The sequence below is a fragment of the Durio zibethinus genome, chromosome 1 (assembly GCF_047325235.1).
Source record: "Durio zibethinus cultivar Kanyao isolate XHJ-2024 chromosome 1, ASM4732523v1, whole genome shotgun sequence".
NCBI lineage: Eukaryota > Viridiplantae > Streptophyta > Magnoliopsida > Malvales > Malvaceae > Durio > Durio zibethinus.
Genome location: NC_143162.1, coordinates 30,327,785 through 30,452,917, shown reverse-complemented (window position 1 = coordinate 30,452,917; position 125,133 = coordinate 30,327,785). Strand labels below are relative to the sequence as shown.

Sequence of the window (125,133 nt, the reverse complement as noted above, 5' to 3'; positions counted from 1 at the left end):
TATATCTATTAAATATCTACGAGAATGTGAATGAAAATAAATTTAAAATATCATCGTGTATGGATATACGAATGAATATAATATAAAAATTTTAGAAAGTTGATATTATACCACACTTATCCAATGACATCCTACTTGAGAATTAAAAATTAAGATTATGAAAATTAAAATTTTATAAAAAAATCTAAAATATATATTTTCTATCATAAATTAAAGATTATACCACACAAATAACTAATAATTTTTAGAAGTAGTAATAGTATATTGCTCTTAAATATTATACTTATTTATTATATAAGTGCAAAAAAAATGTGTATTAGATGAATACGTAAGTATAGCATTTTTTAAAATTTTAATTACCTTATAATATGTTAGATTATTTAACTCGATATAAAGCTGGTCGCATGTTTGGTATAAGACCTGCAGCCTTTTCTTTTAACAAAAAGAAAGCAGCTACAAGCCAGAAATAATTGAGCTTTTAATTATTTACATGATTCTGCAAAATCTGTAGTTGAGACCGGTTTTTGGATAAGTAGGCTTGAAAGTTGGAATATGAGGCTGGTTTAGTGGTTTTTTTTTTTTTTGTTTTTTGGTTACGGGGAATGGTTTAATTCAAGTCTTATTCACCAAGAATTATAAAACCTATATATTTGTTTTCAAGGTAAATTATATAAATATACCACTAGGTTTAACGTAATTTAACATTGTTTCCTGAGATTTAAAAAATGATATTTAATTACTTTGAATTGTGTATTCATGACATTCTGTTAGTTTTTATTAATACTGTTAACGCTTAATCAATAAACTCTAACTCTTTTTCAATTTTTTTTGTTTACTATTTTTCATATTCAAACTTTTCAAAGAAAAATTGAGCTAGAAGCATGAATTCTTCACAATCTTCAACAAGTAAGGGATCAAATGTTGGAAAAGTATGCTATTATGGTGTGTGCTGCCAGTTGATCTTCTCCTTCTTCCTCTATCTTCTTTGTTTTAAAAACTTAAAAATTCTCAAAAAATTCAAATTGAAACTCACAGTAAAAAAAACCCTTTGTTGATGAGTTATTATGGCTATTATGTGGATTTGTGATTACTTTGTAGGTTTACTAGGTATGAGTAATTTAGAGTGGATTCAGGTTTTGTGAGTTTTTCTGGTGGTTATTAGGTTTGTTTATGCACTTCTTCTAGGCTATTTGCTTTGTTGATGGTTGTCTTTAGAAATTGGTGTGACCGTTGAATGGAAATTGGTGTTTGTTTGATGCTTGATACAATTTTTAATAGTAAAAATTTCATTCCTAAAAAGACATAAAACTTAGAATTTGCATACAAATAGATAAGCAAAAAAATTGAAAATCTCAACTAAGAACAATCAACACAGCCAAAGAACATAGTAAAATCTAATAGCAAAATCAAAATTTTGGGTTTTGGTTTGAGATTGCTTTTCTTGGTTTGTGAAGAAGAGTTTTTCGATGGTTTTGAATTTGGTTGTTTTTAAGGGTTTCTTTTCAAATAAGGAGAAAGAGATGTTACTGGTAGAAGAAAGTATGGCAGTATAGTGGGTTCTCGGGCTTTAGTATTGGGTTTCTTTTTTTGGTTTACAGTGGTGATCATTGGTAATGAAAAATGATAACAGCAACCAATAGTGAAAGCATAGTGGATGGTGATGGTGAGTTTCGACAAAATATGAGATCGTGTTTTCTTCAATTCTAAAAAAAAAGCAAAGAACTTAACTTAAGAAGAAAGAGCTGTTGCAAAAAAAATTGAAGCATTAGAAAGAAGAGAACTAGAGGAAATAAGTTTTATTAAAGATTACTTTTATAAAGAGAGAATTCATCTTATTTTAGAGAGAGAAAATGAATTGAAGATGAAAAAATTAAAAAAAAAGTGACGTTTTTGGATAAAAATATAATAAAAGAAATCATAGGATAGTTAAGTGTCATATTTTAAACCTCAAGGGAAAAACTCAAATCGTTTTTAACCATAGAGTATATTTATGTAATTTACCATTGTTTTTATGTATTGACAATATAATTTTATTTATTTCATAAATAAAATTAAGAGATTGTTATATATTTTATTTTTTAATTATTTTAAAATATATTTAAAAATATGTCTAATAATTCTATTTGTGAAATTTAAAAACCATCTTATATATATAATTTTTTATATATAAAATTACAAAACCTTATAAAACCAAGAATTGAAGTAATATTTTGTTTTCACTATAACAGAGCAAGACAAGAACAATAAAGAAGGCAAAAGGTTTCAAAATTATAAATCATATCCTTTTAATGATGAAAAAGTTAATTGATTATATATATTAATCATTGATAGGGAAATGATAATAGGTAATTGACAATTTTAATGGAAAATTTTAAAAGTATTATTTTATATATGATCAAAGAATTTTTTTCCAAGATCAGTGAGAAAGCATGTTCTCCTTGTAATTTATGAAGGTGTTAATGTGGCTACATTGGTCACAGAATGGATGAATGTCCATTAAAGATTTTTAAGTATGCTACAATGGTGAGTGAAAATAGTAACCCGAATAGAAAGTGGTCGAAAACATTAGCTACAATTGCCATGGATGTTGGTGTCAAGAAGTAACATGACAAATCGAAAACCCATTCCCACAATGCTCAGCTGTTAACCCAAAACCAAAATCCCTATCCAAACTAGCCTAAGGGATAATAGTAGATACCTCGTCTAAGTCTTAGTGGAAGAGTTGACATGAAAAAGTGTTGAGAAGAAATTAGTAAGATAGATCAAGGAAAAAAAAACTTGGACGACCCCAATCAAGACATACTTAACTATGAGAGAGCTAACTATGGATAGGGTCTAAGCTAAAGCCCTAATGAGAAAGGCTCTTCGGTACATAATGATCAATAAAAAATTATATAGAAGTTCTTTTAACTTACCAAAGATGTGTGGATGATGAAAAGGTAAACTATATGCTTAAAGAAATTCATGAAGGGATATGTGAAAATCACATGGGACCTTGATTGCTTATTTATAAAGTACTCAGGTAGGGTTATTATTGGTCCACTATCAGAAAAGATACGATTGACTTAATGAAAAGATATGAAAAATGTTAGAGGTTCACCTATGTATAGCACTTTTTGTCAATTGAGCTCATATCTATCATTAGTCATTGGTTTTTCATGTAGTGGGGGATAGACACTCTCAAACCATTCACCTTGGCCATAAGCTAAAAGAGATTTATCTTAGTAGCGATAGACTACTTCATGAAGTGGCTTAAAGTCAAAGCCCCGGCTACTACAACAGAGTTTCAAGTCAAGAAATTTGTTTGGAAGAATATAGTCTACAGGTTTGGCCTACGTCGACCATAATCATAGATAATGACAAATAATTTAAAAATCTGAGGTTTAGAGAATGGTGTTCCAACCTTTGTATTGATTTAAGGTTCACGTTAGTTGGCCACCTTTAATTTAATGGCCAAGCTGAGACGACTAATAAGATAATATTTGAAGCCTTAAAAAAGAGAATGGATAAGGCTAAGGGCAAATAGGCTGGCAAGCTCCTTGGAGCACTATAAGTCTTGAGGAGAACCATAAAAGTCCCTATAAAAGAAACCTTCGTCCACTTAGCATTTGGAATAGATGTCGTGGTATTCGTAGAGATCAATTTTTCAAGCTTAAGAGTTAAACTAGAGTCAAAAGAAAGAAACAATAAGGCCTTAAGGGCCAACTTACATTTAGTTAAAGAGCAAATAGACATGGCCTTAACTAGAATAGTGGCTTATTAATAGAGGATATCCAATTATTACAACATGAGGGTCTAACATAAAAAATTAAGAAGGGCAACCTAATGCTTAGAAAAATTGAAGTCTCTGGAGTTGATGACCGAGATGTAAAGCTAGTTTCAACCTAGAAAGGGCCTTATATGGTTAAAGAGGTTATCCATGATGTGACTTATAAATTACAGGACATGAATGACAATTCCTAACTGAGGATATGGAACATAGACAATTTAAAAGTGTATTATCAATAGCTAAAACTCGACTGAGCTCACTCTTATTATTCAAAATTTATTAAATAAAGTTATAATGATCATGTTCACTGTGAGTCCTCAAATGGTGTTTTGTTCAACCTAATATAACCTAGACTAAATCTTACTAGAAACTTGTGTCTTTTCCCTAAGTTTAGGATTCGACCAACCTAACATAGTCTGACCTAAGGCTTGTTTTAAAATGGATTCTCAAGTTAATTTGAGGCACTTTTGAACATTTAGGTGAATTTCAAGCTCATTTAAATGAGTTGATACTTTAAAATATTTTTGATCAAATTAACTATTGGCTGAGTTATTTTGAATCATTTGTGCTGAGTTTACTGAACTTAAGCTATGAAGTAATCTTGTAAATAATTATCCAAGCTTAACTTGAAAATTTAAATTAAATAAGTGAGGTAAAACCCAACTAAAACTTGAAGCAAAATGTTCTACTTTTCATTGATGATAACTAGGTCGGTATAAAAAATTGTTAAGTAACAAAAATTGTGTAGAATGATTCAATCTAAAGTCATAAAAAAAATCTAAACTTACACTTTGAATAAAAAATTTACAAAAATTAACAAAAACAAAAAAAAAGAAAAAAAGCCTTCTAAACATCATCAGCAGCAGCATCAGCACCAGCACCTCTAACAATAGTAATAGCAACATCAGTTAATCCTTCCTTAGCCTTGGGGCTTAAGGCAACCTTAAGCTTGATGTCTAGTGCTTCGTCCTTATCTTTTCCCTCTCTTTTTTTCTTCTTCTCCAACTTGGCCATCGGCTCGTCAATCTTTTTTTTTGCTTGACTTTTTTTTTATAGGAAGCACTGATACTGTGACTCATATTACCCAGGGCAGCCGAGCTCTTCTTATGCTCTTCGTTTAAGACAATCATGTTTTTCTCAACCTTAAGCAAGTGGACCATAGCTAGGTAGGCATGGTGGAGAGCTTGGCTAGTGTTGTCAACAAGCTTAGAAAGTAGTTTTTGGTAAACTGAATAGAGTAAACTTGACTTAGCAAAATAAAAAGCAAAGAGTAAGGAAACAGTTGAGTTGAAGTTAAATAACACTTACTGTCGGAACGGATAGTGGCTTTATAAAACTTTTTGGCTACATCGGGTTTTTTAATGGTTGTCACCTGGAGTGTACTCCAAGCTAGTACAAACCTTATCCAAATTGAGCTTTAGAATCCGAGATTTAAGATTTTCTAAGGTAAAAGAGAAGGCTTCAGTCCTCAATCTCTTTACGAGAGAGAAAGCTATTAAAGAGAGCTCCTAATGTGCAGTTATTTTATGTTTTTTAGTGGTAGGAGAATGTTGAGCTGAGGAGCTTGGTTGCTTATTTACTATGGGATTGATGACCTTATTCCCCATCAAGAGGGGGCACCAAGCTAAATCTTTTTGCTTTGGGCCTTTTTAGGTTTGAACTCATATTGAAAAAGAGAAAAGTTGAAGTTCTTGTTGGTAGACATATCTGTAAAACTAAGTTGAAAGTTAAATAAAAAAAAATCAGGCAAAATAAAGATCCTATGAGGTTATCTCATAACTACCTCAGTACTTCATCTTATTTATTACTTTGAGAGAGGTTAACTCATAGGCATCTATAACAAGCTCTCCCCTATGAGTATACTACATTATTTTATTTCGATATGAGAATTTTAGGATAAAGAGAGTAACATGCACATCTGCAAAATTACTGGGCTCATTTATTACCTCTTTAGCCTCAACCTCAACCTCAACCTCAACCTCAACCTCAGCCTCATTATCTTTATTTTTCTTTTATTTTTGGAGGCAAAGGAAGAGCAATTTTTAGTTCTTGATAAAGCTCGAGCAATAAGCAAATAGCTCTTTAGTAGGTTGAGCTGCGACGTAAAACCACTTCATATTACTGGGGTACCTTTTAATAGAAAAGAATTCTCTGAATAAAGGGAGTTTGAAAAGAATATCTAGATTTTGACAAATGACAATAAAACCTACTATATACCATATAAAGTTATCGGTAAGCTGAGTGATTGTTAAATTATAAAAATTAAAAATTAAAAGAAATAAAAAATTAAATGAGAACCTTAGACTGACCATAAATGAATACCAATGTAACCAGAGCTAATGTCATTCTAGTTTATTTATGACCTAATATAAGAAGTTCGACATTAGTATACTATACCCCTCTGCGAGAAAGCAAAAGTTCATTCCCATAGCATGGATGTGATGAGTTGAACACATTTAAAGATAGTCATCGGGATTACTCTTACCTTTTGGTTTTTTTTATCACATCCTTAAAGATCATCCCTAAGTCACAAAGGGTATTGGCCTATTCATCTTACTTCGAGAAACTCTTTTTTTTGTCATTACCTTCTCCAATGAGGTTATCCCCCTATTTTTATTCCTTATTGGAACCCTTTTCATCGTCAGAGCTTTCACCATTAGAAAACTTAAACTCTTGAGCAGGAGTAGAATTTTAAGTTTAAATAGTGGTAGAGAGCATCATAACCTTGGAAGAAGAAGAAGAAAGAAGATATTATTCGAGAGAAGAGATAATGTTAACAAGAGTTGATCGAAAAGAAATGAAAAAAAATAACGAGAGCATTTATGGGTGGGGAAGTAGAAGAAAAAGAAAGTTAACAAGATTGGACCCCAAAATGGGGAACAATGAAATATAAGAAAAGGTTGGCCATAAAAGATGGACCAACGCCAACCTGAAAGATAGAAAAAAGACATGAATTTTTCAAATCAAAATCTATTTGAGCACACAATTCTTTCTTGCTCAGAATCTATTCTCCTTTTGCCCGAGCATTCTTATCAACTTGTTACTACACTACTTTCGATATTAGGTTGAACCAATAGATTGTCTTATGATAGTCTTGACCTTCGATGATTGGTGGGACTAGATCATTTTTGTCTTGCCTGAGCTAACATCCCCTAGGCTATACCCTAAAACTCTCAGTTTCTCCAAAACTAAAACTAAAAGATATGATAAATAGAGCACGTACTCAGGAAAATGAAAAAAATAGATGAAAGAAAAAAAACTATAAGATCGAAAAAGACAAAAAGCTTTTGAAGTAGGAAAGTTTAGGTTAAATAGAGAACAAAAAAGTAGAAAAGAGAAAAATAAAGGCCCCAACAACCTTTTATATAACCGTATCTCAGATAAGATGAACAAGTCTGATTGTGCCATGTGTTAGAGCACCATTTGATAACGTCTTTTTACCTTCCTCGCTATGAATTTTATCGTTCAAACTAACTCTCTCCTCATTTAATATGACCTCAGCCATTTAACTTGGTCAGATCAGATAAGTCCTCAGGTTAAACCAGTATGATGAACTGGCAATCAATTCATCTCCAAAGTTTAAACAAGAATTCAAGTTCAAGCTTTTAAAAAAAATTAAAGTGTCACATCGACCAAATGAACTTTTTAACCCTTTGAAACCTCTCATCTTGACCTTTAATCATCCTAAATAAAAAACACATCAATAACTTTTAAACTAGCATACATTTAACCCAAAGCACACGCGCAAGATTAGACTCATATTAGGTCGACATACATCAGGGTACCTTAGGTTGAAGTAAACAAAAAATAATCCCTTAATGCTGGTTTTTGTGCAGACCTCAGCCATAAGAGATCGGATTTTTCATAGTTTTCTTTAAGTTGGCCAACCTGTGCGAAATGAATTAATCACACACCTAACAGTCTGATACTTAGACTGCTTAGTGGAAGGACAAAATGTTAGGGGCATTAAGTGGTCCAGAGGGCATGATGATCTTTTTCCTCATTAGAGGTTCCTAGTAGACAACCAGAGGCATTTCAGATATTTGAGCCCTGCCACATCAACTCGGCAATGTCATTATTATCCCTTATTGGTCCCCTACCTTTCATCTATAAATATAGACATTTGGGCATTATCATCTTAGGTTTCATCTTGTTTTCACCCTTTACTTTTCTTTCATTCCAACCTTTTTTATTTTGATCGCAGACTTATGTATCGGAGTGCAAACATAGGGAACACTCCTTGCCTTTACATCTAACCATTCTCTTTCCTTTCTTGTCCTTTTAGGAGTACTCTCACATCATAGGTCAACACCAACAAAATAGAACAATGGAAAGTTTTGTTTGCATGCAAAAATTTTTCTCTACGACTAATTTTTCGTTACACCTAACATTCAAAACTTAAAACCAAAACTTAAAAACCAATCTTAATACATCCATAATTTTTATTTATTATTTTCCCCAAACACCCTTTCACTTTTCACCTCTCAATTTCCTTTTCTAAACCGATTTAGCCTTAAACTCTCAAATCCAAAACATCAAACCTTAAATCATTAAATTTTGGAATTAATCAAGTCATCAAGTTTCAATTTAAAGGTTATATGTATTTGATTTTGTTTAATTACGGTTAAGTTTTTTTATTTTATTTTGTTCAGTTTGGGTTGAATTTTGTTTGTGAAATCGTTGCTTCGGGATTTGTATTTTCCAAAACTTTTAAGAACTTTTGGATTTACATTTTCAACAAATGAAAATGAAAGGAAATGAAAATTTTTTGGATAGAAAATAAAAGTTAAAAGTTTGGGCTACAGTTGCATGTAGTCTTCCAACAAATGACGTTTATCAAATTTCTAAACTGTTCAATTCTAGAAATGCATATATGAAAAGTTTAAATTTTTTCCGATAAATATTTTCAAAACTTTTCGGATGTACATTTTCGAATCCACTATAAGCTAAAAATTGTTGAGGGACAGAAAAATAATTTCAATAAAGATAATTAAGTGATTTATTATTGAATATTTTTATCTTAAAAAATTATCTTTTTTGAATTTAAAAAATAAATAATTGTGATGCATATAGAAACTCCCTAAAATAATTTATTAACTAGCTTTTTAACGTGTGTGATGCAAGATTTTTTATTATATTTTTTTATAACTTTAATTTTTTTATTCATTTTATTTTATATTATCTTAATAAAAGAATATATATTCTAATTTTTTATTTGTAAAAAAATAATTTATCACATTTTGATCTTAAAGTTTTCATTTTAAAAATGCATATATAATCTATTTGATTGATGATAAAAAATGAAAAAAAATCCAAAATATTTGATCTATAAATTATGAATTATCTAAAGTGGTTGAAGAGTATAAAAAAGTTTTTATATGATAAAAATGAAAAAAAAATCTAAAGTGATATAAAAAACCATTTGATTTTTAAATTATCTTACAATATTCTTTAAAATAGTGAACGTATATAACTATAAATTCTAAATCAATGATAATAATATATGATACAATCAAATTGAATATCTCTTGAGTCATTTATCTTAAAATAAAAGCAAAAAATATAATATTTATATCATTAATATCTCATCAATTAACCCAAAGCAATTATTCACATATCAAAACAAGCAATATGATGAACATTTTTCCTTTAGAAATGATAGTACTTATTTTATTGAAACCAAATTATATGAGGTCAAGAACTAAACCATAACAATGCAAATTGTTTCTGAAATATATGAAACATGTGAAAAGTAAAAAAAAATAATATTTCTTGATAAGAGGTTAAAAAAGTTAGTAAATAAGTATTAAAAAAATGAATCAAAATAAATATTAGTTTTTTATAATAAAATTATAAAGTAACAATATACTTTTTAAAAAAAGGTTGTAAATTGAAAAATAATAATAATAAAATTTTTGTAATGCCAGTTCAATTAGCTGTTATTGTTTAACATTCCAATGACATAAAAAAAACACGAATTTAAACATTAATGATCAAAACGAAAAATTAATATTTTATTGACCATTTTAAAAAAATCCAAATAATTAAGTAACTATTGAGGTATTTTGCCCTTAATTTCTTAATTTCAATTTCATTATAGTTGCTAATCATATATAATATTATATTAAAATATAAATAGATATTAGATAAGATTTATTGATGTGGACAGTTTTTCTTTTGAAAATATACCAAAATTTTTAAATTTTTTTATTATAATAACACAAAATAATTTTTAACTAGTTTATGATCCATACAATACATGAATTAATTTTATTTAAATTATAATTGAATAATGATATTAAATTTTAAACACACATAAATAAAATATTGAAAGACATTATTCAAAAGTATTAAACTACTTTTTTTTTTCTGAAATTTTTAATTGGAAATGGATCACACTTTTCATAAAATATCTATCGAATTTGTGTAATTGTTAATTTTGAATTTTAAAATAATGCATTTAATCCATGAAATAATGAAAAAGTCTAAAAAATCAGACACTTTCCTTGGCTTAATGGTAATATAGAATAAATAAATTAATTTTTCATGGAAATTTTTTTTCTTAATTAATGAATAGAAAGTGCTTTTGGAGTTGAGTTTAAAATCAAGTTCACAATTGCAAGCGAGCTTTGATTTGAGATCAGAATTCTTGGACAATCAGAATTCTTCCTTCACGTTTTTCGTTGTGCAATTGGCTTTCAACTTTAACCACGACAATCTCCCTTTAAAATCTCAATTGGATCCTGTAGCAGTGGCCTTTCTCTGCCATTTCCTGCTCAATTATTAATACTTGATTGCTACCCTGCTTCGCGTGGGGATTTTTTTAATATTTATAAAAAAAAAAATAATTTTAAATTTTTTAGATTAAAAAAAGTTTGAAAATATTATATCTAAAATTTTTATATAGTGATTTGTGTTGATTGATTGTTGTTAATTTTTTTGTAATTTATTTAAAAATCTCAAATCTAGTATTTTTAGTTTTTTAATTATAGACTTTTTGTTTTTGAAAGACATTTTTAAAAAAATATTTAAATTCTAGATTTGATAACTTTTAAAAATTTTTTATTATTTTATGTGAGATTTTTTAGTTGATTTTCATGTAGATTATTTTTTCAATTGATTAATTTTAGTTGTAATTTTTATGTCATAATATGTGATTAAGATTTAATATGTTAGTTAAGTTTAAGATTTTAAATTTTGATTTTTTCTTTCATAAGTTAAACATATTTTTTCGGATTTTTTTATTATCATATGCTTATTTTTTTTCATTACAAAAATATCGGATGGTATTATAATAGCTAACAATACATCATCTTTCCTATACTCCAATCTTATTATTTTTTATTATAATTATAATAAAGCAAATAATTTTTCTAAATTTTTTTTTAATTTTAAAAAATTTTACATAATAAATAAAGACTTCATCACATATTAACATATTAATTCTTAAAAAATATTTCAAAAAATTAAAAAAATTTTAAAAAAAGTACTAGGCAAATAATAAACTTGCCACATGTCACAATTCAATCCTTTAGGAATAGTTTTAATTTACTTATAGATTTAACCAATTTCGATGCTTCGTTTTCCTACGTAAATCCCAAGTCGACCAAATTGTACTAAACATTGTTGTAAATAAATGGTACATTGGTGCTAGAAGAAATAAGAAATCACAAACTTTCATTAAGTTTCTTTTGTCCTTTGCGTTCTGACATCATGCGGTGAAATTGATGGTTACTTGGCCGGCTTTTGCAGCAGTTATACGGCCCTCAGTAAATTGACAATATGGTTCATTTTAGCATACTTTGGGCTTGTAAGCCAGTCCTCATCCGTTTTTGCTTCCTATAATTTTTGCTTAACATCAAAGCCAACAAACCTTTATTTTTGCTTTCTGCAATATAGACAAAAAAAAAATGTTAGGTTAGTCCGGTTAAATAAAAGCATAGGATTTTGTATGCCATTGCAAGAATTCATATTGAAGCTTACAACTCAAGGAAATTACTCAACTTTGTCTATTCTAAAGAGATTTCTTTTTACCGGATAAAAGGCTGCCAAACACCACATATACTAAATTAGTCATAGTATATGTTTCGGATATTTCATTGAACAACAATTTAACACAAGTAGGCGAGAATCTAATGCGGCATAAATCTTTACACTAAAACTCTCTTTTGCAATATATCACATTTACCTATTAATCACTATCGACACACTTAAAATTGATTGATTTATAATAAATATTAAATCATAATTCATATGAATTTTTAAAAAATCCAATATAATTTGTAAATTTTTGCTTCTACTTATCAAAATAAATTAAATTTGAAATTTCAATTGAAGCATTTTGAGTGTAATATGCATAATGATGTAAAATGTTAAAATTTATCTTTTTTTATCATAATTGTGCCTTATTATGATAGAAATTGAAAAATTAAAAATATATTATCTCATTAATAGATTGATCAAATTTATTATTATTTTTTTTTGAAAAGGTGTATACAATAATTAGTGAGTTGAGTAAATATTTTCAGCTATGAAAATCATTAAAATAAGATTACGAAATAAGATGGAAGATGAGTTTTTAATAAAAAACTTGGTTGTCAACATAGAAAAAAATTTTTAATTGTTGAAGATTTTATTTTTTAAAAAAAGAACATTATTCACAATTTTTAATAAAATTATTTATTTGCTATATTTTATTTTCTTATACTTTTATTTTGAATTAATAAAATTTAAGATTTTATAAGTTTATTATTTTTTTAGTATATTATTACTATAGACATCAATTTTTATCTGGGCTTATATGTTCCAAACTAATTCAGTTTTAGGATTTATTTTCAATTTTTATCAAATTAATTTAATATTATCATAAAATATATTAATTAAAAAAATAAAAATAAAAATAGAAGATTGGGGTGACAGTGGTGCCTTGAAAAAACTACATAGGAAACCAAAACACACTAGAAAAAACTTGTACCCAAAATACAAACAAAACCAAAAAAGACAAACACAATCCTTCCTATAAGGAGGAACCTCAACGCCAAGCCCATGCAAACAAACAAAAAAAATCAACCATCAGTTTTCTTTTTAAAAAAAAGAAAAAAAAAGAAAAGATCGAAACTTTGAGCTTCGATCTACGTTGATCGGGGTTATTTTTGGTAAAAGAAAGATTAGATCCAAAAAGAGTACATCGAGGAAAGTCTTTTGGTGTGTTTTGGCATTATTTGACCATCGGTGACCACCAGCGACTAACGGCAACGACCTCAGTGGTGACCCAAGCTGTGATCAGTGCGACGATCCGGCACCAAATTCTGGCTAAGCCAGAGAGAGCTTTTTTTTGGAGCTGGAGGAATTTTTTTTTCTGGAAGGGTTTGGAATGAACTAAAAAAAAATTTAGTTTTATATGGGAAGCCATAGCCCAAAACAACGTCGTTTACGGACCCTAGGATCCTCACGTTGACCTGCGACCTGACCCGGGGTCCGCGGAAGCCGACCAGTTGACCTACTCCTTCAACAGCCTTTGACCGGTTCAGTTGAATCGAATTAAGCCGAACCGAATCGTTGACCGATCGTTAAAATCGTTGACCAAACCTTCAAACCGGTCTGAACCGCTAAACCAGTGTTAACCGGACTGTTGATCGATCCGATTCAGGTATTTTTTTCACTTATTTATTTATTTTTTTAAATTTTTAAAATTTTTTTATATATTATTATTTTTATTATTTTGAGTTTTATTATTAATATTTATACATGATAAAATTGTGAAATTTATTATAATAAATATTTTATTATTTTTAATTATAATAAGAATAAAAACAAAGTAGGATAATAACTATAAAATATATAGTAAAAATGTTTAAAAATAATAATAATAATCTAAAAAAATAATAATAAGATTAAAATAATAAATTTTTTATTTTTTCTGCCTAGATGTTGGAAAGAATAAAAAATATAATTTTACTTAGATGTTGGAAAATTATATAAATTTTTTTTGAAAGGTAATAATAATAATAATAATAATAATAATAATAATAAAAAATTGATATTTTAATAATAAATTTTCATTAAAAAAAGATATTTTTTTAAAATTAATTTTTGAAAAATGATAAAAAAAATTTGAACTTGCTCCGAAAGTTCGCTTAGATGTTGGAGATTTTTAGGGATGTTCGCATTTTAAAGTTTAAAAAAATTAAAAGCAAAACCTAAAATTTTAAAACCCTTAAATAAAAAACCATAAAATCCAAACCCCAAAACCTCCGAAACCTAAACCCAAAATTTTAAAAGTCTAAAATCAAAAACCTAAACCTATACTCAAAACCATTTCAAAACTTTAAGGATACATGTGAAAATCTCAAGTGGAGTAATTTATTTTCGAATGCTACCTAAATGATAGGGTATTTAAAGAAATCTTATTCCATTAAAATTTTCTCATGAACTCTTAATTCGCTTTAACAATGGGATCAATAATTAATAATAAAAGTATACTAATAAAATGAGATATTAAATATAAATAGTCGCACCTAAGCTCTGCTTAGATGTTAGAGAGTCAATGTGATTTTATTATATTTAAGAATCCATTTTTTAAATTCCATTTCACCATAATGCATAACATTTATTGGCATGCACATATCTATTTACTATTATTTGCACTTGCTTTGCATATTTATGCCTTTAATTTTATTCACTATTTGATAGTTCCATCATTTACTTTTTCACGTAAATTTTTTACTTTAAAAGCATTAATTTATACATAAAAAAAAAAAAACAAACAAAAATAACATTTCGAAGAAAATAATTCTTGATAATCTACCTATATGTTGGAGAGTCATCAATAATTATCTTTTACAAAGAATGTTATTTTCATTTTAAAGAGTGTTGTATTAAATCTAAAGCAAAAAGAGTTACTTTGAATTCTGCCTAGATGTTGAAGAATTTCAAGATAATTTTTTAACTTAGAGATTTCTTCGATACTCCTAAATAAGAAATTTTGATAAAATTAAATTTCTTCGATACTCCTAAATAAGAAATTTTGATAAAATTAATTTTTAAAAAAAATAAAAAAAAATTTATAGTATTAAATTTTAAATCGAAACCATTTCATCCAACACTAAAAATATCGCATAATTAAATGATACCAATTTATGGGCGTTGTGGGAGTGTTAATTATTCTCCAAGCGTAACTGACTCCCAAGCCAACTTAGTTTTCGTAGACTGAAATTTATCTTTTTAATAAACTTTAAATCCGCTTTTATAGTTTTATTAAAAAGATAAACTTTTGGGTGACCAATCACATCCTAAAAAAGATTGGTGGCGACTCGTTTTATTTTTCTCGATTTTAAAACACTTTACGTTTGGCAGTTTCAAAACTGTTACGACAGCTTGGCAACTCCGCTGGGGACTATTTGAGAGTCAGGCCAAAATTTTAATTATGTGCTATTGAAAATGGTTGGATTTAATTAGTTTTATTTGATATTTAATTTATTTTTTATTTTAATTTTTAAAAATATAGAAGTTAATAAATAAAATAAATTGTATGTTAGTTATTACTTTATTTTGATTCTGTGTTTATGTTATTTTAATTAATACATCTCTTTGCACACACTTTGCATATTCACTTGTAAGCATGAGTTTTAGACCCGAGCTTTATCCTTTATAGGAAGAAGTGAAGTAGCTACGCTCTCGTGAGGTGATAACCTCTGCATTTGCTAGCGAAATACTTTCACTCAAATTGAATCATTTTCGTTAGTAACTCGTAATGGGTGAGGATCGGGGAACCTTACTAGTTGTAATGGACGATGATGTGAGGAATAGTCTGGGAACCTTTAGACTTATAAATCCTAACCTGGCATATAGTGAGCCATAAAGCCTAGCCTTCAATAGAGCATTGTCATTTTTGTAGAAATAACATAAAAGCATTTTCTTGAAGATTTTTTTTTCTTTTGACATGTATTTCATTTCTTTGGTAGTTGTCCAAAATTTACATTTTCATAAAATATTTTAGAATAGAATGAATTATTTTTAGCATTATCCAACAAGCAAAAAAAAAAAAGGTAAAAAAAAAAATTTTCAAAGATTAAAGGTTTTTCTTAAATTCTTTGTTTATTGGCCAAATAAAGATTAATCTTTAAGTCCTAGTTACTCTGTGTGAAAAAAAATGTTTTTCCTTTTCAAAAAAATTTTTCTTTTTCTTTTTTTGAATATTGTTTCATCTTTTACACTTTCATTTAATTTTTGATGTACCCATATCCCATTCTCATGATAATAAGATAATACATGCATTACATCTTATCCACGTCAATGTATAGTACATGCATCCTGTGTTATGCACATGTTGATAAATGATACATGCCTTCCATACGTATCTTAATGGGTAGTGTGCGCATTCCATTTCATTACATATTTAAAGGTAGTATCAGTTTTACTATGTTAGCATAACACAAGTATTGCATTTCATGTAAAAATATAACGTGCACTTAATAGGTTTATGCATTTCATACAAGTATGTTGTATTAGTCACAGGTATACATCTCATCATTCTTATAAATATGTGATTGCATTTCATGCATATGATTCATGAATAGTAAGGTCATATGGAATATACATTGCATTTCATAGCTCACCATCCCTATAACATAACATTACATTTCGTGCATATACATTTATGGTTGACAAAAATTTTCATTTGAGTCTTTGTACATATAAAAATCCATTGTCATAGGCATATATGCATCTCATGACATTCTTTAGTCATCATATTCATGTATTCATAAATATACTTTGTGTCATGTAAGTTAAAAATTATTTTTGTCGCATTCATTCAATAAGGGTAGTAATATAGAATTTTTAGTCTAAGTTCTGAAATAAAATGTCTGTCTTGGTGAAAATTAGAGTGGCAAAAATGGGAGATCAATTGGAAGCAAAGATTAGTGCTTTGGAGTTAAATCAAGAGGAATTATAGTTCGAGCTTCAAAAAATGAAGTAATAGATGGCTCAATTGATAGCAATGGTTAAAAGTAATGGTATAGTTGAGTTTATTGCTCTTCAATGATCATTGCCACTTTCATCAAGTCAAGATCAATCAGCTCCTATTAATTTTAGTACTTTTTCAAGGCATACTAAGGCATTGGGTGATTTGAACAGTGATTAAGGTTTGGTTAAACTCAAGAGAGAAATAGATGAACTAGCCAAGCAAATGACTGAGCTTAAAAGTTTGATTTCCAATAAGGAGTCACATGGCTTCAAACAACCATCACCAACTATCTTGAGTCCAAACCTGCATTTAAGTCCTTCTCATGACCACTTTCAACCTCTTTTCCAAGCATCTAGGATTAGGCCCCTAAATTTCATGCAACCTCTGAGAATTTCACACTTGAATCCATTTTTATCACCTTATATTTCGTAATCGCTTGTTTGGCATGCTATCCCATCACCACTTTCGTAGCCTAATCTTCGACCCAGAGTTTTTTAATTCACTTCAAGACCAAATATACTACCATCTTTTCAGTAAAGCAAATCAACTATAGGATAAAAAAAACTCTGGCAACACCAAAGGAAAAACCCTTATTAATCTAATACCCATGTCCTATACAGAGTTATATCCATTGCTTCCAAAAAATTACTTCATTGCCCCTATCTCTGCTAAACCTCGTAAACCATTTTTTCTCAAATGGTACGATCCTAATGCCCGATGTGAATACCATTTTGGTATTGTGGGCCATTCTCTGGAAGATTGCACGACTTTAAAAAATAGGGTGTAATGACTGATGAAAGCTGAATATCTAAATTTTGATGCCAAAATGAAGCCAATTGTTCATAAAGACCCTTCATCAATCTATATCAAGATAGCAAGTAATGCTGTAGGCAATAGTAAGGTTGGCCAAGATGATAAATAAAAAAGTATAAGCTGTTAAAGCAAAGGGTTGTCCTCCTCAACAATCATAGTCAACTATTTTTAAATTTTTTAAGTGAGATAAGAGGGAGTGAAAGCAGATCTAGCACTTTTTTAGCCCCAACCCTAGAATGGTTCATGATATGTAAACTTGATACTTTTAAAAATGAATGAAAACTTCTGACCTAAATTTTCTATAAATTGATGCTTTTGTCCACTTTTAATAATTATTTATCTAAAAGAGCCTATGAAAAGTGATGGTTGTGAGTATATCTTCACCAAACTTTTGAGGTGGAAGAAATGTTTACAAGAGGGAATTTGAGCTTATCCTTAACAATAATAAAATTTGACTTGCACATCATGCATCATCTATTTGAATTCATTATTTTTCATGCTAACTAAGGATAAAAAATAATGATTGTGATTATGCTTTTGTTAAACCTTCAAAGCCAAAAGATTTTTGATAATAAAATTCATGTCATACATTTTTTACTTTTAATAATTAATAAAAGGTTCAAGGATAGCTATCCTAGGAAATGAGATCAGTTAAGTCTGCACACTTATAACACTTGAATTGGTACAGAATCATGGAAAATAAATATGTAAGTCAGATGAACAGAATAGAAAAAACCCAAGAAGAGATCAGAGAAACAGTTATGGGAATGCAATAGAACATGGATAAACAGTTGGCAGAATTAAAAAAAAATGCTAGCAAAGTTAACAAAAGGAAAATAAGTTGTTGAAACACATAGGGCAAGGGAGAAAACAAATACTGAGGCACCATTGTATCCACTTGAGTTCACATATGTTCAAAACCCTCATATACTACAAACACCTCTAATAACCCCTCAACCTTATATTGACACTTTTGTCAAGGTGTCCTAAATTCAGACAAATGTCAATCCTAGGCATACTCCTCATGACTTCACTATTGTGCCTAATGTAAATAATATTAAAAAATCAAAGAAACTGAAAAAAGTGCCAGATCCATTAAAAGATATAGTGATGAAAGATAAGTATGAGCTGTTAGAAGAGAGATTGAAAGCAATTGAAAGCCATGATGTGTATGAGAATCTTGACATCGATGAACTTAGTCTAGTGCTTGATCTTATTATTCTATCAAAATTCAAAGCCCTAGATTTCGAGTATAATGAAACGAAATGCCCTTTAACACACATCACCATGTACTATCGAAAGATGATAGATCACACTTATAATGATAAATTATTGATCAATTACTTTTAAGATAGTCTCACTAGGTTTGTAGCAAGATGGTATACTCAGTTAGACTGAAATAAGATTTACTTTTGAAATGACTTGGCTAGGGCTTTCTTAATGTAAGCATATTAAAGATATGGTGCCAGATAGGATGTCCCTGTAAAACGTAAAGAAAAAGTCAACTGAAACTTTTAAAGAATATGCACACAGATGAAGAGATATAGCAGCCCAAGTCCAATCACCCTTGTCAGAGAAAGAAATTGTTGTTCTATTTGTCAATTCCTTAAACACTCCTTATTATGAGAGAATGATCGAAAATGTCTTCAAAAACTTCTCTAATATGGTGATTTTTGATGAGATTATAGAGAATGCAATCAAAAATGGCATTATTAAGTTGAAAGATGTAACAGATGTTGAAAAGGGTAATACATCAAAAAATAATGAAAGAAAAGTCCAAGTAGGCACAATAGATGGGCACTTACCTAATAGCTTCATCATGTATAATCTATATCATTCTTACCAACCTCATGACCCTGTCATAGCTAATATCTCTCATAACCCATATATTTGCCAACCAAGCCAGCATTTGGGCTTTCTAGCAAATTTTCATCCTCAAATGACCATTCATGATCTTGTTCCTATATTTGAATCCACCACTTGACTAACAAAGAATTGAAAGAGACCATAGAATGATCAAGAGAAATTACCCATCCCTATTTTTTACCTTTTATCTTTACTAATAAAAGGTAGGTATCTCACTCTTATGCCTTTAAAAATAACACCAAATCTATCAACAATGAGTTATGATCCCAATAGCAAGTGTAATTATCATATGAGGGCAATCAGTCACTCAATTAAAAAATACAAACAATTAAAAGAAAATGTTAAAAATCTTATCTAGAGAGGTATTTTGACTCAAGAGGTGATAGAACAATGAAAATTAACTCTATCCAATTACAAATGTGAGGAGTTGAGATGAAGAAGGAGATTTTCTTTTGAATTTGTTCACTGTTTATGTGTGACATGTGCATGGTGTCTCTAAAAGTTATCTAACTTATTTTGAAAGAATTGAATGCTTTGGATTTTTTTTATGAAATTTTTTCTTTATGCATTTGTTTGAATAAAAAGTCCCACATAAGTAACTTTTAAGATAAAAAAATAAAACAAAAGAAGAAAAAAGAGGAAAAAAGTTTTCTTTTTATAATAAAGATGAAAGGATTCTTGAAAAAAATGGTGATTACTATTGGGAAAGATTTCATCGAATACCTCCACACCTTTTAAAAACTTTCATGTCCCTAATCATCAAATAATTTGACTCATCAACAATAACCCCTCAGGGAATGTGAGTTTGAATTTATACTTTAAAGGATCAATAATCTTTTTTGGGCAAAGAACAAAAGAGGTTAATTTTGAAAGTTCATTTTGAATTTCAAAAATCATATGCTCTTTCAAATTTTCAATTGGTAATTCAATATATGTCAAAATTTTGCTATGATCGTAGACACAAAAATGCCTAACTTTTATTCTTAAGTAACCTTGGTTTCACGTCTTAAGGCACATTAATTAAAAAAAAATAAAATCCCTTTTTGCCTAAGACAATTTGTTTCATACCTTTACACATTTTTTCTTTCTTTCACCAAGAAAATAGAAAAAAAATTAGAGCCCAAAGAGCCTTTTTGAACTATACGATCGATTCTATACGACTTGATTGTCATTAGAACCTTAAGTGAAAAACAAAATAGGGCATAAAAAAAGTAAAAAATAAAAAAACAAAAAGACATCTTCAATGATTTGTTCTTCTAACCAAGTAATCATGTTTGAAATGATGAATGACCATCTTTTTCTATCAGTCTCATATATAAAAATTATCCACTTATTACCCATTTGAGCCTATTAAATTTTTTGTTCTAAAATGAACTCTGACCAAGGATCATTTTCTATATTGAGGGGTAAAATAAGGATATCTTCAAGAGACCAACTTTAATGTAAGTGTCTATTATTGATAGCGTCTAACATGCCTTTCGAATAAGAGAGTCTAGTGCAAAAAGTGAATAAGGTTTCAATGAAAATTTTAAGGATTCAAGGGAATGAATAGCTAAAGATAAAATTAGGCATTTTCAAAGAAGAGCAAAGGAAACCTTGAAGATAAAAATATGAAGCTTCAAAAGAAAAAACAAAAAACAAAAAAAAAAAACCAAAAATTGTACCTTGAAAATGATAATTCATGGTAAAAAAATAATGAATAAAGTTGTTGAAATTAAAGTCAGATGTTTCATAACAAAAAATCTGAGAATGCTCATTGGGATCCTTAGCCTAATTACCTTGAATAATGTATTTTGAGCCTATTTATCCATTCTTTCAGAACCCTTAACCTTAGCCTACATTACACACCTTGAAAAGTCAATTTTGATCAAATGTGAACACTTGGATTGAATAACAATGTTCTTGAATTTGTATATACTTGTTGGTATTTGGTAAGATTTCACTAAGTTTTTCATTGATAGAAAAATATAGCTCTAAGGTGAAAATCCCAAAATGGTAGTTTAGAGCTAAAATCATTATTGAGGCCCCAAAAGAGTTTTAGAGTTTCAAGGTTCTATCTAAAATAAAAAATTTTCAATGCAAAACCTTTTGAAAAATCAATATTCATTAAAGATCTTACATTTCGAAAAAAAAAAAGAGAAGAAAACCAACTTTGTCCTCTTCTCATATCTTGTTTAAAAGGTAATGGCTAGTTTGATACATATTGAAGTATCATGTTTTCAATAAAAGAAAAGTGTTTTAGAAAATTACCTCTTTCGTGAGCCCAAGAGAAATCCTTGCAATCCTCGTCGAGCTTTCCATGAGATATACCACCAGTGAAAAGAATTAAATTGTCAATTACTCCACCCATAAGCTTTCCAAATAGTAGTAATCAATTTTTAAGAGATTCGAAAGTCTTGGGTTTTAAATTTTTCATTGATTGCAAGGATACTTTATGTAGGGTAATTTTTTGATCATTTTTGAAAATTTTAGAGATTATTTGAGCATTTTGTACATATTATCGAATCATTTTTTTTTCATGAAAATAAAACATTGAAAATTTAAACAGAGATTTAAAAAAAAAAGAGGGCAAAAAGAGTCTTCGTATTTGCATTGTTTGCATCGTGAGAAAGATATTTGATCTGCAAGCGAAAAAAAAAAAAAAGACATTTGTTGTTGCATTACTTGCTTGTGTATCATGAAAAAAACATTTACATTTTCATTGCTTGCATCTACATCACAACAAATATATTCGCATTTGCATCATTTGCATTTGCACTTGTATAAGATATTTACATTTACACCATGAAAAAAATTTACATGTGCATCAAGGCATTTGCATCCTAAGAAAAGGTATTTGTAGGGGCATTTACATGAAAAGAACATTATAATTGTCAAATGTATTTGTATCAAGCATTCGCATTCTTGTATTTGTATTGACATTTGCATTCACATCGACATTTCCATTAGCATTGTTTGATGAAAATAGACATTTGTATCATGATTGCATTTATCAACTTTGAATGGGGGAAAGTCATTTTCAATTTTAAATTTTTAAAGTTTCATTGGCTCTGATTGGGAGGAGCATTCAAAGATTTTAAGATTTGTAAGACCTCTGTGTATAATCTTTAAGACCTCCAGGCATAATTTTGATTCGCAGTGTTGTTCCAATCGATTTTTTATTTTTTAACTTACAATGTTATCCTGATCGATTCTGTAAGACCTTCGAGCATAATCTTTGAGACCTCTGAGCATAATTTTGATTCGCAGTATTGTTTCGATCGATTCTTTATTTTTTAACTTATGGTGTTATCCCGATCGATTCTGTAAGACCTTCGGGCATGATTTCTAAGATTTTTGGGCATAATCTGTAAGACCTCCAGGCATAATTTTGATTCATGGTGTTGTTTCAATTGATTTTTTATTTTTTGATTTACGGTGTTATCCCGATCAATTCTGTAAAACCTTCGAGCAAGATTTGTAAGACTTTCAGACATAATCTTTAGGATCTCTAGGTAAAATTTTGATTTGCGGTGTTGTCTCGATCAATTTTTTATTTTTCGAGTTATGGTGTTATTTTGGTCGATTCTGTAAGACCTTCGGACATGATTTCTAAGACCTCCAAGCATAATCTTTAAGACCTTCGAGTATAATTTTGATTCGCCATATTATCCGATCAATTCTTTATTTTTTAACTTGTGGTATTATTCCAGTCGATTCTATAAGACCTTCGGATATGATTTCTAAGATCTTCGGACATAATCTTTAAGACCTTTAAGCATAATTTTGATTCACGGTGTTGTCTCGATCAATTCTTTATTTTTTAACTTACAGTGTTATCCTGATCGACTTTGTAAGACCTCATGGCATAATTTCAATTCGTGATGTTGTCCTAATCGATTCTTTATTGTTTAACTTGTGATGTTATCCCAATCGATTTTATATGACCTCTGGGCATGATTTCTAATATCTTCAGGCATAATCTTTAAGACCTCCGAATATAATTTCCATTTATGGTGTTGTCTCGATCGATTTTTTATTTTTTGACTTATGATGTTATCTCGGTCAATTCTATAAGACCTTCAAGCATAATCTTTAAGACCTCCGAGCATAATTTTGATTTACGGTGTTGTCAAGATCGATTCTTTATTTTTTGACTTATGGTGTTATCCCGGTTGATTTTGTAAGACCTCTGGACATGATTTCTAAGATCTCTAGGAATAATCCTTAAGACCTCAGGACATAATTTCTATTCGCAGTGTTGTTTCGATCGATTCTTTATTTTTTTAACTTACGGTGTTATCCCCATCGATTTTGTAAGACCTCCGGGCATTATTTCTAAGACCTTCGGGCATAATCTTTAAGACTTCCATGCATAATTTTGATTCACGATGTTGTCCTGATCGATTCTTTATTTTTTGACTTGTGATGCTATCCTGATCGATTCTGTAAGACTTTTAAGCATGATTTCTAAAACCTCCGGGCATAATCTTTAAGACTTCTGGGCATAATTTCGATTCGTGATGTTGTTTCGATCGATTCTTTATTTTTTAACTTGTGATATTATCTCGGTCGAATCTGTAAGATCTCTGGGCATGATTTTTAAAACTTCTAGGCATAATCTTTAAGACCTTTGGGCATAATTTTGATTCACGATGTTATCCCGATCAATTTTTTTTTGACTTACGGTATTATCTCAGTCGATTATGTAAGTCATTCGGGCATGATTTCTAAGACCTCCAAGCATAATTTTTAAGACCTCCAAGCATAATTTTGATTCGTGATGTTATCCTGATCGATTTTTTTTATTTTAACTGACAGTGTTATCCCAGTCAATTCTGTAAGATCTCTAGACATGATTTTTAAGACCTCTAGATATTATTTTTAAGACTTACGAGTATAATTTTTAAGACCTCCAAGCATAATTTTGATTCGCGGTGTTGTCCCAATCGATTCTTTAATTTTGACTTGTGGTGTTATTCCAGTCAATTCTTTATTTATCGACTTGCAATGTTGTCTCAATCGATTCCATATTTCTCAACTTGTGGTGTTATCCAAGTTGATTCTTTATTTTTCAACTCGTGGTGTCATCCCAGTCATTTTCTTTATCACTTGACTTGTGGTCTAAAAAAAAATCCTCTAGTTGTTTATGGACAAAATTGTTGTTTTTGTCTTTGTCCTATTCTTGATTTTCAACAATGTGCAAAAAAGGGTAGCTATAGATATCAATTTTTGTCTGGGTTTATATGTTCTAAACTAATTTAGTTTTAGGATTTATTGTTAATTTTTATCAAATTAATTCAATATTATTATAAAATATATTAATTAAAAAACAAAAAATTAAAAAAGAAATAGAAAACTGGGGTTGTAATGGTGCCTTGCACAGCACCACTGGCCACCCACCCCACTACCAGCACCATACCTTTGTCCCAACCATACCCTGCACTGCCAAAACCCTCACTAACCACCACATACTCCACCCATCTCCTAGTCACCCAACCCCTTTAAACCTCAGCTCTCTCCCCAGCGTTAGATCTCTCTTACCAGTCAGCTTGCCTAAAGTTCTTTGCATACCTTCAACCCTCAAAGTCTCAACCTCTATACACCCCACTTACAACCCAGCCTTTTTCTAGCTCACACACCCAAAAGCACCTCAGCTCCCACACCCAAAAATTCTATCTCTCCCACATTCGAAACCCAAGTACCGCGCCTAGAAATCCCAGTCTTCATAAAAAAAAACCTAAATAGGAAACCAAAACACACAAAAAAAAACCCGTACCCAGAATACAAAAAAAACCAAAAAAGACAACCACAATCCTTTTCGTAGAGAGAAACTTCAGCGCCAAGTTCCTACAAACAAACAAACAAAAAAAATCAACCATCAATTTTTTTTTAAATAAAGAAAACAGAAAAGAAGACCTAAATTTTGAGCCCCGATCTATGTTGATTAGGGCTGTTTCTGGTAAAAAGAAGATCATATCCGGAAATAGTACATCAAGGAAAGTCTTTTGGTGCATTTTGGCCTTATCCGACCATCGACGACCACCGACAGTGACCACTGGCGATGACCCATGCGACGACCAACGTGGTGGTTTGGCATCGAATTCTGGCTAAGCTAGAGAGAGCTTTTTTTTGGAAATAAAAGGAATTTTTTTTCTTTGAAAAGGGTTTGGAATGAACTAAAAAAAATTTTGGTTTTATATAGGAAGCCAAAGCCCAAAACGACATTGTTTACGAACCCTAGGATCAATGCGTTGACCCACAACCTGACCTAGGGTCTGTGCAAATCGACCCGTTGACCCGCTCCTTCAATAGCTTCTGACCAGTTCAGTTGAACCGAATTAGATCGAACCAAACCGTTGATCAATTGCCAAAATCGTTGATTGAACCTTCGAATCGATCTGAACCGTCGAACTGATCAAACCAGCGTTGACCAGACCATTGACCGGTCCAGTTCAATTTTTTTTCACTTTATTTATTTTTTTTAACATTTTTTAATTTTTGTATATATTATTTTTTAATTTTTTTTAGCTTTATTATTAATATTTATACATGATAAAATTGTGAAATTTATTAGAATAAATATTTTATTATTTTTAATAATAATAAGAATAAAAACAAAGTAGGATAATAACTATAAAATATATAGTAAAAATGCTTAAATAATAATAATAATAATCTAAAAATAATAATAATAAGAATAGAATAATAAATTTTTTATTTTCCCTGCCTAAATGTTGAAGGGAATAAAAAAATATAATTTCGTTTAGATGTTGGAGAATTATGTAAATTTTTTTTTGAAAGGTAATAATAATAATAATAATAATAATAATAATAATAAATTGATATTTTAATAATAAATTTTCATTAAAAAAAGAGAGATTTTTTTAAAATTAATTTTTGAAAAATGATAAAAAAAAATCGAACTTACTCCGAAAGTCCGCCTAGATGTTGGAGATTTTTAGAGATGTTCGAGTTTTAAAATTCAAAAAAATTAAAACCAAAACCTAAAATTTTAAAACCCTTAAATCAAAATCCCTAAAATCCAAACTTCAAAACCTTCGAAATGTAAACCCAAATTTAAAACTCTAAGATAAAAAACCTAAACTTATACTCAAAACCATTTCAAAACTTTAAGGATCTAAAAATAATAATAATAAGAATAGAATAATAAATTTTTTATTTTTCCTGCCTAGATGTTGAAGGGAATAAAAAATATAATTCCGTTTAGATGTTGGAGAATTATATAAATTTTTTTTTTGAAAGGTAATAATAATAATAATAATAATAATAATAATAATAATAATATATTGATATTTTAATAATAAATTTTCATTAAAAAAAAGAGAGATTTTTTTAAAATTAATTTTAAAAAAATGATAAAAAAAATTAAACTTGCTCCGAAAGTCCACCTAGATATTTGAGATTTTTAGAGATGTTCTAATTTTAAAATTCAAAAAAAATTAAAACCAAAACCTAAAATTTTAAAACCCTTAAATCAAAATCCCTAAAATCCAAACCCAAAACCTTCGAAACCTAAACCCAAAATTTTAAAACTCTAAGATCAAAAACCTAAACCTATACTCAAAACATTTCAAAACTTTAAGGATATGTGTGAAAACCTCAAGTGGAGTAATTTATTTTCGAATGGTGCCTAGATGATGAGGTATTTAAAGAAATCTTATTCCATTAAGTTTTTCTCATGAGCTCTTAATTCGCTTTAACAATGAGATCAATAATTAATAATAAAAGTATACTAATAAAATAGGATCTTAAATACAAATAATCGCACCTAAGCTCTACTAGATGTTAGAGAGTCAAGGTGATCTCATTATATTTAAGAATCCATTTTTTAAATTATATTTCACCATCATGCATAACATTTGTTGGCATGCACATAGCTATTTACTATTGTTTGCACTTGCTTTGCGTATTTATGCCTTTAATTTTTATTCACTATCTGATAGTTCCATCATTTATTTTTCCACACAAATTTTCTACTTTAAAAACATTAATTTATAAAATAAAAAAAAAAACAAACAAAAAGAACATTTCGAAGAAAATAATTATTGGTACTCTGCTTAGATGTTGGAGAGTCATCAACAATCATCTTTTATAAAGAATGTTATTTTCATTTTAAGGAGTGTTATTTTAAATCTTAAGCAAAAAGAGTTACTTTAAATTCTGCTTAAATGTTGGAGAATTTTAAGATAATTATTTAACTTAGAGATTTCTTCGATACTCCTAAATAAAAATTTTTAATAAAATTAATTTTTTAAAAAAATAAAAAAATTATAGTATTAAATTTCAAATTGAAATCATTTCATTTAACATTGAAAATAATGTATAATTAAATGGTACCAATTTATAGGTATTGTGAGGGTGCTAATCATTCTTCAAATGTAACTGACTCTCGAGCTTAACCTAATTTTCGTATATCAAAATTTATTTTTTTGATAAACTTTAAATATATTTTTATAATTTTATTAAAAAATTAAACTTTTGTATGACCAATCATACTTTAAAAAAAGATTAATGACGATTTTTTTATTTTTTTATTTTAAAATATTTTACATCTGATAATTCTAAAATCATTATGATAATTACATATATATTTTATGGTAATAAAATATATAACAGAATGACTCAAATAAAAGAATATATAATTTTAAACTTTTAATTGACTCCTTCGAAATCAATCACCAAAATCAAACTTTGCACTTTGCAGCGTACGACGAACGCTGCATAAACAGGAGAAAAAGAGCAGAGAAAGAGAAAGAATGAGTTATTTATTTAATATATGTGATATTTGATTTTTTAAATTTATGAATAATCAAATAATAAAATATTGTTATAAAATTTTTAAAAATAAAAAAATGCATTATAGATTTTTAAATTTGAAAATATATATATCTAAATTATAAATAATTTAAATATATATATCACTGCATTTGATATATCTTTTTTTAAAATTAATCTTTTGATTACTAATAATGTACTCTGTTACAATCTTTGGCAATAATATTTGACAAGAAACTAGGACACTCTTCGATGCAGTTCACATCAGTTTCATTTTGCTCCCCTTGTTTTGCAAGTTTATGAGCTGTCATGTTACCCTCGTGCATAATATGAGAAACCGCACAGCTTTGCATACTTCTTATTATCGCCCGTGCTTTATCTAGGATTATTCCACAGGAAGAGAGGCCAATGTCAGTGTTCTTAAGGTTTTTGACCATTCCTAGAGCATTGTCTTTCAGTTGGATTTTTGTAAAACCTAGATCTTTCGCTAGTTGCAGAGCTCTAACTACTGCCTTACTTTCTGCCATCCATGCTGAGTTATTGTAAGTGGATACAGTTATTTTTTGTGTCACATTATTAAACTTTAAACTTTTGTAATATCAAGTAAAGCAATTATTATTGTTTAACGTTTCGATGACTAAAAAATTTTTAATTTAAATGTTAGTAATTGAAACAAAAATTAATATTTTAACGACCATTTTAGAAAACTCAAATAATTAAGTGACTATTAAAGTATTTTATCCAAAAATTAAAGATTAAAAGTGAAACATTTACTTAAAAAAATTGCCTTATTAGCAGTGATATTACTGACTAAAAAAAGGAAAGCGTCAACCATTTCACTCAAATTATTGGTTGCAATATTTTATTAATTGTATTAAAAAAAAATTCAAAGCCGACCACTAAGAAAGGAGAAAATTGGCCACAAAGAAAAGAACACTCCATAATTATGCTAGTCGGGCTAAGAATCTGAAAGCAAAAGCCCGAACCAGCCGACCATGGATCCTACCTCCTACGTCCACCACCACCAGCAACACCACAACAATCACCCCAGGTACGCCCCTTTCTCCCCTCCTCCTGCACTTCACCCTCCTCCGCCTACCTATCAACAAAGCCCTAACAATCTCTATCCTTCCCGCCACCACCTCCCTCCATCCCAGCCTCCGCCACAACTTCGGCCGTTGCATCCTCTACCACCGCCACCACAACAACAACAACAACAACAACACCAGCAACCTTACCACCCTCTCCCTGCCGCACTACCTCCTTTGCCCCGACAGCAGCATCCAGATCATCATCCTTACAACCCTCATCACCCTCAATACAATTTCAATCCTAAATTCAATTCTAACCCTAAACCTAGCCACGTTTCCCAGCAATCCCATGATTTACCTCATTGGTGCGTGCCCGAAGCCGATTCCCGCCCTGATTTCTGGCCTGATAATCGGGTATCCAGGCCTCATCCCGTTTCTAATTTGGATCGGGAGGCCTATTATCATCAGTTTGATCGGAGACCAGCCTCTCCGGGGATTGATAGGTTTAGGAATGATTTAGATGGAAGTTCTAGGCTTAGAGATCCGGAGCTGAATCTGAGAGAAAGAGAGGAACTTGGAAGTGTTCGCAGTGATCGATGGATTTCCGATAGATCTTCTAGGGATTTTGGGATTGTTTCAATGGGTTTTGGATCAAATTCGAATAATTCAAGTTTTGATCCTGAAGTTACTGAAAATGTGAGATGGGGCTTGCGTTTACGTAATAAGTTGATAGATAATGAAAATAATAAGATTAATGAAAGAGACGAGGTTAGGATTTTTTCCAGAAAAAATGATTATCATTATGATTCAGAAAAAGAGAGGTTTAGTGAAAGGGGAAGTAGTAGAGAGGATAGTCATGAATTTAACCGGACTCCGAGGAAGCAAATACAGAAGAAGAGTGCTTTTCTTAGGATTCAAAGGGCAAAGCCGAATCATAGGAGTAGGGAAGATGAGAGATCACATTATTTGGGTTATTATAAAGAGGGGAAAACAGGTACTTTTAGAGGAAAAGATTTGGTATTACATTCGGATCATGGGATGGAAGAAAAAGAGAGAGAAGGTAGCCCTGTTGAGCTTGATGTGTCTTTCAAATCAAATTCATTGGTGGCTAAGGCAATAGTGACTCCTCCTAGTTCTGCACAGATTTCTGATTCGAATTTGATGCCTAGAAATAGCAAAGTTAGGAAAGTTATGGTATTTGATAAGGATGGTTCAAGTTTGCAACCTAATAAGGCCAATGAGAGTAGTGCAAAATTAGATGGTTCCCATTCTGTTATAAATAGTGGTTCTGGTTCTGAAGACTCTAAGCAGTCTGAGGGAAAAGTTAAATCTTCTGGTACTTGTAATGTGCAGGATGGCCTTAGAAAGCCTTGTTCAAAAAAAACCGGTGTTTCCCATGGAAAGTATAAGTTCAAAAAATCTCCTAAGGTTACTGTAAAATTTGATGATTCCTCAGGTGCCGCAAAAGATGCCCCCATTTCTGACAAGAAACCAAAACCATTAGAGGGGAAAGGTACAATTCATTGTCTTGGTATTATGGGGGATGGTGGTGCTCAAACTTATTCTGAAAGGGCCAATGTTTCAGTTGGAGAGAATAAAGTGGAAGGGACTCTTAGGAGCACTGTTTCTGATAAAACTGGTGCTAGTGTTGGTAAATCATCCTCCCTCAAGGCTACCAAGAAGAAAATAATTGTGAGGAAAGTTGTGAAAAAAGTTACCAATTCTTCCTTGAATTTGGCAAATTCAGAATCTGCAAAGAAGGGTGAGCAGCCTGTTAAGTCTGATACCCGTACTTGTTGTCTATCTGCTACCTCTGTGGCTGACAAGAGTGTTACACCTCTTAAAATGAAAATTGCTTCTGCTGCTGTGGATTCAGTGCATGCTGTTGTTTCAGAGTGTTGTACAGAAGAATCAGTTCTGCCTCTTGAAAATGAGAAAGCGAATGGAGCTTCAAGAGACATAGCCTCAAAAAATGTTGGTGCTGATGTTGATCCTGGTATTTCAGTTGCACCAAAGACTAAGAGAAAGAGGAAAAGCTCAATTCTTCCTTTGAGTTCTCCAGGTCATGAAGAGACTAAAGTTGATCAGTGTTCTGTTAATGCTGATAATTCTGTCCTCAGCCTTCATATCACTTCAAATATCAAGGAGGATCAGACTGAAACTGAAAAACCAACAGAAACTATGACATCTGGTTCTCTTATTGTTGAAGATCTTAACAAGCAGTTTTACCATAATGAAAGTAACATTAATTATGGTTTGTCAAGATCAGAGGACGTCAAAGTCCATGGGGATTTTGTAGATATAGGTTCATCTATTCCAATGCATAACTCCTCTGGTGTTGACTGTGGTTCATCTAACACCCAGGAGACAAATATTGCTTGTGACACTGGCAATATGAATTCTGGTCGCAAGCAGGTTTTTATGACTCCTAGAAGTCCAGTAGTTGAGGATGGTACTACTGGGGAATTACCAGAAGCTAATTGTTCATTAGGAAGCAGCAAACTTCCCCATTTTCCGTGCTTGGAGGAAACTCACAATAATAGTGGTTCCATCCATGCAGACTGCTCCAACCAGAACAGAAGTACATTAGGCACTCCTGATATTGGTTATGTTAATTCAGAGGAGAACAACCGTGAGATAGGTGACGGTTTTGTTAAACATCTTTCCTCATCCAATGTATCACTTGGGAATTCTGGTGCAGAAGGAATTCCCGGTGCTGTGGAATCACCAGAATGCAGAGATGAATGTGCAGCTAATGTCCATAAGCGACAAATTGGCACTAGTGAGTTAGATTTGTCAAGCTCAGCATATACTAACATTTCTACAGGATCTGCAGATGTACTTACCTCTGCAAATTGTATGGACAGTACTATAAGTACATATAGCTTAGATTCCAATCCTGTTGAAGCTACGGTTAGTTGTATTGGGTGGCTTGATGTTGGCTTACAGCATGCTAGAGATAAAGTTAGTATTTTGCACAGGAGCAGTTCAAATGATACCTTTCCTGGGGTGAGTGCTAGTGCAGATGAAAAGTCTCCAGAGAAGATAAAGGGAAAAATCTCTACGTCCTTTCCTAGTGTGACAGCACCTGTAATCAGCCGGGGAGTAGAAGTTTCTGATATCTCTAAATCTTCTGCACAACTACCTTCCAATTTTACAAATGATCTATTGCAATTGGAACAGGAAGTTACAGATGGTCTCAATACACAAGAGATTGAGTTCTTGTGTGTAAATGGCTCAGTGGCTGGACCTTCGCAGGCTGTTGGCTCTTATAGTGATGCCGGCAGGGATGATCATCCAATCATTGATCCTTGTTCAGCTTTTGTTGAGTCAGTTGCTCCAAGTTCCACATGCCTTCATCTGGTAAAGTTGGGAGGTGATCAGTTATCAACGGCAACACCAGTTTTTGCTGTAAATAACCATCAAATTGATGCCATGGATATTGAAGGTGATCACAGGGGAAAAGTGCATGTGGATACTGCAGAAGAGCAAAAAATCATTTCTAGTGAGGTAACTCAATGCAGAGTTTTTCCAGAAGATAAGTCTTCCCGCTTTGATCAGAGGTTGCCTAGCACAGATGTGGAAGATGATAATCCTCTTCCCCTGAAGGTTGATTTACCTTCTGCATCGAAATCTTTGGTTTTTGGAATTGATGCCAATGAAGCTTCTGCTGCCTACTCTAATGATGCAGTGATGCCTGCACCTGATATATCATATGATTTGGTTTCTCCCTGTAACCGTGATAACCCAGTTATAAGCACATCAACTTACAAAGCACATCTAAACTCAGAAGAGAAGGCTTATGGTGATGAAAAACTTTCAGATGATAAGCCTATGATTGAAGGTGCTTGCAGTTCATCTGTCCTTGTGTCATATTCACAGCAGAGCAAAACTATTCTGAAGTCAAATGATGCAATTCAAACCAATCAATCAGTTGCTGGCAAGGCAGGATTGTTGCCATCACATGATTCCAGAAATACTAATTCCCCCAATTTCCTTAGTGGAGAAACACATGGGAGGAGAGACCAGCTTAGTCATGTTGTTCCCAAGAGTTATCCTACTCGCTCATCTATTGTTTTTTCTGCTTCCAAGAATTCAACATCTTCTACCAATATCACAAATCTCCAGACATGGCATCGAACCAATAATTCTTCTGCCTATCCTCTATCAGGAAACAAACATTCCTTAAGTGCCAATCCTTTGCAAAGGCATATTCCAAAAATGGCTGCACATTTTCGAAGCACTTCTTACATTCGTAAAGGTAACAGTCTTGTTAGAAAAGCTGTTTCAGTTCCTGCTCCTCCCCAGGGTTCTCATTCTTTGAGTTCATCTGTTTACCGGCTGAACTCTGGGGTTGTGGATGAAGTGAAGAAGGGGGCAGGACCCAAAAGTTCTGCTGATGCTGTTGATTTGAGAACAGGTCGTGCAAATAGCTCTCTTGAAAGGCCCTCAACACCCCCCTTATTCAGTGTCACGAAAGCACCGAAGCATACTTCAAACTCATCAGGAGAGTGTACATCTTCGCCACTGGCAGAGCCCTCTATTAGTGATTGCTGTGAAACGACAACATATCATCCAAGTTCTATGGAAATTAATGATGTGCTTAATTCACCAGAGGATGGACTGAATACTTCTGAAACTCTAAATCAAAATGGTTCAGTTAACAATTTGGAAGACTGGACTGAGCAAAATGAAAATGACTTGGTTCCTCCAAATGCAAAGATGGTAACATGTGTAAAGCCAAAATCAAATCAATTGGTTGCAACTTCAGATTGTTATCGTACCTCTATTCTCAATGCTGATAAGAACTCCTTTTCTGCTTCCTCTGATGGCTACTATAAGAAAAGAAAAAACCAGCTAATTAGGACTGCCCTTAAGAGTCATATCAAGCAGGCAGTTACCATGTCTGATGACGAATCCAACTCAGTGGTACGAATGACTGCTAAAGTTATTTCGAGTAGAACTTTTGGTATGAGGCGATCTAATAAAGGTATACATTCATGAATATTTGATTAGCAGAATCTTTTATTTTTCATATTCAGCAATTATGTTTTTTGTTTCATGTGCATTTTATCGAGCACTAAAATCACTACATTGAGTTTTGTGCTTTTAAACATTTCTTGGCTTTTTATGACTTATTTTGCTTAATTTTATCCATGAAGCATGAAAATGACTTGTCTTCTTTCATCTTTATTCTCCTCTACGTCTCTGTTAGCTGTAATGTTTTGGTTTATTTTCTACAGCACTTGCAATAGTGGGCTGTTTTCACTTTTCCAATGCTATGGGAGTTGTATAGAACTGGTGCTAACCATATCTTTAGACAAATGACTACTTGTGTGTTGTAATTTATGCACTGACAATCATGAGAGATGACCACCTCAAAAAACTATTTTTATAACCGGCTTTTTATGCTAATTTTTAATGTTATTTTTCTCTCACCAATTCTATGTTGCCAATATTTGTTTTTGTCAAATTTAATATTTTAGTTCCCCATTCCCTCCCCTACCAAGATTTTTCCTCAGTGACACAATGGTGTGAGCTAGCGTTAATAGTCAAGGACTTAGGCTACCTCTGCCAACATGTCAAGTCTCAAGTACACATTTCTATCAATTATGAGCTGTCTTTTTAAGCAATTTGTATTACATTATCATTATTAGTTGTAGCTAGTTATTTGTATTTTAGCGCCATCCCTAAATGTTTATATTGACAATCAACCTCAATGTATTAAAGTACTTAGTCCAATGGATGGTTGTGGAAATTGGTTGCAGCGAGTTTAATTGGTGTGATCATTAGTTAGGGGGTCACTTAAATGACTAGTCTTTTTGCAGTTGTAGCGAAGACCAATAAACCTTCCAAATTCTCTCTGGTCTGGGCTCTGCATAATGCACGGTTATCAAATAATGATGGCAATTCACAAAGTCATCCAAAAGTCCTTCCACAACTGTTTCCCTGGAAAAGAATGACATACAAGAGAAGCTTTAAGTTAAACTCAGTTTCTTCGTGCTGTAGTTCTTTATCTACAATTGGGTATAATTTTTGTTTAGTAGCTTCTTGTTTTAAATATGCACTTGTTGTCCAAAAAATAATAAAGTACTTTTCTTGTAGACGGAAAATGTTGCTATTGAGAAAGAGAAATACATTTTATACCAGGTCAACTAATGGATATTCAATTCGGAAATCAAAGGTATTAAGTGTTGGCAGTTCTAGTTTGAAATGGTCAAAATCTATTGAAAGGCATTTGAGGAAAGCTAATGAGGTAGGGTGTATCTTTTACTAGTGGACCAAATTTTTATCTTTCGTATTCGCTTCAAAACCGAAGTGATGCTAGAATTCTTGTTTAAAATGGCTTTTTTGTTCTTAAAAATTTATATTACTGTTTAATAGGAAGCTACACTAGCAATTGCTGAAGCAGAAAGAAAGAAAAGAGAACAAAATGGCACTCTTTCTGGGAAAGGCAAAAGAAGTCACTCTTGCCATAAAGTTGTTCATGGTACAGAAGTTCAGCCAGGTAGGCTAATTAACAAGCTTGGTCTGTTACTTGACTGAGTTTTCTTTGGACTTTGTGAAGGAATGGCATTCTATCTAATGTGTGTGATGTATGGTTTTGAAAAGAATCCTTCTGTGATGTGTTTCATGTAAATACTTGATACCATAGGAGAACGTATATTCCGCATTGGTTCAGTGCGCTACAAAATGGATTCTTCTAGGCGTTCCCTTCAGAGGATATCAGGTGACACTTGATTTATCTCATTGTGTTTTTTAGGTCCCTTGTTTAATGTTTTCTTTAACTCCAAAAGTGTACGTGGAAGTAAACCTAATAGAAACTGAACGCATATTGGCAGATGTTATTGGAATAGCTTTGCTTCCTATTTAATGCAACTTTCTGTTTCTTGTGGTGTGACTATATTTACGTTTATGATAGACTACATGGATGATTCATTTATTGTTTTGAGATTGCTGTAACTTTGTTGGTATCACAAATAATACTATTTTCTTTTTCTCTGAGTAAAACCATATGCTTTTCTGAATTCCATCATCTGGGTTCCAACAAGTTTAGGTAGTGTTTGGTTTCAGAAAATAGTCATTTTCTGTTTTCATTTTTCCAAGAAAATGAAAAATATAAGTGAAAACGTGTTTGATAATTAAAAATGAAGCAAGTTTTTAGAAAACAAAAATGAAAATGGTTTGAAATATGAAAATAAAATAAAAAAAAAGAGATGTTTTCAATTGTAAAAACAAGGGATGTACATTACTTTTTTCCTTACGTTTTGCAAGTTATCATATTTAAACACTTTTTAATATCATTAATTAATAAATATATGTTATATTTATAATTAAATGACATTAATAGTAATATTATTGAATATTTTATTTATTTCCTTATTTTTGCATTTTAGAAAATAATTTTTATTTTCATTTACCAAATACATTTTTTAGAAAAAAAAAAAAACTATTTTCTAGAAAATGAAAATAAAAAATAAAAACAAAAAACATTTTTTCAAACCAAACGGAGCCTTAATTTGGAAGTAAGATGAAAATGGAGAGATTGTAGGTAAAGCTTCTAAGGTGTGAGTTCTCATTTTTTAACTTTGGGAAGCATAGTTGCTTCTAATGCTTCAGAGACTATTTTTTATGCTTACTGTTCTCTGATTTCCAGCACTGCTTACTTAATCCAAAACTCTAGCTTGGTAAAAGATGAATTAAAGTGCCATGTTTTTCAAATGAAAGTTATATATGCTTATCTGATTGTGAAATGATGAGCAAGAGACTGTTTGTGTTGGGTTTGCTTGTACCATAAATGAAGAAGCATCAGATTTCTTGCTGACTAAGTTGATGGAATACAACCACATTCTTATGGAGCAAGGCTTGGCTATTACTGTATTAAAGAGCCTTGTTTGGTTGACTGGTTAACGCTTCACTTCATGGGACTCATCACAAAACTTTTAGATATTTTATTGCAGAAACAAGATTTTGGCGTAAATAACTTTCTTCTATTAGTTTCTGATCAGCACCTATTGTCTGAACTGATGCTGTTTCTCTTTTTTCCTTTTTTAAGTGTTTCTATTGTTCTCATAACTCTAGTTACTTTCTGTTTAGATGACGAGTCGTCATGCTCTGCTGGTCACCTATCAGAAAGGAGTACCAAAAAATCTTATATCCCAAGGAGATTAGTGATCGGGAATGATGAGTATGTTAATGTTACCATATCATAAAATGTGATTTCTATGGAATTATCTACAATGGGTAAAAGTAAAACAAACTCTGACATCTGCAGGTATGTTCGAATTGGCAATGGCAACAAGCTTGTTAGAGATCCCAAGAAGTGGACTCGTGTTTTGGCAAGTGAGAAAGTTCGGTGGAGTTTGCACACTGCCAGGTTGCGATTGGTTAAAAAGCGGAAGTACTGTCAGTTTTTCACAAGATTCGGGAAGTGCAACAAAGATGATGGAAAGTGTCCCTATATTCATGATCCCTCCAAAATTGCTGTATGCACGAAATTTCTCAAGGGTCTATGTTCTAATCCCAACTGCAAATTGACTCATAAGGTTCAGCAGTTATCTGGTTGATTTGACATTCTGCTGGAGATTGACTTCTATGGTTAACATATGACCTTTGATTGGATTTTTGTGCAGGTCATTCCGGAAAGAATGCCCGATTGTTCATATTTTTTGCGAGGTGTTCTTTTCTAGATTGTGTTTTTCATTTTTCTAATTGTATGACTGCAGAATTCTGACTAAATTACTGGCAGGTTTGTGCACAAATGAAAGTTGTCCTTATAGACATGTACATGTCAACCCAAATGCCTCTACTTGCGAAGGATTCCTTAGGGGTTATTGTGCTGATGGTAACGAGGTAGTGCCTTATCATTTTGAAAATACTATTTTAGCTCTTTGTTTTGCATTTTATGCTATCCCTGTTTAATATCATGTTATGGAGACATCTTTGTCTTGCATTCATTTGGTTGGTTCATACTGGTCTTAATAATTAATACTTTTGGAACATTGTGAAAATTAACTTTTAAGAAATAAGGTAACATTTTATTCCGAACTTTTGGAAAGAAAAGAAAATCTTTCACTTCTTATACCCTCTGACCTTAATTTCTGCAAACTTTCATAAGTAGATTTTGTTTACTGTTGCACTGATATCTACTCTATTTTGATTCACGTTTTTTTTTCTTGTGAGAAACGATGACATTACTTGAATAGTCTCATGGTATACTGTTTTCATTTCATTTTTTTTTTTTTTTTTTGTATGGATTTACTTGAATTCTCTTGGAAAGTACTTGAAGAGGCAGTTAGAAATTATGATTATAAATTCAACACTGTTGAACTTTTTTTTTTTTCCTAAACCTATGTATATTCCTTTGGCTAAAAAATATATATTTTTCCCCTGCCTGTTCCTGGGAGGAATTCCAATTCTGCAAGTAATACACACACAAACCGATGATCATCTATTGTTTTAGATTTTCTATTAGCTACTCTCTTCTCTGATGCACACACAAATCACACTAACATTGAATAAGTGAAAATAGAATGTATTTCTGCTCTCAGTGTCAGAAGAAGCACAGCTATGTCTGTCCCAATTTTGAAGCAACAGGTTCCTGCCCTCAAGGATCTAAATGCAAGCTTCACCACCCCAAAACCCGAAGCAAGGGAAAGAAAAGCAAAAGGTCAATGGAGCATAAGAATGCTCGTGGGCGTTACTTTCGTATTGACATTTCGGAACCAAAAAGAATTTCTGAAAGACACCAGCCACTAGATGATGACAACATTTTCTTTGATGGGAAATTCTCTGATTACATTAGCCTCGATGTTATTGATGATGATGACAATGATGATAAAGCTGGGGAACTTCATCGAGTGATTTCTGATCAAACAACCTTTGGTGATAGTGATTCCTCGGATTTACGATTAGATGATCTCGATGAATCAATCAAACCTATTCGTATAATGAATAAGATTACAGAATCATTGATGGTTAGCAAAGCTTCTAGTGTTAAGCATGTGGCCTTACAAAAGAGGAACTGAATATTCTGTACAGAAGGGGACGAATTTTTATATGTTTTGGCTTTCTGCTACTGCAGAATTATTTAGCATGCATAGGGTTTTTTTTTTTTTTTTTTTACATGTCCATTTTTCTTTTGGTTTAAAATTTCCTATTTTACAGCACACCTATGTGTCGTGTTCCTGGTAACAGAACATATATTTAAAAATAAAATGAGATATTACACAAGTTTTAAGATTATTCGAGTTGAGTACACATATTTTTCGTTATCATTTCCTCTTTCGTGCGAGTAGGGAACTTTTGTGTGAGGATAATTTTTACGTTGAGATGTATTTACGGTAAAGTGATTGCCCGAAGGCCAATTATCCAATTGATGGCCAGCAATTTTCCTTGTCTCTCCACCACATTCAAACGCACGCTCAACCCAACCCCCAATAAAAACCAAAAAAAAAAAAAAGCCTTATCCACAAAACCAATGGATCAAATTTACAAACGATGAATTTAAAAGAAACAGGGGTCCTTAAATGCAATTTTCTGAAAAAGAAAATACATAAAAAAGTATTGAGAAAGTTGAGAGTAAAATCCACTCATCCTTCAAGATTTCAAACATGGCTGCAACTTCCTCTTACATGGCTTGCACCAAATTCTCCATGTTGGGTTGGGGTGGAGGAAAGAGAGATTTGAGAAAGAGAAGGGTGTTTTCAGTTTCAGCTCAGCAGCAAGCTGAAGTAGGTGAAGCACAACAAACAAAAGAAGCAAAAGTGCAAGAAGAGCAAGAAAAGGTGAAGCCACAACCTACACAACCAAGGCCAGTGGAACCACAACTGAATGTAAAGAGCAAAAACATGAGCAGAGAATATGGAGGGCAGTGGCTCAGCAGCGTCACGCGGCATGTCAGAATCTATGCTGCCTACATTGATCCAGAGACCTCCGAGTTCGATCAAACACAGATGGATAAACTCACCCTTATACTTGACCCCACTGATGAGTTTGTCTGGACTCCTGAAACTTGCAACCAAGTTTATTCATACTTCCAAGAGCTTGTGGATCACTATGAGGTAACCCACTTTTCTTTTTAATGTTCTGGTTGAGATTTATTTGTAAATGCTAAATAGAAGCTATCTAAGTATTGGCATTGCATTCAAGTCAGTCCAGATCAGCCTATCCATTTCAAAAATGAAAATATAAGCTCAAGGTTTCAATCTGATTCTATAATTTAAGGTTAGATGGATCATAAATAACAGCCTTTCCCAAATTCTTTATTTTTTTTTTTCTAGTACTTAATGTTGAGGTTACCAAGATTTGAACCATGATCCTTGAAATCTGCCAACAGTTCATGGAACTGTTGGTAGCCATTCCATTTCATTAGCATATTGAAGTCCTGCTTTAAAGAGAAGTAACGTATGATATTCAAGCAGGGTGCACCATTGACAGAGTACACGCTTCGTTTGATTGGTTCAGACATAGAGCACTACATCAGGAAGCTACTATATGATGGAGAAATTAAATACAACATGCATGCCAAGGTACTGAACTTCAGTATGGGTAAGCCCCGCATTCTATACAATAACAACGATGGCCAGTTTCAAGATGTACAATGATATGATTCTCACAAAATGGCTAGCAAAAGAGCACAGACAGATGGCCACATATTTAGTATCAGTTTAAAAGGCATCACAATTCACAATGTAGCATCAAGCCCAAAATCTTTGGCCACCAAAACTTGTATCTTCAGCAGAGAAGCTTGATGCATACGTTCGTTACCTGTCAAAATCTTTGCAAGTGAGCTCTTATACATGTGTACCCAATGCTACAGCTGCATCTGTCAACATTTGCTTTAAAATACTTAGATATATTGATCTCAATTCAGATAAAATCTCTGGTCATCCCAAAGCATTCAGATACAACGTGTCCAACCAAGGCTGAAAAGCACCTTCATGAGCAGTATTCTGACAAAATATTCACAACTTTACATTTAGAAGATTTGCTCAAAAAGAGAAAATGCTCGTTTATTCCATTTGCACCAAGCAGCCATGTCAGACATAGCGGTCAAAATCTCTGCTAAGATGCACCAATGATATAAAACACTCACCTCCAACCAAAAGAAAAATCCACGTAAGAGATATAAAATTTTTTGCCGGTCATGCCTGAATTCATCAATTTTCATTCTCAGTTCTGCAAAAGTAACAAAATGAACATTAAAGCTAACATTGTTTGAGAATTTCATTTAAACTGTATGAAGGCTGAATAAAAACTGAAGCTACAGAAGGAAACACTTAACAAGCTCAATAAGTTATGCTCAACAAAAACCATGGAACCAAAGCAAAATAATCTTGCAAAATCTGAAGCGAAAAAGAAAAGGTAGGAAGAACCACTCAAATCACTTGCAAAAACAATCTCTTTGATGAGAGCTGCATTTTGAGGATTACAAGATAGCAATCTTATAAAAGTAAACATAATATTGTATTACAAGGCAGTGGAATAACAACAAAAAATAAAATAAAATAAAATAAAAATAAAAACAGAGGTTGAGGAGAATAGAGTTTATTGAACATAATTTGAGAGTCCAGGAATCATCTAGCACCCAGTAACATTAATAAACCAGGACACGACATACTCATTTTAGAAAAGTAATAGGATAAAAATTTGGGCATCAGTCTTTGTTTGCGAGATTTTGTTTCTTGTGTGGAAAAAAGCCATAGGGTCATTTTGATAGAACTGCACTACCTATAACGAATTCTTCTAGGCAGTGGCGATGGTCTCAGTTACTAACGTACATAATGAACATAATTTACATATTTATAATAAAAAGCACATCAACAAATTTGGAGAAAAAAAACTTACCTTCATACCAATCAAGGTATGATTTTCCATTAGTTTTGGTTGAATATGATTTCATTCGTCCATAACGCAATTCTTTAACACGCTGAACTGGTTTTCTGCAAGTTACTTCTCGCCAAAGATTTTCAAACTCCTGTCGATCATAAGGAATTTTAAGAAGATCCATAAGCTTCTCCCTGAACTGAGACTGGCTAGAAGTTCTGATGCCATCCCAACTCTCTTCACCATGCTTTTTTTTTTTTTGGCAACAAGCACATAGAACCAGAAAAGAACAGTAAGAGAATCAGCAACATACAAAATTGAAAAATATACTAGAAAACCCTTTCAAGAACCTCCAGGTGGGGTTAGAACCTATAAAACTAACTTGGCCTAGATGTATCTCCTGTTAAGTTTGTTTTAATTTTTCTGCTTCAGCAAAAAATAAAGGAAATAGAAAATCAGAACAGAAGCAATTTACAGAGTTGCAAAGGAAATATGAATACCAATGATTGATAGCATTTTGATGGAACAAATGGTGAAATATCTCCTTCATGAAAAGGCATATTATCCAATACAAATATCTCTAAATCAGAACAACTTCCATCATTTTTCAGATGTATACTTGTGTGATCACTTTCATAGCTCAGTTCCATATTCTTGCCAGGCTTTTCCAGAGAATCCATCATAACCCAATTCATCTTCTTAGAAGGTTCTCCACTTGATTTATAAGGAACAGAATCAACATCAGCTTCCTCTTTTACTTCCTTCTCATCAACTGGACTCTTTCTTTCCTCACCAGGAACATCTCTTAGTTTATTCTTACTTCCCTCATTTCCAATCTCTGAAGTCTTCTTCACAGTTTTCGGTGTCTCAGTGTCTGCCTTCCTCGAAAAACCACCTAAATTTTCTGGATCCTTAACCTTCACTCTTTTCGAATGACTCTTAAAATTTCTCTTTCTATCCACATTCCCGGAGGACCCTTCTTCCTTTTCCTCGTACTTAAGTATAAGCGAGATGCCAGAACTCATTGGAATTTCAACCAAGTATGATTCCCCATCCTCATCCTCTTTTATATTCTCATAAAAAATCTTATATTCAGGATCGTTCTTCATGTCTTCCTCATCATCATCATCATGGAGATAACCAAACTGCTCTGGATCGCTCAAAAACATTTCATACCTCGAATATTCTTCCATGTCAATTTCCTTACAATTTTCGATAATTTCCTTTTCACCTCCCTTACTATTACTGCCATAACTAGGCCTAAAACTTTCCAACATGCCACAATTTTTCAGACTATCAAGCCTTAAATCCTCCAACATCTCAGCAACTTCATCATAACATGTAACATTCTTAAGCTTCCCCATTATAACAAAACAAAATTAAAAAACTAAAAGAAAAAAAAAAAAAAAAAAAACCTTTCTTTTTTGCTCTCAGTTTTCTAACCATTAACCTTACAGTACCTGCATTATTAAAAAAAACAAAAAAAAAAAAAAAACAAAATTAGGCCATGAATTATGCTATAAGAACCAAATAAGTAAAATTTTTATTTCCAAACCAAAAAAAGAAACCCTGTTTTCGTTTTAAAAAAATGGTAAGAATTAATGGAGACAATTTTACGTTTAAGAAAAAAAAAAAGAAAACATGCAACAACAGACTTTGTAATGCGGCTTAATTTCCTGTCTTGTTTTGTTACGTTTTCACGGAAGCCAAAAAGAGTTCGCGAAACGGAAAAGCTTACCGGAAAATCTGAACTTATGCGAGAATCAGAGAGTGAGGGTTTCTTCTTTTATTTATTTTTGATTGATTTTCTTTTCTCGTTTTCCTTGAGCTGACAGCTGCGCTGAGTAGAGCAGAGAAAGGCAAACTGAGAATAAGTTGGGTTGTTTTGGGCAGGATTTTTTTCAAATGGGCTTAGCCCACTTTGTTTGGAGCATTAGAATAAATAATTGGGCTTTACTTTTGGCCCAAAATGTTGGGCCATGTCGTCCAGAAAAAGGCTATAAATGACGCGTAAAGATTCTCGAAGGAGAAATTCTTGCGATTGGGAAGCATATGCTTACTTTTTTTTTTTTTTTTTAATTCATTAAAAGTTTTGCTAACGATAATTTTTTAAAAAAAAATATCGGTACGTATAATGCAAATGATACACATAAATCATAGTATTGACATTTGTATAGTTACAAACTATAAAGTTGTTTTATCTCATATTTTTAGAATTTAAATCATTTAGCACATCTTTTACTTAAAATAATTATCATGTTAGTACCACGTAATAACATATGATTATCTGATGATGATGAACAAATAAAAATAAAAATAAAAAATCATTAAAAAAAGGGATAAATGGAAAATCATTAATTGCCAAAATCTTAGTGGGTGAGGTCCTATACATGTGTGCTGTCAATGCTACAGCTGCATCTGCTGTCCACTTTTGCTTCATAATATTGATCTCAATTCAGATAAAACCCTTAGTTATCCCAAGTTATCCCAAAGCATTCAAATACAACGAGTCCAACCATGGCTGAAATGCACCTTCATGAGCAGTATTCTGACAAAATATACACAACTTTAAATTTAGAAGCTTTGCTCAAAAAGAAATACTTAGAAAACACCAGTTTATGCCATTTGCAACAAGCAACCATGTGCGCATTGGCATGTGAAAGTTTCTGCTTCATGACAAAAAATTGTTTCAATTTCATAAATCTAGCTTCAAAAACAAAACAATACAAAAAAAAAAAAATGACGGTGCACTTAATAAAGCCAGTCCATGTTTAAGTAAATTGGTGTTTCATATACAACCTACTCCATTAAAGTGTTTTTTAAGTGATTCTAATTTATCTAAGAACATAAATTTTTAATCTTAATTCAAGACAACTTTAAAATGGGATGAAATTGCATTATGCCCTCCATTATTTCATCCTTATTAACCCTGAATAAAGAGGCAAATGGAGATTACCTCTCCGGTCTAGCTAACCTCCTTCAAGTTATTTATTAATCCAGTGTATCCTCTTCATTGAATGACAATTCCATTAAACTAGGTTGATCAAAAACACAAAGATGTGCATTTTTCCCTGTTTCACCAGCTCTGGCTTTGCTAGGAATATATATATATATATATATATATATATATATATATATATATATATCTCAGCATCTAAGAGGCCTTGGGCAACATGAAAATGAAGGAACATGAGAAGATACGGCAATAATATAAAATACTCACCTCCAACCAAAAGAAAAAACCACGTAAGAGATATAAAATTTTCCGTCGATCACGCCCGAATTCATCAACTTTCCCTCTTAGTTCTGCAAGAGTAACAAAATGAATATTAAACTGTATGAGTGCTGCATAAATTGAAACTACAGAAGGAAACGGTTAACAAGCTCAATAAGATCTGCTCAATCATTGAACATAATTTGAGATTACAGATCATCTAGCACTCAGTAATATTACCAAACCAGGAGATGACATATTCATTTTTGACAAGTAATAGGATACTGAAAGTAAAAATTTTAAGCATCAGTCTTGCTTGCAAGATTTTTTTTCCAGTGCAAAAGTATAATAAGATCATTTTGATGGAACTACAAGACTTATAACAAATACTTAAGACGAAACAATGGTCTCATTTACTAATGTATATTATTAGCATAGTTTACATATTTATGATAAAGAAAAACACATCAACAAATTTAGAGAAAACATACCCACCTTCATACCAATCAAGGTATGATTTTCCATTAGTTTTGGTTGAATATGCTTTCATTCGTCCATGACGTAACTCTTTAACACCCTGCACTGGTTTTTTGTAACTTACTGCTTGCCAAAGATTTTCAAACTCGTTTGGGTCATAAGGAATTTTAAGAAGATCCATAAGCTTCTTCCTAAATTGAGCCCGACTAGAAGTTCTGATGCCATCCCAACTCTCTTCACCATCCTTTTTTTTTTTTTGCAACAAGCACATAGAACCAGAAAAGAACAGTAAAAGAATCAGCAACATACAAAATTGAAGAAAAAAATTGTAATAGAAAATCCTTCAAAGAACCTCCACATGGTTTTAGAAACTAAAAAATTGTCTAGGCCTAGATGTACGTCCTGTTAAGTTTGTTTTAGTTTTTCCACCCGTTAGAAAATAAATAAAAGAAAAAAAAAAGAACGGATGCAATATAGAGAATAGCAAAGAAAATATGTATACCAATGATTGATAGCATTTTGATGGAACAAATGGTGTATTATCTCCTTCATGAAATGGAACGTTATCCAATGCAAGTATCTCCAAATCAGAACAACTTTCATCATCATTCCCATTTATATTTGTGTCATCACTTTCATTGAATCCAGAATCCAGAAGCACATGAAAGCTTTCATCTATCATATCACAATTCATCTTCTTAAAAGGTTCTCCACTTGATTTACAATAAAAAGAATAATCATCAGCTTCCCCATTTACTTTGATCTCATCGACTGGACTCTTTCTTTCCTCACTAGGAACATCTCTTACTTTATTCTTATTTCTCGCAGTTCCAATCTCCAAAGATTTCTTCAAAGTTCTAGGCGTCTTAGTCTTTTCTTTCCTCAAAAAACCACCCGAATTCTGAGGAACCGAAGCCTTAACTCTTCTGGAATCACTCTTCAAATTTCTCTTTCTTTCCCCATTCTGAAATGGCCCTTCTTCCTCTTCTTCGTTCCTGAATATTTCCAAGGCACCAGAACTAAATGGAAGTTCAACTGAGAATAATTGCTGTATCCCATCCTCTTCTAAATTCTCCACAAAGATATCATAGTCATGTTCTAAACTACTCAAAAACGTTTCATAATCCGAATCCCTCATATCTTCCTCCATGTCCGGTTCATTACAATGTTTATTAATATCCTTCTCATCTCCCTTACTATTACTACTACCATATCTAGGTCTAAAACTTTCCCACATGCTGCACTTTTTCTTCAAAGCCCTATCAAACCTTAAATCCTGCAACACACCAGCTACTTCCTCATGAAAATTAACCTTCTTTACTTTCCCTATTAAAACAAAACAAAATTAAAAAACTATAAAAAAAAAATAAAGAACCTATCTTTTTTTGCTCTCAGTATTCTACCAATCAATCATACAGTTCCTGCGTATAAAAAAAAAAAAAAACAGAAAAGAAAAACTGAAATTAGATCATGGTGCTATGAGAACCAAATAATGCAATATTTTATATCCAAACATAAAAGAAACCCTTTTTTCCGTTCAATAAAACTGCCACGAAGGAGTTAATTGAGAAAATTTTCTGTTTAAGAAAAAAAAAATACAAGAATGCGGCTTAAAAAAATTACAAGAACAGTCATTGTAATGCGGCTTACTTTTCTTTCTGTTTTTACTACGCCGTAAAATCCGAAATTAAACGAGAGTCGGACAGTTGGAGAGGGTTTTTTTTTTTTTCTCGATTTCCCTGAATGCCAGTGGCTGGGCTTTTATTTTTTCATAGACAGCTGAGTTGAGTAAGGAGTTGAGGCTGGGTTTTTATATTTCAAAAATAAAATAAAAAAACCATTGGAACAAAGAATTGGGTTTACCCCTTGATCGCAAATTTCGGCCCATCTATTTTTAAATATATATAATAAATTGAAATGAAAAGGTTCTTTAAGGACTGAGATTCCAAGAATGCGCTTTGAGGTTGGGAAGCATATGCTCACCTTTTCTAAAGTTTTCCCTTTTAAAGTTGACGAAAGTTTGGATTCTTGTTCTTTCGTTTATGTAACAAAAGCTTATGATTTTTATTGTCTGCCACGTGTTTTTGATTTATTACTAACTTTTTTATAGTAACAGGGAGTGTTGATTACACTACAATCTATCAATTTCAGTCACACGATATGGTGGTTACATTGATAGCCGTTTGATTTAAAATTAAGCTGAGGCAAGAAATATTACTTGCAACCGGGAACTGGATATGGATGGTTTCCAATAAATCCATAAATCCTAAATAAATTTATAAATTCTAATTTAAGAGTATATTTGGATGAAAAATTTTAAAATTTTAAAATAATTTTTTTTTAAAATGCATCATTTTAAAATATTAGTATTTATAATTATTTTGATTAGATAAATATTAAAAAATTTTAATCTATTGAAATTTGATTAGATAAAAATAATTATAAAAGAAAAAATTATGATATTAAAAACAAAAAATATATGTATAAATCAAATATGCAATATAAATATCATTATATTTGTAAAAATATATTGATATTATTAATAATATAAAAGTAAAAAATTTATATTAAAGTTAAATAAAATAATAGTTTATTTTTTGAGCTTTTATTTTATGATGAGCCATTTGCATTAAAAAGACAAAAGATTTGAAAAACTATCTTTTTAGGTGAAATTTTAAAAAGAAATTTGAGTATCTCAAATTTTCTCTTTAATTCTACTTAAATTTTAAATTTTTTATTTTTATCCAAACAAATAAATTTATTTTTAAAATTTAAAAACCTTAATTGAAATATTTTTTTTTCCAAATGTCCCATCTAAACACACCCTAAACATTAAACTTATTACATTATATAAATTGGTATGAATAACTTTCCTTTTAACATTGTTTTTCTTTTTTTTTTTTTTTACATTTTCTAATTATCTACTATTCAACGTTTCAAGTGAATATATTTAATCAAATTTAATTAAACAATTTAATATTATGTTAAGTCAATTTTTGTTGTGCAAATATCTAAATGTTATAAAATCCCTAATCAATTGTTATATATATATATATATATATATTCCGAAGATGAAATGCACATCACATAAAAATTAATTAAAATTTCATATATATATGACTAAGTATGATAAGATAATATAAAATTTACAATTTCACTATTAAATAAGGATCCAAAGAATTGATGAATTTAAAAATAATCATAAAAGTTTATATTGTCTTGTGTTTTGTCTACCATTTATATTAAATTTAAAATCTTTTTTTTTTAATTTAAGTTTCAGAGAAAAAAAAAAAAAGAATTCCTTAGTCCAGTAGACTTAAATTTCCACTGCTAAGCCTAGAAATCAAGGCACATGGATTTTAAGACGATGAAATAATATTTCAATGAAAAACGATCAAATAATGATTTATGTTTTTATATTTAAAATAGAAATACTAAAATATTTATAAAAAAATGTTGATATGAATTTTGATACGAAAAATAAAAATCTTTACTAGTAACATACATAATTATATACAACAAATTTATATTTATCTCAATATTTTAGAATTTAAATCATTTAGCACCTCTAATTCAAAATAATTTTCGTCTTAGTAGGATCGGATAACATATTGTGAGTTGTGAGCATTGGAAAAAAAAATTTTCAATTTATTACACATAGCTATCTATATTTTGTTTCTAGAGAGATAGCTCTCTAGTTTTTAATTAAATGAAATAGTTGTATTTTATAATCATCTTTTTTGCAATATACAAGATCTGTTTGGTTTGATTAAAGTTTTATAAGAAATATTATATGATTAGAACTGTTTCAAAAGTATTATAAAAAAAGTTAAAATAGTGTTTGATAAATTTAATATAAAATATGTGATAATATTTTTATATTTTTAATAAATAAAAAACAAAATAATCAACTTTTTTTATAAAATAAAATAAAATAATCAACTTTATTAAATCAAATCATAGGTTTCATGTTAAAAAAAAGTAAAATAAAAAGAATCATTTTTGTTTTATTATTATAAAAATAAAATTAATAGAAAATGTAGACAAAGTACAAATGAAATAATATAAATTTTTTTATAATTTTGTGAACTATTGAAGAATAAAATGAAAATGTAAAAAAAATCATTAATTACTTATTATTAAAAATAATACTTCTTTAAAAAATTTTAATTTATAATTTTGTCTCAAATGTACTTTTACATAAAATTAAATTCTTAAAATTTCAAGAGTTAAACACTTGATTTTTACTTTTATAGTAGATGAGATCTTTCATAATTTGTGTCAAATATGAGTTCTTTAATAGGTAGGGGTAGCAAAATTTTCTTTTTATTTTTTGAGTAAAAATAAAGAGATAATAATCAAATTTATGATTTAACTAAATTGGGATTTCAAATTTAATATTCTTTATTAAAAAAAAATTAGTAAAAAAATGTTTTTTATTTCGTAGTTGAACGACATCCTTTTTAATTTGATTATTATTGCTGATGTTTTACCACCTAATAATGAAAATGGTGCCCCATAACTTTGAACGGGTTTTTTTTTTTTTTTTAAACTATATATTTGGGTATATGATCATATGATGATGAACAAATAAAAAAAGAAAAAAAATGGAAAATCAGTTGGCGCCCGTGTAATTGGTAAGTGGGCGCAAATAAACTAACGGTTGGTAACCGGTAGTATCCGGTAATCGGTCACATCATTGGAGGCGACATTCTCTCCATGATCTTCTTCTCGGTTCTTTCTCTCTCCTTCACTTAAAATTCACATAATAAGTTCCGTTTTGGACTCTTTTTAACGTAAAATTCTTCTCAACCTTCTTCTTCATCTTCACTCCTTTTCCCATTTTTTATTCTAAAAAACACAATTCTGGTGATAATGGCTTTGGCGACGGCTGATTCAGCGGCGGAAATTCTCTCCAACCTTAACATCAACGCCGGAGATTGGCCTCCTAATCTTGTCAAGAATCTCCACCTCCTGCCTGCGGATCAGGTCTTGCATGTCCCCAATTCCTTACCTTTTTTTTCCAAAAAAAAAAAATTGCCGTATACGTATAGATGTAAGAATATGTGAATTTTCTGCTCTGTTCTTTTGTTTTGTCAGATTGAATTGGCAAAGATGTTGTCGGAGATGGGGCAGAGCCATTTGTTTCAGCATTGGGCAGAGCCTGGCGTGGAGGACGACCAAAAGAAAGCCTTTTTTGCTCAGGTCTCTTTTTTTTTTTCTTCTTCTTCTTCTTTTTAAGCAATGGAATTCTACAGTATTCTACTATGATTTAATTGTTTTTTTTTTAATTAATCATCAATTTTTAATTTATTTTTACTAAATGCACTAAAATCATGAATGAAAAATAAAATTAAGGGCATAAAATGGTTGGCCTTTTTGTTTTCTTTGGCTCTGCTGTTTTGGATATGTTTGAATTCTGTTTAAGTGATTTTTAATATTATATCTTAAGAGTCTGTGTTGAACTTGATTTATTTTCTAGGTGGCTAAGCTAAATTCAAGCTATCCTGGGGGTTTGGCATCGTATATTCAAACTGCTAGGGAGCTTTTAGCAGACTCGAAAACAGGGAAGAACCCATATGATGGCTTCACACCCTCGGTAAATAAATTAGTCTTTCACTTTGAAAACTTAAAATTTCTATACAATTTCTTATCAATTATCCAATTGCCTTAAACTTACATGATTCATATTATTATTAATGGAAATTGACATTAATATCAAATTTTCTTTACCCTGTTTTGTCTCCTTCTCTCCACTGTCTTCTAAGTTCTATGCAACTGTCTCAAACCCATAATTTATTTTTTACAGGTTCCAACTGGAGAAATTCTTTCTTTTGGTGATGATAATTTCATCAATTTTGAGGAGGCAGGTGTCAAAGAAGCCCAAAATGCAGCATTTGTTCTTGTTGCAGGTGGGCTTGGTGAACGGCTTGGATACAATGGAATTAAGGTAGATAACCTATAGACTGACAGTTAAGATTTTGCTTATCCTGTTAATTTCAATTATTTCGTAAAAGGTACACAACTCTGTGTGGTTGAAATATATTTGATGGATACTTTTGTGTTAAGTGTTGGTTCCTCTGACTCATGCTCGACTAAAGTAGATATTGGATATATGAATTTTTCCCTTTTTAAGGAGGGTTGATCACATATTTTTTGTTGTACTGATTAAACCAGTTCCGAATATTTGACTGGTTTTGTTCCCTCAAACAAATATTTGACTAGCTACTTTTACACCTTGTAGGTGGCACTTCCAGCAGAGACCACAACTGGAACATGTTTCTTACAGTCATACATCGAGTCCATTCTGGCTCTTCAGGAGGCTAGTGGTATGCTCACGCGAGGTTTGTATGGCATCTCAATTATTGAGAGGCTTTCCACATTGTATAGCCTTTTGAAATTTTGTTTCTCCTCTTGATCAAGAAAGATTAAGTGTTCTTGTCCTTCAGTATTATGAATGGCAGCAGCCAATGGGAGATTGCTGAGCTGTTCAGAATAGGCCATTTCACTGTTGAAATGTATGAGCAATTGCTTGGTGCACAAACCATGGGAAGAAAGCCACTTGGATGAACCTAAGGTTTAAATTGTAGTGATCACTGAAAAAGCCACTTTCAACGAAGTCAAGAATTGACCACTTACTTTAGTTGTAATTGGGCCCATCCTTCTATAAGGAAAATTGATAGAATGAACAAGTCAAAAAGAGTTCCAAGTTAGACTGTATTGTTTTTACTGTAATAAAAAATAGCAAATGAGCTTATCCATTTTATGCAAGCTCACTGGCTAGAAAAGTCTGATTTTTGTACTGAGCTAGGTGCAATTATCTTAAGCCAGCTGGGCCTTTTAAATGCTTTGTAAACAACCTCCCTAGTCTCACTAGCAGAAGCAGTTCATATTTTTACAAGACATTTTCCTAAGATAGAAGTGCTCTGATTGTCGTATTTGCCTTAATAAGTAAAAGGAAAAATATTTTAATCTCCAACTTTTCTTTAGAAAAATATTTTACTGTTTGTTGCATTTTAGAATTTAGTCGCTCTCTCTCTCTCTCTGAATATATGCATGTCTAAATTTTAGGTACATGTCAAAAGGAGATTCCTTTTGTTATCATGACATCAGATGACACACATACCCGTACATTGGACCTTTTAGAGTCAAATTCTTATTTTGGAATGAAACCTGCGCAAGTTAAACTTCTTAAGCAGGTATGTAATCTTTCATTGATGTCTGGTTGGTGAAAGCTGTTGTAAGGTGCTTTACGTTGTCATATTTACTTGCAGGAAAAAGTTGCATGCTTAGATGATAATGATGCTAGGCTTGCTTTGGATCCTCATAACAAATACAAAATTCAGGTAACCTCCATAAATGCCTTATACAAAGCATGGTTATATTTTGATTGCTAAAAGCCCTTAGGTTCTTCTCTTAACTCTTTTCTGGTCTTGTTAGACAAAGCCGCATGGCCATGGTGATGTGCACTCACTTCTTTATTCTAGCGGCCTTCTGAATTTGTGGTATGTCTCTCAAATGCTTAGATTGCTTCTAAAGTCTGGAATCTGGAATTGTTTTTTCATTCCTTTTCAAGTTTTTTATTTTTTTTTTTATGTTTAGATATTGCCTGTTGTGAAAAACTTATTTCTTTACAGCACGAAACTCCTTATATGATGATATTTTTGTGATCGAGTGTGCTCTTGCCCTTGCCTCTATTTATAGTAGTAAGACAAAAAAATGTTGGTTTCTAACCCACATTAGGGTGTAACATAGAAACAAACTGACAACATCCATGTGAATCAGCTGTAATCTAGCTACCATACACTTATAAGTAATCCGTTTTCCAACTCTTCTTATCTTAATTGTCTCAAAATTTATCTATGCTAGATCAGTTACATTGCATAAAAAAGTCAAATGTCAGTCTTTAGAGATTGGTTTAATGGATAATTTTTTATATTTTGCTACGAACTTTTATCATCATTTCTTGCTAGGCATGATGCTGGTTTGAGATGGGTTATTTTTTTCCAAGACACAAATGGACTTCTGTTCAAGGTTAACTTCCAAAATTTCCATCATTTCATCTATAGTTTTCTTATTTTGACAATGCAAAACTGGTTAAAATAAAATTCTACTATTTCAATGTAGGCAATTCCAGCATCACTGGGAGTCAATGCAGCTAAACAATACCATGTCAACTCTATTGCTGTTCAACGGAAAGCAAAAGAAGCCATTGGAGGAATTACCAGACTTACTCATAGTGATGGTATTTATATATGAAACTCCTCTAATTCTTGGAAGCTAGAACTGCTATTATGTAGTATTTGCTTATAAACCGTTTATCTCTAGGAATGTTTACAAAATAAGGTCTACAGCTCACTAATTTCTCATTTCTTTAGTGTCTTTTTTGCTTTGTGCTTGTTCATGTTAAAGTTTTTTGATGATATAGGATGGTACATAATTGCCTCTTTTTCTCCCCTCCCTCCTCTCCTTTTCATTTTCGTATATATAATATGAATCAGATATATATGGTACAATGAAGCTATGGTAGGTGTTTTGGCATCAAAGACCCTATGATTTATGCTTCATGTGGGAAAACATTTAGTTACAAGTGGTTGTATTTTGTAATCTGCTGATTGTAATCTGTATATATCTGTATCCCTAAAATTGAGAATTTGTATCTCTAGAATTAAGGACAGAATATCAGGATAGACAATTCCTTAATTATAGGGATTAGATTTAGGAATATTTAGTTTCCTAGTTTACTCTTTAGTTAGTTGTATTTAAATCTATGGTGTTTGTATGATTCGATACACAAGTTTTTCAATATACTCTCATTTTTCCACATGGTATCAGAGCTTTAGACTCTTCTTGGGAAGAAAATTTTTCAGCCTTCATTGCTGAATTTTTTTAGGCCTTCATAGCCAAATTTTGTTAAGTCTGTCATACTTTTATTATTATTATTATTTTTTTTTTGGCCTTCATTGCCTATACTCGTTTCAGTCCTGAGAAAGGTAATCATGTCAGAAATAGCAGAATCTGTCGCTACTACTCGATTTGTAGAAGTAACAACTAGTCAAACCACAGGGGAACTACAGAATATCCAAGCTGCATACAGATTGAATGGAAAGAACTACTTGAAGTGGTTTCAGTTGGTTCAAACCTTTCTAAAAGGGAAAGGCAAATTGAGCCATCTTCTTGGCACTGGTCCTGAGAAAGGAGATCCAAAATTTGAGGCTTGGGATGAAGAGGATTCTATGGTTATGTCATGGCTGTGGAATTCTATGACACCAAATATTAGTGACACTTGTATGTTTTTGTCCACGGCTAAAGACATTTGGGAATCAATTCGTCAAACCTATTCCAAAGTTAAAGATGCTACTCAAGTCTATGAGGTAAAGATCAAGGCTGCAGCTCTCAAACAAGGGAATAAGTCAGTCACAGAGTATGCTATTCTTCTTAAAAATCTTTGGCAAGAGATGGATCACTATCGGTGCATAGAAATGAAGTGCAGTGAAGATGCAACAACTTTGAAGAAATTTATTGAAAAAGATCGAGTCTATGATTTTCTTGCTGGACTGAATGTTGAGTTTGATCAAGTCAGAGTCCAAATTCTGGGAAAACAGGATCTGCCTTCTTTAAATGAAGTGATATCCATGGTTAGAGCAGAAGAGAGCAGAAGAGGAGTGATGCTTGACAGTGTGCATGTAGAAGGATCTGCTATGGTCTCTAATGGTGGGAAGAACCAAAGCTTAGAACAATTACCAGTCAGTGAAAATGGGAAAGGTGATTCGGCTAAAACTTCAAATCGCGACAATCTTTGGTGCACCTATTGCAAGAAGCCAAGGCACACCAGAGATCGTTGCTGGAAACTACATGGAAAACCTTCAACTTCAAGCAAAGAATGGGGTTATAAAGGAGGACAGCCAAGAAATCAAGGACAAGCTCACATGACTGCAATGGAGTTAAACCAAGAGAAGTTTCAGGAACAAGGAGAGTTGGATAAAAAAGAGATTGAGAAACTGAGAAGCCTATTGGGAACTCTTGAAAAGGCTACTGGTGTATGCTCCTTGGCACATTCAGGTAAGGACTCTAGTGCGGGTAAAGTCTGTAATTCTCATGGATTAAATGTCTCAGATCAGTCCATTAAGAGTTTTTGGGTCATTGACTCAGGAGCCACAGACCACATGATACATTTTTCACAAAAGTTTAGTACATATACCCTATGTCCTGGTAATAAGAAAATTACTGTTGCAGATGGTTCACTTACTACAGTGGCAGGATTAGGAGATGTTCAAATTAATCCCTCATTCGTTCTTAAAAATGTTCTTCATGTTCCTAGATTATCTACTAATCTGATATCTATACAAAGGCTTACTAGAGACATGAACTGCAATGTGACTTTTTATCTCTCTTACTGTGAATTTCAGCACCAGGGTTCGGGAAAGAGGATTGGACTTACTAAGGAGAAGGATGGACTATACTATCTTTAAACATCCAACAACATAAGTAATATCAAGAATAGTTTACCTTTGTCATTTCTTTTTGAACAATCTTCCAATAAAGACAAAATTTGGCTTTATCATTTTCGTCTTGGACATCTTTTTTTTGGAACTTTGAAAAACATGTTTCCTTCTTTGTTCAAAGGATTAAACGTTAAAGATTTTCATTGTGATGTTTGTGAACTTGCAAAACACAGACGTGTATCTTTTTCAATTAGTAACAAAAGAAGTTCTACTCCCTTTTACTTGATTCATAGTGACATTTGGGGTCCCTCTACAGTTCCTAATATTTCTGGGGCAAGATGGTTTATTTCATTCATAAATGATTGTACCAGGGTTTCTTGGATTTTTTTACTTAAATCCAAATCAGATGTGAATAGTGTGTTTTTTAGCTTCCAAAACATGATCCAAAATCAATTTGGAGTGAGAATCAAGAGATTTAGGTCTGATAATACAAGAGATTATTTCAACCAGAGTCTATCCACCTATTTTCAAAATGAGGGGATTATCCATGAGTCATCTTGTGTTAATACTCCACAGCAAAATGGAGTGACAGAGAGAAAAAATAGTCATTTACTAGCTACAACCCGAGCCTTCCTTTTTCAAGCAAATGTGCCCAAATCTTACTGGGGGGAAGCTGTTCTCACTGCTACACACATTATAAATAGGTTACCTTCAAGAGTTTTGGGATTTAAAACTCCTATGAAACTACTCTCACAATTCTATCCCAACCTTAATACCACAAATAACTTCACACCTAGGATATTCGGTTGTACATCATTTGTTCATGTTCACAGTCATAATAGGAAAAAATTGGATCAAGAGCAATTAAGTGTATTTTTGTGGGGTATTCATCAACTCAGAAAGGGTATAAGTGCTATCATTCTCCTACCAAAAAATTCTCTGTGTCTCCAGATGTCACTTTTGAAGAAAGTAAACCATTTTTTACTTAACCTTATCTTCAGGGGGAGACATTATTTTTAGAAGATAAGGATGAAGACTTCTTTTTGCTTGACTTGTTATCCTCCTCCAAAACAGTTTCACCCATTAATTCTTTTGAGCCTAAACTCATTTCTTCAAAGTCTAAGTCAAACACTGATTCTAAATCTGAACCCATTCCAAACACAGAAGTTGTGACTAAGGATAATACTATTCTTGATTCTGTGAAAGAATTACAAGTGTACTCGAGAAAAAAAGTTTCAGCTCCTGAACCAGTGCAAATCTAAGAATCTGATCCTAACTTTAGAAATGAGGTAATTACAGCCTCTGATTCTATTTCTCAAAATGAGCATGACTCTCCTAAAATTAGTGATTATGATCTACCTATTGTCATTAGGAAAGGAACTAGAGAATGTACTAAACATCCATTATACCCAATCTCTAATTTTGTGTCATTTGAAAAGTTTTCACCATCCCATAAAAATTTTCTTGTGAGCCTAAATACTATTTCTATTCCAACTACATTATCTGAGGCATTATCCAATGAGAAATGGAGGCAAGCGATGAAAATAGAAATTGAGGCCTTAGAGAAAAATAAGACATGGGAACTGGTAGAGTTGCCTGCAGGAAAACATCCAGTTGGGTGTAAATGGGTTTTCACTGTAAAGTATAAGGTAAATGGTACTATTGAAAGATACAAGGCCAGGCTGGTGGCTAAGGGCTACACTCAAACTTATGGAGTGGATTATCAGGAAACTTTTGCTCCAGTTGCCAAGATGAATACAGTTAGGATTTTATTATCCTTGGCGGCAAATTACAATTGGCAGCTTCAACAATTTGATGTAAAGAATGCCTTTTTACATGGTGATTTGGAAGAAGAAATATATATGAAAGTTTCACCGGGATTTGGGGGTCATCTAGAAGTAAAAAAAGTATGCAAGCTGAAAAAGGTTTTATATGGCCTTAAACAGTCTCCTAGGGCCTGGTTCAGGAGATTTGTCAAAGTGATGCTAGGAATGGAATACAAACAAAGTCAAGGGGATCACAAACTATTTATCAAGCACTCAGATTCAGGGAAGGTCACAGTTCTATTAGTATATGTTAATGATATAATTGTAACTGGAGATGATGAAAAAGAAAGAGAGTCTCTAAAACAGTGTTTGACTAGAGAATTCGAGATAAAAGAGCTAGGGAGATTGAAGTACTTCCTAGGAATTGAAGTAGCCCACTCACGTCATGGTATTTTTATCTCACAACAGAAATATGTGATGGATCTTTTGAAGGAAACTGGGAAGCTCGCATATAGATCCTAATCATAAACTTGAAGAAGCTAATGAAGATGCTGCTGTAGATAGGAAGATCTACCAGAGATTAGTTGGAAGACTTATTTATCTCTCACATACTAGATCTGACATAGCATATGCTGTGAATGTGATAAGTCAATTTATGCATAGTCCTAAAGAAGTACACCTACAGGCTGTCTACCGTGTACTACACTATTTGAAGGCTAATCCAGGGAGAGGTATCTTGTTTAAAAGAAATTCAGGGTTGGTACTAGAGACATATACAAATACTAATTATGCAGGGTCAGTAACTGACAGAAGATCTACCTCAGGCTACTGCACTTTTCTAGGTGGTAATCTTGTAACTTAGAGGAGTAAAAAACAGAATGTGGTGGCAAGATCAAGTGCTGAAGCAGAGTTTAGGGCAATGGCTCAAGGAATTTGTAAACTACTATGGTTAAAGATTATTCTAGAAGACTTGAAGATCAAATGGGATGGACCAATGAGACTTTACTGTGATAACAAATCTGCAATAAGCATTGCACACAATCCTATGCAACATGACAGAACAAAACACATTGAAGTAGACCGGCACTTCATAAAGGAAAAACTAGACAGTGGATTGATTTGCACCCCATATGTATCAACCAAGAGTCAACTTGCAGATGTGTTGACTAAAGGCCTCAACAGTGTAACATTTCAGAAAATTATTTCCAAGCTGGGAATGGAAAACACCTAATCACCAGCTTGAGGGGGAGTGTGGGAAAACATTAAGTTACAAGTGGTTATATTTTGTAATCTGCTGATTGTAATCTGTATATATCTGTATCCCTAAAATTGAGAATTTGTATCTCTAGAATTAAGGACAGAATATCAGGATAGACAATTCCTTGATTATAGGGATTAGATTTAAGAATATTTAGTTTCCTAGTTTACTCTCTAGTTAGTTGTATTTAAATCTATGGTGTTTGTATGATTTGATACACAAGTTTTTCAATATACTCTCATTTTTCCACACTTCAATATTAGTAATGCACCATGAAATTGACTTCAGGGAGATCAATGGTGATCAATGTGGAATACAATCAGCTTGATCCTCTGCTTAGAGCAACCGGCCATCCTGATGGAGATGTTAATTGTGAGACTGGTTATTCTCCTTTCCCAGGAAATATAAACCAAGTAATTTTTCCAGCTCAAAATCACTATTTAGATGTTTAGGATTCTTTACTTGTATAATTCATATAGTTAGAAGTACAAAAAATTTACAATGTTTTTCACCTGCTGAACCAATCATTGTCATCAAGATATTTATGAAAGTTGATCTGATTTTCTGTAGTTTAATCTCTTATCCATATGTAGAAACTGTTCCATTCTTTGTCTAATTGCTCTCCCTCCATATTCTGTTCTTTTTTTTGTTTCTGTTTTACAGCTGATTTTGGAGCTTGGTCCATACATTGAGGAGCTCACAAAAACAGGAGGTGCTATTAAGGAATTTGTTAACCCAAAGTAATTCTTCTTTTTCTTTTTGTTAATTGTGATTGAAACTTGTTAATGTTCTGCTTTATGGATGATTTTATATCTTGTTTTTGCTTATAACAAGATTTTGAAATAAAAAGTTTATAGTTCATTTTTAATTTTATTAATTCTTTTTTAAACCTCAAGGCATATATTTCGTATGAAGAAACATGAGGAATAGGAATTAAGCAGAATTTCTGGGAAAGATGTAGAATAACGGAATTTTCAAATAAATGGTAGTAATCTCATCTGCATCGTCTGTTGAATTTTCATGGCTGGTTATTACAATCATTTAAGAAATGTATGTTGTTCCTAGAATTTTCCTGCTATAGGAAATGTCTTCTAGTTCTAGAAGTAATTATGATAGTGAAACATCAAGCTCCTTTTGCTGTTAGGTTCCTACCAATTAAAGAAGTTAGATTCAGTTGATTCCAACTCATGGTGGAAAATTGTTCAACAACTTGATCTGATTTTATCAGACTTTTGATGTCCCAAGATCTTAATTTATGAGCTCTAAATATTCAGTTCCTTGTAAAGAAATAATGAGTCTTGACCATGCCTTCCATTTTTTGCTATCTTATTGCAGGTATAAAGATGCTAGCAAAACATCATTTAAGTCCTCAACTAGACTAGAGTGTATGATGCAAGACTACCCTAAAACATTGCCTCCATCAGCAAGAGTTGGATTTACGGTAATTGGTGGTTCAATTCTTTCCTGTAATTTCACTTAAGCTTCTGGTTTTGATACTTACCTACCATTGCCATCAGATAGGAACCTACTTCTGTTGTGGTTCGGTGAAAGAATTTGCTATTAAATATTTACTCATCGGTAAACCTGATGTAATGCAATTGTTTAGGTGATGGATACATGGCTTGCTTATGCACCTGTGAAAAACAACTCTGAGGATGCTGCTAAGGTGAAATTATTTTTAATAATTTCTAGAATCCATCTTTCTCTATTTAGTTGGCTCTTTTGTTATTATAACAATATAGCATGTCAATTGATAGCAATTGGATTTCTAATGTTGGTTGATTTATACACAATGGGGTACAGTATAATTAGGTTCTTCTGTGTAGATCAAAATATGGAAAAGCTATAACATCTAGATTTTGTTATGCAATTTCGTCCACGAATCTATTTCAGAGAGTGAACAATTCTTCTTGAAAATCATTTTTCTTTTATTTCTCTTGCATCATACAGGTTTAAATATGCTAATCATCCTGTTTAGTATTGTTATGCTAATCATCCTGTTTAGTGTTATTTTGCCACAAATTTTAATGGGAACTATTTTATGGTGAACTTTGTCAAATAAGTGAATTAGTTCCTTTTAGAGTCATTACTTCTCTTAAGTACAATGTTCATGCTTGAACATTATAGTGTTTTTTCAAGGGATATGGTATAGTTTATTTACATGGTGCTTATCATTGTAACATCTCTATGTTCCCTTTTTTTAATCATGCTAAGCATTTGCCTATTCACTTTTTGTCTCCTTTGAACTATTCTTCATTAATCTTCAAAAAAGCAACCTTTAGGCTGCACATTCTTTCTCTACCCTAACACCAAGAATTGTATATTTATAATTATCATCTTTTGTTGTCCTTGGTAATTAGTTTATATTTTTGGGCATCTTTGTCAGTTTGACTATTTAATAATGTTTACTCAAACCTTAATTAAGGTACCAAAAGGGAACCCATATCACAGTGCAACTTCTGGAGAAATGGCCATATATCGTGCAAACAGCCTCATCCTTAAAAAGGTGATCATGTCATTCTTTGGAGTCTTGTTTTTCACTCTCTCTATCACTCATTTTATTGTATTGTTAAATCTTTTGATTTCCAATTTTTATCTGTTTGCTAGGCTGGTGTCCAAATGGAGGATCCAGTACAACAGGTTTTCAGTGGACAAGAGGTGGAAGTGTGGCCACGTGTTACATGGAAGCCTAAATGGGGGCTGACTTTTGCTGAGATCAAAAGGAAAATTAGTGGAAGTTGCTCCATTTCTCAAAGGTCTACTATGGCCCTTAAGGGCCATGATATTTTTCTTGAAGATTTATCCTTGGATGGAGCTCTTATCATCAACTCTATTGATGGTGCAGAGGTATGCCATGATAAATTAATGTTATCCATTCTTCCTTTCTTATTTTCTTATTTTTTTTGGTTTTTGTCTTTTTTCCTTGCACTCTTTTGCAACAAGTTTAATAGATTGGTTGCATGTTACAATTGGTTGATTTAAGCATTGTCTATTAATACCAGGATTGTTCCATATATTTAGTTTCGTGCCATCTTTCGAAATATCATAAGAGATGTTGTTCTCAAATGTGTTGGCTTTCTTGACTTGAATTTTCTGAGATTCTTCATGCTCAAAAGCTCATACCTGATCATTGCCGTTCCTATGATTTCATTATTCTCAAAGTTTACCCATGATCATCGTTAGGTCGGATATTCAAATTGTTATACGAGTCTGTGACCCTTAGCTGCTTGTAAATGTGGAAGTCAATTTTTCGTATGTTTAAAGGACAATATTAGCTTGAGTTTCAGGCTTAGTTCAGTTGGAGAACAATTTTTGTAATAATATGGTTTTGGAAATAGGTAAAAGTTGGGGGATCAATACAGAACAAGGGCTGGCTTCTTGAGAGCATTGACTACAAAGATATTGCTATACCGGAGGAACTGAGGATCAGGGGTTTCCAAATCAACAAATTAGAGCAATTGGAGGAAACTTACGTGGAACCTGGCAAGTTCACCTTAAAGCCATGAAGTTGAACATAGAAAGAGACACAACAATTCTTTTTTTATTTTTTCTTTTTCAGAAAGCTTTATCTGGTTATTATTAGACAGTTCATAGCAGGAATAAATCACTTTCCTTCAGTAACTTGTATTACAATTATGTCCTTTAACAATAATGAGCCAATAATAACCACCCAAACCTTCCTCCCTCTTTCTCATAAACTCTTCCATCTTTTATTCTGTTACTCTTGGGATGGAAATAAAATTTTCAGGACATGTGAATAAGATGCATCTCTTGATCTTTAGATGGTACGGTGACATGATTTTTTTTTTTTTTTTATGTTTTGATAATAAGATCAGACGTATTCTCTAGTTTTGCTTGGCCCCAATTATCTTAAGGGCGCATTCTTAGAGTGCTTTTATAAAGATAGAACTTTGGTTGATAAGGAAAATGTACATCTCTGTATCAACTGGACTAATCTTTTATCAGATAGATATCTCAGCAGGCGGCCCTTGGATGTTGGGACCTGTATCATTATGGCTCCCATGTTGAAATTTCAACTATGCCGAGGTTTAGAAGCTGTTGCAACTACCAGTCACTCGATCAGTGGCATGAACCTTGTAGCTATAATTTATATGCAATAATTGTATGTTGCCAATGTGTGAGGCTGAAATGCTATGGACAACATTTTTGTTAGCACGTCATTGGAGTTAAGAGTTTAATTTCGAATTTATGTGCTTTAATATTTTTAAAGCGTAATGTTTTTTTTAAGATAACTATAAAGATAAAAAAAATTTAAAGATAAATTAAGAATTAAAAAAACCAAGGGAATTGTTTCTTCCAGATTTGCATCACACACTCATTATTACATATTCTTAGTACATTTTCTTGCTACACCTAATTTACAATAATAAGAGTTTTCAAAAGGAACATCTGAACTTATTAAGTTTTTATTTAAAAAAGTTTTGAATTTCAATTTTGGAAAAAAAATTTTGTGAGATGAAAAAGGATTACCTCTTAATATCACAGGTACTTAAAAAATTCACAATAATAGGAAAAGGAACATTGCCGCAGAAATCCTGAAGCTGAAGCAAAGTTTAAAAACCCTCTCATATATATCAGGAGAAAGACTTTGATTTTCTTGTATATTTCTTCTTCTACATATATATTCCCATTTCCCCAGGCTCTTGATTAAGGGTGTCTTCAAATGGCTCCAGCATGAAGAATTCAACTTCTATACTCAAACTTTCTCAAATGGAAAACTAACATTGGAAGATCAGGAAAGAAAGCGTAGCTTGTCGAAGTCACTTAGGTTTCGGCTCCTCCAAGGCTACAACTGACCGACCACGGCCTTAATTGCCAACAAATTTAAGCATAATGGGAAACTAAAAATTTGATAGTCCGGTGTAATTTAGTGTTGCATGGTCTACACACGTGTTTCATCTTGGGACATATTGACCTTTTTTTTTTTTTTGAATGTGTCACGAATCTTTGTTTCAAACAAAGTATAAACTATCAGTCTTTTATTATTATTATTATTATTATTATTATTATTATTATTATTACTAGCACCATAGCACGTTATCATAGTCATTTAGTATACGTTACATTAATTTTTTAAAATATTCGAACGGCAAGACAAAAAAAAGATTTGTTGAATCATAATTGTATTTAGAACTGATAATTTTAAATATAATAAAATAATAAGATATGAAAAAAAAAATGCAATTTAAAATTTTAATAAAATTAGTGTATAAATTTTGAAAAATAAAAAAATTAATTTTTAATTTATCAATACGAATTATGATATGATATTTTTATTTTTTTATATATATTTATACCAAATAAATTTAAAATAAATATACAAATGGTAGATCTAATTGAGTTGACTTCTTTATCTGTCTAAAAATTAACATTGGTCTAGCATATATATGATTTATTCAATTTAACTTTCTAAATATAAGTTAAAATAAAAAAAGTAACAGTATCTAGTCAGATGGGTTGCAAATTTATCTCCAAAATTTATCAAAGTAATTTCTAGTATTTACAAAAAATAATTGATATTTTTACAAAATCCAATATTTTGGTACAAGAATTTTTGCCTACCAAAGACAAATATTAGACGATCAATCCTCCAAATAAATAAATAAATTAGTTAAATGAAATTGTTATTTAACATACTCATTAATATTTTGACAATAAATAGTTAATTTTATCATAAATATAATTATATGATATAATTTAAATTAAAAATTAAAATGATATATGTTAACGTGAAGTAAACATATCCTTTTTTATAAGTAATAAAACCTAAAATGAAAAAGACTTATGAGGAAGGAAGACCACAATTGGGATATGCTTGATCTGATCTAAGCTCAACAGGAAAGAAATAAATAGACAAAGAAAATTCAATCTCTGAAAATCAAAAACTGATATTTGTTTCCTTCAAGAATTTTCCATAGGAAACTTCTTGCGAGCTTCCCTACCCATTTATTCTCCATAAAATGTATTCACAAACCGTACAAAACATTAACTACTTTCTCCAGCCATTTGCATATATAAATACTAAGAACCCTTCATTATGCTATCATCATATGTGCAAGAAACACCAAATTACAAAGCTTCATAACTTCATGTTAATGGTGACTTATTTCTGTTTGATAACATGTCTCCCCTTAGCAAGAACGACTTGCAACGGATTTTTGAGAAGCTTGACAAGAATGGTGATGGGTTGGTCAGCCTAGAGGAGCTCAATTGGCTCCTGGAGAGAATTGGAGTCGAGTTTAGGCCGGAGGAGTTGGAGTCCTTAGTTGGGAAGCCATGTCTCGACTTGGATGAATTCTTATTCTTTTATGATTCCATCTCCAATCAGAATGTTGATGGTGGAAAGAAGATTGAGGCAGCAGCTGGTGATCATGAGGAGGAACTGATCATTCATGGCGATGATGATGATGATGACAGTGACCTAGCTAAGGCTTTCAAGGTGTTTGACTTGAATGGGGATGGCTTCATTTCTTGTGAGGAGTTTCAAAGCGTGTTGGGTAGACTTGGTTTATGGGATGAAAGCAGTGGCAAAGATTGCAGAAACATGATTTGCTTCTACGACACCAACTCCGACGGCATGGTTGATTTTGAAGAATTCAAAAACATGATGTTACACACCATTTAAGCTTCATACCAAATGCCATTTAAGCTGTTACCCCTTGTAAAATACCATTAATTATAGAAATAGAATGTCCATATCATTTCCTTTTTTTTTTTTTTTTTATGTAATAGATATATTCTGAGTAGAACAATTGCCGGTATTGTCTCTTTTCCTTCTTTCTTTCTTTTTATGTTTGTCTTTATATGGTCTACTTGGTCCAAACAAAAGGTAAAAGTACCGGACACAGAATAAAAGGACGGTAGCTGCGCGTTCCAAACGAGTACCATATAGATAAACTTTCTTATGAGCAAATCATTCGTATATATTACAACATATATGATTATCATATTAAATTATTGATGTAAATACTTACATAAATATTTATTTTTCGAGTCGTAAGATAATTTTTAAAATTTTTTATAATGATGACCCATAAGATATTTATTAATTTTAAATTATTTATAAAAAATATATTTTAAAAATTATTAAATTATCTAAAATTTTAAAATTTAATCAAAAATTAATTTAAATTTTAATGAAATTTTGTCTCATGTACATCACTTTGTCTCAATTTAAAATTAATTTTAAAATAATTTATCTTTTTCAATTTATCTAGAGTTAATATGAGTATTTATATTTATCACAATTTTTAAAAATATTATTTAATATCTTTAATATTTTTTATAAATAATTCTTGCATTATTTTTTTTTAAATATATTTCACAAAGGAAATTTAAAACATATATAAATACCATAACAAGTGTAGGAAAGTTTTTCTTTTGTATCACCTCATTTCAATTTAAAACTAATTTTAAAATAATTTATCTTTTTTAATTTATTTATAGTTAATATGAGTATTTAAATTTATCACAATTTTTAAAAATATTATTTAATATCTTCGATAGTTTTTATAAATAATTCTTTCATTATCTTCAGTTTTTAAATACATTTCACAAAAAAAAGTGAAAAAATATATATATATATACCAAAACAATTTCAGAATAGTTTCTCCTGTATATCAAATTTCTCTTTTATATCACCTCATATCAATTTAAAATTAATTTTAAAGCTATTTATCTTTTTCAATTTATTTATAGTTAATATGAGTATTTAAATTTATCACAACTTTTAAAAGTATTATTTAATATCTTTAATATTTTTTATAAATAATCCTTATATTATTTTTAGCTTTTAAATATATTTCATAAAAGAATGTAAAAAAAATATATAAATACTAAAACAACTTCAAGAAAAGCCCTCACTGTTGGTAACTTTACTGTTGATAACTTTTAGTTATATAACTTTCCCAACGACCTATTGAACTAAACGTATTTTTTTTCTATTATTAATTTAGTCTTTCTTTTTATTAGTTTATTCTTGCTATAGGAACTAACATGCTTTTTCTGATGATAGATATTATTTTATTAAACATACTATTCACTCCATCAGCTAAGATTTTTTTTTTCAAATAAGCTCTATAATTTTTTTTTAACTATAATATTACAAAAACACATATATTCTTATATTTTTATTGGTATTGTCTATAGACTTTTGTTTTTTTAAGGATTCTTCACTCAATTAGATAATATATTTTATCTTTTAACTGGTTAGTTATTTAATATTTCTCATTTTTATTTTATAAAAATGATGCTTTAATTAATTGATATAATAGAGTTATGTACCTTAAATAGAACTTATGTACCAATTGTACATTCAAAGAATGAATAATTTCTTAACTCATATCCATATTGTGAAACATGTGACATAATTTTAAATCAAGAGATTATTTTTCATAAAAAAATAAAATTGAAAAGAAATAATTAAGGGATAGTCTCATCAATAGTATTAATTTCAAGTTTATTTATATCTTAACTTAAACAAACCTTAGAACCATAAAAGATTTCACCAAAATTCCTAAAAAAAAAAAAAAGATATGAATCCTATAATAACTTTGTAATTATAAAACAGAAAATTTTTTAATAGCCTTTAGCAGAATTAAAAAAAAAAAAACCTTATTTTTATTATGATATGATATTTTAATTATGTTATTTATATGTTACATATATTTTGAATATGTAAATAATTCAATAATATTAATTTATGTTTTTATTTAAATTTAAATAAAATAAAAATAATATGTGCATCGCATAGGTATCAAGTTAGTTTTCAATTATATATTGTCAAAACTTTTTTATATAAAAGAGACGTAATAATATAAATTATTATAGATATTAAGATTTAAAATTTAAATTTATTAGATATTACTTTTTAAAAATAATTATATAAATTAATTAAAATAAAATTTTAATTTTAATTAATATCAATTTGATTTGTTTGACATGTATTAATCATCTATACCTTAGAAAAAAAAATCAAGAGACAGAATTTAAGTAAGGTGCCTAATATTGTTAACTAATATTATTAACAAAAACGGATTTAGAATTTTTTTAAAATATCAATTTATAATATATATATATATAATTTAAACAAATTCATTAATCTTATTGATAAAAATAATGTTTTAAAAAAAATTTCTTTAATTTTTTTTTTTCAAAATTGAAAGTGTCTGTTAACACTCTAATTCACTGTATAAATCCGCCCATGATGGTTAAGGCAGTACGTAGTTGATACCTAACCCAGAATAGATGGGACGAGTTCCAGCAAAAATCCAGAAATTTTGGGGATGACTATGAAATATTCAACGTTACTGGCGGCTTTGTTTGGTGTGAATTGAGAGTGGGCTCTCTAATCATCATCACCTTTAACATTTGTTTCCAGATATTTTCCTTTCCTAAAGTGCAGCTGCTTCAATCTTGTATATATCATTGTCCAGTGTTTTAACCGCCAAACAAAATGTAACCACAAAAAACAGCATCTCCCTTTGACAGTGTTTTGAAATACTAGTATAATAATTAATATTTGTTGATTCGATCGATAAAAAATTTAATTTTTTTAAATAAAATTTTAATTTTAAATATTATGAATAAAAAAATAAATATTAAAAATTTTTTTTTTTTGATAAAATCTAATCTGACTCAATTTTAAAATAATCAAAATTTAAAATGATTATCAATTATTAAAAAATTTTAAATAAAAAAATTTTAATATAATAATCGAAAGATCTATCATTAGAATACGCTACTATGTATTTTTGTTGGTTGGCCAAATGTCCCTTTATCACCCACAAATATGTAGAAAGGAAATAATTTTGTGGGATTTAGACATAAAAAGATTTTAACTATTTCAATTCAGAAAGGAAATAATCGATTATCTGGTTTGATTTAAGCTAAACTGAGTTGAAAATTTAGGTCGAAATTCAACTCAACTTCAATCAAACTTTATTTTTAATGATCGAATTTAACTCATAAATTTTTTGAGCTGTTTGATTTTATATATTTGATTATACTTAACAAAATTATAAATAAAATTATTAAATATTATATTTTTATAGATATATTAAAAAAATTATTATTATAGTTATGATTTTTTTAATCAAATATTAAAATATTTTAACTCAATTTAATTTATTTTTTGAATAATTCGAGATTGAATTCAATTTAATAATAAAAAAGTTAAACTAAATGCAGCAATGACTTGACAATTATGTTATTTTAGTTAATTAGTCTAATAAACTGAGTCAGAAATTGCTTGTATTTCCTGCCCATTGCATTGAAAATTATCTATGGATTTTAGCAAATCAGGGTTTTTTTTTTTTTTGGCCACTTGCATGAAACGTTGATTATCATAATTCAGAAATCTATCATTTTATCAGAAAAAAAAAAAAGTTTGACTAAGGTCGGCATTGACAGTTAAAAAAAATCTTCCTTCAACAAAGAAAAATTAAAGTAGATTAGCGACTATCTCAAAAGGACAAAACTTGTACGGTGATGTACCTTTGGCATGTTCTGCGAAGTTCCTCCGAGACTTTAAAGAAACATTTAAAAGTGAAAGACTTTTGAATCATCAAAGGTCAAATTTGGTTTGCAGGAGATCATTTAAGACACGAATTTATTTATTTTTTCCTGATATTGGCATGGAACTTGTTTGGGTCCATAGTCATCGTGCTTAACGACAATGGTTCGACACGATATCAGTTGAAATTTGTCAGAAAGTTCGAAATTCTAGCTTTTTCTTCCATTGTGATGAAAGACTGATAAGTCAATACCTTGTTTTTATACCTTTTAAGACGATTTTCTACAGTTGGAAACTTGGAATGTTTGAATCAGCAATCAAGTTGACAAAAAAGAAAGGAGGAAAAATGTAGCTGATCCATTCTTGTAATAAATATACGAGGATGTATCCTGGAAGGAGCAAGATTGAAGACTTAAAATTGGCATGAAGAACAAGGACCGCAGACCGATCGGTCTCCGTGTAAGCTATTGAGCCATTTGCTTGTTCATGGCATTATTATTTCTAGTAGGTGAAGCAAGTACGAGTGCCTGGTTTTGGTTGGTCTCATAGTTAATGTAGATAGATAAGTTTCCCAAGTTTGGTAATAGTAGCAAGGTATGAAGATAATGGTGGAGATGGGTGCCAAATTTGATAAAGAGCTTGGTATTATATATAAGAAATAGGTTAATATATGTTAATTCAAAAAGAAATTTAATTGTCTTGATAACATAAGAGCCATTTTTCTTTAAAGAGATTAATGTAAGGATGCTAATACTATTTGGTGATTGGGAATTGGAAATAGAAGACTACTGGCCACTGTAGGGAAAAAAACTGATTAGAAACTTGAAAGCCCGTGGGCTATGGGCAAGAATTAGCTGGTTCAGGTTCTGAGAATAATCGAAGGGACCTTTTGCAGCCTAGATAAAGGCTTGGGCCCATTGATAATTCCTCCGAAAAGGGCCAGGTCTTGGAAATGGGCCTACTAAAACTCCTATAGATATAACCCAAATTTGGAAATACAAAAAGGCCTGCAAATTTTGGATCCCATGCTTAGTTGAACCCAAATACTTCATTCTCTAGCTTTTTTTTTTTTAATTTATAGAAATCCAACAAAACAAATTTTTTTTCTATTGGGAAAGCTGAATTTAAAGTAAACAAATGCTAATATTAGAAAGGGCATTTAACTCTTAATTCTAATAATAAAATTTAATCTTTATTAATTTCAAATATAACAATAATAATAAATTAAATCTTATATCTCATAATTTTGAGATCAACTGTATGAAAAACCAAAAAAAAAAAAAAAAAACGTTAGCTTATAATTTTGAATATTTTTACATCACTCATCCTTATAAAATACAACTTTTTTATATAATTTTTAACTCTCATATCATTTTTTATTATTTTTATCAATGTCTTTCGTAATCTATGTCTAAAAGTTTTAAACTCTCTCAAATTTAAAAGAATATATTTTTTAATTGGTGTATAAATAGACTTATATTTCACATTTTCAAATCATCTTAAATGATTTTTTCTCATCTTTTTGTCAATTAGTACTATCTTTAATTTTTGTTTAAATCTCTTTATTTTTTATTTTATCTTTTATAGTATTATCACATATTCATCTAAACATTCTCATATGAGTTACACTTATTTTTTTCTCATGTTATCTTTTAATGGTCCAACACTTAGTTCCATATAATAATGTAGGATTTACAGTTATTTTATATAATTTCATCTTTAACTTTAAAAGTATATAATGATCACATAGCACACCTGATGCATTTTGCCAACTCATCAATGATTTTTCAAATATAAAAAATAAAAATAATATCTAAATAAGTTCTTAAATTTTACTCAAAAATAGAATTAAGTTCATAATTTTTTTATTGTATGAAATTAAATTATGAATTGTTATTTTATTATAATTAAAAGGTTGACATAATAAAATATTTAATTTTTGGTTAAATTTATTTTAGTTGAATAATTTAATTTATAAAAAATACTTAATTAGATTCATTTGTATGAGTTTAGTTATGAATATTTAATCATTTATCTATTTTTAAGATTTAATTGATACAAACACAATGAAATAAAAGTTCATAATTTTTATTTTATGTAGTGAAAAATCAAGAATTTATTTGCTTTTTTGAGTAAAGTTAGAAGATTTATTAAGCCCAAACAAATATAATCAATACTCTATATACAGAAATACTAGTAATTGTTTTAACGAATAGAAAATTGGGCTTGGAGTACATATGTATACAACTAAAATATGAAGCTGGTCTTGGATATTCAAAATAGGCTTGGAGTATAAATGTATATAACTAAAATATAATGTTGATCTTGGATATTCAATTTTTTTTTTATTGTAATACTAATAAAAACATTTTTAAAAAAACGACTTTTGCATTTAAAAGTGCTTTTGAACATGATTTTTGCTTGTAAAAATTATTATTTTTTATTTAATTTCATTGTTAAAAGATAAAAAAAATAATATTTTGGTTTTAAAAATTGATATATCAATCCAAATAACGAATTCTAAATTTTTATTAGTGTTTATTTATAATATATATAAAAATTTATTCAAGTGTTTAATAATGTTTTATGGAAAATTTTTGCGTAATTAAGAAAAATTTTCCTTCAAATTTTTTTTATTTTTCAAAATTTAAAGTATCCATAAACATTCTACTTCAAACACTAGATCTATACTTAAAAAAAAAAAAAAAAAAAACTTATAAGTTCAAATGTAATTTTGAGTGATATAACTTTATTCTTCTCATATCACTGAAGTTCTATTATTTTGTGTATATATTTTTTTAGATATTTCAATTTACAATACAATTTTTTCACGTCAACATTAAACATTTAAAAAATTTAAACTATAATGTTTCTTTCATGTACAACAACAACAAAACTATAGTACACCTAATACAAAAGCAAACAAGAAGGGAGTGACTAAATGCACCATACTTTTATCTTTCTATAGTCTAATTTTTTTCAAAAAATTATTTGTAAGTAAAATTATTTAAATATCTTTCTTATAAGTATTTGGATATTTATATCTAATAAAATTTATAAATTTTTGAAAATGTATTTTTGATAATGTAAAATTGAAAGTTTCTGAAAATTTATAAAAAAGGAAATTTTGTTAAAATTCTTATAAATTAGTGTAATGAAAAAGTTATTATTAAAAAAATCATAAATTTAAAATTAATAAAAATAATTTACATTTATTATTTAGATTTAGATAAAGAATAAAAATGTTATAGGGCTCTAATTAAATTAAAGATAAAATAGTTAATATAATTTTTTATATATTTAAATTTTATTTTTTAATAAATATTTTTTGAATCAATTATTAAAATTTTATAATAACTCTAACTAAATTAAACTTTTTGGAGAAATTTCTTCATTTACTTATCATGATAAATTTATCTAATTAGCATATTAGATTATGACAAAATTATATAATATTCAATAGTGTTACTTACACAATTTTAAGTATTTCTAACTCTTATATGTTGATTAAATCTGATAGTTTTTTTTATTACTTTTCATAATATCAAAAGACGAAATATTTAATTAGAACCTCATAAGTTTTATTCTTTCTATAAAATCAAAATAACAAAAGTAAATATTTTTATTAAATTTATAATTTATAATTTTTCTAATAATAACTTTTTTCATTACACTAATTTATAAAATTTTAAAGAAATTCCCTTTTTTGGATATTTGATAATTTTGGAAATACATTTATGAAAAGTCATAAAATTTATTGAATATAAATACATTTGTGAGATTGATATTTAAATAATTTCATTTACAAAAAATTTTGAAAAAAAATAGTGTAAAGAGAAAAAACCAAAGTTACATTTAGAATTTGTTATTGACATTCAAAAAATATTTTTTTGGAAAATGTTTATATTTTCTGAAAAATTAGAAATTTTCTGTTGTTTTAGATGAGTTAATGAAAACTATTTTTGGTTGTTTAGTTGTTTTTTGGAAAATCTATTTCTTTTTTTAAATATTATTAATATAACTAATAAAATATTAAAAATTATTTATTATTTAAGTTTATTGAAATTATTCATTATTAAAATTATTAATATTTAAGAATAATTAAATTTTAATAATAATATTTAATATTAAAATATTATATTAATATAACAATACTTAAAATAAAACTACATATTATTTTTATATTAATATTTTAAAATATTTAAAATAGTAGTACTATTCTTAAGATATTATTTTTATTAATATTAAAAGAGTAATATTTATTATTAAAATATTTATAGCATTAAAATATTTATATTTTATATTAAAAGTATCTATTATTAAATCATAACAAAAAATTTTTATTTATATTTATTATTAAAATAATAATATAAATACCTTAATAAATAAAATCTAAAATTATATATTTTAAACTTAAAATAATAATAAATTATTAAAAATATTCATATTAAAAATAATATTATTTTATTGTTTAACATTAATTATTAAAATAATAAAAATATTATTATATATGTTATTATTTATTATTAAAATAATAGTACAATACTATTTATTATTGAAATATTAAAAATATTTATGTTTAATAATATACAAAATAAAAATATTTAAAATTAAAATATCAAGAGACTTTTAACGGTAATATTTAATATTTTAATTAAAATTAAATAAAATATTTTTATTAATATAACAATATTTCAAATCGAGAAAAATCAAGTTCAAATTTAAAATATTATGTTCAAAGTCTTATTTGAGTAAAATTATAAAAATATTTAAAATTAAAATATTAATAGACTTTTAATACTAATATTTTAATTTTTAAAGTAAAATTAAATAAAAATATATTTTAAGTTAGATCAAATTAAGTTTGAATCTAAAAAAATATGTACAAGGTTTGATTTAAATAAAATTATACCCAAACGCATTTAGAGATGACAGGCCAATTCATCTTCGACTCAATTCCATAGGATCGATTTTTTTAAAAAAAAATCGAGTTTCGAATCAGGTTGAGTTGAGTAATAGTAACAAAAAGTTGAGATCGGGTAGGGATTGGATTTTAGGTAAACTCATCCCAACCTAGTATGTATATAAAAAATTATTCATTTCATTTATATGTATATATTATATATATATTTACTTTTATATTTACATTAAAAATAATATATTATATTAAAAATAATATTTTATATTTTTAAAAATAATATTTTATTATATTTTGATTGGATCAGATCAGATCAAGTATGATTTTATACAATGTCGAGTTGAGTATAAAAAATACAAAAATTTTATCAGGTCAAGTCGGGTTCAAATATTATGGGTATAAATTTGAGTCGGATTTGAAACAAGTAAAAACCCGTCTTGACTCGACCTATTATCATCGTTAAACACATTAATAAGTATTTTATTTATAAACAACTATTTTTCAAAAATTATCTTCTCATCTTAAAAAGGAGAAAAAAATTTCTAAAAGGATTAACTCATTTTTCATTAATAAGTAAATTATTTTTTGTAAATTAATCAAATTTTTTAAAAAATAAAAACTTAAAAATATAAAAATTATTTTTTTTAAAAAAAGACTTCAAGTTTAAAAGTACTAAAAGGCTTCAGAAAAGAGCACAAACCACGTGACATGCTCGCCATATTCTTTTTCTTCTTCTTCTCATTTTCGATCCTTTATCCTACATAACTATTAATTAATTATTAATCATATTTCCACGTCAAAAGTCTATTTTATTGGGCCTGAAGCAATAAACATAACATCGAAAAGTAATATATCGTAATAAACTCACAGTAATGATAACAATCAACAATTAACAATGCAAAAAAAATAAAAGATACCAAGATTTACGTGAAAAACCCTCTAATGTAGAGAAAAAAACTATGAACCATCAGAAAAAACTTCACTATCAAATAATGGATATACAAAGTTATTCTTTAACTAAATTAGAGTTAATCAATAACTAAAGAGATAATTGAAGAAATCCCACTAAACAGGTGACTCAATAAATACATTATAGATTTATTTTTAGAGAACTTCAAATATGATTTTCACCGTTCAAAGTATAGAACTTTGAATCATAAACCTACTGATAAAATTTTAGCTCAATTGAACCATAGATCGACTTTCTTTCAACCAACTCTCCATTTTTCCTTTTCTCTTTATTTTTTTGGCTTCTTTTTTTCCCCTTTATTTTATTTGGTTTTCAGCGCCACCTTGTTTTTCACCTTAAAACAATCCCACACCTTTTTATTAAGTAGTTAGGGCTCTATGTAAAAAGAAAGACCAAGGCTTATGTCTTTGATTGGTCTAAAATCAATTACATAAGGCTTGACCCCATTTTCCTAACAATCTCCCTTTCTAACCTTATTAGGAGAAGATTCATCATCATAGCAGTTTCATTTATAATTTACTTTGGCCAAGGAACCCATTCCAACTAAGTAACTACAGAGCTCAAGCTTCTTTCTAAGAAGTGTCTTAGTCAACATATCTGTTACATTCTCATCAGTATAGAATTTTTTCAATAGCATATGCTATTTCTCAATCATTGATCATAACCAGTTATATCTAATATCAATGTACTTCATTCTAGCATTATACACGATATTTTTACTCAAATCTAAACCACTATGGCTATCACAAAATATCACATACTTTTTCTGATTCAACTTCAATTCAAAAAGAAAATGTTTCATCTAAAGTATTTCTTTACCTGCTTTGGTTGTTACAATATGCTCAGCTTCTGTAGTTGATAGAGCAACACACTTTTATAACTTAGACTATCAAGATATAGCTCTTCCTGTAAAAGTGAACAAATACCTCGAAATAAATTTTATACCATCAAGATCACTTGCTATATCAGCATTAGTAAACCATTCTAGAATTGGTTGTGAAACTCCATAATTCAAGCACATTTTTGAAATACCTCTTAAATATTTGAAAATCTATTTCACTACTTTCAAATGAACTTTTCTCAGATTAGAAAGAAATCTGCTTACTACACCAACTGCATAAGCAATGTCAGGTCATGTATAAACCATAGATACATTAAAAAACTGACTACATAAGATAAGAAATACTAGACATAACTAGTTGTTCTTTCTTAGTCATCGGACAAGATTTCTTACTTAGATAAAAATGGTTGGCAAGTAGACTACTAATTGATTTAGCATGTTGCATGTTGAATCTACTAAGCATCCATTCAATATACTTTTTTCTATGACAGTCATAGCTTTTCGGCTCTCGTATCTCGGATAATGTTCATATCGAGAATTTATTTTACTGGACCTAAATCTTTCATGTTAAAGGACTTAGATAATTATTCTTTCAACTTATGAACCATATCAGCATTTTGTCTCACAATTAACATATCATCAACATACAATAAGAAAATAATAAAGTTACCATTAGAAAATTTTTTGATATACACACAAGGATCCATTGTCATTTTTTTATAACTTTAACTTACCATAAAAAAATCAAACTTTTTGTACCATTATCGTGAAGCTTGTGTCAAGCCATACAAGTTTTTCTTCAATTTGTAAGCTAAGTGCTCTTTCCCTTTCATTTCAAAATCCTTAGGTCGATTCATATAAATGTCCTTTTACAAGTCACCATATAAGAATGCAGTCTTTACATCAAGTTGCTCAAGCTCAATATTCAAACTAACTACTAATCCTATACCACTCGAATAGAATTTATCTTCACAACTAGATAGAATATCTCATCAAAATCGATGCCTAGTTTTTTAAAAAAATCTTTCACCATCAATCGAGCTTTATTCCTCACTAGCTTGTCACCATCATTTTTTAACTTGAACACTCATTTTTTTTAATGGCCTCATCCCTTTCGAAAGTTTAACAAGATCATATATATCATTTTTTTGTAATGACTCCATCTCTTCTTTCATCAATTTTAATCAGTATTCTCTATCTAGAGTAATTTACACATCTTGAAGCTTTCTGGCTCCCTTTCAATAGTAACTAAAATAAAATCTAAACTTAGATATCCAATAGATGGCATGTGTTTTCTATTAGATTTTTTAGGTTAAGACTCTACACCACCTGATGTCGAAGGTAACTCATCTTGCTTAACACTCTTAGATAGAAAGAATTACTCTTCCAACTCAAAACTAATTGGATCTAGCTTATCAGTAACTATGGTTGGCTTATTCATATCTTTAAGTTCTATTTCTTGCTTATTTTTACCATCTGTGGCTCTTTCTTGTAGAACCCTTATCGATGTTGAGATATCATATTCAATAGTAATATGTGTACTTTTTTCATTTTTCTCAAGGTTTGCTATGATTTTTTTTTCATGAAAAACCATATCTTTGTTTTTGACTATATTTCTCTTCACTGGATCCTATACCCTATAGCCAAATTTTTTATCACCATATCTTATAAACATACACTGTGTGGCTTTACTTTTAAGCTTTAACCTATGTTCTTTGGCACATGTAAGAATGCTTTACACCAAAAAATTTTTAAGTGAGAGTATGAAGCATCTTTCCCTATCTATTCTCTTTTAGAATGTCAAAGCCCTAAATAACTGATGGTGATTTGTTAAGCAAATAACAGGCTATGTTGATTACTTTATCCCATAATAGGTTTGGTTAATTTGCCATCCTCAACATACATATAATTTTTTTTCACAATGGTGTGGTTTATTTTTTTAGCTACACCATTATGCTACGGTATTCTAGGTTTTGTCATCTCATACTTGATCTTATACTTTGAACAATACTTTTTAAAGTCTTTGGATGTGTATTCCTCACTATTATTAGTTCAAATATATTTTAAGTACAATCCTGTCATCTTTTTCACCATGGCATAAAATTTTTGAAAATACTACAATACTTGACATTTATTTTTCAACATATACACTTAAGTCTTACGTGAAATATCATTAATAAAAGTAATAAAATACCTGCTATCACCTAATGATTCAACCTCAATAGGACCATATATGTAAGAATAAATCAATTTTAATCTATTTTATTTTCTCTGATAACTCTTACAAAAAGAAATTTTACAATGCTTACCAAACAATCAGTGATCATATAAATTGAGAAACATATCTTTGGTTAAGGGAATGAGAGATTACCTTGTCAAAACCTGTAACTCCTTTTCATTCATGTGTGCTAGCCTTTTGTGCCATAAGTTTATTGAAGCATCATCTTCAATGACATTTATCTGGTTATCGATCAATTACATCCATGTCTTATACATTATGCAACATGGTTTTCTCTTTATAACTACCATAAATTTTTTAAGAAGCTTGCATTGCCCATTCTTTTATCGACTTTCATATCTCTCTTTATCAAAGACATTAATAGCGAGTAAGTTCATTTTCATATTCGAAATGTGTCTAACATCCTTCAAAGTTAACATGCAGTCTATACTAGTTTATACAATAATATCATCAATCTTAATAATTTGTGACATACTCTTATTTTTCATCTTAGTGCAACCAAAGTCTCCTGCTTTGTAAGTTATAAACAACTCTTTTTTAGGAACACAATGATATGCCATTCCTATTTTAACTATCTACTCAATGTCGAGATCATCAACATGATTATAATCACCATGTGTATAAATCAAAGTAACTAAATCCTTATTTGATTCACTGTTGCAAGATTATCATCATCTGAACTCTTGCCTTTCTCATCTTTTTATTTTTGCTTCAAGAATTTACAATATCATTTTATATGACTTGCTTTACCATAATGGAAGCACTTCACTTTATCTCTGGACTTAGATCTGTATTTAGACTTAATATGATCTTTTGAGTTTTGACATCTATTGATGTTTCTAACTCTGTTCTCTATGACCAAAGCTTGATTCTTAGGGTCTAAATTATTTCGTCTTGCTTCTTTATTAAGCATACCGTCCTTTATCATCTTCAATGTCACTTTGTAATTATGAGCTAAATTAATAACAGTCACAATTAGAGTATTCTAATTATTTGACAATGAACCCAAAAGAAATAACGCATTCATTTTATCATTCATCTTAAGTTTTATAGTAGTCATCCGATTAAATATATCTTAAAAATTATTCAAGTGCTCTATAATCGATCATCCATCCTTATATTGTAAAGTTACAATTTTTTTAACAAGCATAACTTTATTCATACATATTTTTCTCTCATATAATACTACCAATTTTTTTAAATAGTGTAAGCATTCATCTATTACGTTATATAATGGAACACGTTGTTATCAACTCATTTTTTTATTGTAGCCAGCGTCTTTCTACCTAACTATTTTCAGCTTTCATATTTTATGTCTGTTGGTTTAACCGAATTACCCAATATCGACTCATATAAATATTTGTAGTATAAATGATCTTCCATCATAGGCTTTCAAATTGAATAATTTGATGCTATCAATTTTATCATAGAACTTGTTTCACTTTTTATGATCTCAAATAAAATTTACTTTTGTCTTGGGCTACTTTTGTATTAATATCTTAAAATAACCATTGCTTTAATATCACTTATTGGGCATGAAGTAATATATACAACAACATAAAAGTAATATATCATAATAAATCGTAATAAATCTACAGTAATAGACAACAATCAACAATCAACAATACAGAAAAAATAAAATACTCCAAGATTTACGTAAAAAACTTTTCAATGTAAAGGGAAAAAATCATGAACCATAAGAAAAAACTTCACTATCAAATAATAAATGTACAAAATTTTTCTCTAACTAAAATTAAAGTCAATCAACAACTAGAAAAATAATTAAAGAAATTTCACCAAATAGATGACTTAACAAATACACTCTAAATTTATTTCTAAAAAACTTCAAACTTAATTTTTATCGTTCAAAATATAAAACTTTAAATCATAAATCTATTGATAAAATTTAATTCAATCGAACTATGAATCAACTTTCATTCAATCAACTTTTTTTTTTCTTTATTTTTTAGCTTCTTTTTTTCCCTTTCTTTTCTTTGGTTTTCGACATCATTTTATTTTTGACTTAAAAAGTAGCTCTACTTTTTTTATTAAGGAACTAAAACTCTATATAAAAAAAAGGATCGAGACCTATAATTTTTGATCGGTCCAAAACCAATATGAGATTCGACCCATTCCTAGCACTTTCGCCTCTGCTCCAACCTTGTCCCTTTTCCTTGCAAATCAATCTGTTCTTTTCAAAACAAAATGAAACCGACAGCCCCCTTAGCCACTATTACAACAACAGCCACGGCATCTTCCACGACGTTTATTGATGTCCTTAAAACCCCTAAGTCCGTTAAATTTACAGCCATTGCCCTCCTCTCTCTTTCCATCGTTTTCCTTGCCACTCACTTCTCCTCCTCCTCCTTCTCTTCGTTCTCCTTCAATTACTTCTCACTACCTCTGCAAACCTCGTCTCCGCTTTCACCTCCTCCACCGCCTCCGCCGGCAGTGTGAAGAACGGGGATAATCGACGAAAATGGAGCAATGTCGGATGAATTCTTGGTCGGAGAGTTAGAATCGAACTCCACTAGTGCTTTTACAGAGTTCAGTGACGGAAACGAGGAAGGAAGAGAGGAGGAGGAGGAAAAGAAAAGTAAGGGTGATGGTGAAGTTAGGGTTAGGGTTGAGAAATACAAGGTATGTGAGGAGAGTATGGTTGATTAGATGCCGTGTTTGGATAATGAAGAAGCTATTAAGGTGTTTAATGAGAGTGAAAATGGGGAGAAATACGAGAGGCATTGTCCTGGAATAGATAAAATGTTGGATTGTGTGGTTCCGAGGCCAGTAGGGTACCGGAGACCTGTACCCTGGCCTCAGAGTCGTGAAGAGGTTAGATTTTGGCAGAAAATTCTTTTACTCTATTTACCTTCTGTAAGACTTGTAATTACAAAGTAGAGTTTGGGGGTAGGAGAATTCACACCATTAGTATGCTAAAAGTCTCTAGCAATTAAGTAAATAAAAATGCTGTAAGAGAAAAGCCATAGTCTCTGACAACCTTGAATGGTTTTCTTTTAAGAAGTATTTGTAGCTGGGTGCTTTCTTTTTGGACATATTCTCTGCTACTTTACACTTTGACATGGCATAAAAGCTCCATGAGGCTTAACCAGCCAAAGTTGAACAGCTCATGATAAGTTACAGTCTGACAATGTTTGTAGGTATGTTGATTTGAGGGCCTGCATCACTTAATTGCCAGGGAATGGTTATGGCTTCAATGTCAGCACATGGCCTGCACGTCTTCATTATCCACCTGACCGGTTTCAAAGTATAGAAATGGATGCCTACATATCCAGAAAAGAAATCTTTAGAGTAGAGTCAAATTACTGGACTGAAATAATAGACAGTTAAGTCTGTGCTTTTCGCTGGAAAGAAACTACGTAATGTGATGGACATGAGAGCTGAACTGGGAGGGTAACATCTTATATACCATGTTACTGCATAGCCTTTTCTTATTTTATAATGTTTTTAGTTTTGACATGGATGAAAAAAGTATATTACATTATTTTGTAATTTTTGTTTATTTCAACTCTGACAGGTTTGCAGTAGCTTTACATGATCTCCAGATTGATTTCTGGGTTATGAATGTTGTTCCTGTTAGTGGGTAACACTTTGCCTGTTATTTACGATTGAGGGCTTATAGGAGTTATGTATAGGGTTGTAAATGATACATTAGTACTCGCAAGTTATTTGAGTTCGATTAGAATAAAACTTGAATTTGGGTTAGTTATTATCGAGTCGAGCTTGAGCTTAAGAAGCTCGACTTATCGATCGATTTAAGTTAGAGCATTTTTATTCCCAGTTCAAGTAACTTGCGAGTCTAATCGAGTTTTTATATTTTAATATATTTTAATCATTTAATTAATAAAATATTTCGAGCTCGAGCTTGAACTTGAGTACAAATAATCGGGTTTTTGTCGAACATAAGAACAGAGCTTATTTTTACATGTTAATGGAGCGAGCCTGAGTAGTTTGATTTTTAACTCGAGTTGAGCTTGAACTAAAAAAATAAAACTCTGTCAAACTCAAGTCGAGTTTCAAACTTTATGCTGTATTAATTCGAACTCAATTGATTACACCTTAGATATGCATGACTGGTATAGACAATTTGCACTTAACTCTAATTTTCAAATTCTTCTTCTAACATCATCTGCTTTTTGTTTTGTCGCATATATGCAGATTATATTTACCCTCAGACATAAAATATGTTAGGCCTAGTATTTTGGGCCATGAATCCTACTGGCACATTAAGTGCATTGCTTTGCTTGTGAGTCTGCCGTGAAGCTTTGCAGCTCACATTAGCGCACCTGCTATGCTTGACTTGGAGGGTCCACAATAGTAAAAATTTTCTAAGCGAGAAAAGGATCCCGGTTAATGTCATTATCAAAATTTCTAGTCAGATGTATTTTCTGTAAAATGACATGTTTGATTTGAGCAATGCAGCCTTTCCTCTATCTCCAATATTTAAAAATAAATACACCGGTTCTCCAAACCCGAGCTTTAGTTTGAGGCTTAATCTTGGTTCAGCTAATCAACTTAGCAAGTCTAGTAATTTAGCATGAACCAGAATGAGGCTTGAACTAAGTCAAGCACAAGCAGCTATCAAATATAGAGCTTAGTAAAACCGATGTGAGAAACCTTATGCCTTTTAATTTGTTAGTTGGGAAAGTAAGAGGTACTGCCACCATGTTTGTATCCCAGTAATAATACTTGCACACTTTCACAATTGCCAATTCTATCATTAACTCTATTCCATTGGTTCATTTGCAGTTGTTCATTCATGATTGACACTTTCTGAATGCTGTCAAGCTTATCTGTATAACTTGCACCTATAATTTTATTTTCCTCTTTCTTTAGATTTACTCATGATTCTCAATTTTCTCCCAGGTGTGAGCCATTTGATACTTGTCCAAGAGCATATGACCTATTGCATGCAGCATGTCTTTTCTTTGTCGAGAAAAAGAGGTATCATTCATCCTTTTTCCTACTTGTATCCTAGTATTTGTTAATAATGCACATTCTTAGTGCAATTTGTCATGTTCCTTGTCTGGTCCATGTAGGTGTAATATGTCAACCATCATGCTTGAGATGGACCGGATGCTGAGACCTTGTGGACATGTAAATATATGGGACTCTGTATCTGTTATGGGTGAACTTCAAGAAACAGCAACCGCAATGGGATGGGTGCCTGCACTACATGAAACAGGTGAAGGGCCACGCGCAAGCTGGAAAATTTTAATCTCTGATGTGATGTGTGTTTACCAGTTTGTTTAACCCACTTTTTGAATATATGAAATCTCAAATAAAAAGATGCTGCAGCTCATTCTATATAATTTAGTGTAATCCATTGTTTTACATTTGTACCTAGCGCATTTATGGGATAGGCTGATCAATATTGCTGCATCTGAATAAACCTATAGTAGATTTTTTTTCCCATTTGCATTCTAAATGTAATTTGTGCATTACAAAAATTTGCCCTTAGTAAATTTTTCTTGAAATATTGAAGCATTTGGAAAATTACTTCTGATTGTTAGCTGAGCAGGCAGTTGGCAGTTAGGATTGTTAGCAGTTGTATCAGAAGCAATGACAAAATCCTTGCTACTCCAGTGAAGGTTACACTGGTAAAAGCATCAAAAAATCAGTTCATTGTCATCTCAAGCATGATTCCAAATCAGATAACTACCACACAATTTTACCAAAACATTTTGTGGGACAAGAAGGCTCAACAGTTGCATCCATTGTAATACAGATTTCTCAACAAAAGATGAGCAAACTTTTCTTCTTTTATATATACTAAAAAGTTCATCCATCAGCAATTACGAAAAACTAAATTATCCAAATGAACAAAACAATCCTTGATCAGAGTTGACTATGCTTTCATTGAAGTATCTTTATGAGCGGCAGTATTAAACTGTTTGGAGAGATAAGCTTCGTAAATTTCAACAACAAGACGGGGATCCTTTTCGACAAGTTCCATATACTCTTCCCTTTTAGTAAGCTTATCCATGTTGTCTGTTATCAAACACAAAGCTGCATCAAGCATGAGCTTGGCGCTGTGCTGGTGAGCAAAGGCATAGCTCATAAGTGAATTGTCCCAGTTCAATTTGGATACCAGGAACTTCTCACAATACCCCTTGAGATGCTTCACCTGGTATTTTTCAGCCAAAATCAGAAGGTCACAAGCGATCTGCTCATCCAGCCATGCTTCCGCTGTGTACAAATAGTTTACAAAGGCACGGAGAGCATCGTACGAAACATCAATGATCTTGATGGTTCCACTCCTGCTTTCTTCCATCTCATTCTCAAGCATTGCCTTGAACACTGGTGAACGATTCACCTAGTTTCACATCAAAATGTTCATAAATAGCTCAAAAACCAAACAAAGAACACATTTGCTGATTAGGGTATATAGGAAGCATCTATTTGGACCTAGTTTTTTTTGAAGCAGCTTATCTGAAAATGAGTTTCTTAAAGCTAAAAGCCAAAGAACCAAATCAAAGATTCTGAAAAAAAATGGGCAATATAACACTTAACAAAAATTTCCAAACAGACGGCAAAGTTTTCATTTTAGTGAATCTAAACGATTTTCAAAAATTTTACATTTTACAAAAGAAATTAAAGTAATTCAAGCAAATGGGCAGTACCAAAACGGCTTTATGGGCGGGTACAGGAACAGGGGGCAAGCCAGGGGACCCATCATCGGAAGCGACCAAAACGATGTTGGGGAAGAAGAGACCAGGCGAGGTGGAGCCACGGTGGGTGTGATCAAGCGGAGACCAAAAGCGTAAAAAGGCGACTTTGGCTTTGAGATCTTCGATCTCTCGCTTCAGCTCTTCCTCGGTCTCGCTTGCTTCCTCGTAGCACTCCTTGCACGTGCCGGCGTCACGTGCTCCGTACTCTTCCTTGCACGATATGCACCTCATCGTCTCGGTGTCGGTCTCGCTCTCCGTTTCGGAAACGGATCGGGCCATCTGGTGGCAACGGTGCCGTCGCATTTTTCTTATTACCTTTCGGCCCTATGGGTAGGAAAATGCGGTTGTCGTCACTGGCTGGTTTTTGCCTTCTAATATCAGGTTTTTAGAAATTTTTTATTTAATTTTTCCCTTTTCCTTTCTATAAATTTCTTACTTTTTCAATAGTAATTAATATTTATAATTATTTTAAATTTAAAAATGGACTTTAGATCATTGGATCTAATCAATGATTTCCTAATCCATATACAAGTCCAAATCCAATCAAAATTAATTAAATTTGAGTTTTGAATTTTGATCTATTTAAGTAAATAAAATTTAAAAAGTGGAAATTAAATAAAATGACAAGACTAAAATTAGTAATTTATATCAAGTCAATTTCTGGATTGGTTTTAAAATTAATTGCTTTTGTCCCGCTAAAACAACTGCCACCTGTCAGTTCCTTACCGCTGTCAACCGAAAACATCCCGTCTCAAGTCCGACCCAACTAAACAAACTGAACTACAAAGAAAAAGGCCAAAAAAGAATAAAGTAAACTAAAACTCTTCTGTAGTCATTTATTTTCAAATATATATATATATTTTTTCTAAAGAAACACGGATAAGAGGGCAAGTTGCAGAGCAAAGCCAAAGTTTCTCACGTTAAAAAATAGTAAAATAAAATTTCAATTGTTTAGGGTTTCAATTTCAGGTCTCAAATTTTCAACTCAGGTTAAGCTTCTTAATTCTTTTATTTATTGGAATTTTTTTTTGTTATATGCTGATTGGTACTCGAGAAAATGTAGGGAGGGAAAAAGAGAAAGAAAATGAAGTTGTTTAATAATTTGAATTTCTTAGTTTTAAGCTTCACATGATTTAATATTTAGTAAATAGTGAAGTTCAGTTCAACTATTTAGCTTTATTTGGTTGACGCTTTTTGTTTTAATCGTTTTCCCTGGAGCTAAAGAGCAGGATATGGTTTGTTTGGAGTTCGGTTTCTTTTTTTGGTTTTGCCTTTGTTTTCTTGGTTGCCTAGCGGAGGTTTTTACTGATTTTGCTTAGATTTTTGGTGTAATCCGCTGATTTTTGAAGTGTTTATGTGCTAATTTTATGTGAATTTGAAAGATAATGCTGGTTTATTACAGTGAAACCCTAACTCTGGTGAAATGCTTGGAAAACTAGGGTTTTGTTCTATTTCGTGAAGGGTAGTGATGGGTGTTGATGAGGAGACGAGCAACGGTGAAGGAGCAGAGTGTGGGGATGAGATTCAGTGCTTCAAGAGTGAACCAGTGAATAATGGGTTTGGAATTGAATTTGTGAATGATTCTGGAGATGGGAGTTCAGGGGCAAGTGAGAATTTTCGGACATATAAGAGGCGGAAACAGTTAATGTCAAGTTCAAAGATCAAAATGCAAAATGTAAGGAGAGCTTCTACAGACCAGGTAACTTTTGAATGTTTCTAAATATATGTGCTTGCAGTTGTAGATGTTAACTATCTTTCTTTCTTGTGCTAGTTAAATCTTGAGATGGGCTTATTATGTTTATGTTCACCAATTCATGTTACAAGATTTGTTTTTCTTTTGAGTTTAAGAGCTTACTTATTGTAGCTTTGGATTGTGGATAAAATATATTAACTTGTTTATAATCAGATGGAAAGCTGTGCTTGATATGAGTATGAGGGGAAGATCTGACTAAGCCGTTGGATGCATAAAATATAATTTCTAGCTATTGTGTTAAGTTTAAAACTAGCATGCATAGAATGACTTAAATATGCGATTTTGTGATATCTAGAAATTTATGACAATGAGTAGTTGTTACTTGTTGACGGTATTTGGAAAGTCATGTGGTTATTGGGGTGGCTTTGTTGGTTGAATGAAGGTGACTCTTTTTTAAATCTTCTTTTTCCTTTTGAGCAATGAGAGTGTTAGAAGCTGTTTGCAAGAGAAGTTGGTTCTACCAATATTCTTAAAAGTTGGCCTCACATGTAGTTCTCTAAAGCCTCATCAAGATGTATATCTCACTTGAAGCTGTGTGGGTCTCAGCATCGGACATGAATATGTCAAGTTCTTCTGTTATGGTCACATTTGGAGTGTATTTCTTTCATATCTGTCAGATGAACAGGAGTGATGTATTTGAGAATTTAATACAGCATCACCAGGATAGTTGAAAGTGATAGTCTTTTTGACAAGTTTCATATTTTTATTGCTTTCGTATCCCATATGTTTTATAAAAAAAAATCTCTTCAGCATTACAAAAAAAGTCACAGAGCATGAGCAAATTCCTGCATTATGATTGCTCGCCACCTTTAGGTAACTAATGGATAATGAATAAGTAGAAGCTTCTGAATTTAGTGAAGCAAGATCTGGTAGTATATACCACCTTGCTGTAGAACACATGGATGATCAAAATGGAAAAGTTTCTGAATTATCTGAAGCAAGATTTGATATTTTTGCCACTGCACTATGGTACGCAAATGTACATATTTGCATCTGTTTTTAAGCAATGCAATTGATACTGTGCAATGGGTTTTTTATTTACATTTGATGTTATTTTATTGATTTTTGGTTGGTATATGGGGTTTCGAGAAGTCAACAATAGTTTAAATTTGTATCAGATTGGCGGTTGAAATTTTCTTTTGTATGTGGCTTATGACTGACTCATTCTACAAAAATCCTTTTATATATGGCTGCTAGATCTTGTGACTGTGAAGCTGGGATTTCCTTTGATAGGGTCATTGAGAGGTTTAGTGAGAGAAATCTTGATTGTATGGACAGGATGGGCAGATGTTGTTTGAACTTAAAATTTTATTTTATTTTTTTGTTAAATTTTATGGGCTTAATTATTAGCATCTCATGCTTTGAACATTCAATTCTTTAGGGGGCTAGTGTATTGTTGATTGATTTGTATTTCATTTATCAAATATGTTTAGTTCTATGATTCATCTGTTTCAACTAATGAAAGGTATACTTATTTTTTCTCCTTGTGAAATATTTGTGGTTATATGATTTGTCTAATTGAATTAGTGAAAGATGCACTTTTTTTCTTTTTACTGCAAGTACTCAAGTATTCTATTTATGCTCACATGTTGTAGTTTTTGTTGTTCTTTTGTCCAAATGACATTTAGTTTCATACAGACTGTAAAGGTACTGTATGACATGCTAATGGATGCTGATTATTGTGAGCAGGTTGCTCTTCCTGGGACAGATCATTGTGCTAGTTTCAATGATTCAAATTATCTTTTACAGAGGAAGTGGAGAAATGTTGTATTGGAACACATGCATCAGTTATTAAGTGGCGATGAAGGTGGTATACAGCGTTGCATTCAAGATGCACTTTTATTTCATCAAGAAAATGGTTGTAATGTGACAGTTAAGGTTTGTGCTATGACCTGAACTTCATATGGTCTGTGATTTCATGCAGTGATCTTTTTTCTTTTCCATTTCCTTTATGATATATTGGAAATGTTGTTTTTCCTGATTCTTCTACAGGATTCTGATGCTTCTCATGAAGATAGTCAGAAATGCTCCTTGCAAGCAGGGCAAATTCCGAATGGAACTAAGCATACAGCTCAGGGGCTGGAGGGTGTTATATCTAATGGGTCTTTTAAGGAATCGTATCCTCAAACTACGACCGAGATGTGTCAGCATGTTTTCTTTGATGTTATAAGTTCTGAAAAGTTCACATCTCTGTGTAAGCTTCTATTTGACAATTTCCAAGAGATCAAGCTTGACAGCCTTTTCCACTTAAGTCTCCTAAACTCAAGGATGAAAGATGGAGTTTATGAGCATTCGCCTGAGCTTTTCTCATCAGATATTCAGACGGTAATTTATTTAAACATTTTTATTTGCATTCATTGCTTGAATGTACTTGCTTAGTTTAAAGCTAAAAATGTTATATTTGCCTAGTTTTCTCTGAAAACGAAGATGTTGATAGGTTAAACAGCTTTATGCCTTTTTTTTTTTTGTTTTAAATTTTTTTTGTGCTTTACAACAAGATTGAAGAGTTCAAAATGTAGTTTATTTTCAATGACAATGACTGTTGAAAGTTTTAAAAAATGACAAAGGAAAAGTTATAATGGAGTAGGGGGAGTATTAAGTTGACTCTTTGCTGACAGCTTTAGTATAGCGATGTTCCCATCTAAGTCTTAGTTAATTTTGTGTTTTCTTGTCGTATATTTCTTATGATGATAATGAGGAAAACACATGAATTGAATCAACCTTCTTCCCAGCCACTGTCTCCTCATGTTTTCCTTTACTTCTCTTTGATGCATAGACGGGGCAGTCACGTTTCTAAAAAATAATTGCATTATTAAAAGAAGAATGCTGTGAAGCCCCTCCCCCAAACACCGTAGTTTGTGAGGGATAGCAGCTGAAAAAGCAAAGGGCTGTTCTTGAGGATGGGGAAGATTGGAGAAGGAGAAAGAAGTTAAGGAAATTGTCATTCTATTGAAAGTTTGAACAGAATTTTTCCTCAACCAAGATTTCTTATAATCTTTGAAAGATTAAAATTTTATAACCTCAATCTTTGGTTATATTTAGAGCTTTTGTTTTGTTACATTCTGGGTCATCAGCTAGATGTTGTTAGATTCTATGATTGCCGAATTTGTTTGGCTAAGCGAAGGATGTCCAAATTAAATATCTTGTTTTCAGTCAACTTCTGTGCTTCTTTCTTACTTTAGTACATTCTAAGAGTGAAGATATATGCTTCATCTACCACTCTTTTGTTTTAGATTGATGTGTACAACCACATCAATACTGGGAGTGTGATGAATATAGGACTTTAGTTCAATTTGCAATTCTGTTGAATGATTTGAGAATCTGTTGTTTATTCATATAGGCTTTTACTAAATCTGTCAGATAGAAGTCTCAATATAGAGGACCTTTTATTTTCTTGAAGGTAGTTGCAATCTTATGTACATAATAATGAGCCTTTCTTTTAACTTTAGACGAAAGTAGAGTGATCAGAAGTATCTCACCACTGTTTTCCATACAGAATTTACACACAACGATATTTTTTATGTAGGAGGGCCAATGCCCCTCTTAAACAGCCGAACAAAACTAATCTAGGAATTAGGATAATTGACACCCAGTATGCCTGCTAATAAAAAGAGACCGCAGCTACTGAGGAATTTAGTGTATTTCAACTCCTTTTGGCTCTGTAAGACTTTCATTAGTGAGCCAGTCTGCAATAAAAGTCTTCTGCCTTGTAATATAGGAAAGTTTCCAGGATTGATTGGTGTTTAGCAGGTCTCTTTGATGGCTTTAATGATAAGGAACTGGGGTGCCTTGCTTGATCGTTGGAATAGAGCTCAAGAAGTTTGATTCAATCTCGAATTGTTCCACAAGGCTTTCGAATCTGAGCCACGTCAGCTATGATAGTTGACTTACCTTGACAATCATCATTTTCTCTTTCTAGTCTTTCTTAGTCCTTTCCATTCCTACAACAATTGCTGTTGTTCGGTTAAAATCATGGTTTAAGTTTAATTCATATAACTGTGCTGACATTCATAAGGAGCTTCCTGGAGTATTAGACCCTATGAATTGCAAGTCATCTTGATTGCATAGAAGTTAGTTAGGCAAGGAGGTCTTAGTAAGAAGAATGCTTAAAGTTGTTTATTTATCTTTCTGAAAGAAACTTGACATTGTTCTTTCCAGTTGTAAGCATAAGGTCTAATGGCTCAGTAGAATTGATCTTTGTATATCAACATTTTTCTCTCATGTTTGTTGTTGATTATGCTTGTGTATACATGGTATATTTGTTGCACATTCTCTCTTGTTTTTTTGAATATCATAGAGTACTTGGTTTTCCTTACTTTGTTGTTGAAAGCAATAGACATGCGCAAGCTACATTAATCCTATTCTGCTAGGTTTAGGGCTATACTTTTTGAAACAATGGCAGATCTTTAGTCCTCATTCAACTCTTATGACACCTTTACTTTTCATCTTTCTTTGTGTGTCAAATTATTCGCTGTTCTTGTGCTTTCCTAGACCTAAGTTGCACATCTCCAAAGAATATATCTCATGATATCTCTTATGATACCTTACTGTTCATTCTTTCTTCCTGTGCCAAATGTTTTTTTTGTTCCTGTGCTTCAGTAGAATCAAATTGCACATCTCCAAATGATCTATGTTGTTCTTAAGTTGTTTCCAAACCATCTTATTTGATTTGTTTGTTCCATTAAGAATTTTGAATCTTGTTAGGAGGAAACTCAAAGCAGTGGAGTATAGTTTATTTTAATATGCATACTACAATGTTAATCTAAATTTTGATGCATTTTCTAAAAATATAAGAAATGCCTGCAAAGTATGCAAAAAGAAAATGAAATGCTTGTTCCATGCAGAAGATCCAGTTCTCTTTGTCATCACTTATTAATGATGACATTAATATGTGTGTGTGTGTGTGTCTATATATATATATATATATATATTGTAGAAATTTTATTCTCCTACATTAGAGCAGTTTGATTTTCTAATTTATTTTGGGAATATTTCTCATTTACTCTTCTGATTTAGTCAACTATTTTGATTGTCAAGTTTTTTGGGGATTTGTTTCCATTTTAGAATAGAATAATTCTTTTTCCTTTTATTATTTTTTGCTTTCTGTTTCATGTAAGCTGTTTCCTAATAAGTACCTTCACTGTTTCTATTTATTTAGATGTATTCCTTCATTGTAGATATAATAAGAAGAAATAGGGACAATTGTTCTTTAAGTTTCTTACATGGTATCAGAGCAAGTCGGCTTGAACCATTAGATTGTAGCTACACGAGTTTCTGTTATAGCTAGCAGGAGTGAGAACTCTTCTTCTGCAAAGGTATGGCATGAGGAAAGTCACAAAAAGGTGATGCTCCAACAAACCCTTCAAAACAAGTCTGCAACCTTTGGAACTAGTTTACTAGCACAAAAAGGTAATTCCTAAACGCCTTAAGTGTTCAATGGGGAAATACACAATCTTGGATTGTTGATTCAGGAACATTAGATAACATGACTGGAGATGCATCCTTATTCGACACATATAAACCTTGCTATGATAGTTTTGCTGTAAAAATTGCTGATGGCTCTTTCTCAAAGGTGGTAGGAATAGGTTCTATTGTAGTTTCGAAAGACATTACACTTGACTCTGTCCTCCATGTCCCTAATTTAAGCTGTAACCTACTTTCTATTAATAAGCTTACGAAGGAATGATGTTGTGTCACTAAATTTTTTTCAATTTGTGTGAATTTCAGGAATTGGGATCGGGGAGGATTATTGGTAGTGCCAGGTGTGGAAAAACTAAGAAATAAATCAGTGTGGAAACTGAATGTATGTTGGAAAATTGCTTGTTGAGAATTATACAAGAATATTAGGTTTATATACAACTAACTAGGTAAGTGAACCATCTGCAATAACAATTTTCTTATTACTAGGACACATGTTATATGTATTAAACTTTTGTGAGGAATGTGTCATGTGGTCTGTGGCTCCTGAGTCAATGAGCCAAGAACTCGTAATAGGCTTAGCCGAGACATTTAATCCATGAGAACCGGAAGTTTTACCTGAACTAGAAACCTTACCCAAAGAACATACCACAGTAGGCTTTTCAAGGATTTTAAATAAGTTTCTCAGCTTTTCAATCTCTTCCCTGTCGAACTCTTCTTGTTTCTGAGATATCTGTAGTACTCCAGTGATTTTTTCAGTTAACATTTCCTCAAATTGGGTGGTAGTGATATCTTTCTTTGAAAGGGTTCGGCAATGAAGGCTTAAACAGGATTCGGCAATGAAGGCCTAAAAAAGTCAGCAATGAAGGCTGAAAATTTTGCTTCCCAAGAAAAGCCTAAAGCTTTGATACCATGTGAAAAAACTAAGAAATAAATCAGTGTGGAAATTGAATGTATGTTGGAAAACTGCTTATTGAGAATTATACAAGAATCTTAGGTTTATATACAACTAACTAGGGGTTAAACTAGGAAACTAAATCATCCTAAAAAACTAATCCTATAATTGAGGGATTGTTTATCCTAATTTTAGGGATACAAATATAAATATACAGATTACAAGATTACAACCAGTTGTAAATAAGTATTTTCCCACACCAGGATGTGTGTAGGGTTTTACCTTCTTTAAGATAATCCTCTTGAGAGACCATAAAACTCTTGTACAACCTTAGCATCTAGTACTAGTAAGGATGATCTTATCATGTTATGGTATTATAGATTAGGACATCCAAATATTTCATACCTAAAAAGGCTATTTCCCTCATTATTCAATAACATCTCTAAAGATTTTCAGTATGAAATTTGTCAACTTTCCAAGCACACTCGAAATACCTACCCTAGTCTTTCCTATAAATCATCTCAGTCTTTCTCAATGATTCACAATGACATTTGGGGACTACCAAGAGTTAATAATATCATAGGTTCTAGGTGGTTTGTTACATTCATCGATGATTATACTCGACTTACTTAGGTATTCTTTATGAAAGAAAAATTCGAGGTTAGCCAAATCTTTCAAAACTTCAATAGCATGGTACAAACCCAATTCCAAGCCAAATTCGAAGTTCTAAAAGTTGACAATGGAAGGTAATACTTCAACTCTAGTCTTGGCCCTTACCTCACCAAGCATGGCATTATTCATCAAAGCTCTTGCGTTGACACTCCACAGCAAAATGGGGTTGTCGAACGCAAAAACAGACATTTGATAAAAGTGACCATATCCCTCTTGTTGACTTCCAATGTGCGTAAATATTTTTGGGGAGAAGCTGTCCTCACTGTAACTTATTTGGTTAACCGAATGCCTTCTCGAGTTCTTGGCTTTAAAACACCTTGTCAAACTCTCCTTGTTTCCTACCCACAAACTTGATTGATCTCTTCCATTCCCATCAAACTCTTTGGCTGCATTACCTTTGTTCATATTAGCCAACAAAATCACAGCAAGCTTGATCCCAAAGCCTTAAAATGCATCTTCCTTGGTTATTCCCCAAACCAAAAGGGCTATAAGTGTTACTCATCCATCACAAAAATATTTCTATAACTCTATGGATGTCACCTTCATTGAGAATCTTCCATACTACAGCAAGAATGATATTTAGGGGGAGATTACTTCTCAGGAATATCAATTCTTAGCTATTGACTTACCGATTTCCCAACCAACCCCTTCAAAATCAGATTCCCAGCCAACCCCTTCAAAACTAGATTTTCAACCTACTGAAACTATCAGTCATGCAGATTCCGAAATCCAACCTGTTCAGACAACTTTTGACTCTTCAAGCCCTAAGGTTATGCAAGAAAAAACAAAAGAACTAATAGTCTACTCAAGGAAGCAAAAACCATAGGAAGAAGTGGGCAACTGTATACAACTTAACACTAAAAATCAACCTGATCCAAGTTTCTAAGAACTTGAAACTAACATAGGTAATGTCCTTATTGAATCTGAAACTTGTGAGCTAGTTAGTGACCTTGACATTCCTATTACATTAAGAAAAGGTGTGAGATCATGCACTTAGTACCCTATCTACAAGTATATCTCATATGACAAGTTAAATCCAAACTTTTGAGCCTTTGCTACTAACCTTGACAATGTGCAAATTCCAAAAAATATTTAGGAAGCCCTCAATGAACCAGATTGGAAGGCAGTAGTTCTTGAAGAAATCAAGGCACTAGAGAAAAATGGGACGTGTTGGATGTAAGTGGATCTTCACAATAAAGCACAATGTAGATGGAAGTATAAACAGGTTCAAAGCTAGACTTGTTGCAAAGGGATTTCGCTCAATCTTATGGGATAGACTATGAGGAGACATTTGCTTCGATAGCCAAACTCAATTCAATTAGAGTTCTATCGTCACTAGCAGCCAACTTGGATTGGCCTCTCCACCAACTTGATATCAAGAATGCATTCTTAAATGGTGACTTGGAGGAGGATGTCTACATGGAAATTTCCCTGGTTTTGAAAGGCAAGACAACATGGGCAAAGTGTGCAAACTCAAGAAATTTTTGTATAGACTTAAACAGTCTCCTTGGGCTTGGTTTGAACAGTTGACTAAGGCAATGAAGAGGTATGGATTCCTTTAATGTCAATCTGATCATACTATGTTTGTTATGTTCACTAATGAAGGAAAAAGAGTTTATTCTTATTGTTTATGTGGATGATATCATAATCATCGGAGACCACAAGAAAGGAATAGATGATTTGAAGAAACTCCTTTCAAAGGAGTTTGAAATAAAGGACTTGGGGTTCTTTAAATATTTCCTTAGGATGGAAGTGGCTCAGTCTAAGAATGGAATATCAGTGTCTCAGCGTAAGTATGTACTTGATCTACTCAAAGAAACGGCATGATTGGATGTAAACCTACCGATTCACCCATGGATTCAACTAATAAAATTGGAAGTGAAAATAGAAGCTCTCTCATGGACAAAGGGCAATACCAAAGACTAGTTGCGAAGCTTATTTACCTCTCCCACACGTGACCTGATAATGGGTTTGCAGTAGGGATGGTGAGTAGATACATGAATAATCCAACCAAGGAACATCTCAAAGCTGTTCATCGCATCCTACAGTACTTACAGAAGAGTCTTGGTGAAGGTCTATATTTTAAGAAGTCAATGGACAAGGTAGTCAAGGTGTACACAGATGCTGACTGGGTTGGATCAGTGACAGATAGAAGGTCCATTATGGGATATTGCACTTATGTTTGGGGCAATTTGGTCACTTGGAAAAGTAAAAAAGCAAGCTGTTGTAGCTAGGAGCAGTGTTGAGGCTGAGTTTAGAGCAATGTCTCATGATATTTGTGAAGGAATTTGGCTGATGAGGTTCCTTGAAAAATTAAAAGTTCAGACTGTGACATCTATGACACTGTTTTGTGACAATAAGGCGACTATAAGTATTGCCAAAAATCCTATTTATCATGATATGACCAAGCACATAGAGCTGGACCGACATTTCATAAAGGAAAAGATAGAAAATGGGTCAGTCAAACTGGCTTATATCCCTACAAGTTCACAAATTGAAGATATTTTGACTAAAACTCTTCCTAGAAGCATTCTTGATGGATTGTAATCCAAGCTGAGTGTGATTAAAATTCATAACCCAGCTTGAGGGGGAGTGTAGAAATCTGATTCTCCTACATTAGTGCAGCTTGATTTTCTAATTTATTTTGAGAATATTTTTCATTTACTCTTCTGACTTAGTCAACTATACTGATTTTCAAGTTTTTAAGGATTTGTTTCTATTTTAGAATAGAATAATTCTCCTTTTTATTATTTTTTGTTTTCTGTTTCATGTAAGATGTTTCCTAATAAGGAACTTAACTGTTCCTATTTATTTAGATGTACTCCTTCATTGCAGATAGAATAAGAAGAAATAAGGACAATTGTTCTTTAAGTTACCTACATATATATATATACACACACATACACACACACACACACACACACACACACATACACACACACACATGTATGTATGTATGTCTGTATTTATCTTAACCTAAATGACTTCTGTAGGTATGGAGAAAACTTCAAGAAATAGGAACTGAGATAGTATCCCTCGCAAAGAGCCTCTCAAACATATCAAGCACTTCCTATGGTAAACAAGTGAGTTAAAGAACATGCTTTGTGCTACTCTAGTTATTTGAATTTTTGTAATTGATTAAAAATTTATTGCGTTGATATTGAGTATTTTGTTATGATTTCTTTGTGATGCTTTTTCTTCAATCTTTCAGGTTGGCTGCCCTCATGGTGCTGTCGAAGAGGAGAAACATGAGGTAAACATTTATGAATTAGTTTCTAGTAGGCATTGGCTTGCTTGTATCAGCAAAATGCATTATTGTATCTTTAAATTTTAGTTATAGGTGCATTCTAACTTTATTAGGTGGTAGTATCGAAACGAAAGAACTATATTATGTAGTTAAGGGTTTATTTGGTGCTTCAGAGTTTGGTAGGATAAGACTTTGGAATTTCTACAGATTTTAATGGAAGTTCTGCATTGCATAGAATTGATGGTTGTGTTTAGGATTCCCAAATATAGAATTCTTTTTCTTCATTTTGGGACTTCAAAATTTTCAACTGGGGCCTCTATTACTTTAGTTTTTCTTCTTTAAACACTCTAATGGTGTGAGAAATTTAAGTAGACCATACTATTTTTCATGCTGGTTAGTTAGTTGCCTTCTTTCCTACTTGTATTTATGATTGGGTGGGGTGAGCTAGGTTTCGTGCTGGCATCTAGTAGACATTCTGTTCTGCTTTGCTATTTGAATTTAGTATTTGTAAAGCATTTTGATGGATATTTGAATTTAGCATTTGTATAGAATCTTTATTTTAAGTTGGTAGGAGGATTCTACCCTGGACTGTTTCTCTAGTTTTTCATTTGTATTACATCTTTACATGTAAGTGATCTCCATTTATTGGTTAAGAATCTGCTTTGAAGGTTGAGTTCATCCCTGAAATATTCTGAATTTTGTTCAATTAAAAACAGTTCTATCCTCGGGAGTTGGAATCTTGTGCTAAACCAGAGCAAAATGAAGCTTGTGGTGTGTATAAAGTTTGCACTTGCAGGCATTGTGGGGAGAAAGCTGATGGGAAGGATTGTTTAGTTTGTGATTCATGCGAGAAAATGTACCATGTTGCCTGTCTTGAGCCTGCAGTGAAGGAGATTCCTCCTAAAAGTTGGTATTGTTCCAGCTGCACTGCTAATGGAATAGGATCTTCGCATGTGAACTGTGTGATATGTGAGAGACTGAATGCCCCCAGGACTCTCAACAATAATGTTGCTGGTGAAAATTATAATGCAAAATGTGAAACATTTTGTGAATTGGAAGAAATTTCAAACTGTAGTGTTGACAATGGGCTTCAGTTATCACCAGAGAGCAAAATCCCATATGTTTGTAAAATTTGTGCAAGGGACATTGAAAAACGTGAGAAGTTAAGGTGTTGTGAGCACCCCTACTGCCCCAATAAATATTATCATGTAAGGTGCCTGACAAGGAAGCAGTTAAAATCATATTGTGCACGCTGGTACTGCCCTTCTTGTCTGTGTAGAGCTTGCCTCGTTGACAAAGATGATGATAAGATTGTTTTATGTGATGGCTGTGATGCCGCATACCACATTTACTGCATCAAACCACCACGAACTTCAATTCCAAGAGGGAAATGGTTTTGCAAAAAATGTGATGCTGGGATCCAGCGAATACGCAGAGCTAAAAGAGCATATCAGAATCTGGAAAATAAGCTGAAAATCGAAGGTGTAGGAGGTAAAATGACATATGATAATCTGGAAACAAGTCTGAATCATAGAGACAAAGAGGAGTTGGATAAAAGTAGAGGTGGAGTGGACATGCTTCTAACTGCTGCTAGTACTCTACATTTTGAGGAGAAGTTAAGTGCTATTCAGATGAAGAGTTAGAAAGGGCCCTGCATTTGGAGGACATAACAAGATTCAGATTTCATGGTATAATGCCTTTGCTTTTTTATGGTTTACTCAAGAGCGACAACTTATTTTCATGTCATTTTTTCAGCTGGGAAACAGATATTTCCGTAGGTTGTAAATTCATTAAATTTTACTGGCATTTGGATACATAGCTGTGAGCAAGGCATGATTCCTAAGGCTTTATATTTTTGTCTGGCACTGCCAAATACATGATGTGTTCTACTTTGATCTCTGGTTGATCAAGGGGATCGGGCAGCCGTTAGATCTGTTTGGTGAAAATCATCCACTAACAGGGATTTTTGAAGTGATGTTAGGTTGTACTATGAGAATTACTTAGTTTAGAGGAGGTTATCAGAAGCAGATGAATCTCAGCAATGTTGTATAATTTGGAGAAAACTCTGACCAAACGACCTGTATGTAGCTATGAAAACTGAAAAGTCAAGGATAATTTTCCTTTAGCCGTGCTCTGGTGCATCATTTTTGCTTCCTCACTAGGTGAGTTGGCTCTATGTTGTTTCATTAACCTTTCATCTTTGTCTTTGTTTTTGCTTAATCTCATTTTTTTTTTCATCAATTAGAAAAATCAATTCAAACAGATTCTGAATTTGTAAGTTGTAACATATATTTCTATATTGATGGTTAATTATATTTTTGTTAATGTGGCAAAGGAGAAAACTACAGATCATACAAAATTGTGTGACAAAAAAAATGACATTGCTGAAGCACGTAGATTCATTCAATTATGGAGTATTGTCGATGAGTAAGTTATTTTATTTTGGAAGCATTTTGTAGTTGCTACATTATCGATGAGTAAGGATGTTTTGTCTTGTCTCGATTGGTTTTTGATACGTAGAAATATATAATTGATTATTTATTTAATTATATATATATATATGTATTACTAATAAAGTTAGTATTTAATATTTTAATGTAATAAAATATTATATTTATATATAATTAAGATATAATTTAATTTAAAAATAATATTTTATAAATATTATATTAAATTAAAAATTTTGAATTAATTTCAAATTGAGTGAACTGAAGTGGATTTCAAATTGAGTCAAGTTATATGCATGTGGGGTATTAAAAATAATAATTAATGGACTCAGTTATCTAGGCTTTGGATGCTAGGAATTTGAAGTTGGACGTTTTTGCATTTAATTATGAATGGACAAGCACCGGATTATTCTAATTTTTGTCTAAACCACAAAAGAAAAAATTAGTTATTTAGTTGCTATCATAAAAATGTCCAGGGTGTGGACCTAAGAGACTAGTTAAGATCGAAGTCGATAGGAGAATATTGGAGAATTGCATGGCACTTTGTATCCATTAATTCAGTTTACATATGTGTATATAGCTCTGCCATAGCTTTTTGGCTATATGTAATTAATCGAGCAGCAAGTGGCAACCAAAGCTTTTGTCCTTAGCCGTCAGGCATGAAAATTTGTTAGGTTTTTAGGGTTTTTTTTTTTTTGGGTCAAATCTACTCTCTATCTATATACACTTAATGTTGGTGTTTATTTGGATTGATTTTAGGGCAGTGGATCAGTGGGATTAATTAATTGAAAAAGATACCCTTTTTCTTAATTACTTCAAAAAAAAAAAAAAAAACCTTTGTTTTTTGTAAATATGTATAATGAGGAAACAATCTAGTATAATTACCAGTTCTTGTGGAGGGTGTGAATTAAATTATGAAGGAATTATGAAAAAAAAAAAAAAGCGTTTTTAAAATCGCTTGGGAGGGAATTAGGCCCACAAAAAATCTAAATACTTCTAATCAAATTAAAAAAAATAAAAATAAAGAAGACCATTATTTTTAAAAGGAAATAAAGATCATTGCTTTTTTTTTTTTTTTAAATAAAGACAATATTGCTGATTTCGAAAAATAAGTTACAGATGAATTAAGCTTAGTTTGGTATATTAAAATATTGTAATAAAAAAGAGTTGTCAAATTAACTGCAGTTACATATAGAACCATGCATAATGGTTAAAAAGTTGGGCTAAACTCGAGATTATTTGTGATTGTTTTTATTTGGCTGTCATGGAAATAAAGTTAGCAAAAGGATAAAAAAAATTGAACTAAAATTTAATAACTATTTAAAATTTTGATATTTTATTGCAATTAATTCAGTTTTAATTTTTTTTTTTTTTAGATCGGTCGAAACATTAAAAAAGAAAAAGTATATTAATTAAAGTTAGGATTATAGTTTTAATTATCTTCATCCTATTATTTTTGTCATTACTAATTATATAAAATGACTATCTTTTTATTAGCTCTATACTTAAAAAAATTTCATTATTTTATTGATGAAGTTATTCTTATAATTCTTAAAAAAATTTCATTATTTGATTGATGAAGTTATTCTTATAATTAAAAATTACATCTCGTATAAGAAATTAATTAAATAATTATTGGGCCAACAAAACTAAATAAATATTTATAAAATTAAAGACTGGATTAAATTCATACATAATAAATTTTGAACCTGAAATTTTATGATAATTTTTACCATATAAATTAACATTGTTACACAATGTAAATACGAATAAGAAGCATTTGATGATGCTTGCTCCTTAAAGGCTAAGAAATAATTAATATATAAATACATTACAATAGTATTCATTGATCCATTTGCACTAAATCCAAATAATAATAAAAAAAAGCTATAATCATCCACTCAAATCTTGTATATTGATCCAAACACATTACGTACGCATGTGCTACACGTTTTTGGTTCTCTAAGATACATGGTTTAACAGTAAGCTGCTTTGGTCATAAGCTGCGTAAATGAACCAGAATTAGCTTTAGCTTGATATTTTTAAGGAAAAAAAATAAAGAGAAAATATTACTATTACTTCAATTAGATTTGGGTGCCTATTTTCTATCAATTTCCCTGGAAAAAGATGATGTATTCTAATGGAAAATAGCTTTCTTAAATGTAAAAAACTGATCGACTAGTTGCAAATTTATATTTGGAAAAATATAAATTTTATTTTATTTTTTATAAGAACGTGGAAATTCTAAACTAGATTTGAAGAGTTGAGGAATTTAATTTATATATATACTTATCATAATAACAAAAAAACATTTTTATATTCTTTAGAATGACAAAATTTCCTTTTAAATATAGTTGGCTTGCGGTTTGGTTTGCCAAAGGGACCACCACAAAAGAATCTTTCACCTTCGACTGAAAGTTTTGTTGGTAATACTCTCTTTTACGATGATTATACTCATTGGTGACGGATTTTGATAATCCATTCTTCTTCTCTCCTCTCTCTTATTCTTTCATTTGACAGGGGCGGAACTAGAGAGAGGGCATGCAGAATCCATGGCCCTGCAAAATTTTTACCACCTTTATTATCCAATGATTAACTCCATCAAAGTATTATTTGGTCCTTTTTTCCTTAAAAATTATTGTTTGGCTTTTTTTTTTAATTAATTTTTTCTCTTTGCCTCTATTATCTGAGAAAAAGTTTTTCACGTACTATATTAGATGTAACATTAATTTTTAAATGATGAAAAACTATATATGTGATACATTAATATTATCTACAGTTAGATATATAACTAATTGCCTTAAAAATTTAAGTTAATAGATAAAGAATTCAACTTAATATTATTTTCAAATTAAAAAAAATAGAAATAACAGCATTGCATGAATAACTAGTGTAAAAGAGGTGATGATCAAATATAAGAATCTGCTTAATATATATCCCAAAAATTTCGATTAATATGAAAAACTTTAACTTTAAGCGAATCCTTATTATAAATAAACATAAAGATGAACTGTACTTAATTTTTTTTTGAATGTTAAAGCTAATTAGGGATTTAATTATTAGATATTCTCTTGTGAATTTTGTACTTATTCAATTTGCTTTGCAGTGACCTCAGCTTAATATGAAAAAAAAATTCCGGTAATAGTAAAATTAATTAGGTTTATGTCAATTAATTGCTTTCTCCATCTTAACCCTACCTTTAAGATAATGACACCTAAATTGTTAAAAAGAAAAAAAAAACAAAAATCATATGCATTATAAATTTTATTAGGAGGCTAACTGGGCATTGACAGGCAAAGAATCTTGAATGACTTGATTTGATAGGGCAGACTTCAACCAAACTTATCCTTAATTTGGAGTCGTCTGGGGTTCACTTTTAATTCTATAAACTGATTTAAACAATGTTAAAAATCTTATAACTTCCAATGTTTTAATTTTAACACGAAACCTTTGTAATTCTTTTTGTCTATAAAAGATCTTCACAAGTTAGATTATCATTTTCAACGAAAAAAGGCACGAAAACCCCATTTGTTTTCATGTCAATGGAACTCCTTTTGTCAAACCCTGCAAACTCTGCCCCTCTAACAACTCTAGGCTTCCTGGAGAGAGCTGCCACCGCCTATGGCGACTCTCCTTCCGTCGTCTACAATAACGTTTCATATACGTGGTCGCAAACCCACCGTCGATGTCTCCAGATGGCATCGTCGTTGACCTCCCTTGGCATCGAACGAGGCCGAGTGGTTTCGGTTGTCGCCCCCAATGTTCCTTCTATGTACGAGCTCCAGTTTGCTGTCCCCATGTCCGGGGCTGTCCTTAACAACATCAACACTCGCCTTGATGCTAAGACTTTGTCTGTACTCTTACAACACAGTGAATCCAAGCTTGTTTTTGTCGATCACCAATCTAGTTCGCTTGTTCATGAGGCGATCGCTTTGTTTCCGAGAAACACCAAACCCCCAGTCCTTGTCCTCATTGATGACGAGAAGGAGTCGGGAAGCAAAAACCCATCATCAACCGTTGATTTTCTCGATCATTACGAGGGTATATTGGAAGATGGCGATCCAAAGTTCAAGTGGGTCAGGCCTAAGAGTGAGTGGGATCCAATGGTGTTAAACTACACATCAGGCACAACAACTAGTCCCAAAGGTGTGAGCCTAAGCCATAGGGCTGCTTTCATAATCACAGTGAATTCTTTGGTTGATTGGTCAGTTCCGAATCAGCCTGTTTACTTGTGGACTCTACCCATTTTCCATGCTAATGGGTGGAGTTACCCTTGGGGCATGGCTGCCGTAGGAGGGACCAACATTTGCCTCCGCAAGCTTGACCCTACAATGATTTACCGTTTGATTAAACAACATAAGGTGACCCACATGTGTGGTGCGCCTGTGGTGCTCAACATGCTATCAAATTCTCCAGACCTCGAACCACTAGACCACCCTGTCCAAATTCTAACCGCTGGTGCACCCCCACCTGCACCAGTGCTAGCCAGGACCGAGTCAATGGGCTTTGTGGTGGGTCATGGTTACGGATTAACTGAAACAGGAGGAATCGTTGTGTCATGTGCATGGAAACAGAAATGGAACAAGTTGCCGTTAACAGAAAGAGCCCGGCTAAAGTCAAGGCAAGGAGTTAATTCTGTTGCTTTAACGGAAGCAGACGTTTTGGATCTCGAGACAGGAGAAAGTGTCAAACGTGATGGGAAAACACTTGGCGAGGTTGTTCTACGAGGTGGGTGTCTCATGTTGGGGTATCTCAAAGACCCTGAAGGAACATCCAAATGTATGAGAGAAAATGGCTGGTTGTACACTGGAGATGTTGGGGTAATTCACCCTGATGGTTATTTGGAAATCAAGGATCGTTCAAAGGATATAATTATAAGTGGTGGAGAAAACATAAGCAGTCCTGAAGTTGAGTCAGTATTGTATTCACATCCAGCGGTTAATGAGGCGGCTGTGGTGGCTCGGCCTGATAAGTTTTGGGGTGAGACGCCGTGTGCGTTTGTGAGTTTGAAGAAGAATATTGATGAGTTGAGTCAGAAACCAAGTGAGGAAGAGATTATAGAGTATTGTAGGGATAGGTTGCCGCATTATATGGTGCCGAAAACGGTGGTGTTTGAGGAAGAGCTTCCCAAGACTTCAACAGGGAAAGTACAGAAGTTTATTCTCAGGGGAATTGCAAAGGCTGCGAGTTGAGTTGACTCGGGCTGCACTCGGTTTGGCAACTTGGTAAATTTTTTGTTTCTGCGTTTCATGCATGCACATATGTTATTGTGCATTGTGTTTCTAATTCAGTTTAAAAATTAACGGTTCATTGGTTATATTATATCCTCCAAAAGAAATTTTTTTTTGTTTTTTTCTCAAACTTTTTTGGGATAAAAAAGTTTGGTTCTTGTAATAAAATGCTTGCAGCCGAACATATGATTCAATAATTAGTATGTATATATTTTTTGTTTAAAGAATTGAAATTGAGTTCTCAGCTCTTTACCCTAATGACGAAAGAGCTTTTAAGAAGATATAGAGATTCGGGTTCAAGATTTTTTTCTCTTTTTCTCATGGCTTATCTTATGTTTAAAAAAAAAAATGACATTGAATCCTTTACTTTTGTCAATATGAAAAAAAAAAGTGTATTTATTCACATTGGAACAGTTTTATTAATAAGCCTAACTGGCTAATTAATTGCTTGTAATAAATATATGAGATCTCTTTTTTAGAGGATAAATAAAATTTGAAAAAAAATTAAATGAAGTTTTTTCTAAAGTGAAATTGCTAGTCTTGCCCATAAATTCTTGATAAATTCTCATTAAGGAATTTTTTTTTTTTTTTTTTTGGTTTTTACCCTCAAAATCATGTTGCTGCACATGAACCCAATTATTTGTGTGTGTTTTTCAACAAAATCAAGACGATATTGCCTAAGATGAAGTTGATTTATTTTCTTATTTTATTTAATTTCTTGAACACTAAGCAAGATCAATGAACGTTTTTCTTATCCATGATATGTCATATAGAAATTTAGCATTAAGTATGTTAAGATAAATTAATCTTATCTCACTTTTAACCATGTAAATTAAATGGGATTTTTGCTTGAGATAAGATGATAGTACTAATTATTATATGCCTTTCAAAAACCAATTACTATGATATATATTGTTTGTACTTTAGGAGCATTTTGGGTAATATGATTACTAACTTTGGATTTAGTTAACGAGAATATAATAAACCATTCTTCTCCATAATATGATGTAGGTCATAAGGGTTAATAATTAATCATACATAAGTGGTGTTTACCTTTATCTCTTGTTGCTATTACTAGGTCTTTTTGATCTGTCCCTGTTTAATTTTTATTTTTAAAAAATATTTAAATTATAAATATAAATATGTGTACATATATTTATATACACACATATATGATAGCTTTTTAAATTTAATAAATAATAATCAACTATGGAAAGTTTACTTTAATTAGGATTCCAATGCTAATTAATAAGGAAATTAAAAATTAGTTAATATTTTAATTTAATAAAAAAATCATTAATTAAAGATCAAAAAGTTAAAAGATTATGAAAGGTATATATGCAATGCATTTTTGGAGTTGGTTTTTATATATAAAAAATAAAATAAAATATAATATAACTAGATTATATCAATAATGAATCTACATGGATGCTTCCTCGGTCCGTTGTAATTGACATGTTTACTATAAATACCTTATCAATCATCATATTACAATTAATTCTAGTATTATTTTAATTACTTGGACAAGTGTATTAGTGATTTTCCGGGATGTCTCTGCTCCCAAATTAAATAAACAAATATTAATTTAAGTTATCACCTTCACTTATGTAAGCGAAGTTGGCACCGAATTTTTTTTTTTTATTTTTGTACGAAAATTTGAGATTGCCCTATCCCCTAAACTAATGGGGATATAGAACTGCCAATTTCTATACGACAGCCCATTTTCTTGCTTTCTATTGAAAATTTTTGAGTTACAATATTAATTAGCTTTCTTTCTTAACTCTTTGGTCCTAACTCTAATTGAAATGTATTCAAGAAAGAGTAGTTAATTAAGACACTTTCTGATATAGGAAACTTACATAAGCAAATAAGGCCAAAAAAAAAAATTATTTCCCAAAAATTTAAGAACTTAAACACCGTTATTAACCAAAATCAGAATTAATGGAGCAACCAAGGCAAGGGGCAACAGCAAATTCAACCCCACTTACAACACAAGGGTTATTGGAGGGAGCTGCCATAGCTTACGGGGATTACCCTTCCATTGTGTTCAATGAATCGACTTACAAATGCATGGTTGCAAACTCACCGTCGATCATTACAGGTGGCAACGTCGCTGTGGTCCATGGGGTTCACGATAGGCCAACTGGTGTCTGTCGTGGCTCCCAATATCCCCGCCACGTATGACGTTCATTTTGCTGCCCCTACGCATGTGGCCATCCTCAATACCATCAATATTCGCCTAGATGAGCGCACTGTATCGATAATCCTTTACCACAGCGAATCGAAGCTCGTCTTGGTTGACTATCAATTTGCTTCTCTCGTTCTTGAAGCTATAGCCCTGTTCCGGTCCATGCTGATGTCCCATTACTCGTCCTCGTAAACGATGATATGTTGGAATAGTAACTTAAATTTTGTAAGTAATTTATTTAAAATTAATTAAATATTATTTGATAGATAAAAAGTTTTTAAAAAAATTATAAAAAAATAATTTTTTATAGATAAATTTAACTTGTAAAAAAAAAATTTAAAAAGAAAAAAATTCTTAATAAATAAGCTTATATACTTATAAATGGATAAAATTTTTATAAGATTAGATATGAGAAAAAATATAAGAGAGTTATAAAATTTTATGAGATAGATATCTTATAACATTATTAAAAATTTATATTTTATGTGTGTGTATATTTGTTTGTTTGTGAGTGAACTAGAGAAAATTGAGAGAGTCAGATAAGTGTGAATGAATTAGAAGAGACTGAGAATATTTACATAGGTGCGAGTAGATTAAAGGAGATTGAGAAGAGATTGAGAGGATCAATATAAATATGATGTATGAGTGCACATGTGTATGTATTTATTTGGATTGAGAATACTTCATAGAACTAGAGGAGATTGAGAGGCTCTATAGGTATTAATTATTGAGTGAGATTAATTTATTGTATGTTTATAATTCTCTATAACTAGTGAATTTTTTTTCGTCTATGGACGTAGGTTGGTTGGGTCTAACCACGTTAAATTGTTATCTCTTGTTTGATTAATTAATTATTTGATTTTGCTTCCGTTAGTGTGATTGAATTGAAGACTTTTGGCTTGATAAGTGGTATCAGAACTAAAAGTTTCAGCTATGGGAATAGGCAAATCTAGAAAAGCTTGATTCAAGAAAGAAGTTTAAATTTATATTTTGAGGATTAGTTTGTGTGAAGCGTGAAAATACACAAGAGAAGATTGTGACACTTTCATTGCAAGTGGAGCAAAATATGTTTAGCATAAGGATTGATTATTGATGAAATTTGAGTTAAGGTGTAAATTATTAAGAATAGTGACTCAAATCCCATAAGTGATTTATTTGAGATTGGTTGATATTGCTTGATGAACAAAAAAACTTATAAAAGAACAATTCTAAGAGAAAATAGATTTTTAATAAGCAAGTTTAACTTATAAAAGAAAAATTCTACGAGAAAAAAATATTATTAATAGATAAATTTATATGCTTATAAATAGATGGAGTTTTTATAAAGTTAGGTATGAAAAAAAGATGTAAGAGAATTATAAGATTTTATGAGATAAATACTCCACTGAAGATTTACATCTTATGGGTATATATATTTGTATGTTTGTGAGTGAATTAAAAAAAATTGAGAGGGTCTACATAGCTATGATACATGAATGCACATAGATAGATTTTTATTTGGGTTGAAAATACTCTATAGAATTACATGAGATTAAAAGGATATATAAGTATTAATTATTGAGTGAGATTGATTTATTGTATGTTTATAATTTTTTACAACTAGTGAATCTTTATTTTTATCTATAGACATAAATAGGTTGGATCAAATTATATTAAATTATTATTTTTTGTGTGATTAATTAATTTTTTAATTTTATTTTTACTATATGATTGGATCAAGACTTTTGAGCTAATAGATGAACCCTCCTCGTCATACATAGTTGATAATTTCGTTGACAAGAATTAGAACAAGTTAGCGAAAGGTTATCCTGGTTTCAAGTGGGTCCGACCAGAGTGAGAGTGGGATCCAATGGTACTAAACTACACATCGGGCACCACATCATCTCCAATATGAGTTGTACATTGCCACAGGGGCTATGCATCAATACCGTTAGTTCGCTCTGATTGATTAGTCGGTCCCACATCATCCTGTTTCTCTGTGGACTCTCCCGATGTTTCATGCCGATGGATTGTGTTAGACGTAGGGCATGGCTGCCGTAAGTGGTACCAACATTTGCCCAAGAAAATTTGATGCATCCATAATTTATAACTAAATAGAAAGACACAATGTTACCCACATTTGTGGTGCGCCAGTGGTGCTTAAAATGGTGGTATCAAATTCACTAACTAATGAACATTTGGAAAAACCGGTTCAATTCCTTACAGCACGGGCTCCAGTGTCAGCAACGCTGCTGTTGCGGGCTCAGTCCTTAGGTTTTAGAGTGAGTCATTGGTATGGGTTAACTGAAACAGCTGGGTTCGTTCTGTCGTGTGCATGGAAAGAACAATGGAATACATTGGCCGTGTCACAGAGCGCCAGGTTAAGAGCCAGGCAACGGGTGAGGACAATTGGGTTAATGGAAATGGATGTGCATGGTGGATCCTGAGAGAGAAACTAGTATAAAAATAGATGGTTTATTGCTTGGAGAAATTGTTGTCAAAGGTGAGCCCGTAATGCTTGGTTACCTAAAGGACCCAACAGCTAAATCTTAATGCGTGCTAGAGGGTGGTTGGTTTTAAACTGGAGATGTTGATGTTGTTCATCGGGATAGCTATTTAGAGCTTATGAATAAGATGTGATTATTCATCAGAGGAGAGAATATAAGCAGCGCTGAAGTTGAGCCTGTCTTGTACTCGAGACAAATTAATCATAGTACACCAAAGGCCGAAAGAAACTCGTGCAAGAGTCAGGATTGCCTTCAAATACGCACAACTCTTCTTTTTTTTTCCTTTCCTTTTTCTTAAAGACACTTTGAAGCTGACAAACAAAAGGGATGTTCTGACAATGCCCCAATATTATGGAGAATTTATCTGTACATTGTGTCATAGTTTAAATTAATAAAGGTTTACTAGAAGCCAGAAACATCCCCCATTCGCACAAATTTTCACAAAGCCAAAATGTCCGACATTCTGTCCACAAAATTCTTCCTTGCAGCCAAATTCTAAGCAAATCCAAAAATTTAGGTCAAATAGCTGTTGCATCTAAGTTCCATGCCAACTTGAGGACTCCACCATTGTGCTATATCCTTTATCCACCGACTGAATTCTCAATTCCAAATATCATTCCTTCTATCAGTAACAACTGCTCTTCGTATAGAATCAGGAGGCCTCAGTCCTATCACCTACCATATAACGGTTTGTATCAGTACTCAAGCCTGATGAATGAAGCTGCTTTCTTCTCTTTATTAGATGCAATGCAGTTTTCCTGTCATCTTGTGCCTCCACAGAATCAGGCTGCTAAAAGATAAGACTTTAGTAAACCTGACCACATTAAATCTGAACGTAAAATAAAGCATAAAGTCTAAAAAGGCTTATAAGCATGCAGACTCCCTCTTAACTAGGGTGTACAATGTGGTAAGAGATAAACAAGGAAATGACTATCAAGAATAAATAGATTTCACAGGGGCTGCATGTGGCAAAAACTCAACATTTTGTCAAACAATATCGATAATATACTTTGATTGGCATTTCAAAGAAGATAAAATTTTGTCATAATAGTTCAGTTGCTGGCTTTGCCCAACAATTTCCCTCTACCCAGGATAAGAAGGCAGGGTTGTAGACAAATTTAACCAAGGAAAATAGACAAAAAATATAAGCAGCAGCTTAAAGATCCAACACAGCACACTTCCTCAAAGTAAGAGGACAGGCAAAGCACTAAGCAATGACGAGTATCGAAAATGTACCTTAATAGCTAATGCTCTATCAAAACTCTCAATGGCATTATCAGGCTCTCCAAAGTTTAATTGTGCTCTACCAAGAGTAATCCATGCCTGAAAAAAATCCAATCTCATAAGAAATAAAAGAGCCCTTTGGCATAGAACAAAAACTAAAAAGCAAAAAGGGAATTTTGACTAGAAATTTGATGTAATGAAGTAATTAACAGAAGAAGCCATTCAATTACAATATCTCAGCATTTGGTAACCATCAAACATGTAGCATGCATGGGAAACCTAAGGAAGCTTAGCTGCCCATGTGGAAACTCAACCACTTTTATGGATCAATATTACAAATTAATTAAATTCTGCAGCTTTGTGGGCATCACTAATTTGATGATAGACTACAAAATATCAAATGTAAAACCATGCAAATGAGCTCAATAGTTGCATTTATTAACAGACTACCAGTTAGAAAAGTTCCATATCCTTTGAGAATTATAAGCATCATGTTTATGGAACAGAATTATAAAGGGAATATGATGTTTTTAAAGGTAAACAATAAAGTTCAATATTTGACATTGCATTCAGGTTACAATGCTGTCATACCTCAGGCCATGATGGTTCCAATTCAGTTGCACCTGCCAAGTGAACCCACAGATGAGCATACAAAAATTTTAAACTTATATATTCATATTTCAACAAACAAACAAACAAGCACAAAGCCAAAGCACATAGCATATTCAAAGGTAGACTGTAGACACATACTGAATATATCGCGCATTGGATTTGAGAACTTCTCATTTGTCTAATAAGGTGCTTTAAATGAAAGATGCATTTAAATAATGCCATTGAAATACAACCATCTAAAAACTGCATCCAGACACATAAGTTAAAAAGGAACTGAAACTTACGAGTCGCTGCCTTCAATGCACTCCATGCATCCCCGATTTCAAGTAGAACTTGTGCCTTTTGTTCAAGCAAAACTGCATTTTCAGGCATCAAATTAAGAGCTGCCTCCCACTTCCCAAGTGCTTCCCGGTATTTCCCATCCTTCAAAATAGATTAGCTATTAGAATGAATACATTACATCAAGTATGCCAAAATACAATAATAAACAGATAAACAAAAGTACCACCGTTTCATGCTTATGGAAACTACAAGCCTAGTTACCATTTAACAGTATCTAAGCTCAACTCAATTCTTCGCCCTTTTTACCCTTCTTTTTCCTGTTAGATTGCCTCAATTCCTTTTCATGGCTGGAACTAAATCCATTTTGGGTTACTTCCTCTCGTAGCACTATAATTTAGTCAAATTAAAAAGAGGGAGGGGGAGGGGGACATATCAAAAGAAACAGAATCAGAATAACAATGAAAATATGGGCAAAACTCCCATAATCAGTCAATGAAATGGTAAAATTCGTCACCATCAACACATAAAATTACATAAGTAAGGACAGTATAATCTCTTTACTGAATACCCATTTGATAATTCAATCAAAGATTATATCTTTTTCAACACCTAAAATCAATTAATTGGAAACAGCACAGAAAGAAAGAAAAAGAAAAAGAAAAAGAAAAAGAAAAACCTCAGCAAGCTTGTTGCCTTGGGCTTGGAAAGATTGGGCAAGTTGTTGAGAGTCAGAATCCAAAGCATCAGCAGAGGGTTTCTCTTGATTTTGAGAAGCTGCGGGTTCTCCATTCTGCAGCTGAGTATCGTCGGCAGATGGTTTATGTTGATCAAAGGGAAGGTTAGGGTAGTTTGCTATAGCGTCCAAGGACCGCTTCTTGTTGTTCGTTTTTCTGTTCCATGTTAGCTTCATCTCTTCTGCAACTCTTCTTTTCACTTCAATAATAATCTAATATTTTGTTTCTTCTAATTCTTGGAAGTGACAAATTAACTCGACCGGGTTTTTGAAGGCTACGGTTGGAGTATCGAAGGAGTATCCCTTGTTATTGGATACTAACATTATGTTTAGATTGAGGAGAGAGAGAGAGAGAGAAAGGAAAGGAAAGGAAAGTAAATTAAGAAAAAAATAAAGGAAACAAAACCTCTTGTTTTTTTTTTTTTTTTTTATTTGGATAAATATTTAATTAAAAAAAATAAAAATAAATAATTTTTGGTTTTTTTTATAAATTTAATTTTTTTAATACTTCAATTTAAAAGAAAAATAAAGAAAAAAAAGTTGAATTTTTTTTTATAGAAAGATTATTATGTCTCTTTTTTTATTAATACTAAAAACTTAATAAAAAAACTTAAGCAGATCACAATTATTCTATGATTTTTTTAAAGTTATCTTTTTTTTCAAGTAAGTTATATATATATTCTAATATAAAATTTTTTTATAATTTTTTGATGATTTAATTTTGATGAATGACTGAATATAAATAGATATATATTTTAAGTTTATGAGATGTCAGACTAGCTCAAAATTTATCAATGTATATTTGTAAAATATTTTTCTGTTTCACTTGATTAAAAACCATTGATATAACAGCAATTGTGAGATCAGACAAGTTAGCAAATATATCATAATCTATAAGTGCTCTAAAATTATCAATAATGAAATGTTATAATTAAAAAAAATTATTATAATAAATTATTTCCTCTCTTTTTCATTATTTATTCAAACAATGGTTGTTAGAATTCCTTTCTTTTTCTTTCTTTTATTTATTTAAATTATCCAAACAAGAGTTATATGTATCATTTCCTTTCTTTTAAAAAACTTTATTTTTTTTTATTTTCTTTTCCTTTTCTTTACTTTATTAATATTTATCCAAACATAGTATAAGGTGTGTTTAGATCGATGGGAGAAGAAAGAAAGGAAAGGAAAGTAAAGAAAAGTAAAGGAAACAAAACCCATTTCTCTTGTTTGGATAAATATTTAATTTAAAGAACAAGAAAGAAGTGAAAACCAAATGACCTTTGGTTTTCCTTATAAACTCAATTTTTTTAATATTTCAATTTGGAGGGAAAGTTAGTGAAAAGAAAGTTAAAATTTTTTTTATAAAAAAATTATTATGTCCATCTTTTTATTAACACTAAAAATCTAATTAAAAAAACTTAAGCAGATTACAATCATTTTGTAATTTTTTTAAAGCCATATTTTTTTTAAGTGAGTTTCATATATATCTTCCAATATAAATTTTTTTTTTATAATTTTTTAGCGATTTGATTTTGATGAATGTATAAATAGATTTTTTTTTTTTGGTTTATGAGATGTCAAACTAGCTCAAAATTCATTAATGCATGTTTGTAAAATATCTTCTTGTTTCACTTGATTAAAAACCATTGATATAACAGTAATTGTGAGGCTAAAAAAGATACTAAACATATCATGATCCAAGAGTACTCTAAAATCATAAGTAATGAAATATTACAATTGAAAAAAATTATTATAATGAATCATTTACTTTCTTTTTCACTCTCTATATAAACAATGGTTGTTGGAATTTCTTTCCTTTTTTTTATTAATTTTAATTATCCAAATAAGGGTTACATGTATCCTTTTCTTTACTTTAAAAGATTTTTTTTTTCTTTTCCTTCCCTTTATTAATATTTATCCAAACATAATATAAGTAAGAATGATAGCTACAAACAGGTTTATGGAGGTACGGATCATTAGCTTAGACATGTTAGCTAAATTAAATTATTAACTAAAATTTTTTACATTTATATTACTTTTAATGTATATATTATTTATAATTTACAAATTAATTATTAAAATTTATAAATTATTTAAGTATAAATATATTTTAAATTTATTAATTTAATTTTGATTAATAAAATATACACACATAAAGAAAATTTTTTCCTATTAAATTCGAGTTTAATCAAACTGTTTTAATAAATATTCATATTGTTTTTAATTAAACAAATAGATTTAAAATTTAATAGATTATTACCAAATGATTGGAATAAAATATGAATATTGCATATAAAGGTTAAGATCGAGTACAAGTACCTTAAAATTAACAATACCCTATTGCCATCTTTTAACTAGGTCGGGTCATCTTGGAGTTCTTATCCATTTTATGATTCATGCTCCAAATCAAGCCCAATTGATGCTTTTTCTTTTTGTTATAATAATAATTGATTTTATATTAATTACTAACTATGTAATTTTTTTCATATTAACTTATTAACTTATGTAAATATCGAATTTTATCTGAAATGACTTGATTTAGATCATTTTTATACTTGATTTAACTATTTCAATTTGATCTAATTTAAGTGTTTAGACAAATTTGTGAACGAGCTTTGTAATCGTTTTAATCATTTTGCATATGTCAAAGCCCAACCTAATTCAATTTGGATCAAATCAAAAATTAGTAATTTAGACTTAAAGGCCTAAAAGTCTAATGTGAGTTTAAATCCTAATTTAAGGCTCAATTTCATTTTATTGCTTTTAATTAATTGACAAATTCAAAAAATTCAAAAAGGTCAAAAAAAAAAAAAAAAAACTCAGTTGCTAATAGCTTCCTTTCCTTTCATTTTTCTTTTCTTGAATTCATTTGCCCATTTCTAACTTTACAATTTTCACTTCCTCTTTTTCCTTACTGACCCTCTAACATGGATTAATAAAATCAAAACTTATAACTAAGATGGTAGCAAGCACATCATCCAAAATGGAATAGCTTGCTACAACAACTCTGCAAAACATTGAATTTCTATGTCTTATCTAAATAGTGATTCTACAATAACCAAAGGAAAGCTATTTTGGAGGGAGCCAAAATTTACAGAGATGAAAAACCCAAAGAAAAATTCCAACCCTATTACGCCTCTCAAAGTTGACCAAAAACCATCACATCTAAAACGAAGATCTTAACCGAACTATCCATCCTAAATAGCCTCTCCCTTCACTAGTTTGCGCTGCCATTATTTGCCTTTTCATCATCATCTATCCGAAGCTACCACATCAAGATCCCCTTGCCTACCAACCTCCCAAAATTGAAACCCCCACAACCATACCCAACATTCCTTAGTGGCCTTCATTCTAAACTCATAAAAACCATCCAAAGGCCAACAAAGTAAAAAAAAAAAAAAATCATAAACAACCACAATCCTTTATAAAGGATTCCAGTCAAGAAAAATAACAAAAAAAAGAAAAAGCAACAGTTTTGGTTTTTTTTAGAACATTTTCGGTTTCAAGTAGTATATGAGTTCTTATTTTGGTATGAAGTAAAAGAATCAAGGAGGAGAGCCATGGCCAGCGACAGTGATAGCAGAAAAGTCATGGCAATGTAAGGGTGTCCATGGTGACTTCTTTTGGATGATTCAGATTGTGGAAAAAGAAGAGGAAGAATAGAGGAACAATATATTGAAATCTTGGCCAAATCGAAAGGTGAGATAAATTTTACAATGGTTTGAAAATTTGGGTTTCAAGCTCAAATCTAAGACTTTAGAGGACAATTTAGGAAAATTCGAGCTTGGATTCATGACGATAAGGTCAAAAGGAGTTTAAGGTTATTTTTTGGAAAGAGAAAAAATGCTGAAAATCGACTGCCAGTAAGGTCTGATCGGTTGTCGACGATTGAAAATTGGTTTTTGAAAGATTGGCTTGGCTTTTATTTGTTCTAGGAGAGAAGATGGATTTTTTTTAAGAGGAGAAAAAATGAGACAAAAAAAAAAAAGATATGGGTTTTATAATGAAAAAAAAAGTAAGTAGAAGAAACGAGCCAGTTGGATTTGATCGAAGACTCGATCGGACCGAAGCCATGACCTGAGACCCATCTCTCCTATTTTGAAACTTTTTAAAAATTTTCGTCTAACGGTTCTTAAAATTATTATGACAACTTGGTGACTGCATTAGAAACATCATTTTTTTTTTAAAGAGTCAGGTCAAAATTGATTATGTGTTATCTTAAGTTTTGATTTGATAGTCTTAATTAATATTTAACTTTGATTTCTTTAAATTTGATTTTTTTTAAAAAAATATAGATTATACATTACATTCCTATTTTGATTATGTCATTTATTGTATGTTTTTTATTATGAATATCTATATGTATTGCTCTTAATAAATGTTGGGGCATTTGGGATAGAGTTTGTAATAAAGTGTTGGAATTGTTCCTCCACACACGTTCACATTTGAATTTCACATATAAATTCTATACTTGGGCTCTTTCTCTTTTAGAAGGGATGAGGTACTATGCTTTCATGAGGTAAATAACTCGCAATAGCTAGTGAAATACATTCACTTAGATTGAACCCTTTTTGTTTGTAGCCTTTAATAGGTGAGGATTGGGGGTGCCTTAATATTCTATAATGGATAATGATGTGAGAAATAATTTAGGAACCTTTAGACATATAAATCCTAACTTGGCTTATAGTGAACCTTTGGGGGCCAACATAAGGTAGAACCATATCAAACATTTTTGTAAAAAATACTCGAGTTAGGACATGAGGAACATTTTGATAAAATCTATATTTAGGGGTAATAATAATGCAAAAAAACAAAAAATTTGAAAAAGAAAAAAGAAAAAGAAAGAGAAAAATATGAAAAAAAAATTCCTTTGATAAAATTTTCTTTTGACATATCATTTGGTTTGTCTATTGTTTGTCAATGACTCGTATCCTAAAAATAAATATATATTTTTTAGACGGATTTTTTTTGTATTTTCAAAAAAATAAAAAAAGAAATTTTGAAATAAAAGGAAAAAAATTTTCAAAAAAAGAAAAATTTTATTTCTTTGTTAGTAGCCAAATAATAAAAGTAAAAAAAAATGTAACAAAAAACTTTGAACTTGTTATTTTATTTGCTTTTTTGTTCCTAGGAAATGTTTTCTTGAATTTTTATTTATTTCTACAAGAAAAGGCAAAAAAAGGAAGGGAACTTTTGTATTTTGAATGTTATTATACCTTTTGCATTACAGTTGATCATTTTTACATTCCATTTTATCATTTTTCATATTTGAAAATAATAAAGTTCTACATACACTTCATTTCATGTACAAATATTTAAATTGTAGTGTCAATTTCGTAAAAGTTTTGATTTTGAATGTTGTTGTGCCTTTTGCATTTCATTATTTTTCATATTTAAAGATAATAAGATTGTTTATACACTTCATTTCATGCATAAATATTGAATAGTAGTGTCAATTTCATTAAATTTGCATAGTGCATTCACTGAATTTTGTGCAAACATATCTTATTATGCATATACTATGTCATTGCATTTTATATAAGAAGTTTCATTATTCATGCATCTACATCTCATTACTCATGTAGGATATAATTCTATGTCATGTATTTACATTCACAAATTATATGATTTTAAACTTGTATTATGCACACATTGCATTTCATGTAAACACATCATCTCTCATGAAATAAGACATTGCATTTCATGCATATACATTCACATGGTGTGTATTGTACATATGTAGCATTTAATATAAATGTATCTCATTACTCATATATCGAGACATTACATTTCATGTGCATATATTCAGGAATGGTATAATTACCATTGCACTCACATTGTAGATATAGTTAATTTCATGGAAATATGTCTTGTTACTTGGTGTACATATGTGTATAAATAATATGATTTTCATCAAACTTGAATGGTCCAAGCATTGCATTTTAGAGAATGATGTTTCTTCTTTGTTGCACACACTTTCACATATTCCTCACGGAAACATCATTCTATTTACGCATTCGTTTAAGTCCTCTTATGACATCCCATCATTCGATGAATAAAGAGTGTCCCCATAGGTAAAAAAAGGTTCCTAAAGTCTTTGTAAGAAAAGATCATCATTATGGGAAGTTTGATAGAGCTAGTTGTTTTTAAATTTACTTTGTTTAACAAGAACTTCTAGAAATGGAATACAAAAGAAGATTGAGTACCTAGTAGTGAATAAGTCCAAGATAAAAATTAACATTATGGATATGAAAAGTGTAGTTGTTGATCACAGATGATATTTAGTTCTCTAACTTTATACATAATTTTGTTTTGAAAATTCTTGAAAGTATATTGTTGCTTTTTAAAAAAGAATAGCTTTTAATTTTAGGACTTTGTAAATGATAACATATTGACTTATTAGATTGGATTTGTAAATATTGTTTCTACTTCTTCATTAACAAAAAATTTAAAAAATAAAAAATAAAAATTGATTTGTGGTTGTATGAGAATAAAGCCCCGTATAAGTAGTTTTCAAGATTATGAAGGAAAACTAGGATAAAAAAAGAAGAAAAAATTTTGGAATAATAGGCCTTTTCAAAAAAAAAAAAGAAAGAAAGAAAGCCTTGTTTTTAGATAAAAAGTGGTAAAAGTCTCGAAAAAAATAGGTGATTACTATTAGAAATAAATCGATCCAATACCTTCACATCTTTCTCTGAACACTCTCATGTTCCAAACCGTTCAAGTGATTTCGCTCATCAACTATAACCTTTTAAAGGACATGAACCTGGATTCTTGATCACACTGTGGGTGATAATCTTTTCCTAGGTAATGAACAATGAGACAATCAATTTGAAAAAAGAAAAAAGAAAAAAGCTTTCTTGGATTTATAGAAAACCAAACAAACATGACACTTTTTTTAGGCTTTAGATGTTGGTAATTTTTTATTTGTCAATATTATTGTCATAATGTATCGATCTAGAGATTCAATCTCCAGATGTAATCATTTAAAATCATGAAAGCACAAGAAGTTGCCACCAATTTTTTTTAGGATGAGATTGACCACTCAAAAAATATACCTTTTTAATAAAACAATAAAATGGGTTTAATGTTTATTAAAAAGATAATTTTGGTATAAGAAAACATGATTGAATTCAGAAGTTGGTTATGCATGAAAAAGTATTAGCACCCCTACAGTACCTATTAAAATTTATATCAATTAACTATGTACTATTTATAATTTTGAAAATGTTTTTATATGACATTTAATTATAATTCCCTTCATTTTTCAGAAATGAAATTATTTTTTTAAAAATACTATGAAAATCACTAAATTAAAGAAATATCTTAAAATTTTTTAACATAAAGACATAATTAGAAGATAATCCTTCCCATTTAAAATTTACCACAACTTTTCCTTAAAAATAAAAATAATATTCTTTAAAAATGATAATTATCGTTGATTCTCCAACATATAAGCAAAGTATCAAAAATTATATATTTCATAATATTATTTTTAAATTCATTTAATTTATTATTTACTTTTGAAACTAGAAATTTTTTAAACAATAATTAAATAATTAAATAGCTAACCATAAGCATATATATAAGCAATAAATGCTAATGCAAATATGGATGTAAATTTTTATCCTAAATGATGATAAGGTGCGAATTTAAAATTGGATCCTTAAATATAAAAAAATTATTTGGACTCTTCAATTTTAAGACATAATCAGGGTGTGATTTTTTATATTTAAAATCTTATTTTTATTTTAAAATATGGAATTATTTGAAAATTCTTAATGAAATAAAATTTCTAAATATCTTATCATTTAGACGGAATTCATGACAAATTATTTTATAAAAGGTTTTCATACAAAGCCTTAAAAATTTAAGAATGATTTTGGGGGTTTGGGTAAGTTTAGGATTTTGATTTAATTTAAAGTTTCAAGTAAGGCCTAGGGTTCGGGTTCTATTGAGGATTTAGGGTCTTGGGTTTTATTTATAGTTTTAATTTTAGGATTTCATGTAGGATTTTAATTTTAAGGTTTCATTTAGGGTTTTAGTAATTTATGAACTTTTCTTAAAATTTTTAACATTTAGGTAAACTTTTGGAATAAGCTTGTATTTTGCAATTTTTCTAAAAAGCATATTGGTATATTTTCATATATTTTCCTTTCCATTAAACATTTTATCATTATTATTATTTAGCAATCTTTTATTATTTTATTCTTATTATATAATAATTCTCTAACATCTAAGCAAAATTGTTGTTATTATTATTATTATTATTATTTTTAAAATATAATTTTTAATTCATTCCAACATCTAGGAAGTCATTTTAATTTCTTTTAACTTAAAACATTTAATTATTTTAAACATTATTTTTATTAGACTATTATCTTATTATTATTATTATTATTATTATTATTTTATTTTTAACTGAGCCCAAACAATAGCCTTATACCAAGAGAAGACTAACATCCAAGAATATTCCCTATTCCTTTTTGGGCTAGACAAAAGGGTGAAAGATTACATCACAATGTAATGGACACCCTAAATTTACAAACATGGCACCTAGGCTAAGGAATTTTTTTTATTACTTTCCACAACTATGTGTTGATTAGGGGTATAAATGATATATTAATACTCGCAAGCTACTTGGGTTCGATTCGAATAAAACTCAAATTCGGTTCGATTATTATCGAGTCTAGCTCGAGCTCGAGTAACTCGATTCATTGATCAAGCCGAGTTCGAGTATTCTTATACCCAGTTTGAATATCTCGTGAGCCTAATCGAGCTTTTATATTTAAATATTTTTTTATTATTTTAATTAATAAAATATCTCGAATTCGAGTTCGAGTTCGAGTACAAATAATCAAGCTCTTGTTGAGTATAAGAATCAAGCTTATATTTACATATTAATCGAGCTTAATCGAGCGAGCTCGAGCTAGGAAAATAAAACTCGATCGAGTTCAAGCCGAGTATCGAGCTGCGAGTTGAGAGTCGAGCTCGAGCTTCTCATTGTATCGGTTCGACTCGACTCGATTACACCCCTAGTGCTGATGCCTCTCACTAGACTTCTCTTTTCCTAAAACTATTAAGGTATAAAGAACACCCATTCATAACCTATCCATAACTGAAAACATGAAGAATAAGGGAGCAAAAGACAATGAACCAAAAAGCTTGGGCAAAACAAGAATTTAGACTTCCTTAAACACCTTTGACCTCATGCATGCAATGGAGGATACTTTATGCTCCATGCAAGCAGTCCACAAGGAAAAGAGACCAAGAAAACTAAGCATGCAATAGTTGGGAGCTTTGGGGTTTCTTTAGCAATTTTTACATAAAAAAGACAATATAAGAATGAACTTGTTAAAGACCCATACCTCAATAGATTCTCCTAAGGCAGCCCAAGCTTGATCTCTCCTTTTCCAAGTCCACCAGTTGATGGTATTGATTGAATAGCCTTAGTAAAATCAGCAATAGCCGATTCAAGCTCTCGTTGAGATGCATACGCAGTCCCTCTTCTTCACGTTTATGCTTTTTTTGGTCTTTCAGATGCTTCCCTCTTTCCTATTTTTCTTCTTCTTTCTTGCTACTGTTTGAAAACTCTCTTTTCTTCTAATCTTTTTTTACTTAATTTTTTGCTACAGGTTCAGTTTTTCTGTTCTTTTCCTCTACTGTTGCTCACGCCTTTTCTTTTCTTTTTTCTTTTTACCTATTCTGGTTTCTTGTTCTGCCTTTCGTGGTTCACGTTTTTGCTAATGAATGCTTCTGGTTTCTTCATGTTTTTCTTGCTACCCCTTTTTTTTTCTTATCGCTTCGTGCTACTGCCAGTTTCACGTCTGCTCCCTCTTTCTTCTTCTTCTTCTTTTTTTTTTTGGTTTTCTTCGTCTGCTATTGGTTCCTATTTCTTCTACCCAGTTTTTTTTTGGTTTTTTTTTCCACTGCTGCCGGTTGCTTCTCTTCCACTACTGCTTTATATTTTTCCTGCTTAGTTTTTTCTGCTCAGTTCACATTTGGTTGCTGCCACTGTTCTTTCGTGTTTTCTGCCTTTTTTGCTCTTTTTCCTGGTCTTTTTTTGCCGCAGGTGCTTCCTCCTCCGCACCTCTTTGCTGTTGAATGCCCTTTTTATTTTGTTTTGCGCTGCTGCCTCCTTCTTCTGTATTAGTTCTTCGCCTATGCCACCTGCTGTCAGTAACTTCTGCCAGCTTCACCGTTTCCCCTCTCTTTTTTCAGTTTTTTTGCCCCGTCTCCCTTCTCTTTTGTTTGTTCCCATTTTTTTTTTGTTTTGCTGCTGTATGCCTGTCCCCGTCTTGAATGTTTCTCTTTTCTTTCCTTTTCCTCTTCACGTCTCCACGTCCGGATGCTACTTCCTAAGGCAAATTTTGTTGTTTGCTTTTTGGTTTTTTTTTTTCCTTAAGATGACTAGATTAAATTGTAAATCGAAAGATAAGGATGATCGAAATTGAACCATAAGTCAAATGAAGTGATTGCTAATTTGTGCTTGTATGCGAGCTAATTTGGGCTTTCATGTAAGCTAATTCTAGGCTTACGTGACAGTTAAACTGGACTTAAATTTTTATTGATGCTAGGTATTAGGCTTGCATGCCAGCTACACTGGGTTTAAATTTTCATTAGTGCTAGATAATCTGGGCTTAAGACTTCTTGATGCCAGCTAATACTAGGCTTAAAATATGGTGTAAGCTAAATTGAGCTTAAATTTTCATTGGTGCCAGCTATTTGGCTTATATTTTTTTTGGTGTCAACTAAATTGGTCTTAAAATTTTTTTGATGCTAGATAATTTGAGCTTCAATTTTTCATTAGGTGCCAGCTAAACTGTACTTAAATTTTCATTGAGTGCTAGCTAAACTAGGCTTAAATTTTCATTGGGTACTAGTTAAATCGGGTTTAAATTACATTAGGTGCCAACTAAACTAGGCTCAAATTTTTATTGGTGCTGGATCATCTGGGCTTAAATTTGCATAAGGTGTTAGCTAAACTGAGCTTAAATTTTCATTATGAGCCAGCTAAATTGGGTTTAAATTTTTATTGGTGCCATATTATCTGACTTAAATTTGCATAGGATGCCTATTAAATTGGGCTTATAACTTGGGTAAACTTAAATTTTTTTGAGGAATTAATGATCCCTATTAGGATTGAAAGAGGTGAAAAATTTCTCTCAATAAATTAGATGATTCTACACATAGAGATTCTTATTGATTCAAAAGACTTTACTACTTAAAAGGGATAAAAATGGTGTATACTTTTTTTGCTAATTTGGGCTTACATGCCAGCTAAACTAGGCTTATGTGCCAACTAAACTAGGGGTATAAATGATACATTAATATTTGCAAGCTACTCGGGTTCGATTCGATTAAAACTCGAATTTGATTCGATATTTGTTGAGCCAAGCTCAAGCTCGAGTAGCTCGACTTATTGAACAAGCTGAATTCAAGATTATCCAGCTCGAATAACTCATGAGCCTAATCAAGCTTTTATATTATATATATTTTTTATTATTTTATTTATAAAATTACTATTTTACTCTTAACCTAAAAAACCCTAAACTTTTATTTTCTTTTTTCCCTTTTTTCTTTCCCTCTTTCTCCCCATCTCTCTCATCTCACAAAAAAACCCTCTGCGGCACCTTTTCCTTGGTTTAGACCAGAACCAACTCAAATTCAAGACAAATCAAAGTTGGAAAATCCAAGACAAATCGATTCCACCCAGCATTAATGGTGGATTATTAATCATTTAGGTGGGTTGCATTTTTACCTAGCTTTAACAATTGGTTATTTGATAGTCATTATGGTATTTTTTTGCTAGAAAAACAAAATTTTATTTATGGTATAATCTTGTTTTTAGTTTTCTATCAGGCTGAATTATGTTATAGTTGTTGGTAGTGTTTTCATGAGGCACATGAGTTTTTCTTGTTACACTATTCTATAATATTAGGAAAAAGAAAATGAGTGTCATTGGAGCTCACAACGAGTAACCATAAGCAATTTAGATGAATTTGAAATATTGGGCCTATTGGAGAAGAAAAGATGAAAAGTTGTTATTAAAGTTTATATCTTTTGTTTCATGTCTGTAGCGTTTTTAGGTCTCTTATGTTTCTATATTCACTTGTTATAGATGTTATTATCAGAAGAATTTTGGTCACTCATCACTTATTATCAGTTTGATTTACTAGATGCAGTTAACAACTAAAAGATATCACACATTGCTAATTAGCAACTCATAAGTGCTCACTTATGGTTCCAATTTGTGTGGTGCCCTCGGATATGGTCTTGCAACAACACAATGTGTAGCATTTACGAGGATTAACTTCTCTTATCCACTCAGTGTGATCCGGGTGTCAGCTTCTCAGAATCATTCTGCATTTATTTTACAGTTTGGAGAGGTTTGTTACTCATTTCAATTTGTCATGTTTTTAGTTGACAATAGCATACTTAGGGTGCATTTTGTCTAGGAGCCACACATTATCTTTCCCTAGTAGGTGATGTCAATTCTTTGTAATTTCTTATGCATGCTAGTGATTGATGTGGTTGTGAAT

At 31.1% G+C, this 125,133-nt stretch overlaps 10 protein-coding genes and 2 pseudogenes across 35 annotated transcripts; 8 read left to right on the top strand and 4 right to left on the bottom strand.

Moving 5' to 3' along the window:
- Window positions 1–29,041: 29,041 nt before the first annotated feature.
- Window positions 29,042–39,469, top strand: LOC111312250 (Zinc finger C-x8-C-x5-C-x3-H type family protein). Of its 2 annotated transcripts, XM_022912338.2 has the most exons (10): window positions 29,042–34,214; window positions 35,053–35,251; window positions 35,330–35,480; window positions 35,609–35,732; window positions 35,880–35,954; window positions 37,322–37,412; window positions 37,500–37,770; window positions 37,858–37,900; window positions 37,974–38,077; window positions 38,776–39,469. In XM_022912338.2, the coding sequence occupies exons 1-10, from the start codon at window positions 29,189–29,191 to the stop codon at window positions 39,250–39,252; spliced, it is 6,561 nt and encodes a 2,186-aa protein (XP_022768073.2). In that variant the 5' UTR covers window positions 29,042–29,188; the 3' UTR covers window positions 39,253–39,469. The 2 variants fall into 2 exon arrangements, with proteins under 2 accessions (XP_022768073.2, XP_089620566.1); XM_089764440.1 differs by lacking the exons at window positions 35,053–35,251; window positions 35,330–35,480; window positions 35,609–35,732; window positions 35,880–35,954.
- A 283-nt stretch (window positions 39,470–39,752) lies between these two features.
- NDHM (subunit NDH-M of NAD(P)H:plastoquinone dehydrogenase complex) lies at window positions 39,753–41,002 on the top strand. Its single transcript, XM_022912342.2, has 2 exons — window positions 39,753–40,287; window positions 40,648–41,002. Exons 1-2 carry the CDS (start codon window positions 39,838–39,840, stop codon window positions 40,828–40,830), a joined length of 633 nt encoding a protein of 210 aa, XP_022768077.1. The 5' UTR covers window positions 39,753–39,837; the 3' UTR covers window positions 40,831–41,002.
- Window positions 40,747–43,915, bottom strand: LOC111312251 (uncharacterized). Its single transcript, XM_022912339.2, has 5 exons — window positions 43,791–43,915; window positions 42,553–43,512; window positions 42,074–42,299; window positions 41,322–41,404; window positions 40,747–41,178 (listed from the first exon to the last, which is right to left on the bottom strand). The coding sequence occupies exons 2-5, from the start codon at window positions 43,414–43,416 to the stop codon at window positions 41,113–41,115; spliced, it is 1,239 nt and encodes a 412-aa protein (XP_022768074.2). The 5' UTR covers window positions 43,417–43,512; window positions 43,791–43,915; the 3' UTR covers window positions 40,747–41,112.
- A 312-nt stretch (window positions 43,916–44,227) lies between these two features.
- LOC149520528 (uncharacterized) lies at window positions 44,228–47,164 on the bottom strand. Its single transcript, XM_089764425.1, has 4 exons — window positions 46,246–47,164; window positions 45,762–45,987; window positions 45,276–45,358; window positions 44,228–44,600 (listed from the first exon to the last, which is right to left on the bottom strand). The coding sequence occupies exons 1-4, from the start codon at window positions 46,978–46,980 to the stop codon at window positions 44,535–44,537; spliced, it is 1,110 nt and encodes a 369-aa protein (XP_089620551.1). The 5' UTR covers window positions 46,981–47,164; the 3' UTR covers window positions 44,228–44,534.
- A 3,372-nt stretch (window positions 47,165–50,536) lies between these two features.
- Window positions 50,537–62,993, top strand: LOC111312249 (UDP-sugar pyrophosphorylase-like). Of its 21 annotated transcripts, none has more exons than XR_016343893.1 (19): window positions 50,537–50,732; window positions 50,844–50,948; window positions 51,226–51,342; window positions 51,553–51,693; window positions 51,988–52,087; window positions 52,815–52,942; window positions 53,018–53,089; window positions 53,184–53,248; window positions 53,717–53,777; window positions 53,871–53,988; window positions 54,810–55,805; window positions 56,153–57,477; window positions 59,501–59,625; window positions 59,876–59,952; window positions 60,548–60,653; window positions 60,819–60,878; window positions 61,638–61,718; window positions 61,820–62,059; window positions 62,551–62,993. XR_016343893.1 is itself a non-coding variant. In XM_089764393.1 (18 exons), exons 1-18 carry the CDS (start codon window positions 50,619–50,621, stop codon window positions 62,716–62,718), a joined length of 2,859 nt encoding a protein of 952 aa, XP_089620519.1. In that variant the 5' UTR covers window positions 50,537–50,618; the 3' UTR covers window positions 62,719–62,993. The 21 variants fall into 21 exon arrangements, 12 of the variants coding, with proteins under 12 accessions (XP_089620519.1, XP_089620514.1, XP_022768065.2 ...); XR_016343849.1 differs by having other exon boundaries at window positions 54,726–55,805; window positions 56,153–56,231; XR_016343851.1 differs by having other exon boundaries at window positions 54,726–55,805.
- A 2,104-nt stretch (window positions 62,994–65,097) lies between these two features.
- LOC111311224 (putative calcium-binding protein CML44) lies at window positions 65,098–66,002 on the top strand. Its single transcript, XM_022910599.2, has one exon. It carries the CDS (start codon window positions 65,355–65,357, stop codon window positions 65,856–65,858), a length of 504 nt encoding a protein of 167 aa, XP_022766334.2. The 5' UTR covers window positions 65,098–65,354; the 3' UTR covers window positions 65,859–66,002.
- A 14,823-nt stretch (window positions 66,003–80,825) lies between these two features.
- Window positions 80,826–84,476, top strand: LOC111312248 (putative methyltransferase PMT10). Its single transcript, XM_022912328.2, has 3 exons — window positions 80,826–82,125; window positions 83,599–83,676; window positions 83,772–84,476. Exons 1-3 carry the CDS (start codon window positions 82,100–82,102, stop codon window positions 83,983–83,985), a joined length of 318 nt encoding a protein of 105 aa, XP_022768063.1. The 5' UTR covers window positions 80,826–82,099; the 3' UTR covers window positions 83,986–84,476.
- Window positions 84,477–85,794, bottom strand: LOC111312246 (BTB/POZ domain-containing protein At4g08455-like). The gene is made up of 2 exons (XM_022912327.2): window positions 85,356–85,794; window positions 84,477–85,048 (listed from the first exon to the last, which is right to left on the bottom strand). The coding sequence occupies exons 1-2, from the start codon at window positions 85,704–85,706 to the stop codon at window positions 84,581–84,583; spliced, it is 819 nt and encodes a 272-aa protein (XP_022768062.1). The 5' UTR covers window positions 85,707–85,794; the 3' UTR covers window positions 84,477–84,580.
- Window positions 85,795–86,236: 442 nt separating this feature from the next.
- LOC111312245 (PHD finger protein EHD3-like) lies at window positions 86,237–99,795 on the top strand. Of its 3 annotated transcripts, none has more exons than XM_022912325.2 (7): window positions 86,237–86,392; window positions 86,843–87,102; window positions 88,846–89,034; window positions 89,149–89,481; window positions 97,135–97,224; window positions 97,353–97,394; window positions 98,105–99,713. In XM_022912325.2, the coding sequence occupies exons 2-7, from the start codon at window positions 86,872–86,874 to the stop codon at window positions 99,029–99,031; spliced, it is 1,812 nt and encodes a 603-aa protein (XP_022768060.2). In that variant the 5' UTR covers window positions 86,237–86,392; window positions 86,843–86,871; the 3' UTR covers window positions 99,032–99,713. The 3 variants fall into 3 exon arrangements, 2 of the variants coding, with proteins under 2 accessions (XP_022768060.2, XP_022768061.2); XM_022912326.2 differs by having other exon boundaries at window positions 86,246–86,392; window positions 86,806–87,102; XR_016343828.1 differs by lacking the exon at window positions 86,237–86,392 and adding an exon at window positions 99,724–99,795 and having other exon boundaries at window positions 86,856–87,102; window positions 98,105–99,550.
- A 3,102-nt stretch (window positions 99,796–102,897) lies between these two features.
- On the top strand, window positions 102,898–105,345 carry LOC111312244 (2-methylpropanoate--CoA ligase CCL4 pseudogene; annotated as a pseudogene). The gene has a single exon (XR_016343826.1). The product of XR_016343826.1 is annotated as a 2-methylpropanoate--CoA ligase CCL4 pseudogene (transcript).
- Window positions 105,346–106,990: 1,645 nt separating this feature from the next.
- Window positions 106,991–109,873, top strand: LOC111310759 (2-methylpropanoate--CoA ligase CCL4 pseudogene; annotated as a pseudogene).
- A 113-nt stretch (window positions 109,874–109,986) lies between these two features.
- On the bottom strand, window positions 109,987–112,951 carry LOC111312243 (Tetratricopeptide repeat (TPR)-like superfamily protein). 2 transcript variants are annotated; one of them, XM_022912322.2, is made up of 5 exons: window positions 112,535–112,951; window positions 111,861–111,999; window positions 111,556–111,587; window positions 110,977–111,063; window positions 109,987–110,530 (listed from the first exon to the last, which is right to left on the bottom strand). In XM_022912322.2, exons 1-5 carry the CDS (start codon window positions 112,766–112,768, stop codon window positions 110,393–110,395), a joined length of 630 nt encoding a protein of 209 aa, XP_022768057.2. In that variant the 5' UTR covers window positions 112,769–112,951; the 3' UTR covers window positions 109,987–110,392. The 2 variants fall into 2 exon arrangements, with proteins under 2 accessions (XP_022768057.2, XP_022768058.2); XM_022912323.2 differs by having other exon boundaries at window positions 109,987–110,527; window positions 112,535–112,949.
- Between the last annotated feature and the right edge of the window lie 12,182 nt (window positions 112,952–125,133).

What these genes read in the sequence shown, in the direction of transcription:
- LOC111312243 (XM_022912322.2), bottom strand. Translation starts at nt 112,768, where the DNA reads ATGAAGCTAACATGGAACAGAAAAACGAACAACAAGAAGCGGTCCTTG. An exon ending in TGCATTGAAGGCAGCGACTC is followed by an intron (nt 111,588 to 111,860) that starts GTAAGTTTCAGT and finishes TTCACTTGGCAG; the next exon opens with GTGCAACTGAATTGGAACCA. An exon ending in ATAGAGCATTAGCTATTAAG is followed by an intron (nt 110,531 to 110,976) that starts GTACATTTTCGA and finishes CTTATCTTTTAG; the next exon opens with CAGCCTGATTCTGTGGAGGC.
- LOC111311224 (XM_022910599.2), top strand. Translation starts at nt 65,355, where the DNA reads ATGTCTCCCCTTAGCAAGAACGACTTGCAACGGATTTTTGAGAAGCTT.
- LOC149520528 (XM_089764425.1), bottom strand. Translation starts at nt 46,980, where the DNA reads ATGTGGGAAAGTTTTAGACCTAGATATGGTAGTAGTAATAGTAAGGGA. An exon ending in CAAAATGCTATCAATCATTG is followed by an intron (nt 45,988 to 46,245) that starts GTATACATATTT and finishes AAAAAAAAAAAG; the next exon opens with GATGGTGAAGAGAGTTGGGA. An exon ending in ATACCTTGATTGGTATGAAG is followed by an intron (nt 45,359 to 45,761) that starts GTGGGTATGTTT and finishes TTACTCTTGCAG; the next exon opens with AACTAAGAGGGAAAGTTGAT.
- LOC111312250 (XM_022912338.2), top strand. Translation starts at nt 29,189, where the DNA reads ATGGATCCTACCTCCTACGTCCACCACCACCAGCAACACCACAACAAT. An exon ending in TTCCCTTCAGAGGATATCAG is followed by an intron (nt 35,955 to 37,321) that starts GTGACACTTGAT and finishes CTTTCTGTTTAG; the next exon opens with ATGACGAGTCGTCATGCTCT. An exon ending in TTAGTGATCGGGAATGATGA is followed by an intron (nt 37,413 to 37,499) that starts GTATGTTAATGT and finishes TGACATCTGCAG; the next exon opens with GTATGTTCGAATTGGCAATG.
- NDHM (XM_022912342.2), top strand. Translation starts at nt 39,838, where the DNA reads ATGGCTGCAACTTCCTCTTACATGGCTTGCACCAAATTCTCCATGTTG. An exon ending in AGCTTGTGGATCACTATGAG is followed by an intron (nt 40,288 to 40,647) that starts GTAACCCACTTT and finishes ATATTCAAGCAG; the next exon opens with GGTGCACCATTGACAGAGTA.
- LOC111312245 (XM_022912325.2), top strand. Translation starts at nt 86,872, where the DNA reads ATGGGTGTTGATGAGGAGACGAGCAACGGTGAAGGAGCAGAGTGTGGG. An exon ending in GTTGTAATGTGACAGTTAAG is followed by an intron (nt 89,035 to 89,148) that starts GTTTGTGCTATG and finishes ATTCTTCTACAG; the next exon opens with GATTCTGATGCTTCTCATGA. An exon ending in TCTCATCAGATATTCAGACG is followed by an intron (nt 89,482 to 97,134) that starts GTAATTTATTTA and finishes TGACTTCTGTAG; the next exon opens with GTATGGAGAAAACTTCAAGA.
- LOC111312251 (XM_022912339.2), bottom strand. Translation starts at nt 43,416, where the DNA reads ATGGGGAAGCTTAAGAATGTTACATGTTATGATGAAGTTGCTGAGATG. An exon ending in CAAAATGCTATCAATCATTG is followed by an intron (nt 42,300 to 42,552) that starts GTATTCATATTT and finishes AAAAAAAAAAAG; the next exon opens with CATGGTGAAGAGAGTTGGGA. An exon ending in GATTTTTCTTTTGGTTGGAG is followed by an intron (nt 41,179 to 41,321) that starts GTGAGTGTTTTA and finishes ATATTTTGTCAG; the next exon opens with AATACTGCTCATGAAGGTGC.
- LOC111312249 (XM_022912329.2), top strand. Translation starts at nt 50,619, where the DNA reads ATGGCTTTGGCGACGGCTGATTCAGCGGCGGAAATTCTCTCCAACCTT. An exon ending in AAGTTAAACTTCTTAAGCAG is followed by an intron (nt 52,943 to 53,017) that starts GTATGTAATCTT and finishes ATTTACTTGCAG; the next exon opens with GAAAAAGTTGCATGCTTAGA. An exon ending in AGCGGCCTTCTGAATTTGTG is followed by an intron (nt 53,249 to 53,716) that starts GTATGTCTCTCA and finishes ATTTCTTGCTAG; the next exon opens with GCATGATGCTGGTTTGAGAT.
- LOC111312248 (XM_022912328.2), top strand. Translation starts at nt 82,100, where the DNA reads ATGGACATGAGAGCTGAACTGGGAGG. An exon ending in ATGAGAGCTGAACTGGGAGG is followed by an intron (nt 82,126 to 83,598) that starts GTAACATCTTAT and finishes ATTTTCTCCCAG; the next exon opens with GTGTGAGCCATTTGATACTT. An exon ending in TTCTTTGTCGAGAAAAAGAG is followed by an intron (nt 83,677 to 83,771) that starts GTATCATTCATC and finishes TGGTCCATGTAG; the next exon opens with GTGTAATATGTCAACCATCA.
- LOC111312246 (XM_022912327.2), bottom strand. Translation starts at nt 85,706, where the DNA reads ATGCGACGGCACCGTTGCCACCAGATGGCCCGATCCGTTTCCGAAACG. An exon ending in CCGCCCATAAAGCCGTTTTG is followed by an intron (nt 85,049 to 85,355) that starts GTACTGCCCATT and finishes ATGTGAAACTAG; the next exon opens with GTGAATCGTTCACCAGTGTT.